Source organism: Topomyia yanbarensis, chromosome 2 (genome assembly GCF_030247195.1).
Source record: "Topomyia yanbarensis strain Yona2022 chromosome 2, ASM3024719v1, whole genome shotgun sequence".
Classification (NCBI taxonomy): domain Eukaryota; kingdom Metazoa; phylum Arthropoda; class Insecta; order Diptera; family Culicidae; genus Topomyia; species Topomyia yanbarensis.
In genome coordinates this window covers 459976690-460120868 of record NC_080671.1, presented here as the reverse complement: position 1 = coordinate 460120868, position 144179 = coordinate 459976690, and the positions used below count along the sequence as shown (strand labels likewise).

Genomic DNA, 144179 nt, shown 5'->3' with positions numbered 1-144179 from the left:
GGCTGAAAATTTTTACTTTTCCGAGTCGTTTTCGAAAGATTTTTCAAAACACAATTTTTTGTTATTAGTGCATGTTATAGATACTTCAAATTTTAATACTGCATAGAGGAACATATTTTCAACAAATTGGCCTACAAATCAAAACATTCTGTTAAGTATGACAAAAGTTATTAACGTTCAAAATCTGACGCGGCGCCGCTGCCGATATTTTGAAACGGGACCCCTATATTGAAAGCTTAAATGTATTCTACATTAAAAGAAGAAAATGAATTGATTAAAATGAAAAATAAAGCGATGTTAAAAAGTTATAAATTAATAGAAAAAAGTTAATTGTGTCAAATAAATAATTTGGATGAAATGAAAAAAAATAAAAAATTAGTCAGATTATTAAAATGAAGAAACTGAAAACATGTACAAACTGGAAAAAACGAATAGAATGCATAAATGGAAAACAACGAATAAAATAGGTTAAATGAATGATACGAATAAAATGTAAAAAATAAACTGATCAGAATGAATCCAAAGAATAAAACGAATAAAATAGATAAAATGAACTTAAATGAACAAAATGAATAAAAAGAATACTGAATGATATAAATAATAATTAAAATTCAAAGATCATATACTTAAGCGAATAAAATCCATGAAATGAACTGAACTGAAAAATTTGTTCTAGGAATAGTCACAGAACAATACTGTATACTTAGATTTTCGTCATTTCATGAAATTTTTTTCACGACCGTTGCAAACGCTGCGTTAGGGGACAACACCAAAATGAACACAAACGGTCGCATATGAAGTGTTGTCCCCTAACGCGACCGAAGTGTTTGTTGACGCTCAAACAAAGCGAAGTATATTACCTCTAGACATGTAAATAACTCAAAACAAAGATTTGAAATGCCAAACTAGATGTATTTCTAGTTGCACCTTCATGTGTATTTGACAAATGATATTTAGAATTCAAATTAATATGGATTGAGAACAGGCCACACCGCATACCACAGTGTGGCCCGGTATAGAAGAGATTGTAGACCACAATCGTCACTTTCTAATGGTTCGAAAAAGGTGGTTTCAAGTAGTTTTGGTAAGAGGAATACATTATTGACATCGGAAAATATATTAAATAAAATTAACTGTTTATTAGGGTGACTCAACACATTTTTATTTGTTGACCAAATAAGCTTTTTCAAGCAATTTTAATGCGCTGACTTTGTTTTTTGACATTATAAAATCTTGAAAATAAAATTGACTGTTGATTAGGGTAGATCAAAAAACGTCATTAGGGTGGTTCAATATTTATTTTCTTGTTGCGTTAAAAATAAACAAATGTGACACTGAAGCAACTCAGCAAAGATAAGACTGCCAAACGATTATACTCAGTCAAGCAATTATTTTATTTACATATTGTATATAATGTCGCGAAAAACCAGTAATAAGGTTGAAGTAAAGATTTCAAAATAGAATATCGCCCTTCCAGTTCAACCTCTGGCGTTTGTTCAACCGTTTCTACTCATAGATCTGCAAGAAGACACTTAATAGTTATGATTGCGGAAATTAACCAAAATGCAGCCGTTTTACGCGATTTTTGGAAAAGAAGGGAAAGACGCAGTTTTTGGAAAATTTACTGTCACTGAATTATCCAAATGATAGAAAACTGGAGAATTTCGTGAAATTGTATCTTTTATTTGCGAATTCTGAGAAATGCGTATCTTCGATAAAATTTTGACTTTAACGTGCCATAAAAACATTAAAAAGTTGTGTTAAACTGCGATGTTTGGTTCATGTAGACGAAAATCAATTTCGAAAAGACAAACCGGTTTGTTCCAAGTGGTCAATAATTATAAACTGTGAAGTCTCGTTCCAATTTTTTTTTCAAAAATTTCTCCTCGGTGATTTAGTAAATAACCGCCATCTTTTTATTTGTTCTGCTCCCAAGCCCAATACGTTGGAAAAATTCGATCAAAGATGTCTAGATGCAAATTTTCAAAAATTTCACAAAACTTTGGTTTTAAACTGTGAAGTCCGGTTCCATTTTTTTTTTCAAAAATTTCTTCCCCAGGGGTTTCTTGGAACCCAAAACTTTCGCCATTTTATTCGTTCTACTCCCCGATCGTGTGTTGAACAGTGCTATCCCGTCAATTTGAAAGAATATTTAAGGAGGACAAGTGAGTGTTATTCCCTATGACCAAATTCTTCCGTAACCTCTCATACTTTGCTATATTTCACCCTAAGGAGGAAAATTTGGTAAAAACCAAAATTTCTCACTAGGGTGAAAATTTGTTGGTAAAAACCAGTCTTTGTACAGGAGGGCACAAATCCTTATTTCATACTATGTTGCGTTTCGGCTTCGCCTCTTCAGAAACCGACACTAACGTATTGTCGGTTTCTGAAGAGGCGAAGCCGAAACGCAACATAGTATGAAATAAGGATTTGTGCCCTCCTGTACAAAGACTGGTTTTTACCAACAAATTTTCACCCTAGTGAGAAATTTTGGTTTTTACCAAATTTTCCTCCTTAGGGTGAAATATAGCATAGTGCTTTCGCATAGGCCTGCTAAGCCAAGACAAGTTTCGGCTTCACTTGTGTCTCATCGGCATAAACAGAACTTCTGCTCGAACGGGACATCACGTTTGATCAGTCGTTTGATTGAAACACATAGTGTGTTTTAGTTTTAAGGGATTTGCGTCAAGCCGGCGCTAATCTATTCCGACAATACGTTAGTGTCGGTTTCTGAAGAGGCGAAGCCGAAACGCAACATAGTATACTCTCATACTTGTTTGTCATCTTTGAACCCCGTTCTGAAATTGTTGATTTATCCTTAGATAGTTTATCCATTGATAGATGTAATAAAAACTAGATTATTTTGCGATATTATAAGGTAGGCCTTCCCCTTAATGGCATACCCCCCCCCCCCGCTCTCTCTCTCTTTCCACCCCTCAGGCCACTCATACCACTGCATGGCTGCGCTATTTCTGAAATAGGTTGCTTATATCTTTTATGTCTATATCCTGTTCTGTAGGCTCCTAAAGTATCTCTGCAGAAGGATTTACCGTACTGTAACGGAAAGCGTTAGGGGACAACACTTCAGTGCACCCCTGTGAAAGAACGATTTAAAAGTTTGTTATATACAAATAGCACATTTTTAGAAAGGTATTGATGAGTACTAATAGCTTCTGACAATATTTCATAGATATCGTGCATTGTTTTCGTGAAAATTGAAAAAACATGATTTTTGCGTTAGGGGACAACGCAAAAATGGTCAATTTTTGTCCCCCCCCCCAAAAAAAATCTGCATCCAAAGATGAAATCTTTAAACAATATGTATACAATAAAATGGAATTTAAGATTACTACAAATTAATTTTATTACGAACATACCGGTGTGGTACGGGAAAATCTATTCAATTAAAGGGCGAACACGAAATGATTGCGACACATTCAACAGGGCATAACTTTTTTACCGTTGGGTAAAAATCAACCAAATTTTGCACACTTTCTCATTGATGTGTATTGTTTACATGCTGTCAAACTTGAAGTCGTGTTTTTCGATTCAACGAAAATGGAAGTGAACCAACGTGAGTCGAGAGAACAAATTCTTTTCAAACATCTGGAATTTCCTGACCTGTCGCACCGGCAGTTGGGGAAAATGTTGAACATTCACCATTCAACCGTCTCCAGAGTGTTGAAGCGGTTCCAGGAGCGGTTGACATTGGACCACGGCAAAGGTGCTGGAAGAAAACCGGGACCGGAGAACAAAAAGACGGAGGGAAAGGTGAAGCGGATGATTAAAGCAAATCCCAACGTCTCAAGCCGTGATTTGCCTAAAAAGATCGGCATGTCGCAGAGCTACGTCCAGAATGCAAAGAAGAGAGCTAGACTACACACATACAAGGTACAGAACTTCCCAAACCGCGATGAGCGGCAACAATCGACGGGTAAAACACGGGCACGGAAGCTCTACGAGAAGATGCTGACAAAATATGGCTGCTGTGTGATCCCTGTCCAAAAAAATGCGGACGAACATGGTCAGGCGATTTAAAAAGTTTGACGTTTGACTCAACTCGCCTGTGCTAATTGCCCCTAGGAACAAATTCAATTTGCGAATGCGATTTAAAGGCAATTTCAATACTTAGACAAATTTTCTGGCGGCTGGTCTTCATGTTTGGCTTAAGTTTAAAATTGTTTTTTTCAAACAATTGGCGTGTTCCCTCTTGTATTTTGTTTGTTTAGTGCACTTAATTTCGCCAACGAATGTGGAAAATTGTGGAATCGTGTGTAAGTATAGTGGAACAAGATCGCTGAGTCTAAATGAAAGTCAGATTGTTATAAGTTTTGGTGTGCAATACGAATTTCTATTTTTACCATTTTTTTGTTAACCATTTTTGTTAACGACCTATTGAGTCAATTTGTCAACAGTTTTTTCGGCATTTAATTAGCAAAGGACAGGAAGGTGAAGTATATTTTTCAATCTTTAGAGCCATAGTACTCAAGGGAGAGCAAGGTGTTGAAAGGAGAAAGTTTAGAAAAGCGTGGAAGGATCATATATGCAAGCTTAGAGCTCACCGGCGACTTAACCTTTTGTCTGCTACCGTAGGGGTCAGGGTCTTTTGGCATTAGAAATGCGAATCACCTGAGTCTACGGCATGTCCGAACAAGCGTAAAGTAACTTGTTACTTCATGCTGTCGGAACCGACTCACGACACGAATTTCACCATCGATTCTTCCTATGGTCTGGTGGTGATTACCTAGTGTACCGATAAATTTATGTGAGTAGATAGTGAATCCGAAAATAATTATTATTTTTAATTTTCATATCAGGGCGATTAAATGGCGCGTTCCCTGGGCGATTTAAGAGCGGCAAAAAAATGACGGCGGCAAATCGCCCAAATGTTGCATATAAAATAGCCCCCTAATTGCCAGCAAATTGCTGGCAAATTGTAGGGCAATTAGCGCATCCGAGTTGGCAAATTGCCCCCCGCTAGCCAGCAACTTGCCCTTTTTGACTGGGATGGACGACGAAACGTATATAAAAGCCGAATCCGCCAAACTGTCCGGAGCTGCGCCCGGTGGAGCAGTTCCGGGCAATGATGAAGCGGGAACTTCGGAAGAGCAAGAAGACAATCAAAGAAAAGAAGGACATGTTAAGAAAATGGAAAAAAAACTGAGAAACTGGTACCGGATGACACTGTAAAGACTTTGATGGAGGGCATCAAGCGAAAATGCGTTCAATTTTACACTCAAGGCTCCATCGATTAACTTTTCTTTTGATTTTTGAAGTAAATATATGTATAAAACTACCCTAAAATTTTGGTTTGATTTTAAACATTCGCCCTTTATTAAAAACGGGTCTTAAATGTATTACTGGTTTTTATTGACGAGCGTCATAAAATTCTTTTATAAAATTTCTATATATCTATGATTTGGGAGCCTTAAACCTATACCAACATATTTCAGAACAACTTTTACTTATATTGGCAGATTTATTTTCATGAGGTAAACGATACAAATGCGTGGAATGTGTCTACTGCGTCTGGGAACCGTCAAAATACGCACATTCATCTTAGTCCAAGTAGTGCCATAGTGCGGTCTCCTAGAATCGCTCCTGGCTCAGACGATGGTACACCGCTCCATCGCGCAACCACCGTCCCACGAGATCATCCCCGTGGTTCACGGAAGCATCCAGTTACGGTAACACCCAGGACTGTTACCTACAAAGCCACGCGCATCTTGCCTACCATAGCTGGAAGCATCGTTGCTACGCTGGCATTGACGCTAAGCAGCATCGACCGTAACAAGGGCCCTCCAAAAGAGCTCAGGTATGTTCCATTCCTCCTCTCTCCCACCCACGTGTAGGATCAACGAAGGGCCCCAACGTTTAACATTAGGCGCCTAAACTATGTTCAATAATAAATTGTAAAATTGCATACCATTTCTTTTCGTTCCCATAAGAGTCTTTTCTTTATTGGATGGTTTTATATTGGTTCACTTTGATAGAAGATTGGTTAAAAGCGGTAAGTACAGTGAGTCCTCCCGAGAACGGTAGCCGACCCTGAGATCAAGAAAAAGGTGAGCTAGCCGTGTGGTGTTCTTCAATCTTACTTTCAATATTAGATGGTAAATAAGCAGTAAGTAACCCAAATAAATAAATAAAAAAATAGATAGTAAATAGCCATACATAGCAAGCATGTGAGCAGCGCTCACCTTCAGGAATGACTGTTTGGACCGAAACGTCAACGTACTACACAATTCAACCAAAAACAGTATTATATCGTTTTCACTGATATGTGAGTTAAAACATAAGATTTACCGATGGCGAATCGATAGATTACTTTTTCTTAAAACCTCTGAAAACGAACGAGAAAATTTCCATAAGACACAACCTGGGGTTAGCCCCTTTTGGACGCCAGCCATTCAAATAACAATCATGTTCTCGTAACTCTACAGTATGCAAGCGGCCGTGGTAATCGACATTGATGTATTCTTTGTACCAGGCTAATTTAATCCAAAGCCACAGATGAACAAACAATCACAATCTGTGCTATACTTACCGGTAGAATTCGCCTACTGTGACGATTTTTTATGGGACCATCCACAAGTTACGCAAAAGCTCGACTGGTGGAAAAGAAAATTGGCAGATTCATGGCAAATGAATGGAATGACGATTGTAGATTTCATATACTCTCAAATGTATAATACTATTATTTAACGATTGTTTGCGAAAATGTTGAAATGAACGAAATGTGCAGTAACAAAACCATAATTACCATGTAAAGCATAGGTACAATAATTTACTGTAAAGTCCAATATTATGATATAAACAAAAACAAGAAACTTTCTTCATCGAACTGCAATGTTAAGTTGAATTTTGCAGTATAAGATTTTTCTTAACATTATTCAAAAAATCAATTATTTCCATACATTTGAAGTTAATTTACTATATCCGTTTTTCTTTGGCAGAATTATTAATTGTAGCATGCTAATGGAAAATCTGTAAAAAAATGTAAAAACAACGATAATCATAAAACCTGTTCTATGCCTGTTTGTATAATGAATACTATTGCTTATTCCAGTTCGGGACAGATTTAAGGTACTTTTTTCAAAAATTCTGCCTAGCAAATCTCCAATCTAATTTAAAACTAAAACTTGCAAAATTCTTGTTAACAGTTCTTTTCTTGGGAAACTGGAACGCTGAAACTTAATCTTGTTTCATTTTAAAACACGCTTGAAAAGTGTCGCAATTTGCGAATGAAACCTTCAAATCGTTGTTGTTGTCGTCTCTGAACAAACAAAGCGGATTGGGATAAAAAAGACAAATATTGTTTTCAACCCACTCCGTGCGGTCACTGATTTCAACAGCGCGATAGCCAAAACAATCATGCAATCGGATATATGTATGTACACATATGTAGGTCAACTGTCAGATCGATAATATGTCCTTACAACAGCCTACTAGATAAAACCGAAGCAGGCGATTTGCATGAATTTCCCCTACCATCGTTGCGTCCAGCTGCTAGCTAGCTAGCTAGGTGCAATATCTGAGATCAGTGCCAAATCCGAAGGATTTGTTGGAAGCTGAAAAAAACGTGTTTGTCATCGTAAAGAAAACAGAAAAAAGTTAGCTCTATTCGGTTCGTGATTATTTTTATTATTGGTTGAGCTTACGTTGTGATTATCCTGTAAAAATAGATGCATCCAAAAACTTGTTTATATCGTTATCATTATTATTATTTGGCAAGATTGTTGTTAGTGTTTTAATAGTAGTTAGGTAGGTAGTGGAGCTGGGAATTCAAACAGATAGATTAGCTCTGCATTCGGTGCTCTAATAGGTAGTAATACTGGTCGCCCCCGTCATCGGATTAATGTGCTGTATCAAAAATATGACTTTTTCATTGTTGTTTGTTTTTTGCTTCTGCATATATGTTGAAAAATAGTCGGATGAACTTGAGCAATCTCTAGCACCGCTGCGCTACTGGTGCGAATGCAGATGCATTTTCCGTTCAAACTGTTTGCTTACTACTTGCAGCGGCTGATTTATAGATACATAAATTTAGTTACTGTCCTGTTGTTAGTACAAATGTGAGCATTTTGTTGTTTGTTTCAATTTGTTTTTCTTTGAAAATGATGAGCAAATGTATATAGTAGAAGGTTCGAAAAAGTTACAAACTAGTAGTGGAATATCTATTCAAAATGCACGCGTTACATAAGACAAAAGACACACCGTCTGAGAATCTTGTAGGTTATGTAGAGATAAATATGGGTTTTTTTGTTGGATAAAATGCATTAGAATCGATTACTAGATAAAATTAGAATTCGAAAGTTGCACACATATTTGTTCTGTTTGTGATTTTCACTTGCTATAACTTAAAACATGATAAAATGGGTTAACAAACGTTTCAACAAAGTTGATAAATATAAGAGCCAAAATAAAACGATCTCCTGACTAGGGTAGTAACTAAACAAGATGTTAAAAAAACAGTTTTATCTTGGGAAGAGGCAGGTCTGACTTGGTCCAGATGGATGATTTACGCATACACACATTAGTAACATAGTTGTGATCACAAAACATCGATACTGTTTCGATTTTATAGATTGTCTGGTGCACAGTTTCGCTTAGAAAGTAAATATATTATTGTAGCTTATTAGTAAGAAGTAGTGAATTGTTTTCTTTCGTTATTTTTTTTTTGCTTGATTTGTTTTTCGTTTTGGCAACATATTACACTAAAAGTTGTCATTTTATGACCAAGAAGAAATAGTTGAAATATGAAATAAGCAGAAAGCTACACCAAACATAAACGGTAAACACTTAATATTTAGAGCAAATGCCGTTTATGGCACCTGCAACGATACGAGAACTGTCAGTTTGCAAAGTTTCGGTTTCGATTGTGTGACGGCTTATCAGAAGATTACACGATTCTGCTTACGAAAGTATTTACATCGTTCCGCGTTTCTTCCGTTTTCGAGTATAAGTACTTTACGGTTGACAATATATGGGAAATGGTTAATATATTTTTGGAGGAAATTTAGTCACTTTTGCTTTAGTGTTCGGTTGGACAGTTTTGGATTTTGATAGTTCCGATTGTTTTAAACCAGGACTGGAAATATTAGCATTTTTTAAGTAGGGTTTTCAGGTTTTCTCTTGATGGTGATGATGGATTAACATAAAAACTTGGAAGAACTGGTATCATTTAAAATAAGGAAAATTCTCTGATAAAATGAGGGCAAAAGATCGTATCAATCAATCGCAGTAATCGTTTATATTTTAGCTGCGGCTCTGTGTTCGCCTGTAGAAGCAAGTACTCGGCCAATGCCACCCGGATCTTTTTCTCGCTCAGTTTCAGTCACCCGGATCTTTACAGCATCGATCGCCGCCGTAATTCGATTCCCCGACAATAGTATACGTGAGTGTCGTGTTCTGTAATCCTGTCAAAACCTTAAATTTCACACCCGCACAAATTCTAAGCCTACTACGACTTTCTCATAAAGATAGTGCAGTGTAAATTACAGAAAATACCTTAAGCGCAAACTTAATGGTAAGTAAACTACTCGCGCTTCCATAGATATCCGTATATCAAATCGGAGAAACGATCGCATCTCCGCCAGGAGGAAAATCTACCCCCCGGTGAACCAACATCCGTCTTCATCATAGTGCCGATCGCCTGCGATTTAGCGTTGTATGAAGTGAGCTGTACGGATGTGTAGCAAAGAACCTCAAACGAATAAAATTTTAAAAGAAGTAAGGAGACGAGATTTTTTTTACTGAATTAACGCCTCTCGTATCAAAAACCATACCGGTGATACATATATTTTATTGTGCTCATCACAGCATGCTGTGCGCTTGACAGTCATCTTTCGTTTGTTTACTTTTTTGTACGGTTTGAATTCTTCGTTTCCTAATTGTTGCGCATTGAAAATGAAGTGAAAATTGAGGTTTTTAACATGTGTTTCAGTGAAAAAGGGGCGAAAATTGTCGCGAAGCACTTTGGAATTGATCACGCGAATGGAAAATCCGCTATAAACGAGTTTGTAGAACACTATCCGCTGGATGAACTGTCTGGAAGGGCCGAAACTCCAGATATTCCAACCCGAAACTGAACCAGAAATTGACAGAAGTTATCAATATCGATGCGTGATTTCACCAATAAAGTGAGAACGAGCGACGCAATGATCCAACGTATCAAGAAACGAAACAATCGAAAAATCTATAAAAAGCTGAAAATCGTCAAACAAACTGCAGAAGTCTAGCCGTCCTTATTTTAAAGGACATGTCGTTAAGTTCAACGAAAGCGTCTTTCATTTTCTTAATTCATAATTCATCACATTAATACCTGTGCAGAAAAGCCTTCCGAATAAGGAAGTATTTCACTTATTTGTTTCAGGTAAAAAATGTGGGTTGAATCTTGCCAGGAGTATAAGTTGTCCGCGAAAGGCTGCTGCGCGAGATTGCGTTAATAAATCAGCCATTTTTATTTATTTTGACATTCAAAAAACTGTTTTTTGTTAAGTGGATATATGTTCAAAAATCTTGTTGTTTATCAAGTGCTTTAACCGAATTGGTCATTCGTCCGAAAAAATAGAAAATTGTGGTACAATTTAATGCAATTAACACGGTTTTTCGCAAAAATATTTAATTTAAAATAAGTCCTTTTAAAGGCAAAAGTCTTAAAAGTTTTCTCATCAAGTTTTTTTGCACGGATTTTGCAATTTACACGGTTTCCGCGTTTATTCCAAGACCTTTTGAATGCATAGAATTTAGAAGATTTTTGGAAAAGTGGAAAAGGCGAACTTTAAGATTCCTTCTGACCCACAACAATCTGGTTGCTTTTGGAACAGTATTAACGAGTAGCCACCACCTGTCCATGTTTGAGTCCATTTTGAAAACCAAGATGGCCACTTCAGTTTAGTAAAATTTTCAATTGCCAAAACAATGTGAGAATTTTTGGAATAGCGTTGATGAATAGATACCGGATGTCAATTCCGGAAGACATGTTTAAATCCAAGATGGTGACTTCCAGTTTAGTGGACATCTCATTTATCTTAATAGTACAGTGAAGACACGAGTAAATACATCCATGAGCACAATTTGTTTATCCTGTAAATACAGAATATCCAAAAATAAATGTATCTTTTTGTTTTACACTGGAAAGTTATACTGCATATTTATCAATTAAGTTCCAAAACAGTCCACGTTGTCTGAGTTATACAGAATAACGCTAAACCGATAGTCGCCATTTTGTATTTCAAAATGGCCTCTGGCATTGATCTCTGGCATAATGCACTCATTAGGCCCGCTCTAAAAATATGCATAAGGGATTGTATAGGTTGGGACAGCTCGATATTTTCGTTTCAATGCAGTGTTGCCATCTGTTATTTTTAACACATACTAGACTCGGTTGTAGCTCACTTTTTATGCCAAGTTGAAGTTATAGTTCATTCTTGTCACAACTGTACTGAGCAGTGTCAAAAAACGAGCAAAAAATATTTTGTTGTGCTGATTTTTGGGCCATCCTAAATTGAAACTTTTTCATCGAAATTTCAACGTAAATAATTTTAAAGTGTTAAGAAGTAACTGAAATGTTATTACCGATCAGGGTTTTGCGTATGCTTCATTGGATTTTTTTTTCTTCGCAAAATAGGTTGGGACAAGCGTATCGTACGGGTTAAGACACCATGCACTTACGCATGCGTACAAGATTGCGTTCAAGTTTTACATGTAAAAACTGTGAGTCAGATTAACTTTGTCAAATGGAAGTAAATAGGTCTTTCAGATACTTATTCTTATTCTAAAAAATAAATAAAAAATAAATATAATGCATTAAAGTTTAAATTGTCTTTAATTATTTAAATTGATTGAAGTATCCCAACCTATACGACACAATTTTTTTTTGGCATTTTGCCGTCATGCAGAAAATTGATCCTGAGTCAGTGGCGTAGTAGCGGGGGGGGTTTTGGGGACGAAACCCCCCCCGAAATATTTTGGAGAGATTTGAAAAAATTGAATATGTTAAACAAAAATATGCCTAATATTTTAAATGAAATTCTCAAAGTTTCATTTGCAAAAGTTATCTTGTAAAAAAATTCCCTTGTAGTGAAAATTAGCTGCAGACTCGACACCTACCTGTCGGCACGTTGTGGAGGCTAGCTCAACCGCCGAGGACTATAACGAGTAGATCGCGGCGAAGCGAGGAGCTAGGAGCTTAATGGTTCACGAAACGGATATCGGTACCGAAAGAAATTTCGCCACATTCTGTAGTCCTTGACTGACGGCGAACATGGACTGGAGAGTGTGAGAGAAGTATCCCCATAGAGGCCACCAGGCGATTCGCTACCGCATCGGCCAATGGAACTAGAGCTTCCATTTCCCGACGGTTTTCAGCTTCCCGGGATTCGGGAAATAAATAATAAATTTCCCGGGAAATCCCGGGATCCCGGGAATACAGAAGAAAAATAAAAAGGTGAATGATTTTCTTGAAAACAAAAGAACAAATCGAAAAGTTTTGAAACCCGTTTGATTTCAAGTATATTTGTCCTAAAGGCAGTTGTCAGAAAATGGCGATTTGGTGGCCTATACATCATTCAATCATTCGATAACTCGTCAATAAGTTTACGCAACATCAACTCCTTTGATGATTTTTCTTGGCTATATGTATAACCTAAATTTTGGTAAATACGATTACAATTGGGACTAAACACAGCTGCTGGAGTTACTCCAAAATTCGAATTCGATGTTCTGATACGATGGAATGTAATTAATTTAATGCAAAGCACCTTCTTTAGTAATCTTGAATGAAAAGATCGAGCTGCTTCAGGGTAGTGTGCAGTTATTTCCGATCAAATGAGAAAACGTGATATATGGAATCCATTTCCGTCACAGTAAGATCAGCATCATTTCGAATTAAGTGTGAATCAAAATCAAGCAGATAATGGACGAACTGTGCAGCGATGGATGGAGCCTATTATCGATTTCCTGTTACGAGCAAGTATATGGATTGCTTGATCGTATCCCTTTAAAAATCCTGCCTGCATCCTTGAAACCATTCAAAGAGTTTGGATGCGCATAATATTGGACAGATACAACGTTATGTATTTCTTTTCATACATCCAAAAATTTACAGATATTATAGTTACAGTATAACAAATAAGACGAAATATGCATTCGATGAACCGACCAAATATTTCTGCAGACGTTCTGGAAACATTCCTTGTTTAAATAGCGTTTGCGTTAAGAATGATATCACTAAAAACCATCCCAAGTTTTGTAACATACACTCACCGATTTTTTAAGAAAGTACCGCGCGTCACTAACGCTACAATCTGCATTCACTACTCACTCCAAATGCTTGCCGGTAAAAATATTTCCTACATAATTTCTTTCGCAGAACCTAAGCTTTTTGGAATAAATTAAAAATCTTTTTCCCGGGATTCCCGAATCTCGGGAATGGGAAAACACAATTTCCCGGGAATCGGGAATCCCGGGAAATCCAAAAATCCCGGGATTCCCGGGAAATAATTTCCCGGGATGGAAGCTCTAAATGGAACCCTGCTGCAGCACGAAGAAGGACGGGCGGCAAGCTAAAGTGGAAGACGAAAGCCTTTAACGAAAACCTCTTTGTTGAGTTACTTCGGCGAACAACGGAATCAAGTACATTGATACGGCTGACGGCTTACAAGAAGGATTGTGACGGCTTGTGACGTTACAATGTCACGAAAACTAGGGCCATGTAGTAGACGGCGTGCAGCTTACTGGTTAAATGAGTAACTCAGTATGCTATACGCTGCTTGTCTTAAATCCAGAAGGCGGGCTCAGAGCGCAAGATCGGAGAGTGAGAGAGGAGCGCAAGCGACGTATCTAGAAGGTAGGGACTCTTTAAAACAGGAGATCAAGCTTAGCAAGCCAATTGCCATAAGTAGCTGTGCTGAGAAATAAACGCCAGTCCCTGGGGGACGCGTACTGAGTCGTCATGACGAAGACGAGGGTCCGTCGACACCAGCTGAAATATGCCCGGGTAAGCTAAAGATAATCGTTGAGGGTCTCTTCCCGAATCACGATTCAACTACCTGGTCACTGACACCGTACGGCGAAGAAGAAGGAGGTAACACAGTCGAGTGGCAAGTGACCAACGACGAGCTCAAAGACGCGTCGATGTGACTAAAATCAAAGAAAACCCAAAGAAGGCAATGCGAGTCGCAGCGGGCGTTACTCAGAGCTCCATTCTCTGTCAAACACTTTGGAATGGGATGTAAGATGCACTGATAACATAAATTCGTGAATATAATAAATCATGCAATGCACGAATTCATTCGTCGTTTTCTGCAACTAAGTATTTTCGTGCATTGAAATTGTAAGTTTCGTTCATTTCATGAACAAGAATGGCCGTATGGTGAACGAAAGCTTTCGTAAATTTTACACATTTAATGTACACTTCACGAATGATATCGTTGATAACGACATTATTTTTCGTGAATGAAATGAAATGTTTTGTTTATTTTAATAAACGTTTGTGTATATTTCGAACGACTTCGTTGGTCGCACGAAATCTTTTCGTTTATCTTAGAAAAGTTTTCGTATTTATTGGCCTCTTATTGTTTTCAGTCGATCTTTTAAGATCGATGTTTTTTTTAATTTAAAAAAATCGATCTGGCCAAATCGATTTTATTGTGATTCGAAGAAATGGCCGCTTGATGAACGAAAGTTTCGTTTATTTTGATAAACGTTTATGTATATTACAAACGAATTCGTTGGTCGCATTCGATCTTTTAGGATCGATGTTTGACAACACCGATATCGCTCAGGCAGAGAAAAACTCAAAATTATTCATACAAAATCAACGAGCAGTTCGCGACGGCTCAACTGATTCTGTACTGCTCCAGATTCTGAATCATCTGGAAGCGAAAGAGGTCCAGGAAATCTTCCTGCAACCGGCGGACACGGATACGACTACTAAATAGTCAGACAACAACAATTATCTGACGAATAGCAACAATTGCTCCATATTGCTCCTTTGACGTGGACGGTTTGACGAATGGTGCTCGTAAATATTATAAAGATATTCGTATATAACAGCGAACGACTCGTTTGCTGAATGAAGCTGTTTCGTAATAAGCTAGCGAAAGTCATTTCGTGGTTTTCACGAAAAACTCGTAATAATAAACAAAAGTGTTTCGATAGAACTACGAACGATTCATCATATGTACGAAAAATTCGTAAATTTTATGAAAGTTGTTTGTACGAAATTAATTCCTAGAGATTTACGGATATATTCTATCAGTGTGGGGTCTTAACACTGCGGCTGCCCAGGAAAGTGAAAATCGTTGGTTTCGTGGACGATGTGTCAATAACGGTGAGACACTTGAAGAAATGGAGGTGTCGGTGACGGAGACAATAGATGCGATCGAGAGCTGGATAAACGGGTCAAGCTGCAAATAGCTCACCACAAGACGTTGCTGTTGGACAGCAACTGCAAAGGGGTTCAGCGGATACAGATCACCATCGAAGGGCATGTGATTGCATCGAAGCGTGCACTGAAGCAATTGGGAGTGATAATCGACGACTGATTGAGCTTAAACAACCACGTTGATTAAGCATTGCTCTATCCCGGGCAATGAAAAGGCCGACTCATTAGCAAAGGTGGGCGCATTAAATAGTGACATATACGAAAGACCAATCTGCTTCAACGAATTTTTTAGTATTTGTCGTCAGAGGACACTCAACAGTTGGCAAACCTCGTGGAGCAATGGTGAACTTGGACGATGGCTACATTCGATTTTCCCAAAGGTATCAACGAAGCCTTGGTTCAGGGGGATGGATGTGGGTCGGGATTTTATTCGTGTAATGTCCCGACTTATGTCCAACCACTACACCTTAGATGCACATTTGCGGCGTATTGGGCTTGCGGAGAGTAGTCTGTGCGCTTGTGACGAGGGCTATCACGACATCGAGCACGTTGTCTGGGTATGCGCCGGGTATTTGGACGCCAGGTCTCAGTTAAAGGATTTCCTTCGGGCCCGAGGTAGACCACCCAATGTCCCAGTCCGAGATATGCTGGCAAATCGTGATTTCCCCTATATGTCCTTTATTTATACTTTCATAAAACTCTCTTTTTATTTCTCGTTTTTAGAAGTTTCCTCTTGCCGTGTGGAACCGATAAGCTCCAGACTGCCACTATGTAACCGCCGTCGCCCTTATCACTACGGAATCTAAAGCGAGAGCGACTCGAGGTCCGAAGGATTCCCTTTGAAGGATTCCCCGCGGGTCCGAAGAATACCATCCGCCAATCCGACCTACTAGACCAGTGGCGTAGTAGCGGGGGGGGTTTTGGGGACGAAACCCCCCCCCGAAATATTTTGGAGAGATTTGAAAAAATTGAATATGTTAAACAAAAATATGCCTAATATTTTAAATGAAATTCTCAAAGTTTCATTTGCAAAAGTTATCTTGTAAAAAAATTCCCTTGTAGTGAAAATTAGCTGCAGACTCGACACCTACCTGTCGGCACGTTGTGGAGGCTAGCTCAACCGCCGAGGACTATAACGAGTAGATCGCGGCGAAGCGAGGAGCTAGGAGCTTAATGGTTCACGAAACGGATATCGGTACCGAAAGAAATTTCGCCACATTCTGTAGTCCTTGACTGACGGCGAACATGGACTGGAGAGTGTGAGAGAAGTATCCCCATAGAGGCCACCAGGCGATTCGCTACCGCATCGGCCAATGGAACTAGAGCTTCCATTTCCCGACGGTTTTCAGCTTCCCGGGATTCGGGAAATAAATAATAAATTTCCCGGGAAATCCCGGGATCCCGGGAATACAGAAGAAAAATAAAAAGGTGAATGATTTTCTTGAAAACAAAAGAACAAATCGAAAAGTTTTGAAACCCGTTTGATTTCAAGTATATTTGTCCTAAAGGCAGTTGTCAGAAAATGGCGATTTGGTGGCCTATACATCATTCAATCATTCGATAACTCGTCAATAAGTTTACGCAACATCAACTCCTTTGATGATTTTTCTTGGCTATATGTATAACCTAAATTTTGGTAAATACGATTACAATTGGGACTAAACACAGCTGCTGGAGTTACTCCAAAATTCGAATTCGATGTTCTGATACGATGGAATGTAATTAATTTAATGCAAAGCACCTTCTTTAGTAATCTTGAATGAAAAGATCGAGCTGCTTCAGGGTAGTGTGCAGTTATTTCCGATCAAATGAGAAAACGTGATATATGGAATCCATTTCCGTCACAGTAAGATCAGCATCATTTCGAATTAAGTGTGAATCAAAATCAAGCAGATAATGGACGAACTGTGCAGCGATGGATGGAGCCTATTATCGATTTCCTGTTACGAGCAAGTATATGGATTGCTTGATCGTATCCCTTTAAAAATCCTGCCTGCATCCTTGAAACCATTCAAAGAGTTTGGATGCGCATAATATTGGACAGATACAACGTTATGTATTTCTTTTCATACATCCAAAAATTTACAGATATTATAGTTACAGTATAACAAATAAGACGAAATATGCATTCGATGAACCGACCAAATATTTCTGCAGACGTTCTGGAAACATTCCTTGTTTAAATAGCGTTTGCGTTAAGAATGATATCACTAAAAACCATCCCAAGTTTTGTAACATACACTCACCGATTTTTTAAGAAAGTACCGCGCGTCACTAACGCTACAATCTGCATTCACTACTCACTCCAAATGCTTGCCGGTAAAAATATTTCCTACATAATTTCTTTCGCAGAACCTAAGCTTTTTGGAATAAATTAAAAATCTTTTTCCCGGGATTCCCGAATCTCGGGAATGGGAAAACACAATTTCCCGGGAATCGGGAATCCCGGGAAATCCAAAAATCCCGGGATTCCCGGGAAATAATTTCCCGGGATGGAAGCTCTAAATGGAACCCTGCTGCAGCACGAAGAAGGACGGGCGGCAAGCTAAAGTGGAAGACGAAAGCCTTTAACGAAAACCTCTTTGTTGAGTTACTTCGGCGAACAACGGAATCAAGTACATTGATACGGCTGACGGCTTACAAGAAGGATTGTGACGGCTTGTGACGTTACAATGTCACGAAAACTAGGGCCATGTAGTAGACGGCGTGCAGCTTACTGGTTAAATGAGTAACTCAGTATGCTATACGCTGCTTGTCTTAAATCCAGAAGGCGGGCTCAGAGCGCAAGATCGGAGAGTGAGAGAGGAGCGCAAGCGACGTATCTAGAAGGTAGGGACTCTTTAAAACAGGAGATCAAGCTTAGCAAGCCAATTGCCATAAGTAGCTGTGCTGAGAAATAAACGCCAGTCCCTGGGGGACGCGTACTGAGTCGTCATGACGAAGACGAGGGTCCGTCGACACCAGCTGAAATATGCCCGGGTAAGCTAAAGATAATCGTTGAGGGTCTCTTCCCGAATCACGATTCAACTACCTGGTCACTGACACCGTACGGCGAAGAAGAAGGAGGTAACACAGTCGAGTGGCAAGTGACCAACGACGAGCTCAAAGACGCGTCGATGTGACTAAAATCAAAGAAAACCCAAAGAAGGCAATGCGAGTCGCAGCGGGCGTTACTCAGAGCTCCATTCTCTGTCAAACACTTTGGAATGGGATGTAAGATGCACTGATAACATAAATTCGTGAATATAATAAATCATGCAATGCACGAATTCATTCGTCGTTTTCTGCAACTAAGTATTTTCGTGCATTGAAATTGTAAGTTTCGTTCATTTCATGAACAAGAATGGCCGTATGGTGAACGAAAGCTTTCGTAAATTTTACACATTTAATGTACACTTCACGAATGATATCGTTGATAACGACATTATTTTTCGTGAATGAAATGAAATGTTTTGTTTATTTTAATAAACGTTTGTGTATATTTCGAACGACTTCGTTGGTCGCACGAAATCTTTTCGTTTATCTTAGAAAAGTTTTCGTATTTATTGGCCTCTTATTGTTTTCAGTCGATCTTTTAAGATCGATGTTTTTTTTAATTTAAAAAAATCGATCTGGCCAAATCGATTTTATTGTGATTCGAAGAAATGGCCGCTTGATGAACGAAAGTTTCGTTTATTTTGATAAACGTTTATGTATATTACAAACGAATTCGTTGGTCGCATTCGATCTTTTAGGATCGATGTTTGACAACACCGATATCGCTCAGGCAGAGAAAAACTCAAAATTATTCATACAAAATCAACGAGCAGTTCGCGACGGCTCAACTGATTCTGTACTGCTCCAGATTCTGAATCATCTGGAAGCGAAAGAGGTCCAGGAAATCTTCCTGCAACCGGCGGACACGGATACGACTACTAAATAGTCAGACAACAACAATTATCTGACGAATAGCAACAATTGCTCCATATTGCTCCTTTGACGTGGACGGTTTGACGAATGGTGCTCGTAAATATTATAAAGATATTCGTATATAACAGCGAACGACTCGTTTGCTGAATGAAGCTGTTTCGTAATAAGCTAGCGAAAGTCATTTCGTGGTTTTCACGAAAAACTCGTAATAATAAACAAAAGTGTTTCGATAGAACTACGAACGATTCATCATATGTACGAAAAATTCGTAAATTTTATGAAAGTTGTTTGTACGAAATTAATTCCTAGAGATTTACGGATATATTCTATCAGTGTGGGGTCTTAACACTGCGGCTGCCCAGGAAAGTGAAAATCGTTGGTTTCGTGGACGATGTGTCAATAACGGTGAGACACTTGAAGAAATGGAGGTGTCGGTGACGGAGACAATAGATGCGATCGAGAGCTGGATAAACGGGTCAAGCTGCAAATAGCTCACCACAAGACGTTGCTGTTGGACAGCAACTGCAAAGGGGTTCAGCGGATACAGATCACCATCGAAGGGCATGTGATTGCATCGAAGCGTGCACTGAAGCAATTGGGAGTGATAATCGACGACTGATTGAGCTTAAACAACCACGTTGATTAAGCATTGCTCTATCCCGGGCAATGAAAAGGCCGACTCATTAGCAAAGGTGGGCGCATTAAATAGTGACATATACGAAAGACCAATCTGCTTCAACGAATTTTTTAGTATTTGTCGTCAGAGGACACTCAACAGTTGGCAAACCTCGTGGAGCAATGGTGAACTTGGACGATGGCTACATTCGATTTTCCCAAAGGTATCAACGAAGCCTTGGTTCAGGGGGATGGATGTGGGTCGGGATTTTATTCGTGTAATGTCCCGACTTATGTCCAACCACTACACCTTAGATGCACATTTGCGGCGTATTGGGCTTGCGGAGAGTAGTCTGTGCGCTTGTGACGAGTGCTATCACGACATCGAGCACGTTGTCTGGGTATGCGCCGGGTATTTGGACGCCAGGTCTCAGTTAAAGGATTTCCTTCGGGCCCGAGGTAGACCACCCAATGTCCCAGTCCGAGATATGCTGGCAAATCGTGATTTCCCCTATATGTCCTTTATTTATACTTTCATAAAACTCTCTTTTTATTTCTCGTTTTTAGAAGTTTCCTCTTGCCGTGTGGAACCGATAAGCTCCAGACTGCCACTATGTAACCGCCGTCGCCCTTATCACTACGGAATCTAAAGCGAGAGCGACTCGAGGTCCGAAGGATTCCCTTTGAAGGATTCCCCGCGGGTCCGAAGAATACCATCCGCCAATCCGACCTACTAGACTGAAGCGCAAATTTGTTTCGCTGATCTCCCGTTTGCCCGAAAGTTGCAAGTTTTGCTCTTCTCTACCGGTCACCATCTACGCCTTCTCTCCCCTGTCCCTGATACAACTACTTCTACACCGATTTTGGAAATGACCAAGCATAAGTATCCGATAAAAAATCAAATTTGTATTCCGTATTCCTAGTTTTAAGATAGTCGTAATTTCTACTCTTTGTTAAAACTATTGTCCCCCATCTTGTAAATAGAATTGTATCCCTAGTTTTAAAACATCTGTGAAATTTTTCATAAATATTTGTTCCCCCTTTTGTGTACCAAACTATATTGTTAGTTTTAGGATAACTGTAAATATTTCCTAAAAAACTATTACTATTGAATTCCTTGTTTTACAATTTTTCATAAAAAAGAAATCTTTTGCCCCCTCTCTTATATATAGAATTTTTTTCTAGTCTTAAGATAGCTATAAATTTTTTCTTTTTTATAAAAAAAATATTTCAACATTGTAACCTCCTAGTTTTAAGAGCAAAAGAATTCGGCACCGCCAAGCTAACGCATTTGTGCCTATCAAATAAACGAAATGAATAAAAAAAACCACGTTGATTACACATGCGAAATGTCGGGTCTTTATCTAGTGTTTAGTCATCGATTACCCTGACGGAGGATATCAAGTGCTACAATCAATGAAATGTTAGAAACGTGAGGAAGATGATGAGAATCGATTCGATGATGACGTAGCAGCAGGAATGGGATAATACGGAGAAAGGAAAGTGGACCTACTGGCTCATCCAAACCTGTCGACGTGGGTCAATAGAATGCACGGAGAGATGACCTTCAACCTGAAACAGCTTCTACCGAGCCACGGCTGCTTAAGGAGTATCTTCATCGGTGTGGGTACGCAACGTCAACACTGTGCCTGGAGCGTCTTTGAATGTCCGGGGTTTCAATTATTTGAATGTCCGAGGAGAGTCTTTGAATGTCCGAGGTTTGAAGTGACGTGCAGGGAGCTACTTAAAATGGGAGAACCGGACATCAACCCGGATAATGTATCCTACAGAATGACAAGCGACGTAGAGACGTGGAACACAGTAAACAGAGATATGATGTAGATCAGTGATTCTCAACCTGGGGTCCGCGGGCCCCAGGGGGCCGCGAAGTCATAGCTGAGAGTCCGCGAAGAAAAATATATTTTCCGAGTGCATATTGAAATTTCAAATCTTGTTTCCTAACAAATTGAAAATAACATATTGATAGCATACAAAATTGATGTTTATCTGTGGGGGTCCGCAGCAACCCAGTGTGATATCTAAGGGGTCCATGGTACGAAAAAGGTTGAGAACCGCTGATGGCATGACCGTCTTACAACGGAATAGACATCGAACAACGATTTCGGGAGAGCAATCACCGCCAGGGAACTCTCCGCAGGTATAAGCTAAATCCACCGCCGAGGACTAGTCGAGTAGACCGCAACAGAGCAGCGAGTATGAGTCGTCGAAACGCCAGCGAACCGGACGTCACGCTCCATGCGAATTCGCCGGACCGACCATGGCTCCCCAGAATCGATATTGGGAAAACTTTTTTCGCCAGGGAACTTTCCGTTAGTGTAAGCTAGATTCACCGCTGGGGACTAGACGGATTAGACATCAATGAGACACCACTAGTCACGGGTCATCGGCGCACCAGTGCACCGGATACCCAGCTTCACCAGAATCGCCGAACTGACCTCGGCACCTAGCTGATTGGCTCGATCTCGGGAGAACTTCTCTCGCCGGGGAATTCTCTGTCGGAGTAGGCCAGGTCCATCGTCGGGGACTAGACCGAGTTGTTCGCGAACAAGTTGAGGACTGAATGGACCATCGAGGAAGTAGTGCTAAATGGCCCAAGAAGAGAACTAAATGGCTTAAGGTGAAGATATGTGGAAGCCACGTTGCTAGGCACCGACTCGCTTGTTTACATTAGTAAAAACTGAAATCTGAAGTGAAAATTCAAACGCACAAATGAGAGTTTCCGAACATTTTCCTTTGGTCATCTGCACATTGGCAGAAAATTTGAAGTTTTGTTAGTAAACGATTAAAGTTTCGCGAGTGTTTTTGCAGTGATGTGTGAAAAAAGTGCATTTGAAAAAGTGCAATGAAAACGATAAGAAGAGTGTTTCGAAAAGAAACCCCAAGTGAAGAGGGGTGATATTTTCGCACAAAATAGGAGCTACAGATGGCATTCCGTCAAAAACTCGGATTGATTGTATAGGAAAATATTCTAGCTTCCTTAAGTAGCAGTTTCGTGGCACACCAGCAAGGTTAGTGTGTTGAAAAACGTATTTTTATATTTGCTCATGTCAGATACATGGTTAGGCAGGGGAGAGGGGTGTGGGTGGCGTAGGAGTTATGTTGTGGCTCGCATGTATAATGTCCTTAAAGGAGTTGCGGTGCTAAATAGCATCGGTTACGGAGCCAAAGGGCTCAAGAAGTTGTAGTATTGAAACCAAATAAGAATCGGTATCGGGAGAACTTCTTTCGTCTGGGACCTCTCCTTTAGCTTACAGTCAGATTCACCGCCGGGAACGAGACCGCGTAGACCGCAACGATACACCACCAGCAAACCGGATGCCCCACTCTACCGGAATCGCCGAACTGACCGTAGCACCTGGCTGGTTGGCTCTAACTTCTCTCGCCGGGGAACTTTTCGTCGGAGTAGGCTAGATCTATCGTCGGGGACTAGACCGAGTAGTTCGCGAACCAGTCGGAAGCTCAACGAGGAAGTGGTACTGAATGGCACAAGGGAACTGAAGGGGTCAGTAAATTAGACAGTCTGAAGTTTGCCGCCCAGATTGTCCTCATAGGGGAAGAGCATTTATTCTATACCAACAGCTAGCTTTCCTACCTTGACTACCCAAACCTGTTCCCTGAGTTGTTGGTTTTTGAAAATTTTTTCCTGCTCAGAATGTTTTTGAACATTTTTTCATATATACACAAAAAAAAATTTCATATCCCCCCCCGAAAAATTTTCTTACTACGCCACTGTCCTGAGTGTTATTTAAAATTGCAAGTAAACATCTTCCATTCACAGACCTTAAGCCACATAATATATCTACAAAATAGTGTACTGCAAGCTAAAAAATATTATCATGGAAACAAGACAATCAGCTTCTAAGCAAACTCGTCCCAACCTAGACTACATTCCCTTACTGATTGGGTTATAGAATATTCTGTTAGACCGGAAGTTGTCATTTTGGTTTTCAAAATGGCCTCAAGAATCGATATCTGGCATCGACTCGTCAAACCCGTTCCAAAAATACCCACATTGATGGGGTTTAAAAGAATTCCACTGAACCGAAAGTGACCATCTTGGTTTTCAAAATGGTTTCAGACATCAATATTTGGCGTTTACTCGTTAATATTGTTCCGAAAACAACCATATTGTTGAAGTGCGGGTCAAACGGAAACCTCAAGATCCGACGTTTCCACACTTCCAAAAAAAAATGCTAAGGAATTACAATAAAAGCAGAAACCGTGCTACTTGCATAATCAGTGCAAAAAAAACTTGTTCAAAAATCGTCTAAGTCTTTTGCCTTCAAAAGGACTTACCTTAAACTCCGAAATCACCCCTTATCCTAAAATCGTCTAAGTCTTTTACATTGATTGTAACGCGGTTTTTGCTCTGTTTTCGAAATTAATGCGGATTTTTTGACGGTTTGCAGAATTAAGCGCGCACGCACTTGTGACGGTTTGAATGTGCTCATCACAGCATGCTGTGCGTTTGACTTTCATCTCTCGTTTGTTTACTTTTTTATACGGTTCGAGTTCTCCGTTTCCACGCATTGAAAATGAAGTGAAAATTAATGTTTTGGACATTTGGCCTGTGTTAAGCCAAAGAGGACCAAGCGCCATTTTGAGACATATTCTCTAAAAACGCTATTGCATCTGATGTAGTTCTAGAAACACCCACATTTATTTATTTCTGGGAACTCAAATAGCAAATGAAAGGATATAAGTGTTCATAAAATTTCTATGTTAATGGTAAGTTATTCAAAAATGAATTTTGGCCTGAAAAACATCAGAAAAAAATGATGGCGCTCAGTTCGGTTTGGCTTAACGCAGGCCATTTCGTCTAAGTGCAAAAAGGTATAAGCATGTGAAAATTGGCAAAGCGCTTTGAAATTAATCACGCGAATGAAAAATCTAGCCTCAACAAGTTTGGAAAACACAATCTGTTTGATGAACTGCCACAATGAGGCAGAAACCTCGGATATTCCAATCCAAAACAGGTTCAGAAAGTGGGTGAAATAAAGCAGGAACGAGCGTCGAAATGATCCAACATATCAAGAAACGGAACAATCGAGACCTATGAAAAACAGAAAATTATCAAACAAAATGCAGAAACTGAGAATATTCTTGCAGTGTTTCAGCTGATTATCTCATTTTAGAATGTTATTAACGCAATTATTGCTAAAAAAATACCAAAAAATCGAGGGCTTTATCAAAAAATTAAAAAACTCAACAGATCGCAGATGTTCTTTATAGTCTGTATGTAAGGATGGCAGGTCGTTCCCGTTTCCAGGACTGATATTACAGACAGGATGACGATCGGTATTCCCTTCGGTCTCTATTCAACCGCCAGACGAATGGCAGCAACTTCTGCCGAGAAGACGGAGCAGTTTATGGGGAGACGGTAGGCCAGACCAGCTCCTATTCTGCAGACCCCTACTCCGACTCTTTCTTGCAGCTTGAAAGCATCAGTGTAGATGGTTCGAAAATCGTTGATTCATCAGCTCTAGGAATTTTGCCTGGAAGACGTCGGGGAAGGGCCAGCTCGTAGCGACCTGGATAGATTGGTGTTAATGGTTGGGCCTTTCGTGTACCAAGGTCGGTCCCGGGTCCTGTGAAGAGATCTGTGCCGGTGTATGCTACCAGAAGTGTTTTGGAGGAATCCCAGGGCTCGTCTGAGCATGATGTTAGCGGCCGCCCACCGGCCGGTTCGACACAGGCTGCTTTGGCAGGAGCACTCGGCAGTAGGTTAGAAGCTAACCGAGTCGTTCCATTGTACAGGGGAGCACGGATCCTCATAAGTCCGTCCAAGGTGTGGCTGGTTCAATACCGTACAAGATTTTGCTGTTGATAAGCGCACTACCGACGTTCAGGACAGTTCTCCTGTTCCAGGTCGGATGCCGGACACTGGTGGTTCGAATAAAGCGCTTCTGCTTTCAGAGTCTCGTTTGACTGTGCGGAAGAGCGATATGAATGTGATACGGCGGTCTAGCGTGATATTGAGGATTTTTGGTTCTCGGGCGAAAGGGACAGGTGCGTGACTCCCTAGCCTAGTTACCGGAGACCCCTTCGCGGTAGACTGTATCATAGGCCTTGGCGATGCCCAGTATAGCTATATCGGCAGATCATCCGCCAGGGCCTGCCTGACGTTTTCTCCAAAGGCTCCAAGATAGGCTCCGATCTCTCTCTCCTTGCGACAGGCGAACTGCCGCTGATCAAGATGGGAGTTTTCTTCGAGGTAGGTCATAAGCCGTTTATTAACCATCCGCTCCACAGTTTTCCCTACGCAGGCTAATCGGCCGAAAGTCTTTCACCTTACGGGGAGTGTCACACTTCTTTGGTATGAGGTTTACAAGGGCCGTCGTGTCCGGAGTCTGGTGGAAAGGATATCGGCGCTCTTTCAAGCTTTCTGAAGCGTGCTAAGAAGGTTGGAGAGAGAGCATCTTAGGATAGCGAGCTAATGTGTTTGCTGAGTTCTCCGTGAATTTCTCGGGGCTCGACTGTTGTAACTCCGCTGAGAGTTTTTACTATCCTCCAAAGCTCAACAGTGGAAATATCGGGAAATATCCCTTGGAGAAACCCGTTCCAGCTCTTTATTTTAGAAGCCTCAAGTTTCGTGACCTACTAAAGTCTGTAGTCCTTTGTTCTTTCATGGGGTGGTTAGCGGGCGTCTTTTTAAGTATCCGGAGTGCTTTGTCTTTTATGGCTTGACTGACCACCGGGAGTTTTGCCATTAGTTGGTCGGCACGAACTAAATTAGTTGTGGAATTTGCGTTTCGACTTTGGATCATCAGAATTCGACACTAACTTAGTGACGGGACTAAGTTAGCGCCGGATTGACGCTAACTCCAAAAAAACGGATTTAATTTTATGTTCCTGAGCAAACCCCTAGTCAAGCGTGATGTCCCGCATGAAAAGAAGCTCATTTTAAGCTGAGTAGAACTAATGAAATCCGGCGCTAGCTTAGTCCGTTAAGTTAGTGTCGGATTTTGATGAGACGAAGTCAAAACGCTAATTAAATAAGTAATTTAGAGAAAATAAAATTAATTATTCACTCTTTCGTTAAAAATGCGTCACTGGCTTGTAAACTTCAGCGGTATTTCGTTCCAATATCGAGCTATTTGTTTAGCATGTAGATGACTTAGGATCTTTTCAATTACATTCGCGAGTTTTACAGCAACAGTGAAAAATGCTTAAAACCCATGCGATACAGGCGCCTGTTCAAAATGGAGAAATGTGCTCGAAAAGTGCTAGTCGGCAAGCAATACGTTCCTGTGGTTACAAGTCTATCATTTTTTACACTATCGGAACTATAAACGCGGAAATGTTTCAATCTGAGTCTCAGCAGAAGAATCTATATGAGAAACATAGTACCCTCCAATGTTTTGGACGTACTTGGCATCAGCGCCAAAACAATTACCAAGTGACTCACGGAAAAGGATATGAATTTCATTGAGAAAGACTTGAATCTACTGAATTGCCCTTTGCTTCAGCCCCTACTTTAGGCTAAAGCTTCCAAAAAAGTAATGATACGCTATTCCAAAAATTGGTTTGGAATTAAAATATGTCGAGAACTAATTTTCGATACAGTCTTTAGAGAAAGAACATGTCGTAGTGAAAGTTGAACTAAACAACCACAGGAAAACTCCGGAAACCCAAAGAACTCCAAACATGAAGTCATCCGGAAATCATTTGAAAGATATCCAATACAGCGCAATCCAAATCAGAGTCGGAAATGACGGACAACCTTCACCCTTCCTTGGACAAAAAAATCGAGACGAGCAAAAGATACAACACTTATCTCTCGAAAGGATTGACAACAATAAACTGCCGGATACGTCAATTCAAGACAAAATAGGTAACTCGGGGGTCTCTGCTCAGACTATTAGCAAGTTTTTTCTAAGATTACTCAACTTATGAAACCAGCAACGCAGACATGCAACACGAAGACAATGCGGCACGTCTCTGTATATCTAACACTTGATAACTTCTCCTCAAGACCATCAAGCGCTACCAACGAGTCTGGCAATGATCCTGTTTTTCGACTGCATCCTCGAACGCGTCTAGAGTGCCTCAAGGCTGTAATCTAGTTCCCATGTTCTTTAGTTTGTTATTCAACAATGTACTAATGATTTCACATGCTTGTACATGCCGATAGCTTAAAACTATATGGTGTTGTACACTAGAGTGCCCAGAAAAATGATGAATTTTTGAAAACTCAATCGGCCCACCCCTGAGTCGATTCCTAGTCCCACCAGGAGTACTTGTTCCAAATTTGAAGCGAATCGGACAAGTCTAGCTACCGGACCAACGTGCCTGAAGTTTGTATGGGATTTTTCGACAATTTACATGGAGAAAACCCACTAATTCGCATTTTCGCCGCTTGGCGGCACTGTATGCATCGTATTATCACTGTAAGTGAAAACAAGAAAGACCATTTAATTGCCTACAACTTTGTCGAAGACTGCTAGTGAATCCGACTTTGTTAAAAGAAGTTATTAAACTTTTAGCGAAGTGATGTCTGAGTCAGTTTTGCATGGGGCCTAGCAATGCATGGTTGTGTATCGGTACTCGATTCCCACCAACTATACATTTTTGTGAGATAAAAATCTTTGATTATCGGTTATTCATTGAACGATACATATGTATTCGTTTAATGAATGATAATCAAAGATTTTTGATATTTGCATCATCGCGCTGTTACAGAAATATACTAACATTGCTAAGCTACAAAGAAATTCCTTAGATTCAATTCCTGGTAGGGCTTAGCAAAGCTACCCGCAACGCGTTTTGTAAATAAGAAAGGAGCGATAAAACACGTAGCATGTTTTATTAGTACATCCAGAAACCCTTGTAAGCTTCACGAAGCTATCTACTCGTCAGTCGGGATTTATCGCTAAAGTTGCGAAAGATTTTATCGATCCAAATTGTTTTTAAGCAATTCACTGCTCTTTAGTACGTCCCATCCAGGAAACTCCACAACAGGTTTCGTGATGTCTGACAGTTGAAGGCAAAAAGAGACCCTCAACGCCTACTCCCTGGCTACCCCAATGATGTTGTGCAAAATGCTCTTAAGCGATTTGGTATAAATTATACATTGAAAGATCTACTTTGTTTTATGAAGGAAAACATATCTTAAACAGAGGCGGCCTTGAAAAGGTTTTAGGTCTTTTAATATATAAAAGAAAGTTTTTTGAAAATTTGGGAATCTAGATACCGGAAATACTCTCTGGTCGAACAAAGTGCGCCGCGGCACGAAGCTAAACATGAACTGACAGAATGTAAGGTGCTGCAAATCCAATATGGTGGGTGCAGATAGAATATGGAACGTGTGGACATGAGATGAGATCCACGAACTCCAACAGCTGCTATTTATGGAACCATTAATTGAAATTTGAGCGGCTTCGGTGAACTACAAACGGTAGAACAAATCGTTATTCACAGATTATCAGCAAAGACGGCAGACCAAGCTAGTAATATACATCCCTAATACACCGATAACAAAGAACCAGTCACTCACATCCAGCGATACATTCCGTATGCTTGTACCCGAAAACGCAAAGCAGGTAATTGCAATTATGTGACGGCAAATGGCACACATAGCTATTACTCGACATGCTTTACCCCACGTGTGGTCCGTACCGAAACACACCCAGTCTCAAATATCAAAATCATCTAGATTTAATAGAATAACCAAATTAACTCTATCATACAACAGAGGCTAGATTACGCATGATTTGTAAACGATATATAAACCTTAAGATCGAAGAATAAACGACACAGATCTTCTAGGAACGATTTCGCCAAGTTACTGGCGGTCCATTTTGGTGACTACTGCTGTAGCCCACCATAGCCTGGATCAGAGTTAAAAATATTCAAATTCATTGAATGAAAATTGATCATATTCAGCCGCATTCATTTTCAATATTCAGTGACGCAGCTGAAAATGTCAAACGAACAAACCGCCCATTCATCCATGTAGATTTTCATTCGGCTCCGATTATTACACGAAGCGACCGTGCAGCAACGAATCAAACGCATCAAAGTAGGCCCTGGCACAATGTAAGCGATGATGATTGTTGTTTCATATGCTTTATCGGCATTTGAAAACATTTTCCTAGATAATTAGTGTAATGAATATATTGTACGATATTCAACTGAATGAATAAGATGGATAGTTGAATGAATATTTTTTCTATTCACCACGAGTCGCAACAGGTTCATTTTCAGCCGTCACCAAAGAGCTTCGATTATTTTTAACTCTGGCCTGGATACCGACTTCTAAAAGAAAACCTCCAAATAAGTGAACTTTCCACATGGCGACCGTGATAGCACTCGAACCTGCAATCTTCGGATAGGAACCTTCTCCAAACCAGTAAACTTTGCACAAGCTGACATACAACCTCGAGAGTTTCTGGAAATACATCAAGCAGACTTCCTAATACCATGGTCAATGGTGATGAAGCAGCAATTTTTTCCCATAATCACTTCAGCAGGCTATCCAACAATGATAACCTTGACTGCAATTTCATTTGACATGTGGAGAACAATGTGACTTCTTCAACAATAGCTTCATAATTTCGCTATTTCGGTGTCAACTAACCAAAGTGGGCTCTATAATCACCTTCACTAGTAAATGGAACTTTATCACATTCCACTAATCGCCGCAAAGAATCAACTTGAGATCAGAAACCTGTTTTTAATCATTTTGGTGTTATACATCATAGTAAACTGTCCTTCTGTGATCACATTTCATATATTGTTTCCACAGCATCCAAACTTCGAAATTATAAAACAAAACGCTCTGCTGGGGATGTGAATGTTTCAGTTCCAGTTCTACTTTGAAACTCCTATACAAAATAAAACGCTCCTGAACATGCCCTTAGAGTGCCCCGGTATTTATAAGAACCATGTTAGCATACCCCTACTTTTGTAGATAACGCTTACATAGCTGGCCATGACTGTGAAATAATATTTACATTTCGTGAGCTTTGTGTTGTGTTAGTGTCGAGTGTTTTCTTTCCCGTTAAAATGCGAAGCATTGCATCGGATAATCGAAAACAGATCGTGCACAAATGGTGCACTATTGCTAACATTTTTCTACATCGATTGAATATGGTTAGTATGAGCATCGCAATAGTTTGAAATGCAAATCGGAAGTATGTTGGAGCAAGCTACTTTCCAGGATAAGACACAAAAAACTGGAGGAGAGGCGGCTCCGGATAAACATAGCTTAGCAGTTGACCGCCCGTAAGTTTCCCGCGATTGATCAAGGCCTGTTAACTTGCATATTTAACCAATTATATGATACTTGGGAATAGTACATCATACTCAACGTGCAACCTAAAGAGACTATGATTATAGTATGATCAATAACATAGATGTGACTATTATGACCGAAGAATTCTCTGCATCATCCGAGAGTGTCGCCGGATAGGATTGGTGTTAGTTGATAGGAAGATGCATCAGGATATATCTTGGTAGATATTCATTTTAGATCAAAGTTTTCAAGAGTGCGACCTCCAGTAGAAAAATGAGATCTCAAGGAGGCATTTGTCGATGGACGGTTCCAGATTTAACAAAAAACTGGTTCATTTTGACACATCTATTGATCGCTTGCCACACAAAAAACGTTTTGTGTAATTCGACAGCTTCATCTCAATTCCTTCTTGAAAGTTTGCTTTCTTTAAATACGGTTTTTAAACCAAAGCTTTGAAAGTTATGCCATGGCATGGAAGCTATAAATATATGCTAATACTTAATTTAGAATTAGGCTTCATCGTTTACAGATACTGTAAAACCACCAGATGAAACCTAAAACGTTTGTACACAATCGGGAATAGCGAATCAGAAACGTTGACTATATGTCAGTGATTCACCCAAAGAATGGATAAAAGCTATGATGCAAAACCTTGAAGTCCGTCCAGGTTAAGTCTTCGGTACGGATCAATACCTTGACCTAGGAACTCCAAACATATTGTTAGTCGCCTCTTACGACATGGGAGCAGGTTCCCAGCAGGTTCTATTCTTGGCTGAAACAGCGCAAAAAAAAATTAGCCCACCGGACACCACACGGCTTTGAAAGCCGGCTCCGGATAAACTCTGGACAAACTTTCATCCGTGAAAAAGTTCTTCGGTTAGCGTGGGATCTCCAAAAAAGAATGTTCAGTGAGTCAAAACAAGCATGAGTCTAAGACATGTAAGAAGCAGACGAAGTTGAAGCGAAATAAAAAAGAAGCCCGATTTTTTAACGATCGATTGATGTTCGAAAAATCGATTTGTGTAATCATGACTGTGACAGGAAATAGGTCTATTTTCCAGCATGTTTGTCACGCAATGAACTATCTAATGATTTCAAAAGGGTTGTCTCATACTGTCGCCGAAATGGGTTTCCACTCAAAATTGGCAATGATGCAAATGACCATTACATCATTTGATGTAGCTCAGATATCAATTTGGGAGGTCCAAATTGAGGGAATACCTAAAAAGCACGAATCGTGAAAAATCACCCAACATTTCCAGGGCTGGCGTGCAAAGAGATGTTTGATGGAACTCTCTGCTCCGACAGAAATTCGCATGAGTTGAAGAGCTGGACAACTGTTTGCATCTTCTTTGACCGTTTAATCGTTTGAATGTTTCCTTAGATATCTCTATGTATCGCAATCCCAAATCGACGAACTGGAACCTGTACGATGGGGACTTAGCGATTAGATTTCCTGGGTATTTTGCAATTATTAAAAACGAACGAGATTTGATTTTCGTCGTGGATACCACAAAACTCAATCATAGCATCAAACTAAGAGGCTTGCCCACTTCGAGTTATGCGTGCTACTAGAGGAATTCGTTGACGGAATATCGAACTTTATACCCATAACACTATGCAGAGAGGTTTGGAATCGGTTCGGAGGCATTCAACCCCAGAAATCCAGAAACACTCTTATATCCAAAGAAGACAAATTTAGTTTCTAGTTTCTGGCAAAATTCTTCTGTTGCTCTCCTAAGGTTAGCGACGCTAACAAAATAAGAATACAAACCTTCAAATAGTTAAAAAAAAAACTCCATCGAATGACCCCCTCATGAGGGAGCTTCCACAACAGTTCCGTAATGCGTCGCGAGCCTGATCAATCTGCAAATATTCTCGGTGAATACATCGCAGAAGTATCGGCTACGAGAGCTTACCCTGAATACATTATGTGGATCGAAGCAATCGAAAAAACTCGTCCCAAACAATTCTATTTTCCGGCTGGAGAAGAACTAAAGAGATTTTCTTTTTTTTTTCAGAAGACTCGAATTGTACCATCAGAGATTACTCGAGACTACCTACTCACGAAAAAGCGCTCAAACCATATAGCTGTGTAGATCTGTGTAGATTTTTCGAAGTAGTAGAAAGAGTATAAATCTTGACGAACCAATCTAATGATCTGTATTTTTAATAGGTCCGCAAAATTGGTAGCAGTTGATTATTGATCGTTGCTAGGATTGCTAGGCAACGTCACCAAGAACGGAAGAAACTGATCAGAAAAATGTGTGACGTGGAGTTGACACAAACCCGTGATGCTATTCTCATTCGTTAGCGCGTAAAAAAGCCTTTCTCGTTCACGCGAAATTGCGAGACAACTCTCAGTAGCATTTACACTTGTCTGTGCTCTTCATTGCATTAAGGTGAAGTTATGTAGAAGCCAGGAACGCACACTTGTTGCCAGACATTGAAGCGCTTGTTTACATTGAGGAAAAATGGAATTCGAAGTGAAAATTCAAACGCACAGGTGGGAGTTTTCGGACATTTTCCTTTGGTCATCTGCACATTGGCAGAAAATTTGAAGTTTTGTTAGTAAACGATTAAACTTTCGCGGGTGTTTTTTCAGTGGTGTGTGATGAAAGTGCATTTGAAAAAGTGTTCTGAAAATGAGAAGAAGAAAAATAAGAGTCTTTCGAAAAGAAACCCCAAGTGAAGAGGGGTGATATTTTCGCACAAAATAAGAGCTACACATAGAATTCCGTCAAAAACTTGATTATATAGGAAAATGTTTTAGCTTCCTCAAGTAGCAGTTTCGTGGTACACCGGCAAGGTTAGTGTATTGTAAAACGTATTTTCACATTTTCTCACGTCGGATACATGGTTAGGCAGGGGAGAGGGATGTGTGCGGCGTAGGACCTATGTTGTGACTCGCTTGTATAATGTTCTTAAATGACAAATAAAATGCTTCTTTTAAAACATAACACAAACGGCTGTCAAAATGTACACACTAATCCAGTTTCGGGGTAGATATTGGTCAGGATTCTCACAATTACATTCTTATTTACTGAGTTATTTTAAGCGAGTCATCCGGCCTTACTTGACATTGGGTTCAGCAACATAACTAAGCATATTTGACTCTTAATTCAGCTAAAGCAGTGGTTAATGTGTTGGTATGAAAGGTTGGTCTTGGGGGTCGGATAATTTCAAGCGGAATCCGAACGAAACGGGACGAACGCCAGCAGTATATTACCAAAGCACGTGCCCGGAAACTGCAAGACACATCTTATCAAACACCAGTACTGCGTCATTGATGATGTAGTTGCCGGGATTGAAACATTTCACGGGTAAGAACGAGCTTGCTGTGGATGACCGTTTTAAACGTCGAACCTGTAGAAATTCGCTTTGAAGAACCTGATTTGGCAAGCCATATGTACTTGTGGTAAACGTATAGCTAAACGGTAAAGGATAAAGTGACCGTGTTATTAACAGATAAAACAGTTAACAGAGAGAGGAACCTTTCCCGAGATAAATAGCCTCCTTGTCATATGGAGAATTTTGGAGAAACATATATATTTACCGTATGCTTGATAGTATTTACACCATCATACAAAAGGTTCCCATAACACCTCTACATACAATACGTTGTTTCTCCTTGCAAGCATGTGTGCTATAACTCGTACCTTTGCAGGTTTTGAAAGGGTTTTGACTGTGAAAAGAAAGGATAAGTTTAAGAGGAAGTACCCATAGGTCATCCAAAGTAAACTCGGATTCCGAGAGATATCATCAAAAGGAAGACTCGGGTAAATTATGTGGGTTCCATGTGAAAAAAATGGCGAAGGGACATAACGGCACTGAAGATTGTTAAGGAATATTCCGGAACGAACACACATGATAGCTAATCGCATCGAAAGGCTACGAGTTTGAACTTCCTCAAGCGAAAAAATCCAGTGATCCTGTTCACAGAGGAGCGCATGGCTACCTTCGATCCCGTATCCAATAGCAGAACAGACCGTTACATAGGCTCTCTTCCTGTGACAGACGTGACCAATGGACCACAAAAATGTGTACTTGACCAGCCATGTTATGGTGTTTGGGATGGAGGTTTCGGATGATAAAAAATAGGTTGTCCATTCCAGGAGGCTACAAAGTAAATACGAAGGTTTACAACTTCCTTCTGAGCAGGTACGTCCTTCGGTGAATTTGACAGTAATACGGACAGAGGCCGACTATGGTATTTCAACAAGATTGGGGCTTACTTCCACACCTCAAACCGCACTCAAAAGTAATTGCAAGAACATCTGTCGTTCTGGGCGAAGTATTTGTGGCCAGCATGCAGCCCCAATCTAAATCTATTGGATTGTTCAGTGTGATACATTAGGATGGCCAAGACCTGTTCTAACTACCAGTCAAGTACATCAAGGTTTAGAAAAAAGGGATGTGAATCCGGATTACATCATTAGAACTTGTGTGGGTTCCAGAAGCGAATTGAGATCGTAATTAGCTCAGCTTTTGACTTTAAGCCCGATATCCTTTGGAAATAAATTTTAAAAATCAAAGGTAAACATTTTTAAGAATTCTTTTAATTGCGGCCTTACTCAAAGGTGCAACTATTAACGGTGCTTCATAAAAAAATAAGAGAGATATGAACCAGTTTGCCATTCTACAAATCTGTACAAATTGAATTTTGGTTTTCACTAGTGCTGTCTAAGGCAAATAAAACCTTTCATGTTGTTGCAATCATTTCTTTGAATTAAATCTGATCTCAAAGGGAAAGCTTTGCTCATTCTAGCGGGGCAAAAGATTTGAGAATATCACATAGTATATACCTTTAGTATCGTTGGCATCGACAAAACACTCTTTCGCTTAGACAAATCTTTCATATGGAAACATTGAAATTTGTACAAGACTAGAATAGGATTCAGTTGCCAGTTCATGCAATTCTAAGTGACCCGCACTGATTCGGATAAGCCACCTTACAAGTCCGCGTGGTTTGTATATCGTGGTTTGTATGTATATACACTGTCTACTCTTTTAACGATTTTTAAAATTTTCATATTCAAATAAGAATTAACATTTCCTTCTTCGTTCCAATCCGGCAAACCAGGTAGCACCGATTTCAGAATGAAGATATTCACTTTTAAGAATGTGTTTGTAATATCGTTGGAGCTACCGATGGGACCACCTACAGGTAGATTTTGAGGGGAAAAAACAGATAGCCTGCCTACTGAGATGCCAATATTTCCATTCATGACTACAATCGGAGACAAATTAAGTGACACTCGGGGTACATTACTGCCCGAGTATAATTGCGTTCGTCAATCACAGAACTTGCGGCATTATTTTTTTTATCTTCCGGGGAGGGTTTAGAGGTTTACAGATCAGTCACAATGTGATTGTAAAAATATTTTTCCGTTTCCTTTTATCGTTGAAAACTTGGACCACCGTTAAGATTGCTTAAAGTACTGATTGGAGAAGACGGCATACATCACCACATATTTATAGAATGTGGTGGATTGGAGCAAGTAATTAATTGCAGTTTCAATATGCGGGGTTAAATATCGTGTTAACGCGAATATATGCCGGTTTATACGTATGTACCGTTAATTGTCACAGTTTTCAGCTATTGTTTTCAGTGTTACGAAACCATGCTTCCTGGTAGAGTTGCAATAAATAAAATGTATATTTTGAAAAAACCTAGTTTCATAATGCTATTGATTACTATCAGTCAACGTCGTCGGCATTACCGTAGGCCAGGCGATTTTCGCGTCCACTCGCTTGTAAGCAATCATACAGTGCTTACCACAAGCCGCCATCCGCACATCCTGCGGACACTCGTTATCTTGCAGAAGAGTTTCTGAAAAAAAATAATAAAAGATTAACGTAATATTTAACCTTAGTACCCAAAACAGTACCTTCTCCATCAATCAACTTGAACAACCCATAATCTTGAGCGTTTGTGATCCGTGCCTTGTGAGCGATGATCCGGCACACCTCCCTCGTCGTTGTATGAGGTCGTATCGGAAGAGTACGAGTCTGAATGGAACCATTGTACTCGTCGGGAATGATGACCCGTAGCACCGAAGAGCACTCCGGAAAGGTAGGCGATGTCCACTATGGAAGAATGCGAGTGTCCCGTTAGGCTGTTACCCCAGTCCACGCAGAATAGCTACTCACCTCCACCGATCCCGAAAGCCCGTCGTGATCCTGTAGGGAAAAGTTTTTCAGCACGTGAACAGCACTGCAAAGTGCCGTCAAATAGTAACCGGCTTCCCCGCTGAGCAGTGAGGGCTGTATCAAGCCCCACATGTACTCCGCCTCGATCTCGGCCCCGATGAAGCCACAGTGGGCAACCACTAGCACTAATACTGGAAGGAAATCGTCGGCACTCAACTGCTGCCCGTTGGTGCAGCTGGTTGCCTCGAAAATGGTCGACACTGCCGTCAGAAGTAAGTCCAGCTTTTCCAACGGCAGTTCCGCTTCCTGCAGCCGCACAAACAGGGTGGAAATTTGACGCAAAGCACTCGCACTCGGTGGGGTGACCGTGTTCTGGAACGAGGGAAGAGAGCAATGAGGTATATATAGGTTTGGCACGGTTTGCTAGTATTGGCAACCAAAAATATGTGAACAATCCAGAAGCACAACGGATCGACGTCATAGCGTTCACACTATTCAAGGGGAGCGGAACGAACGGTATGGCGAAAGCAAGTCGATTTATTCTGTGATCACTTACACCACTCATGTAAGATTCATCTTACGAATACCAAAGTGCCCTCTTCGTCTTACTTGTATATACTACATTGGGAAGAGAGAGGATTGAGAATGTAGCTTGTGAGTGTATTTACGATTCGTATCGAAGATATCAAAGCAGGTTGAGATCTCGAATTTGATAGCTGATTTGAACCTGATTTTCTGTAACTCAACGTAAAAATTCTTGTGAAACTGTTCGAATTTTACTATTGTCACTGATGACGACATTGGTAAGTAAATTGTATTTGATTGTGTTGGCGAGAGCTGGTGAATTACTGCATAGGAATCGGAAATTGTTACTTTGCTTCTAATCATAAGTTAGAAAATACTCTCGTCATAATCACATCACTTCTATAAATAATACAAGTCGCACAAATCAGAATACCTATTGGGCATAGCGTAGTTGGTAAAACAATTGCCTTGCACGTTGCTCACCAGGGGTCGATTCCTAATCCAGCACCTAAGATTGAAAATCTTTCTAAAGAGATTTTTCTAACAAGAAAAAAAGATACAAAGACCCTAAAGTAAAAGCTCTACAATTGAAATTAGAAAAGGCAGAAACCGAGAAAACTCCAAAAACTCTTACCAATTTACTAAAATCAGAAATATCCATATATTTCTTACGCGCCGCCAATAGGTCTAAATTGTTAAGTTCGTAATACATTTAATGGCCCTTTTTTGACAATAATCGTTTACGTCAACCGCCCAGTAGGATTCAGTCATCCTGCGTTAGTCCAATGCGTTGGATATTTATTCAATGAACGCCCGTCATCTTCAACTGGGCGATGCTGTCAAGCTGGCGTAAACGATTATTGTCAAAAAAGGGCAATTAAACGTTTTACGAACTAAACAATTTAGACCGCCATTATGGCACGTAAAAAGCTGGATAGAGCGGTCAAGCTAAAAAAAAAATTCAAATATAATAAAGATTGGAAAATAAAAAAAAGAATAAAACGAATTAATTTCAAATAAATAAAAAACTCAATAAAATGTAAATACAAAAAAACTAGCTTTATAAGAAAATAGTGCAAAGTAAGAAAAAAATAAAGAAAACCAAGAAAATCCAAAACTTCTAAATTTTGTAAGTTTATTTCAAATTAATTCGCTTAAATTAGGTAGATTTTAAAAAATCGACAAAGGAAAACATAAATGTTAGTTTAGAAAATTTAGTAAACAAAAAATATTAAAAAAAAATTGAAAAATGCGAAAAAACAAATGAATTAAAAATGTGAAATAAGACAATTTGTGAAATAAAACAAAAAAAATAAAAAATGAGAAAAAATCAAAATATCAGAAAATTACGAAAAACAAGAAACGAATGAAACTAAATAACATTAAGAATTATTACGGAATTAAAGATAATGTTTAAAAATCAAAAACAAAAAATGAAGAACGAACTTTTTAAGAAAAAATCCAGGAATAAAAAATGGAAAATAAAAAGTATAAAAGCTTCAGACAACATAATAAAACTGAAACACAATGAAATAATGAAAATGATTAGATAACAAAGAAAACAACAGAAGAGTTAGAAGAATTAAAGATAAGGAAAACCAAAAACATAACAAGAAAAAATTAAAAAATGCAAAAAAAAATTATGATTGATAAAAAAAGAGTTCAGGAAAGTAACGAGATGAAAAAAATTAAGAAACACAAAAATAAAAAAATATTAAATAAAGGTTTGAAAAATTAAAAAAATAGAAAATTGAACAAATAAAGAAATATTTAAAAATAACAATTACGCATATAAGGAAATAGACAAACTTACAGCTGAGGACCAAGATTTTAAGAAATCGATATTTTGCGCTTTCTGAAAGTAAAACATTTCAAAAGTATTTTTAGAAAAATCCGAGCTAATCAGGGAGCCGTTTTTATCTGTATGCAAATGGTACTTAAAACTTTGAACCCCTTTTTCTCAAAACCTTATCTTCTAAATCGATACTATGAAAATCTCAAAAAACGTAAAAATAAAAGTTTTTAATATAACCTTGATACGGCAGTTCATCTCTTTCTTGCATTGGTATGAGAAGCAAGAGGGGAGTGGTTAGCTATTCTACCCGCTGAAAGCGTCGGCCCCTTGCAAGCAAACCTGTGAACCACTCATTTGCCCGGATTATTCAAACATAGGTGCTATGAATTAGTTTGACGAAGCGATGTCGGACAGCAGCCGAATTAAAGTGATATGTCGAGCCACCGATAAATTTTAAAACTAACTTTCATGCGGAATACGACCCAATCCGGGTGTTCCGAATCATGACTGAATGTATATCCGTCATGATTCCTTTTACGCTAGCCGCCTACGCACCTTACTCGATTACACACGGTCAGCTAATGCGCGGGCTGCCTCAAAGTCGATGAGCTCTTCCAGGTCTCTTCTGAACATAATTTTAGCCATTTTAATAACCCATTGGGCCTTATGACCCATTCAACCCAATGGCATTCGGCCGAACGACATTCGGCCTAATGACCCGGCACCTTATTTTCTGATTTCCTGTAATTTTCCAAATTTTCTCTTGATTATGCAATAAAAATTGGACTAAACCGTTTTGCGCGTTAAGGGCACAAGACCTAATTTTAATTAAGTTTTGTTTTTTTTTGTGTTTCGAATTCATCTCGTCAGTAACTAGCACCATCTGGGTGTCTAGTTAGACGATGTATCTGAACTAGTACCCAAATTAGCACTAGTTAGACACAAAAAATTCCAAACAGTTCACACGACATATGTGAACGCCTAAAGCCACATGTCCCAAGTGATGTCCCGGGAAACAAATATAGCTCTGGTTTGCTGACGAGAAAGCGAAGACGAACTCTTGTCTTTTGGTTCAAGAAACCAAACTCCTGATATTATGCAATAAAAACTGGACTAAACTGTTTTGCGCGTTAAGGGCACAAGACCTAATTTTAATTAAGTTTTGTTTTTTTTGTGTTTCGAATTCATCTCGTCAGTAACTAGCACCATCTGGCAAAACGGTTTAGTCCAATTTTTATTGCATAATACCAGGCGTTTGGTTTCTTGAACCAAAAGACAAGAGTTCGTCTTCGATGGTTCACATATGTCGTGTGAACTGTTTGGATTTTTTTGTGTGCTTAGTGCGGTTAGTGCTAATTTGGGTACTAGTTCAGATACATCGTCTAACTAGACACCCAGATGGTGCTAGTTACTGACGAGATGAATTGGAAACACAAAAAAAAACAAAACTTAATTTCTCTTGATTATTTTTATAAATTTGGCATTTTTTTGTTCTTTTCTTAATTATGCTAGTTTCCGATTTTCTGAATACCTCTGTCCCATCCCAAAAGACCAAAGGAGTGACATTTACCTTCTTAGCCTAGTCACTCCTAACCCCCTATAATCTGAAACGGTCGGTACGGTTGTCCTCGTTTCTTCCTCATTAAATTCTTTAAATTTTAATTTTCTTTTCTTTTTGATTATTGTTATATTTTTTTGGATGCTTATATTTTTTTAATACTAAATTTTAATGCTAATTTTTCATAAATCCCTCGACTATTTTTTTATTTTTCTATTTTTTTATTATTTAAAATTTTTCTGATGTCATTTTTAATTTTTTTCAATTTTCTTAGATTTTCTAATATTTTATTTATCCAAATTATCAATGTCCCTTTAACGCTTTTGGTTTAACATCTTAATTTCGTTTTAATACTTGAATCGTATCAATATTTTTAGTATTTTAGTATTTTTTATATTTCGATGAAAGATCCAATTTTTGGTAGTATTTGGCATTGCAAAACCGATCTAGAAATGAATCTTCCATCGAAATTGCGGTATGACCTAATTTGAGTGGCCTACTTCAGAAATTTTGACTCATTAACATTATTTATTTTCCATTTTATTTGCACATTCTTACCATTTTATTGAGCTGGATTTATTCTTGAAAAGGAATAAAGTAGGATTGAACCAATTTGTGCATCAAGGCCTAACTCCTAGTTGGAATCAGAAATCTGAACATATTGGCTCAAATGGCTCGTTCCCGGGCTCGCCGGGGATTTGTGACTTGCCGTGTCTTCTCATCATTTCACTGATCGGAAGAAAGGGAGGGGGAAGAAATAGGATAGAAAGGGTGGCATTCAGTACAGCATCTACTTATCGAGTGAGACAGTTCCAATCTCATTTCACGATCGTAGACACCAGCACCAGCAGATATCTCCAACTGAGAGCTCTAAGTGTAACACGCCACTTGCGCTTATTGTTGTCTCTTCATATAGTCAGGCAAATACAAGTATATTAACAATATATGAAAAATCACGCTTTATCTTGCATCGCTTCTTCTCCACTAAATCCGAACGCTTTTATCACTTGAGCACCAGTTAAGCACATCAAAATGAAGTTCGTTTGCATTCGATAAGTATCAGGTCGAGTTAACAACATTGGATTGTAGCGATGTGAACGTTGCTTAAAGCGCGTTCGCTGTCAGTTTTGGCAACTATCCGAGCCAGGAAGCCAGCTTATGTCGGTTTCACTCGATTTTCAAAGAAACGTCAAAACATTCACCCTCTCGATGGAAACCTATATGTGAATGTAATATCGCTGAGAGAAAGAATTTCCTGGCCCCATATAACCATTTGTGACTTAATATACTGCGCGACAGCGACAACCACGAGGATAGTACATCCCACCACCTGGCGATACTCTTGTAAAGAACAACAAATTTGAATTCTTGAGTTATCGCGAACGATGAACCAAAGCTCTGGTTATATCTTTCCGAAATTGACCCGCAGGTACAGGTGACGACACTGTACTGCACGCGAATTTGAAGATACAGGATGAGTCGGTTAGAATTTTTAGAGACCTCCTGGCACCTCATTTCCACCTTTCATCACTGTGGAGACGCTGCTAATACCCAAGAAAACTCCGATTCTCATCGATCAATGCATACTGCCAACTTGGCCTCTGAAGATTTTCTGTCCACCTATCAAGAGAACATTCGTGGAATGAACACAAAAACTCAGACCTGCTTGGTTGCCCTTACCTCCTGCGATTACGACAGAAACATGGCTACGCGATGATGTGTTAAACTCCGGGCTTGCGACGAGCTACGCAATTTATCGATCGTAATTCTTTTACCAGCCATCTACGTCGCGGAGGTGGTGGTGTTCTTATTGCGATAAAGAAAAATCTTACTGGGACGGAACTAAAAATGCCCTGATGTGAATGTTTGGAAAAGCTACACTACACTCAGGGTAGACCCTCACCATGAGTCCTTCGTTTTAAGATTTAACGTGTGGTAACCGTCACCGTCCAGAGACGGTTCTGATACAACTGATGACGACCTCAACTTTGATTACTCGATGCAACCTCGATGAAGTCTCAATGGCTATTAGTGCAATCAGTAGGCGTGATATGCTAAATGCAAACGATTTATATCTGACAGTTTCGGTGTTATATGATGCCGTAATGTTCCTTAAAAAAGTATCAGTAGAAGAGCAGATTGTAAGTATTCGTCGTGGAGCGCCGATCTTGCAACCGCTACGCAAAGTACTCCGGCAGTTACGTCACAGGACCGACCACAACAAAACTATTCTTCGACAAATTGAACTGCAATACGAAACAGTGGGATTCAGTGAGTATCTCAACCAATGCAACTTCCGAAATAATCCCTCGACATTAAATTTATAAATAGCAGAAGACATTCCGGGGGTATTCCAGAAAATGTCCATCTTCGAGACAAATGCTCACAGTCCGCAGCCGAGTCGGTGGATCTTTATGCAGATCACTTCCAGCCCTCCTGTCTGTCAATCGTAAGACTGCCTTGACACATTGCCAACCTATAATATCAGCCTCCTCCCGCTCTGACGTTAACGATGCCGATGTTTTGAGAGCTTTGTCCAGCGTTGACCTGTTGAAAGAACCAGGCTAAGATTGCTTGGCTCTTTTGTTCATAAAACATTATGCCCGTGCGCGCTCTGTACCTGTAAGCATTATTTTCGCGGAAAATGTTTTCCTAAGTGCATGGAAAAAAGCTGCTATATAGTACCTATTTATAAGACTGGAAAATCTCATAATGTTGAAAACTACAGAGGAACCTCGCTTCTAAATTGACTGGCCAAAGTTCTGGAAAATGTAAGATGTACACTGCATCTTCAAACATAATTCACGAACGTCAGCACAGATTTGTAGAAAAAATGTTCGACCACTTCGAACTTGATAACGTAGATAAGTTTTCTAGCTTCATTTGTCGAGAAGCGTCAGCAAGTTTATGCAATATAGGAAAGTCACCTAGGGCCACTTATCTTTATCTTCATCATCAATGATCTCTGCACCCGAATCAACTCTAGAAAACTACTCTACACTGATGATCTGAAAATCTTTCGTTCAATTGCTTCGAGACTTGACTTAACTGTGCCCCAAGCGGATATAGTAAATAGTGACCTTTCCCGGTCATGTAAAGCTAAGGAGAATATATGTCCTCCCGAAGCTACTCAAGATACTGCGCACCTTAAACTAGATCCACAATTGCAGCATGCCGACGGGTGCAATCAGCCAGATTCCATCAACGACGTTCTGCTCTCAACGGAACTTTTATGTTATGGTAGCAACCTTTCCCTGTCAGGTAAATGCAATGAATGTATATGTTCTTCCGAAGTAGGACATACAGATGCTGCCCCCACTGAAAACTCGCTGCCATTACAGGTGGACGCCACCGACGCTCATCTTTATACCGCTTAACCGTCAGGACATTACTTGCAGGAACATCTTAGTATCTACTATCAGAACATGAGAGGACTACGCACCAAAATTGACGAGTTGTTAATCGCTAGCTCAGACGCCGAATATGATGTTATTGTTCTAACCGAAACGTGGCTGAATGATCAAATCAATTCACTCCAGTTATTCGGCTCAAAGTACACGGCTTACCGTAACGATCGCGATCCAGACAGTATAGGGAAAAAACGCGGTGGCGGTGTGCTTATCGTAGTGTCCAACTGGCTCTCGTCTAAACATAAAACTGCTAGAACCGATCTCGAACAACTATGGGTAGATATTCGCGGTCGCGATACTAATTTTTGTGTTGGCGAAGTGTATATTCCCCCCGACTCCGCATGTGATATAGATATTATTCAGAAGCACATAGACTCAGCACTTGACATCGGAACTTCCATTCAACCCAACACGGCTCATCTACTGTTTGGTGATTATAATCAATCTGGACTTCTATGGAAAAGTACCTCCTCCGGCTATGCCTTCCCAGACCCTTCTGAATCAACCTTCTCTAGAGCGAGTATTGCCTTACTGGACGGAATGTCTGTATTGAACATGCTGCAAATGTGTACAGTAATTAACAGACGAAATCGAACCCTGGACCTCCTTTTCGTAAATGAAGAAGCTTCTATTAACTGCACCGTTTCAGAAGCCCTTGAGCCGTTAGTTGCTTGTGACGCACACCATCCTCCTCTTCTAGTAACGCAGACCTGTCCAGTTAGTTGTTTATGACGAAATGCTAGATGTCAGGGAGTTCAATTTTTCAAAAACTGATTTCAATAGGCTCCAGAACTCACTGCAGGCAATCGATTGGGAGACTTTGCTGAATTCCGCGATCGATGTTGCCGTAGAAAAACTTTCACTGGTCCTAAAACAACTTTTCAAACTACATGTTCCCGCACCACGTCCCCGACCAAAACCAGCATGGTCCAATCGTCAATTACGTAAACTGAAAAGACTGCGAGCAGCTGCACTTCGGCATTACACCAGCCGACGAAACCCCCTCACAAAACGAGAGTTTATTGAAACCAGCAACAATTACAAGGCATATAATCCCTTTCTCTATTCAAGACATATCGCACAAACCCAATCGAACCTGAAACAAAATCCAAAGCAGTTTTGGTCTTTCGTTAACGGGAAACGTAAAGAAAATGGGCTTCCTTCCAGTATGTTCCTTGCAAATGAAACATCAAGTACCCCAAGCGGCATCTGTGTGTTTTAAAAGGCTCGGCCAACTCTACTCAGGTGGAACAAAGTCTTCAGGATGTCCCTTATGATGTAATTAATTTAGGCATTATTCAATTTACTGACGAAGATATTCTAACTGCTATGAGAAAGCTAAAGTCTTCAACATCGGCAGGACCAGATGGTATTCCTTCCATTATACTGAAAAGATGCGCAAGCGCATTGTGTACGCCTTTAAGACTAATTTTTAACCAATCGCTGTCGTAATCAACGTTCCCCGTCTGTTGGAAAAAATCAGTTATGTTTCCCGTTTTTAAAAAAGGTGACAAGCAAAATGTTGCGAACTATCGTGGCATAACTTCACTTTGCGCTGGCTCAAGTTTATTTGAAATATTAGTAGGAAATGTGCTGTTTCGTGAGACCAGAGCATATATATCGAAGGACCAACATGGCTTTTTTCTAGGTAGATCGACAACTACTAATCTAGCCCAATTCATTTTGCTCTGTATTAAAAATATTGAAGTTGGATCTCAAGGCTGCATTCGATCGTGTAGATCACTCTCTTCTACTGGCAAAGATGAAGCGCCTGGGCGCTTCGGAAAATTTTATAGGGTGGCTTAAATCATATCTCGTAAATCGTTCTCTGTCTGTAAAATTAGGAAATAACGAGTCATACAGTTTCATTAACTTGTCGGGAGTGCCTCAAGGGAGCAATCTAGGACCAATGCTTTTCTCGTTGTTCTTCAATGACGTTTGTTTTGTTATACCTCCTGGGTGTAGACTTATATATGCACGATGATCTCAAACTATTTCTTATTGTGCGGTCAATAGAAGATTGCAAGGAACTACAGCAACACTTAGATGCATTCTGTAGTTGGTGTAATCGCAACTTGTTGGCTCTCAGCGTGTCCAAGTGCTCCATAATATCTTTTACACGCAGAAAAAATCCATTACTGTGGAACTACACCATCTCCGGGGAATCGCTAGAGAGAATGACAGTTGTCAGAGACCTCGGTGTACTTCTGGACTCACAACTGACATTCAGAAATCATTACTCTCATGTTACAGCACAGGCAAATAGAAATCTCGGTTTCATTATAAGAATCGCCAAATAGTTCACTGATCCATATTGTTTGCGGGCACTCTATTTTTCACTTGTGCGATCTGTCTTGGAAGCGTCAGCACCAATTTGGTGTCCTTACACAAGCATTTGGATCAACCGAATAGAAGCAGTGCAGGCAAGATTCCTCCGTTTTGCTCTTAGAACTCTGCCGTGACGTAACCCAACAGAGCTAGCACCGTACATCGATCGCTGTCGTCTGCTCGATATGAAAACCCTAGCCAAAAGGCGGAACACATTTAGAGCAGTATTTGTTGGGAAGATATTAACTGACCAAATAGATGCTCCAGATATTCTCTCACAAATAAATGTCAATGTGCCCCCGAGAAGTCTCAGATCGCATAACTTTTTAAGACTCGAGTTTCAACGCACCGAGTTTGGTCAAAACGAACCCATTAGGGCGATGTGTAATGTTTTTAATAGTGTTTATGACCATTTTGACTTTTCTGTATCTTGTGATGTTATCAAAAATAGACTAAGAAGGTTGACTTAGATTTTAAGATTCATTTTTTGTAATATTTGTATTTTTTATTTTTGTGATGCTGTGTACTATGTGATTATATTTTAGTGTAATGTGAATCCATTGTAATCAGGTGTGAATATATGAAAAGATAATGGGTTTTTACGCCCATTTGAGGATTGCTTCTGAAGTATATCCTGAAATGGGCTTTTCCCATTCATCTACATTTCATATAGACCAACATAGGTCAGATGAAAATAAGAAGAATAAATAAATAAATAAATATTGTGGAGTAGTGCTCGCTAAATGAAACGCAGATCAACGTCGATAAATGTAAGTTTTGGGCGCTCGTCAACTCTAAGGAGCTGCGAAGCTTGTGTCATCAAAAGGGTGGACTCTATCCGTGACCTGGGAGTGCCTTCACTGCGTCGATCACATCACTGCGACAATGGCTAAAGCTTTTGTAACATTGGCCTTTTTGAAACAGAACACTGCTGATTTCGAGGATTTTTACGCACTGAAATCTACATACTGCACACTTGTCCGGAGTACGCTGTACAAGTATGGGCGACATACAACGTCGTTCAAAATAATTGATTGCAGCGCGCTCAAAGAAGGTCTGTACGGTTTGCTTTAAGAAAACCGCCATGAGATGACCCTATCCGTCTGCTATCGTATAATAATAGATGAATGCTGATAAATTTACCAACACTTGAGTTTCGTCTTACCTTTTGGCAAAGAATGTTCAATTTCGATATGTTGTCGAGCAATATGGACTGTGCCAATTTTTTTGAAGGATTAATTTGTTTGTTTCTCCTCGTGTTTTAAGGAACCGACCGCTTCTATGAATTCCTAGGCACCGTATAGCATACGGCCAAAAAATCCGTTAGATAGATGTTGCAGCTAATTTAATGAAACTTTCGAACTCTTTGACTATCATACTACTAAATCTAGTTATAAGTCAGCGATAATCAACTTTTACCGCTATAACAATAAGTTATTTGCATTTAATCTGTACGGTATCTGCCGCAGATCAAACAAATGAATAAAGAAGAGCCTCAGTCGGAGTTGTCGTGAAAGCACCAATCAACGCCATGAGCGACATGGTTGCGACTGCCACCACACGAGGCATCCGTATGACAGTATTTAACGTACGATTGTCGTATGAATCGAATAGATGTATTTGGGTTTGGGTCTTGCTACGGAAAAAATTGAGTAAAAGCCAACGCCCATAAAAAGAAAATTGAGTAAAACCACTTGACATGAAGATGAGTTGTTCTATCAACGACCATACGATAGACAGGTGGAACGACCAACTCCTACCAACAGTAGGCAAAGGATTCTTCACATTTTCTTTCGAACATGTCCATATGATCCTGCCTAGTCCTAGTTTTTCGTTCTAAGTTTAAAAATGATTCGTTCTAGAATACCTATCCGTCTGTCAATTTCATTGCTTTCGTTTCTCTTAGTCTTAAGTTTGCCAAAAATAGCCAACAAAATTGATACAGTAAAACCATTTAGGCTCGAAAAGGGCACACCTAAAACTAATTTAGATATGGGTCATTCTGTGCGAAACGATCAATCAAAAACCAATTGCGTAGGAATTGTTCATATAGGACCAATATAAAAAAAATCCAAATGTTTGTATCCCTTGGTCCATTAGAGCACACCACCGGAAATTCGCCTTGATAAGCTACCGGTAGTGATACATACTTTGAAGCAGGCAAATGATATTCTTTGGTACGGGTCTTTAACGAAGGCCTACAGAGTATATGTACCAGCAAACCAGGTTGAAATAAGTGGGGTCGTCTGCTGTTTTAAAGACCGCATGCTTCAGCCAGTTATTCGGTGACCTCCGTCGGGTCTGCTCAACTTTACTATCCAAATTATGAAACGTAGTTAAATCAGTTCGATATGCTTGTCCTAATTTTTGACATATCATTTTTAAACCCCTAAAGCACATTTCACACACTCAATTCAGTTACCGAAACTTCCCAACTGCCCTGTAGTCTGCAAATTTATAAACTACTATCTCGACAAAATGTGATTTGTTTACTGATTTTCGGTGAAATATTTTCCGAGTCTAAGCTATGAAACGCCACTTTTCCTGAAATCTCAGCAAAAAACAATTGGTTGGAGCGTTCTCAGCTGTTGAAATTTCGGCAAAAGATGCAAAAAATCCAAGATTCGAATAAGTGTGTAGGCCAATTAAAATAATTTAGTGGTGTAAGTTTGTGGAAAATTAAAAAAAAAGATGGTATCATATTTGAGAAACTTTTGTATCAATAGCAAAGGAAACGAAAGAGACAAGTACATTAAACTCATTCACAAGTGTGTATAAATAGCATGCCTAGCGAAAATGCTCCCGAGAAGCTGATGCTTCCGTGTAGTATGCAGCGCATGTCAAGAAATGTGTTTCCTCCCAAGCGAGAAATACATTGAACCGCACAGGTTAGTCTTAATGCACAATGAGCATGGCCTGCTATGAGCGTTCTCACAATTTAGTGCGAACAAGAAAGGTTTTCTTACGCGCCAAATAACGAGAAAAGTGTTTTTTGAAATGGAAGCTGAAAATTCTAAAATGAAACTAGTAACAGGACCATATTTGAATATCACAATAACTGTTTGGTAAAAAAAACTTTGGTCCTGCATGCCGCAATATAGCTCAAGCCATGAACTACAAATGAAATGTTTCACTGACTCTATACTCGTTACTGATCTATAAATTATGCAATACGTGATTCAAGATATTCCAAGAGCTATTTAAATCACGCGCTCAACATATTCCACAACCTGCTACTGCCAGTACACCTACCTTGATTCCAAACACCATCGATCCCCGGCCGGATGCCTGCTTGACCTTCTCCACCAGCAGCTGAATGTCGCCGGACTGCGTGTAGTAATCCACAAACAGCCCGTACAGATGTTCCCTCAGTGGCAGGATCACCAGCCGATGCATCACCTCCTCCAGTATCGAGTCGAGATTCAGAAACTCGTCCGATTTCAGCTGAGATCGCGCCTTCTGCACCTCGGCCGCAAATTCACCCTCACCGTGCTTCACTAAGTAGTTCTTCATTCCGCTCATAAACTGGCGCATGTTGCGCATTATAACCTGCGGAGCCGCTTTCGACTCTTTGGTGCACGATATAAAGTTTAGAATATTCCGCGAGAAGGTAGACTCGGTATAATCCGCGAGGGATAACGCATACATGCCAATTGTTTCACCCGGTCCACTGAAGACAGTCTTGTTGCGGGGGTGGCCTGAAAGAGACAAGTTAATATGGGGCGATTAGTTAGGTTGAGTTTACTAGTCTGATCTGCTCAAACACAAGGAGCTCTAATTGGTTTAACTTTTTGCACTATCACTTAAAGCCGCAATGGCTTTCTACAAACAACATGTGCGTCTGGCTATATATCAACCGCACCTAAACGGTTCCGGGATACATCGTTCAAACACACGTACCTTCTGATACACATCGCAAGCAAATCAATATTTTTCTAATCAACTGTTTCCATGTCAACCGAAATTTTGTATTCTCGGAAACTTCCTCGGCACACTCAAACTTTCGAAAATACTTCTGATAGCGCTTCTTGTAATACATGCACTCGCCCCGTTCCTCCTCGATGTGACCGACATCGATGGTGATGTTGCCAGAACTATCCAACCCAAAAAGCTTCTGAACGTTTACGCTTTCGCTCTGCATCATCGAATTCGCTGCTTTGATCGAGTTCGAAGATTCGACTAGCGAAGAATTGGCCTCCTTTGGTTGCGATTGATACAGTGGTCCCATCAACGATCGATTCAGTGCATCCAATACATCCAACTCGATCTTTCTGGTATCTGCTGCGTTAGGTTTACCCTTCTTTTTAACTGATTTGGGTGATTTCTTGGGCGGTTCGACCTGATCCAACGTCAATCCATACTCTGCCCCACTCCCGAAATGGAAAAAATAATCCAACGCGGAATACGACGTATCGATGTAAAGAAAATCTTCTAGGTTTATAATCTCGTACTCGTCAAGATCCAACAGCTCGAAATCGTCGTTGACGCTAATCGATGATGTGCTGTTCTGCAGATTGTACTCTAGTTGAGATGCAACGTTGATCGATTTCAGCCCATATTCGAAATTTCGCGCCCGATCGCCGTCACTAATGCAACCACCGCAGCCGCATTTATCACCAAACTGACCGGTTGCTGCAATAGCACTGTTATCTACTCTCGACGACTGGCAGTCGCACACATCAGTGTCCAGCAGCCGCAGATGATGTGACGGTCGTAGTAAGCCGCTTTTATCAGCATGTGTGCAGTTTCGATTATCGCGAGTTGCAATAACAGCGCTAGACCGCAAATTGTTTGGCGGTGAGCTGTTTACTGGAGGATTTACTCGATCATATCCACTCGCACGATCCGTGCCAGCATCCGTCTCAACCGGATTCTTATTCTGGCTCGCGAACTTTTCGAGCAACCACTTTTTGAACGACTTCATGGCTTATGTAGAGGCGATTTTTTCCAGACTGTACGAATCGTCGGAATCTAAAGTTTCTCATCAGAACGGTGCTGAGATTTGAGGGGGCACTGTTAAATCGAAACACTCAGCGACTGGCGGCGATGCGTTTCCAGGCTGCTACTACAGCACTAGCATGCTAATGCACCAGGTTTGACGTGGGAGCTTTAACTGTGAACCTCCGTACCGATGAAAATCTGCCAACAAACTGACGACGGATTCGTGATGCACTTCGTACTGAGTTGCACTTTGCTGCGGTGAAGAAACGGACTAGCAAAACAAAAGAACAAACACAAATATACAGCATAAGCCGAGTTCCGCTTTTGCTTAGACCAATACAGCTACAAAATGCATCCCTGTCAAAACATTGACCACCCAGTAGGATTCGAGTAGTGTTGGTTGCATCTCATTTCCCGCCTACTACTGATCGTTTGGATTTGTTTTGTTGATGAGACGGGATGAAACAAACAGTCATTAATAATCAATGTTCAAATGCGACTAATCTGGTGTATTAACTGCTCGGCATCCAATGCTTAATGCGTTGTTCAGAATGCTTCAGACCGATCCGCCCGTGAAAGTAATTAATGGGTGGGGGTGGCCTTGCTCCCCAAAGCAAGAAACTAGGTTAGAGGATCATTGTTTCCTGTTGATTGGTGAATGTTTGCATGAGCATTGAAAGAAAACTGTTTACAATTTCAGCTTTCAATGTTTAATATGGCGGCTTGGAAGAAAACGCAATAAACTTACCCAACGTCCATTGATGTTAGAAAAACAGGTAGGCATGTGGTGTAGATAGCAAAATTTCGTATAAGAATTGTCACCGACACGGAAAAAAAATATCAATCCAATTTCCAACTAGAAAATTGATGAATTGGTTAATTTTGGATTCCACTCGTTCAGTTGCTATAGTGATGGTTTGGACTATGGATATTCAGAAGAAAACACTTAGCGACATGATTGCGGTTAATGAGAATTCAGCAGAATCCATGTAGGCCATGCCAAAAAATAAAACATTGCATCACGTCGTGCGTTGCACCTCGTTGGTTGTACTGAGCGGATTTTGGAACTTTGCTTGTCTTCCCACTGTGTCGCTGCATGCCAGATAAACAATATTAAATAAAAAAGTGTGCTCAGTATTCGTCAAAATTTAATATATATTAATGAACAAGAACCCTGCAAACATGCCGATGCCCTTCCATAATATTATCTTGCGAAAATCAAATTCTCAGTTCAAAAATAAGCTGCCGGATATTGATTGAAAAGTTGCTGGATTTTGAATCAGCTTTGAATGTTTATAGATTTAAATTATTATTTTTACGGAATTTGAATAATTTTTTTCGATGAATCACATGTTAAACTAAAAGAAAGGCGATATACCAATTATCACAGCAGAACGTAACTTTTTTTTACATACCATTGTTGCTAGGCATCACCTTGGGTAACCAGATTTCGTGGCATCACATAACGGTTGTCAATTTGATTATTTCACGATTTGAAAATGAAAAAAAAACACACCACATTGTAACTCAGCCTACTTTGATCACAGAATTTTTGTTTTTTTGATTACATATACGTTTCGGGACGCTTTGAAAAAGGCGAAAAAATATATTTTAGGACCCATAAGCCCAAGGATGCAAAATGGCTACCTTTTCTACGGTTGTAATTTTTCTGCCTACATTCTGCTTTCTCATACAACGCTGCTGTCGTTCGCTAGTGCAGGACGCCCAGCGCTGTACGCGCAGCCTGTAAGCCAAGCAATAACATGATAAAAAAATACTGCCCCCAGTACAGCCATCACACGCGAGGTACAACTTATCTTTCCTCATTTTACACTTTTTAATATTTTTAATCTATTCAATATGTTCAATCACAAACGACGACAATGAATGTGGTTCATTTACGCCACGACCGGCATCAGCGCTTTCGTATGCGGGCCTCTCCCTTTGACTATGGAGAGAAAAGTGTACAAAGCGAGAGAACAAACATTACTACGCCACACTCTCACCGAGCAGTCGGAGTACAGCAGCAAAACAAAAATGTATTTTACTGCTGTACGAAAAAAGTGTACTCGGTTTGGCTACCGTTCCGGCAAGAGCAGTACTGATGTGTCGCTGTAAATGTACCGGAAAAATGCAGTTTACCGGTACCGTTCCCATCCCTGCGTAAGCCATATCAATTTTAAAAATCCGACGGATTGTCTTAGCGTACCATTTGTTCATACAACTGACTGGTGATAGTCTGATTGCCATAGGAACATATCGTGGTCTGAGCGGAGGGAATATAATATTCTATCATCATAAAAGAAGGAATACATCTAAACAGAATTTTAACCTCTCACACACCGTAGCGAAAGCCAGGAAAAAAATCATCCTAGTATCATTATTAATATCGACCACTTCTACGAGTAGCGGTATTAATTTTCAGATTGCTTTATTGGGTGTATTCGGAGCAAGAGAGCTCAGATATACACGTCTTCCTTGTTGAAAATTAACAAATTTCTCACGGTTAAAAAGCAGTCAATAGACTGTTGCCAAGCAAAGCCCGCAAAAACGTACACCTAAGAAACTTACCTAGAGCAAACAAATTACATTACTGGGGGGGTGGGTGTGGCGTAGTTAGTAAATCGATTGCCTTGTGCGCAGCGCACCTGGGTTCGAGTCCCGACCCCGCACATAGGGTTAGAAATTTTTCATAAGAGATTTTTCTAACCCGAAGAGGCGAATGTGATCTTAAGGTTAAAGCCTCTATAATCGAAAAAAAATACATTACTGGCGACAAGTATTTTATGAAGGACTACCGCGTCTACATGCCCGCCCACATAGTTAATATCGACGGCGTGGTTACCGATTCGAGTTTTTTATGTGTGAATCTCAGGAATTAGAATATATTGGCTCAAATGGCACGTTCCCCGTACATAGTCGGGGATTTGTGCCTTGCCGTGTTTTCATCATTTCCTGAGCGGAAGGAATGGAGAAGGAGGTGTGGGGAAGTGGAATTGGAAGGGTGGGAAAAATAACAGCACAAAAACAAAAACAAACGGCAGGTCTGTTAATCTCACAAGTAGTTCAACTCGCCTGTGAGTAATCCTAAAGCTCTTTACCACAATGGATAAGAAACTTAGTGTGTCTCTGAGTTTCAGTCGTCCAAACATGGTGTGGTCGTAAACTCAAAATCGCAATTGCGCTACTGCTGGACAGTTGCATATCTGATGATATGAGGTTCCGTAGTCGGATTCACATAGATCACATGAGCCAGACTCATCGCGCTGAATAGTTGCCATGTGATAGTTTGCAGTGGCCGGTTAAAGCCCTGATCAGCATGCCGCAGTGAAGCTTCGAAAAATGTAGGAGATTTTTCGAAATCACTGGACACGGTTGTTCTAGAAATGCCTTTGTTTGGCGACACGCTTGTAGATTTCTCCAATAATTGCGGTGCTCGAACGAAGCCCAAGACCGTATTTTTTCCCTTATCCAACATGTCGAAATTGGCAGCGCGGGCTCAGGACCAACGAATTCGATCGCTGAACCTGCCGTGGCAATTCGTCAGCCCATTCATTTTCAGTAATACCGGAATGTCCGGGCATCCAGACAAGGTAGATAGCGTTGACAATGCTTAGTTCTTCGATTTGGGTTCGGCACGCGATCACTAGCTTGGACCGGGATTTTTCTGAGCTAAGGGCCTTGATTGCAGCCTGACTATCGGAACAGAAGTTTATAACTCTGCCGGACAGACTCAGTTGAATTGTGCCCCGCACATAATCGCAAAAATTCTGCATGGAATACAGTACAGTATCTACCTAGTGAGTGAGATTGTTCCAATTTCATTTCACGACAGTAGACACCAACACCAGCACGTCCCTCCATCAGAGAACCGTCAATGGAACAGTTTCGATTTTTTTCGAGAGCGTTGCGCTCGGCTCAAAGTATGTGCGACCAGCTCCATGTTCAAAAAGAATTATTTTGGGCATAAGATTTTGAGCACAAAAACAGAAAATGTCAAAGAAATCCTCCCCGCCCCTTAATGATCAAAATATTGCGATTTTGTAGGTTACAGCGCCCGAGAATGCAAGCTGTGGGTAAAAATTGCCATGAAGATAATATTTTCCAAAAACGCACTCTGTTCCAAAAAAGTATGAACGCAGTCAGAAACCGCTTACATTTCGTAATAATTGACAATTTCTTAACGGTGCTGAAATGCATTGCGAAAGCTATACGAAACGATGCTTGCTGAAGATTCGGTTTGTATAATCATGAAATTCGTGAAATTCGACTAGAAATCCTTGTTGGGGTCACAACATGAACGCAGCTCACTTTTGCTCGTATTTCGATGGTGCTCCTCATCAACTCGCTGTGGAAAAACTAAGGCGCAATAGATTTCCGGACTGGCTGACAAGTTGGATCTCATCGTACCTTGCAAATCGCAGTGCTTCTGTGCGTGTTGCCACTACACTGTCAGATTTATTCCATGATACATCGGGCGTCCCTCAAGGAAGTCTTCTTGGACCTCTTTTTTTGTACTCTTCGTGAACGACCTCTGCAGTGAATTGTCGTCGTCTAAAGTCATGTATGCAGATGATTTGAAAATGTATCCTGTTATAACAATTATGGTGGACCCTTGCGTATTGTTTTCGAATACCTGATGTGTTTTGCTTCTATACAACGAGTCGCATCAGTCAAGGATCTAGGTATCACTTTCGACTGTAAACTACGGTTCACCGCACTTGTTTCTTCTGTCATAGCTAAATCCTATGCTGTACTTGGACTCATCAAGTGAAACACTTGTGATTTCAATGATGTTTACTGTCTAAAATCTCTATACATCGCACTGGTACGCATTATTCTGGAATATGGAGTGACCGTTTGGGCTCCGTATCACATCGTACACATTAATCGTCTCGAACGGGTACAGGAGAATTTCATCAGGTTTACCCTTCGTCGACTGCCCTAGCAAAATCGATTACTGCTACCTCCGTACGAAGATCGCTGCGCTCTCATCACGCTGCAAAATAGGTGAATTTTTCTGCAACGACTCTACATCTTCGACTTGCTTACAGACAACATAGATTCCCGTGCGCTGCTGGCAAAGCTTGATTTCAACATTCCGGGAAGGTCTTTCCGGAGAAATGATTTTTTTCGGCGCTCAACACATCGCACGCTATTTGGCCAGAATAATCCACTGGATGTTCGCTGCCAGCTCTTCAACTAGGTTTATCATCTCTTTGATTTTAGTATAAGCAAAGAATCATTCAAATTAAAAATAGTGATTATAGTTATTTAGTATGTGCGATATAATTAGAGCTTCCATCCCGGGAATTTATTTCCCGGGAATCCCGGGATTTTTCGATTTCCCGGGATTCCCGATTCCCGGGAAATTATGTTTTCTCATTGCCGGGATTCGGGAATCCCGGAAAAAAGATTTTTAATTTATTCCAAAAGGCTTAGGTTCTGCCAATGAAATTCTGTAGGAAATATTTTGACCGGTAAACATTTGGGGTGCGTAGTGATTGTAAATTTTGCTTTTTCAACTGATTTGCAGATCAATGAAATATATAGTTTAAGCTCGCAGATATTTTTTTGTGATTTTTCAAGTATATAGTCCAAATCTTACTCAAGTCACTGCTAAAGAATGTGCGTATTTTCATGCAAAAATGGATGAACTTGCCGGCCGTTGTTCCGAAGCATTTCCTTACAGTAGCGTTAGCGGAGCGCAAGATATCTCTGCAACCGATGAGCCGATTGATCAGATTTTTTAACAGTTCTTTTAACAGTTCATTTTAATAGTTAGATCTTCAATGAAAGGGCCTGTAAACACAAATTAGTTACGGAAATAGTGTTTCTTTCTTAAAAAATCAAAACCTGTTTGTTTTAAAAATTGTTTGTAGAGGTATTGTGCTTAACTCAAACGCTATTTAAAATAAGAAATGTTTCTAGAACATCTGCAGAAATATTTGGTCGGTTCATCGAATGCATACTTCGTATAATTTGTTTTACCGGAACTGTAATATCTGCTTTATCGAGATTTTGCATACCCGGATATTTAAATTTTTGGATGCATAAAAAGTAATACAGAATGCTGTATCCGTCATGTCATGTCATATCATTCGCATTCAAACTCTTTGAAAGTCGCTTTCAAAGACGCTTGCTGAATTTTTTGAAGGACCTTAAGATCAAGAAATTCAGATTTTGACAGATACTCGCTCGTAACAGGAAATCGATGGTAGACTTCACCCATCGCTGCACATTTCGTCCATTATCTGCTGGATTTTGATTCATACTTAATTCTCAATGATGCTGATCCTAATGTGACAGAAATGGATTCCATATATTACACGCAGAAAAATGTATTGTAGATATAACAATATTCTGGTTCAAGCTCAATAATAATTATTATTGTCTCAGGGCTAATAATATTCAATAATTGCCTCAATCCACAATATTGTTATTTCTACAATAAATTATGGTTTTGACGTTTCTAGATTTAAATCACATAATCGGTTGAATCAACAATAAACTTGTTGAAACGATTGACACTGTGTTATTGATCGAATGATGAGAACATGATTAGTTCAACAATATTCTGTTGTTGAAGTAACAGATAATATAGTTAACAGTAACTATTGAAATGTTTTGTTTCTTTTAAATAAAAACATAAAAAAAATTTAATGGTTTAATTTTTATTTATAATAACAAGCTCCAAAATCTTGCTCTGGAAGTTAGAAAGATAATGTTACCACAGACTAACAGACATAACACTATGAGGGAATTCCCTCAAAAAACATCGATCCGACAATTTTCCCAGAACACTAGCTCCACCTTTTATTCACAGTCCCAATCACTCATTCACTGGTGGGTTACCCCTCAGGTTTGGGAACAATTTTTCACTAGTGGTCTATCCCCCATATGCTTGTTCATGTCAGTGGCGCCATAATTTCAAATGTGGCCACAGTCCCAACTACAAATATATTTAAAATGACCGTTAAAGCGGGCGAAGCTTTGTTTTTGAGTGTTATGTCTGTTAGTTCGTGATGTTACTTTCAATATATTTATTTTTTTAAATATTGGCACTTACTCAGAGTATAATTTGCGTCAGTACTTTACATATGGTAGGAATACACACAAAAAATACACAATACACGCTGATTTGCTACTATGCAAGACCAACATAAAATAATCTTGGGTTGAAGTAAAAATAATATTGTTAGTTTAACAATAAAGCAATGTATACTTAACAATTAATGAGTTCTGAATCAATAATAGAGTGACGGTTTAAATCAAAACTGTATTTTGTTAGTTTAAGCGCTTGAAATTTCGCTGCGTGTATGTTTTCTAACTTAATCGAAAATAATTACACACTACCCTGAAGCAGCTCAATCATTTCATTCAAGATTACCAAAGAAGGTGGTTTGCATTAAGTTGTTCTGAAGTTGAAATGTTCTGATACGCATTCCAATTTTGGACATTAACTTCAGCAGCTGCGTTTAGTATATCGTCCCAATTATAATTCTAATTACCAAATTTAAGTTGTACATATACCCAAGAAAAAACATCAACAGAAGCTGATGTTATGCAAACTAAGTGACGAGTTATCAAATGATTCAGTTATGTGTACTCCACCCAATCGGCATCTTCTGACAACTGCTTTTAAGACAGATTTACATGCAATCATACGAGTATGAAAACTTTTTAATTTTACCTTTCGTTTTCAAGAAAATGATCCACTTTTTAATTTTTTTCCATATTCCCGGGAAATTTCATATTTATTTCCCGAATTCCGGGAAGCTGAAAACCGTCGGGAAATGGAAGCTCTAGATATAATATATTCTTTGAAAACAATATACAATAATAATAACAAAAATATTATACGGCGCGAGAAGGAGATATATTTGAGTTGAAAAATTTGATAAAAAAAAACTATGGTCTAGCAAGGTATTTGATTCTGCGGTAATATTTCGCAAGCCTTCTATACGGATGATCTGATGAACAACGAAATGTATATTTAAAAAATGGCGGAATTCAAGAAAAAATTCGCCATTTTATGAGTAAAAAGCCCCTTTAATTGAAAAATTATCCCAAAAACTCTACGTAGGGGTTAGGTATTTTTACGTAAAATGTGTATGCCAAATTTGAAATAAATCGGTGAAGTAGTTTTTGAATGGCAGATAACACCGCAAATCGTATTTTCCCAAAGACATTCCACAAAAAGCTTCGTCACCGAGTCGCTAGTTAATATTTTTGCATGAAAAAATTACAGAATGTTATTGAAATGATCTACATCATTTCAATAACATTCTGTAATTTTTTCATGCAAAAATATTAACTGGCTTAACTAATGTACAAAAGTTTCGATCAATTCGCTTCATCCATCTTTCTAAAAAAAATTGACAAAAAAACTGATTTTTTTTCGCTGGAACCCTTAACCTCCCCCCCCCCCCCTTTAACGATTTGTTACAGCCGGCCAAAGTGAAAAAATCATGCAAAAAAATGATACTTTATTTTCAAGTGGCCGCCATTTCATTTCTATATCGAATTTTTTCATGTTTTGCCTTTCTCATATAAAGAAAGGCTATGCAATCACTGTAAAAATCGACTTTTTAACCGAGGCCCGGAGGGCCGAGTGTCATACACCATTCGATTCAGTTCGTCGAGATCGGCAAATGTCTGTGTGTGTGTATGTATGTGTGTGTGTATGTGTGTGTGTGTATGTGTGTGTGTGTCATTTAAACTCACACAATTTTCTCAGAGATGGCTGAACCGATTTTCGCAAACTTAGTCTCATCTGAAAGGTATAACGCTCCCATAAGCTGCTATTGAATTTTTAGTTGATCCGACTTCCGGTTCCGGAGTTACGGGTTGAAGAGTGCGGTCGCACAGCAAATTCCCATATAAACTGGTACCACCATGATGTTCAAATGATGTAAAGCATATTAAAATAGATGTAACATTACTCTAGTTTGCGGGTCTGGATCACTAATGATCAATCAAAGCAGCTTTGACCAAATTGGCCACCTATGACAGGTCATGACGCCCCCGGGGAACTCGCCAAGTTCCTAAGCTAATATCACACCCATTCCCCAACGAATTCTCTACTAATTTTTACAAACTTGATTTCAAATGAAAGATACAGTAATGCCATTGACTGCTGCTGAATTTCATTCGGTTCTGACTTTTGCTTCCGGAGTTACAGGGGTGTTAGTAAGGATACACTGGAATTTCCCATATAAATCGGTACAATCGTAATACCTCAGAGGCTAAAAACTATTGAAATGGTCACCAAATTACTTCTAATCGCAGATCTAGATCACCGATTGCCAATCAAACATTCTTTGAATATATTGTCCACTATCGACGATTCCGGAATTCCGGGCATATTCCACAATTAAAGTCACATCGGTTCTTCGGTGATGACTGAACCGATTTTCTCAAACCAAGTCTCAAATGGAAGGCAAAATATGCAGTTGAGTATTGCGTCGCCGCCCCCCCCCCCCCTCCCGTCTTACCCTTACACCTCCCTCCTTCATCACTCCCCTCCCCTTGGACCACCCTCACGCCCGCATTTCCTTCATCCATCCCGTATACCGAAATAAGATGAAGGATTTCTGACGCATCCTCCACTCCCACTCTACTAACCCCCCATTCCCTACACGTTCAAACCCATTCCACCAACCTTTCCAAATTATAATCACATGAAGATAACATTGAACTCATGCTTATTAAGGTAATTAAATACTATTCTTTTGCCTTTCTCATATAGAAAGTTTATGCAATTGCTCCAAAAACCGACTTTCTAACCGAGGCCCGGAGGGCCGAGTCTCATATAACATTCGACTCAGTTCGCCGAGATCGCAAAATATCTGTGTGTATGTATGTGTGTATGTATGCATGTATGTATGTGTGTGTATGTGCAGATTTGTTTACAAAATGTCCACATCGGTTTCTCGGAATTTTCTGAACCGATTTGGTAAACTTGATTTTAAATGAAAGGTCCATCAGCTGCATTTGAATTTTGTGTGGATCCGAGTTCTGGTTCCTGAATTACAGGGTGATACGTACGATCACGCAGCAAATCCCGATTCTAACGAATTCTGCGATGAATGTAAAAAGGTGAAATTTTTTCCAAAATGTAAACACAACTGTTGAATTTGTAGATCTAGGTCACCGACAGTCATTCAAAGTCTCTTTGGCCACACTGGCCACCATCGACGGATCCGGAAGCATCCAAATTCAGAATAACGGTTATATTGGTTTCTCGAAAATGGCTAGACCAATTTGGTCAACTTAGTCTCAAATAAAAGGTGTTGCGTCCCTGGAAACTGATATTAAATTCCATCTCCATCCGACTTCCGGCTCCGGAGTTACGGGTTGTGGAGTGCGATCACATAGAAAACTCCGATTCAAACCGATATCGCGATGAATGCAAAAAGGTGCTCTTATATATACTTACCAAGTGTAATAAGAATGAAAGACATTTCAATAATGTTATATTGTACGAACCAGCTATTAAATCATAGTTTGGAGAAATGAGAAAGGCACAATTGCACCTCTAGGTGGATTAAAACAGGTTTTTTTTAGGTTGGGGCGCCTCTACGGAATGTAATCTTCAAAATCGTTTTGGTTTGCTGCTTGTAGGTGACGAATTACGACCTGTATCGTGCCAGCAGATGAGGTAGGTTTTCAAAACGCCTTTTACTGGAGCCGCCATTTTGGACGCCATTTTTTACATCTTACACTCGAAAATTTTTATTTTTTAGGTGAAACCTTAATAAACATTTTGCAGAATAGGGCACATGTCTAAATAATTTTACTTCTTAAAAAAATTATCAAACATTAGATACTTTTTGCACAACTATATTGAGAGGCTGAGAGCAAGAGTGGGTTAAAATGTTGCTCAGAGCAAAAGTGCGTTAAAATATTCTGTTAGAAGAGAAATGGTATATTCATCACAGCCTCAGGCAAAAGTGGGTCAAATATTAATTCGCGCTAAACTGGTTCGACAAAATTTTCAGGGCAAGACTGGTATAGAAAATTAACCCATTTTTGCGCTAAGAAAAGAAACAGATATTTCTTATGAAATTTTAATAATTTTTTCAATGCCTTAGAAATCGTGTAATATAGGACCCGTATTGGTCAACAGGCATCGGAAATTGACGATTACCGCAATTTTGAAATCCAAGATGGCGACTTCCGGTTACCACAAAATAGTGAAAACAACCATCAATATGAGTGTCATTTGAAAATTGACCATTACTGCCATTTTGAAATCAAAGAAGGCCACTTCCAGTTCCTACAAAATAGTGAAAACCATCATTAATATGGGTGTCATTTGAAAGGGATGGTCAGCAGACACCGAAAAAATAGTGAGAACCACCATCAATCTGGGTGTCATCTGAAAGGGACAGTAGACATCGGAAATCAATAATCAATGGAGTGAAAAGCGTATGAACCTGCGTTATATGGTCTCGATTCTGTCAACGCCATTCTGGTAGTACGGATTCCAAACAGCAGAACATTACTCTAGTGCTGAGCGAACCAGCGTGCAATAGAGTGATTTTAAACAGTATACGTCCCTAAAGTTTTTCGATAATAAACCCAAGCTGTCTTAATGTCACGAAGTATGAAGTGAGTGGTGCTGAATCCATGATGACTCCACCACCCTTGACGCGAAAGTGTCTTGGAATGCGCAAGTCGAATAAATGGTAGTTAAACTGAATCGGATAGCGCTTCCGCGTAAACGTATCGATTGAGCATTTACTCGGTTGTAAAACCTTTCTAAACAGATCACAACCTTTCTGTTTAGATCACACCACGTGCTAAAGCTCTCCAATTCGCTCTGAATAAGCTCGGCCCCGGTTTAATCCAGTATTTGTCGAAAAATTTCCATGTCATTTTTGATATTGACGTCGTTAAAGAAGAGGAGGAATATTACTGGACCGATATGGCTTCCAATTGAGATGCCGGATGTAGTGAAAAATTGTGCAGATAGGCAGTCCTTAATGCTGATTTAAAATTGCCTTCCATCGAGGTAGGAACGAAACCAGCGGAGGAGTTGTCCATGAATACCGAGTTTGTCCAGCTTCGCTATTGCGACATCATGGTTGATTTTGTCGAAGGCCGCCGATATAGCTATGTAAATAGTATCGGTTTGCAATCCGTCAGCAGGTTGGTTGTCGATCATTTATGCATAAAACAGTGTTTCTTGCAATGTAGTGTTTGCAGTGAAAGAAAATCGGATCTAAAACGACTTCTTCAGACCACCCCCTTTCAAATGATACCCATGTTGATCAGGGTTCTCACTATTTTGTGGTAACCGGAAGTCGCCATCTTGGATTTAAAAATGGCGTAATTATCGATTTCAGATGTCTACCGACCACTCTTTTTCTAATGGCATTGATGATGGTCCTCCCTATTTTCTGGTAATCGGAAGTCACCATATTGGATTTCAAAATGGCGTAATTATCGATTTTCGATATCTACTGACCAGAGCCTAACATTCTCATACCTATTCAATGAATGACGAAATTCAGAGAATTCATCTTCGTCCTTTCCTTGCCTCTTTCGTCGCTAAATGCATGAAAAAATAAAACAATAAAGGCGATGTCCCCTCCTCTCTCGATTCTACGGAAACGAGTAGCAGCAGCAGCGACTTTCGTTTTCCTATGACAATCCGAATTTCAATTTCGTTTTGATGCATGATCAGTAATTTGCGATTATCATTCGTTAAATGAAATTAATGCAATGTGCATCTAATAATGCAACTAGAACATAGTTAAAATGAGAAATATGCACACCGATCAGGCTTCCGTCTTACAATACCATCATTAGCTCGCAAATCTACAGAATCGAGCATCGACAAATAAATATCATGGCTAGTGTATTTTCGTTTCCCCAGCAGTAAGGTCAATATCGAAGTTACCAATATCATTATGAATCTCAAAGCGAAAACGAGCATGCGGAGAGAATAATGAAAACGCTCTGCTACATGCTTGTTTTGTCCTAGCCCGTTGTCTCATTTTCGATTTCGCAAAGTGCTAGTTGTATGGAAAGAAGCTTCGTTCTTTCGGCAGTTTCGGCTGATTTCGGAAAATGAAAAAAAAAAAAACATTTTCCGACTCTGCTACTGACCACTCCCTTTCAAATGACACCCATATTAATGATGGATCTCACTCTTTTGTGGTAACCGGATGTCGCTATCTTGGATTTCAAATTGCGGTAATGGTCAATTTTCGGTATTTGCTGATCACCCCCTTTCAAATGACACCCATATTGATTATGGTTTTCCCTGATCGGTGATAAATCATTTTTGAAAGCATTCTTAGGATAAAAATGGAATATATATATATATATATATATATATATATATATATATATATATATATATATATATATATATATATATATATATATATATATATATATATATATATATATATATATATATATATATATATATATATATATATATATATATATATATATATATATATATATATATATATATATATATATATATATATATATATATATATATATATATATATATATATATATATACATATCCTCTCAGGGCAAAAGTGGAATATCTTTTTAACCCATTTTTGCGCTAAGGTTTTTTTATCCCATTTCTGCTCTGACTGGTACTTAAACCGGTTTTGCTATAAATAAAACATATACCACTTTTGCTCGCAGCGAATTTTTAACCCACTCTCGCTCTTAGCCTCTCATATAAGAGGACCCCCCTAAAGACTCATAAATATTCAGCAAATAACAAAGCAAACAATAAAGAAACCAATGCATATGTAGTTGCAGAAACTTGTCGCAACCCTTTTATGGCTCTCAAACGTGAAGCGTGTTTATACTGTCAATTAATTAGAAGCTAAACTGTATGTTCGACGATGACCGGGTACTTGTTTTGGTTTTCTCCTCATTGTAGATTTAAATTATATATCGAAGCAGCACGCTGAACAATTAAACACGGCTAGTATAAAAATAGGCATGTTTTGGGTAACAATTTGTCTTTTAGATTATGTTTTCAAAAGTGTGCCATATTTCAAAATTTGTAGGATCAACGAAGTTCGCATATTCAGAAGATATACCTAAAATTACCCGACCTACACTGCCGTTCTACGCCCAATTGTCCCATGTTACAAAACTAGCAACTGAGAAAAACGCGATTGAAGATGAAAATTGTATTAGCAATCTGGAGAGAAACGGTGCAACAAATAAAGCTTTATTGTCTAAAATTACGTTTATGGCAATCGTTTTCAATATAATCAGGCCAGTTTTTTATTGTAGAGATTCAATTAACTTTAGTTTTTAAGAAAAAATGTTAAGTGGGACTGTTATGCCGAGAAATCGAGCGGAAACCGGAAAGTTCTACGCATATCAGTCCCATAACGATCTATGTAAATGATGCTCATAACTCATTTTTTTACAAAAGTGTATGTCGTGAGTTTTTCTGTTACTCGGGAGATTTGTTGCTTCATCAAAATTGGAAATAGGGTAAAGTACCTATTTTTACTGTATTTAGAAGGGTACCTCACAAGATCATTAATTACTCTGCCTACACTCGATGGAGTGCATTAATTTGGCATTCACAACCTTGCTTCGTTCTTAAGAACCAATCTAATAACACAAATGGCCTGAAAACGATGAAATACTAGTGTTTGATAGCAACTAAAGTTCCAATCGAGTGCCCCAATTGTCGCCCTACCATTTGATCCAACTAACCAACGGCTTCAAATGGGTAGCGTGATAATAGAAACATTGCGAAAATAGGCTCATTATCCTAGATGCGTTCGCCATGTTATGCAAGCGACGATAGTAATGAAGAGCTTTACAGGATTGTTCTCACTGCTGTGATTAATATTGCCACTGCCATCTCTTTTTAATGGTCCTGTATTTTTCCATCAATTTTTTCAGTGCCCGACATCTAGCGTAATGTTCTTGTTAACTAAACGCTACGTAATTATTTCTTTAGCGCTCACTTTTTTGGGATTTTTGTTAGTGGGACAATTATGCGTAGAATATCAACAATGGGACAAACAGACTTGGTATTTTTTCACGAAGTCTTCGAACAAATTTTATGATTTGGATGTGGTTTCTGAAAATATACATCAAAAAGGACTGTTTGATTAAAAAAAGTGAAATGACCAAAAAGCAATATGGGACAATTATGCGTAGAACGGCAGTACAGCTTCGTCGTAAGCACTATCTTCCTATATAGTTCCATTAAAAAGTTGATTCCAGTTGAGATGACGTCCAAACACAAATTCCATAATTTAGAAGAAATAGTCTTTATCTAAACTTGGCTACCCGAGACATCACTCGGAACCAACCAGTTGTTTGGATGTCATGCAAGACGTATGACCTGTTTGGCTTAAGCGTAGAGCCAGCTTTGGTGCTAGTTTAGATTTGTTGTCTAACTAGCCCAAAGAATGATGAGGAGAATCCGAAACACAAAACATTCCAAACTAGAATTTTTACCTAAATTGTAATCCACTAAGGAGAAATTCAAAGAAATTTGCGGTGTACGTACACTCGTAGATGAATGGTTTTATTGTGCTCATCACAGCATGCTGTGCGTTTGACTGTCATCTTTCGTCTGTTTACTTTGTTGTACGGTTCAAAATGAAGTGAAAATTAAGGTTTTGAACACATGGCTAAGTGAAAAGTATGTATCCATGCGAAAATTGGCGAAACGCTTTGGAATGAATCACGCAAGTATAGAATCCTGTTCTTTGGATGGGCTGCCAGGAAGAGACAGAAGAAACATGATTTCCCAATCCGAAACTAGGCCAGAAAGTTGTATCTCTAACTAGAAAAAATAAATCAATGTCGATACAAGATTTAGCGAATAAAGCGGGAACGAGTGTCGGAATGATGAATGATGAAACGTACTACAAAATGGAACAATACGAAGCCCTAAAAGAGCAGACAATCGCAAAAGTACAAAACAAAAGCAACGTGCTGCAAAAAGAATCAAAAATAAGAATCATCAGCATGCGTTTGGATGGAAGACAACTCAGAAACCCTTCCAGGTTCACAATATTATACTGCCGTATAATAGGAATAGTAGGGGAGAATGTAAGTGATGCGTACAGGTTGTTTCAAGCGAAGAAATTTTGTCGAAAACATCTGGTATGACAAGCAATTTGAAGACTAGCAGTTTTTACACTACCGGAACTATAGATGCAAAAATTTATGGATCTGAGAGCCTACAGAAGAGGGTACCTCCTTCATATGAGAAGCATAGTATCCCTCCTTGAGTTGCTTGATTCAAACTACTTTAGGATTGTCCACTTTGCTAAACTAACCAAATCCTACCCGCAAGTCTGCTTTGACTTCAAATTTATATGCAATTAAAATAGTTTCGACGTACAATCGTAAAACTTCCGAACAAAAACACCTACGACGTTGGTGTAATTCTTGGGTGATCATTACTCATTCGTAATCAACAAATAACTAGCCGATCTTTAATTTATTAACTCTCTTCCTCGGCAGGATCAAAGATGAGTAGAATAACAGATTATTTCAAATACCCTTGAGTGCATTGAATGCAACGGTACAGTGGCTAAGCTAGGGGAGGCAGCGTTACTTTTCGATTCAATTAACTTAGTAGAAACAGTAGAAAGTCGCCTCCATCTAAAAAAAAAAATATTTCTCGAGCATAAGATATAATGTGTACTTTTATATGAACCAATCAACAATTTAGCCGGATAATAAATAGTTACTGTTCGACTTATTCTCTCGTAGCGTATAGTTGTTCAGCTTCCGTTGCTTTTAAGGTCTGCATGTCCAATTTTTCACAATCCTACTTCAATAAGCAGTTCTTTGCTAGAACCATATTTAAAACCTTCACCGATATTGAGACATCGATCTTCCGGCTTTGTTTTCGAGTCGTAAGTGCTCAGTGAATTTGTTTCAAATGACTCCTGACTTCGCCACTGCTTGGCAATAAATATTGATTATCAATACGAGGCACGCGCGAGAATATTTCAACCATGTTATGCACTTGCATGAATGGGTGGTTGAGTTCGTTATCAATTTTACGTCAACAGGTCGAAACTATTTTCAAACCGACTCATATATTTTAATAGAACCTAGTACAGGGTGAGGTATTTACAAAAGTTCAGTCACAATATTTGTTTCAGTATCAGCCGACTAAAATGGAATCTAATCTTTCGACGGCACATGTTTCGCATTTATGGTATTCAATCCCCAACATCTTTAAAGAAATATGTAAAAGTTTAAGGACCTGTGTGGCTTCCTGGTGCACTATTAATGAATAGAGTTCTGATGTTTGATAAACTACAATACCTTTCAACCAACACAAAAGTGTTTATGTTCACTCAAAACTGCATCTGATGGAACATGAAACCAAACAACTGGATATATCAAAACTATTACAGAGAACAGCTCTCTTCACAGATATCTTTTTACTATCATCCATAAAATTTCCATTACCTCCCAATTTAGGAAAATTCCATTCCTTTCGATTGATACCAGACCGTAAAGTTTCCATTCACCAAACATTTAGCATACTCACATAGAACTTCTCGATCCCGGCAGCTCCTCGAGCGCAGAATGGTGGCAATCTTTTGCGAGGAACCGTTCGTCTTCTTCACTCTTAAATCCCGACGCAGTGACAAGCTGTTGTAACCACCGGAGGCCAGATCATTTCGGGATCCGTATCGTTCGCTATTTCTACCTGAATGGTTGTTAGCTTCACCCATGGGCAAGGTGTCGGCATTATCTGTGGAACACATGGAATGAACTGAAACACACACTCTAGGAATATTCCAACTAGAACAACTAAGTGCACTTACTGTCTTGAGGTAGAAAGCTATCCCATTGGGAACTGTCCCACGGTTCGGAAAAAACTGTCCCATCATCGGACTGAGCGCTGTTAATGACGGACGAGGCATATGCTAGAATAACAGAAACATAAACATCAGTTTGACATTCTTTCTACGCAAACCAGCAAATTTTGCATACCGACGTTATGCTTTTCGACATTATCATAAGCGGATTTGCGTTGAGCCCTCGTCAGAGTACCTGCAGCGTATTCGGTCGTTTCTTTCAACTCTCTCGAGTTGGCGCTATTACCTGGAATCTCTGGCAAGTCAAGGTTTGGCAAACGATTGGCAATAATTTGATGCACCGTCACTACTCGATGGTGGTGATTGTGTTGGTTGTTGTTGTTATTGTTACTCTTGTTGTTGTTGATGCTTTCCGGACTCGAAGGCAATATTATCACATTCTTCTGAACCATCGCATCCGGTTTTGTTTGCTCTCTCAGCCAACGCAGGTCATTATCATAGTCGTTGTTTTCTGTTTGTTCGAGCGACAAACGCTCAAACTGCAACCGATCTCCGCCATACCTGTACTGGGGGTTTCGGGGATTCTTCAACTCATCGAGCGATGCGGCGAATGGGTTCTGTAAGTAGAGGAAAAGGATCATCTTAAGTGCACCAATGAAAGAAAAAACCATAAACTTCGAAACGATCTTCAAATATAAAGTTAATGATCCATCGAGATCCCAGGTAGATGGGACTAGTGCTTGTCTTGAAATGAAAAATGTGTATGGATAGAAAAAAGACAAACTGGCAACAACAACTATCGCCGCAAAAAACTAGTTTTTATTTCTTTGAATAACTATCTAATGGGAAAATTATTTAATTCGTTTCCTACTTCTCAATAACTGTCTTCAATGAAACATCCGAAAACTGCTTTCCGTGGATTTGACGATGCATTTAAACGTTACCATAGAGACATGCAACGTGCACTGCTGTTTATATTTTTATACACTTCCGCTTTCCTCCCAAGGCATGAAATTATTTGCCGAATAAGCATGGCCACCTAGACGTAAACGTATGAAATCCGAACAGAAAATATCGTCAGAAAAATCCCGCTCTAGCGGGCAATGACGCGCTGAATGGTAACGGGTCAAGTGCAGTCCTAATGTGTATAGGAAAACAAAACTAATCCCACTGTCAGCAGGCATCCACAACAAGGATGACGCGTTTATTTTCCAATTGAACTGCACTGGTGATGCAATGATTGATATTTGTTACGAATCTTTGCTGACATACTGCATTGATAAGCGCGCGTAGTACGATCGATCGGTGTTGTTTACTGTTTGTCTTAATAAATCCATTTGCTTTGAGCGTCGCGACGTCTGGTCGGTCAGATACAATCATAAATTGGTATTTAATTAGTTATTTGTTGTGGAAGTGCAGCGTCATGGTGGTAAAAAAATAACTTTTGTTTTGATGATTTATGTAGAACAGTTTGTGTTTCAAAACATCGAACCTCGTGGAAAAAATTAAAGGGCTGTATACAAGACACGACCAACGAACGTGATAGATCTTAGAAATAAAGTTCAACTTGCTATCAAATTAACCTAACAAATTTTTGAAACGACCGTCAATCCGGCGCCTATTTAGTCTGATGAGACGAAATCGAAACGCAAATTCCATAACTAATACTTTAATGTATTTTACGGGTTTTCGTACGTTATACACATATAAACGACTTTACTGTAATAAATATATTAGTTAGTGCAATGTGATAGACTTTAAGGACGCCTACAATAAACCGTATATTGGAAAGCTCTAACCCGATTGCTTCGCTATGTAAACACTCGACCCGAGTACCTCTTATAACTTGCACTTGCAAAGCGCAGTTGTCGTACTAGTCCTCGATGTTTTTTTTCCAGAAACTGTGTTCCATATGGAGATCCGGTGGCCTGATAAACATCCTAATACGTTAGTCGATTCGTTTGTGTCCCATTTCATTTACCACACACTAGCAACATTATACTACAAGGCTGGGAAACCGACCATCGTCCACAAGGCAATCATACACTCATCAGGACGCTTCTATTCTATTCTAACCCTTACACAGCCAGTATTGAAAAGCATCCTGGAAAACACTGCATTGATTCTGTAGTGTTTTTCTTGTCAATATTATTATTTGAAGCATATTTTGATATGCCGTAAATATTAAAATGACCAGGCCTACTGTGCAGAGTTGGGTTTGAAGATGTTTCTAAATTAGACGGCAATTAAATCATTCATGTAATGAACAATTTAATTAACGAGTTGTTTTGAAACTTAAATGAGGAAGAAACGAGGACAACCGTACCGACCGTTTCATTTTGAAGGGGATATAATAAATCGTTGGGAGTGACTTGGCTAAGAAGGTTAATGTCATTCCATTGGTCCTTTGGGATAGGACAGAGGTATTTACACCTTGTCCTGGCTAATAAGCCTAGGTTAAAGCGCCTTTACACGCTCTCATTATTTACCAGAACCAATTGAGATTGCAAAACGTTCATTGGAACAAAATGTTTGAAAATAAAATGATGTGCCACATTGAGCAATCTAAATTGATTCCCTCATGATGATCAATACTGACACCGGCCACGTCCGAATGCACATCTTCAGGGAAAAGATGAAATGTTAGTCCGATACTGACAGGTCTCGTACTCGATTGGAATGAAACGGATAGATAAATGGTAAACACACGATTTATATGACATGTTCATACACCAAAGATTCAGTGTCGGTATAATTCACAAGGTTTACTATTCCGCAAACATCGCTTTTCTGTGATATAGTTGAAATAAATAAACGGTTTTCCCGAAAGTTAGCAATTGGCAATATTTAAGCTCTTACGGCGGAAAGTAATAGTGTGCCACGATTTTTCACATATTTCATGTCATACTTACACCAGACACAGTGGATAATCAATGGATCAGGGCAATTATTGGTTAAAATTGGAAATTTTTTCTGCATGCCACAGAAAAAATATCGAACTCTAATTTCCTCTTCCTAGCAAATAAGTTACTAATGAGGAGAATTCGAGCATAAAGTGATAAGTTACTTTAAGCTTGTCCAGGCATGCCGCATACTCAGTTGATTCGCATTCGGTAAAAATGCCAAAAGATCTTGACTCATGCGGTTGAACACAAAGGGTAAAGTTGTTGGGAAACTCTTAGCTTGCTCATATGATCCAACTTCTCGCATCTTAAACTTTCTTCCCTCACATCCCTGCTTTTCCTTGAGTACTATCCCTAGTAACAATTGTGGTTTTAAGGTAGTTGAGTTGGACACCCTTGAAAGTAAAAGAATAACTACTTTTATAACCAAAATTACCAAATCCGTAACTCACACTTATTCACTGTAAAACTGTAAACTTTCACTGGTTATGCAGATACTATCTGGACGTCATTGTACATTCCCTTGGAACACTCGCGATTACTTTATAAACCACGATTGTTGACAAGAACAATTGATTAAGGTATGTCATAAGGCCTCATCACAAATACGAAATTCGTTCGAAAAATGCGGAGTCCTACTTGTAAGCAAAACCTTTATCCACAGATAGCTGCTTCAAAAAAAAAAACCTGTTCTAATCCACCTAACGGTGCATTTGTGCCTTTCTCATTTCTCTAAACTATGGCACGGAGGCTTTTTATGTTCAACATAATTGTGGAAATGTCCATTACATTCTTAGTACACTTTGCACTTATACACAAGATGATGGGGTTGATAGGGAGGGGTATGAGGGCTGGATGGGGTGGTGATCTAAGGGGTGATTTAAGGATATTTTTAAGGGAGGGGAGTGAACAGTAGAGGGGGGTGTAACCCCTCTCCTTAAACCATCAACTACGCTCCTATTAAAATCCAGAAACCTTATGCAAGTCAAAAAAAAATTAGGTTGACGTTTTTCAGAGTGATTGCATAACCTTTCTATATGAGAATTTTAATTTTTCCTATTGTTTATATGAGAAATTTCTGTGTGGCCGCACTCTGAAACCCGTAATTCCGGAACCAGAATTCCGACCGATCCAAAATTCAATAGCAGCCGATGGGAAGGTTGCACCTTTCATTTGAGACTAAGTTTGGGCAAATCGATCCAGCTATCTCTGAGAAAAATGAGTGACATTATTTGACACATACGCACATACATACACACATACATACATACACACATACACACACATACAGACTTTTTTCGATCTCGACGAACTGAGTCGAATGGGATATGACACTCGGCCCTCCGGGTCGGGATTAGGTTGACGTTTTTCAGAGTGATTGCATAACCTTTCTATATGAGAAAGGCAAAAAGAATACACGAAACAATCTCACCGGTATCCAGAACGCCAAACGTATACAACATCCCTTGCTCCAAAATCGATACCAGCGTCTGGGTGCAGATATCCATTGTAAACAGGACAGCTTCGTGATTTGAGTGTGTTCAGCGGATATAAACTCGTAGCCTTCCGTTCTCACAGAACACTACAACTTAGTAGCGCTCTTTCCGCTTGATTTTCCATTATGTGAGAATACAACAGCGATGAACCCGAATACGGAACTGAACTTCTTTCTATTATATCAGAAATAATCACACATATTATAGATTTTGAAAATCGATTAATGGAGACCAAAAAAATGAAAACTTTGACGGGAGTAAAAATTGTTTGCGTGCGCGTTCGTCTACGCTTGCTACGATCATACGCTTCTTCAAAAAGTAAATCATTCGCAACATTGCAGGTTAAGTGAACATGAAACGGAATAAAAGTCAAGGCCTACTTTGTCCAGCTCCAATTCTTTCATTGGTTACTTGATCCTAAAATAGCCTTATACTACGTTCACACTAGGAGTCAAAACGTGTTTTAACGCTATCTTGATGACATTTTTCTTGTTGCTAATTATTATAACATGTTTTAAGTCTGTAGTGTGAACATAGTATTATACCATGTTCACAATACAGAGTTAAAACACGTTAAAATTATTGGCAACAAGAAAAACGTCATCAAGACAGCGTTAAAACACGTTTTAACGGACCACTTCAACATGAACTGTGGTAATGCCGCACCTGTATTATTTGATTTTTTCCTCTGTTGTGGCTATCAGAATTGGGTCCAATTTACCTAAAACAAAGTGAAACAAACCTAAATACCTAAAACAAAGTGAAACAAACATTCAAAAATACTCGTCCAAACTAAATCTTGTGTGGTTGTGAAAATTTCCTGTCCGAAAAATTTGGAATGCGATGCAGATCGATCCATTACGGCGCTTTCTGACACTGCAGCTCTCTGGACAAGTTATCTTCGTAACTACATCATAGGAAACACTAAACATACCTTGATCCCTTCGTGATAAGTAGAGGAAACTTTTACAATTCACAGTTCCATGCATGTTTACATGCACTTCGGCAACACTATGGCATACGCAAAGATTTGTGTGCACTGTGTGAAATTGGTTGAAATGTGGTCAAAATTGAATAACCAACATTTCGAAGGCCTAATATTACAATATAGTCAAGCGTGCATGTGAAATAAATTATAGAGAGTAGGTTTTATTTCGGAAAAAAACAATGTAGGTAAGAATTTTCCTAATTTCCATGAAATAAAATAATGTACACATGCCAGTATAATTGACCATTTGTTTTCGTTCGTTTCTTACAGTGTGAATACATTTTGCACAAAATCAAATCCCATGGCCAACTAGCTATAGATTCGCTTGTTTGTTGATAGAAATGACATGACTTCCCTTGACGTCAAACTTGATGTCTAGGAGGCAAATTGAAAAGGGTACCAGACATACCAACTTTAGAGAATCGATGCGGTGGAAAATGATGAAATTTTGAAGTTGATTTTTCAAATTCAACTAAAGCCCAATGTTTAGTAGACTACATGAGCACTAACGGTAATATAGAACAGCAAGCATGAGCAATAGGCACCTTTTATATCTTTTCTGGAAAACTGCTCGTAACAAGCGATATGGACTACAGTGCTTCCTCGCAATGCAACTTCGACGATTTTGTCCGTCATAACTGGTCAGCTTAGGTATGATTAGGCTGACCAACTCTGACTAAAAACTCAATGCGAACTGTTTGTCTGAGCGAAGTGAACGATCACACTTCGTTGCGGTATAGTGTACGGTTTTTCCCGTCAGAGTTGATCAGCTTGACGTATGATGTTTCTACTGGGAAAATAATTGTTATTTGCAGATAACACTCCAGAAGTCGCGTAGTGCACTGAGTACATAGTGTTCTGAAATCCAGGTGAAATTGTCTTGGAGATTCATGTGGTTGCAAATATATACAATGACGCGTCAGCTGGAGGGATAAGGAAGAAAGCTTTTCTCTTGAATTCATAAGCCACTTAGCAAGCTTCGATAATAATGCATTATTGTTTCTAAAATTCAATGCGGTACGAGACCTTGTATTTTCACAGACTTCGATCCATACCAAGCGTAGAGCGATTTATACTTATTGAATGAAAGAGAATTGAATTGAACAGAGGACCTGGAATTGTCCAGATATCCTCGAATTCTCAAGAGATTAGCAAATCAAGTTCCAAATAAAATTTATGTTAGTTCCTTTATACGATTTTTGATGCAATTGGCCAATATTATTCCAGTTGAATCAGTAGGTGTCAGATATACGATATTTTCATACGACATGATGAAATATTCATGAGAACTAGATGGGATTCAACGCCTCTTGCTGGGCGAAATTACACACCTTGTTAAACAGATAGAGTTGCTTTGATGGAAACAGGAAGTTGTTGCAGTAGAGGATATCCCACATCCCACAGGTCCTGTTGATGCTCAACCACCCTTGAAGAAGGCCAACATAAGCTCGTCCATGGAAAAAAATCTGCATTTAAACGTTGGAAGAAATTTAGTTTTCGGTATTCCTCCACGAATGCATCAGTGACTTCTTGTGGATTATTAGTGGTGATGAAAAGCTTGGGGTTACCGTGTTACTGTGTTCTTTTCTCTGAAGCAGATTTATACGATTCCATATCTGTGCTTTCTATTTAGCTTCTGAAACAGGTAGATCGGGCTTCGTGGAACGACTAGAGGGCGGTTATTTTAGTGGAGTCGTCATGCACAATTTGTCATTTCTCTAGTCGAATTTTCACTTCTTCTGGGCTCTACCAAACAACTGCTTTGGGCCCTGGGTTCCCTCTGTCTCTAGAAATACTGGATTCGGCAGCATCTAACGCTCTTCCAATGAAATACTCAAATGCTTTAATTTGGCTGGGACGAATGGGACTGTTGGTTAGTTCTTCGTAGAGATTCAGACTCGCTGATGTTCCTGGTGTATCGATCCTAATCGTTGTCTGCTTAATCTGGAAGTGTTTTCCACATGAATTTAGCTGATATGCAGATTGATACGTCCAACGCTTGCGTGCATGCGGTGGAGAGAACAACTCGAGTATAGAAGCCATCGCTTAATATCACCCGTTCTCTGTTGACTAAAGCTTCCAGAATTGCGTTGACTCTTTTGAGAAGATGAGTGGTTTCGCGGGTTCTTCCAATAGGTATTTGAAATTATCAGCAACGTTTTCGTCTCTTGGTGGAAAGTATACTGAAACCACTATCAGTTTTGATCCTTCATCGCCAATTCCATCCCTTGTCTAGCATGGTTCTAGTAGGCGATGATACGCCTTACCCACCTAGTGGGTTAAGATATTGTAGTCTTTCGCATTAATTTCTTGTAGACAAATTTGCTGATACTTTTGAAGTAGGATGTGCAGCTCGTTTCGATGGCTTCTAATCCCGCTTAAGACGAATATGTTTGACGATGTTGACTTGTGAGATAGTTCACAAAACGATTACGTTGATCGATTCCACCATAATGGTCCAGTTCACGTATTATGCGTACGGCGCTATGTGGGGCTCACTTTCGTACCTAGCCACTAACGGAACTGTATCAAAGTATTTCTTCGTGGGGAACCTGATTGTACTTTGTCGCACCTCCTTTGTTTGCCCCCAAAATGTCCGTTATTACCGCGGCACCTCGCTAGATCCATTAAATTGCTCAAACTTTGAGCCATTTAGCTCCCGACCTTCCTCTTGAAAAGCACCATTATCTACATACTATGCGTAGTTTTGCTCCTCTGCGTACTTAAACCTGTTAGCTCCGAACGTCCACTCAGATAAACTCCGGAGATGAATTAACCCTGCTGCGACCAGAAGTATCCCGGGGAGGATTTTCTCACGATATCGTACTCTAGTTTATGCTACGGGGTGACCTGTAGGGTGCGCCTATCAGAACTATCAGCTCTGGTCACTGGTTCGTTGATGTCTTCTCCTTATCCTCTTCTGCTCCACTCCGTGCGACTAATCTTCTCCTTTAAACTTCTCTTATATGACATACTTTACGTTTAGAACCGAAACTCGCTTCAACCTTCCTCGAATCTGGGCAATCGCAAACCAGTGTAAGGTCAAGACGCGAGACCGAACTGATGTAGATACTTCCTAGAACAGCCGTGACCTGCTAGGAACTGCTTTAGATGAAAGTCTATCTCTCCGTGCCCACTATAACACATTCGTCTGCTCTCGTCCTTACCGTAATCCTTTTGCCACTTGACCATCGAGCCAGCTCTCGTCATCCTCTTCATACCCCTCGTTCTTTCTCGTTTATTACACTTGATAAGCTCAGCTAGGGTTATGCCGATAGGGATCATCCCGGACACATGCTGCCTCCCACAATATAGTTCTGTACGCACTCGCAGCTCGCACGGCCATGAGCCGGATCGCAATGTTCAGCTTATCTCGATTTCGCTTGGCCTTCAGCGCAGCGTCCCAGGCTTGAACAGCTTACCTCAGTATCAAAGCTCCTACATCAGCAAGAAAGCGCCTTATACTGCTTCTTTGACCACCAGCGTTCGGCACCATTCGAATCACCGAATTGGTTACCTTTTAATACACGTTTCGATGCTGTTGCTATGCCTGCGACAGGGATCTGAACCCACTGAAGCGCTTTGCAGTTGCTGACTGGCACCACTGCGGTTCAGAGGCGATCTAGCTGTAACTTGACTCGATTTATTCAGTTTTAGGATCTACTAGTGGTATCAATTAGCAGTATTTCCAAATCTTCCAGTGTTATAGTTAGAACGACGTCTTCAGCGAGCCCAACTGTCTCAACTCCTATAGGTAGCTTTAGTGCTAGAATGCCATTATGCTCCAAAGTATTGCGCCAACAGTGGACTTCTGCTTCTAATGTGAGTCGTAGACAAGCAATCGTTTTTTAAATAACTTTTCAGAATATTACGCAGATATTGAGGGACTCGCATGTTGTCCAAAATGCTGCTGTCGTTTCAACCGCGCAATACCGATTTTCCCTTCTTTTCTGCTCCCTCAACGATTATCCCGATTGCTTCTACCGTCGATGTTCTTTTCCGGGATACAAACTTGCTCCGTGGATATCGTCATCCCGTTAACTCCCGAGAGTATCCAGCAAATATGTGGGTATGCTTTGGACAGCACTTCCTGTTTTTGAACCTTCCAGGTATTTTTTCATCGCCGTCCTGAACATACCCGGGAATGCCAGGATTACATTTTTCAAATTTCATCTTCTTCTTCTTCTTCTTAGCTTCTGTTTGGCTTGTTTGTGAAACAAAGCCCAAAATAGCACAGCATATAAAGCTATATTGCCAGTTAATTTTCGTTTATAGTCCGATGGACTTTACTTTTTGTGACTAACCGACGATAAACTCGCAGCGCCACAAAATTGGTCCACCACAGAACGAGTAATTCGCCCAATCAAGGTAAAAAAGCGAATTATCTAGCACTCGGTGAGAACCAACATGTCGACACGTTGAAATTTTCACCGGAAGTGTCAAATTTCATCCGTGCCAGAAGATTTCTTCACTTAAAAACTCTTCGCCACCGTCAAAAGCTTGACGATGGGCACCTGCCTATCTCCGGCGTTTCTGCTCCTATTTCACCGTTCTCTCTCCGACAGAAGACCCTCCACTATTACATTCAACTTATCCGGACACATTTTGACCGACATCGATGGTCTTTTGATCTCTCGGCATATTTTTTCTCCAAACTCGTTCTCCGCTGCTTCTCACCAGATCTCATCCCCATTTATTTACTGGGTTGGTTAGTCTGCTCCGCTCTCCACCACCCAGACATTGAAATCTTCTCCGATGACAACCAACTTCGCCCAATCGTCTTGTCGGTTAGTCGTCCATCATCAGATTGTACTGTCCATCTTGACGGTGCGGAACAACTTTCAATGAAAACACTGTTGATTTGACACTCCATCTAAGGCGCTCGATTACTTCTTGGGCCCATACCATCCGCAACCCAGCGGACGCTTTCGGGAGGGACCCGATACGACTTTGCAATAATCGCAACGTCATACTTTTTATTGTCGTTTTTCACACCAGATACTGTGCGGCGTCACCGTGATTTAGATTCGCTTGGGTTATCTCCATTAGTGTTGATCTGCAATTGCCACAGACACTAACCACCAAAGATTTATTCGGCCTATTTCCAAACATCTACTAGCTACGACCATCGAAAGTCATACCGGCGCTTTCCTCATCCGTGTTACCAATAGTGCATCTCTTAAATCACATTGCAGCTTCAGAGTCCTTCTCCGCTCATCTTCTTTTGTAGAATTATCTTGGTTCCTGCACTATATTACTGTCTTGTGGGATAGATCCCTACGGTTGCTTTCTCGCTTAGCAACTTTCCGATTTTGAAGAATCTCTTGACCGCAGAATTCTCTGTCAGTTCGAATAGCATCTCGCCTTTCCGAGTGCGGTAGGTTTTCACCGCATTCTCCTTCCTATGCTACAACCCCCGATCAATTGTCTTTCCGAAGGGTGTCAGCCTATGTCATAAGAGTTGTTACCGTTTAACTTTAACTTTAACGAAAGTTGTAAGGAGTGTAAGCATTTGCATCGTAGACTGCGAACTATGCGATTTAATGGTAGATAATGATTTGATAATCGATTATAATGCTTTCGTACCGTCGATGTTCTTTTCCGCGCTTTCAAGCTCCCTTAGTTCCGCTGTTCAAAGCTTTCTCAACTATGTTTTAATTGTGGGTATCAGTGGTAGAATATGATGATGAGTTATGCTCCATCACCGACAATGCGGTAGACTTGGGTGGAACGCCCAACTCCTACCAGTAGAAGGCACAAGATTCTTCACATTTCCATTCAATCATGCTCATAGGAACTTCCAATTTCAATTTGCCGAAAAAAACCAACAAAATCGATACAGAACAAACAATTTAGCAAACAATACATACCCTCTGTTTAACATCCTGCTCGATCGAGGCCCACATCAGCGGAGACTGAGCATCAAAACCGGACAGCAGCTGCTTCGGAGGTTCCGAATGCCTCTGATTACTGGCAAGAGCAGTTGACCTGCGCAGAGGACTTCTCCGTACAATACTATTCAGAACATCAGCCGGATCGGCATAAAATGGACTGTCCTGTTTGGCTGAACCAGTGTTGCTGCTGCAATTGTTCAACGGTGGTGTTTCCGTTCTAATTTTTCCGTGGACATCACTGCCATTCACTTCACATCGATTGACAACATTCGGAAAACAAAGCCCCATTCGATAGCGCGGCTCCAGCATTGGATTATGTAGTGGCTTTTCCGTGGGTGTCGCAGCAGGCGTAAACGTTTTCAGCACGTTGCGATGGTGCAACTCAGTCGGGGTGCTGCGATCACTACTCGCATCTCTATGCTGTCGGAGCTGAATTACATTGTCGGTGCTGAACGAAGACATCAGGGACGTTTTCGACTGCTCGTGGAACGTTGGATTGTACGGTGTAGGTGGTTCAGTCAGTGAGTGGTTAAACTGTTCGTGGCTCACAATGCCTGGAAAGGATGGAAGCAGGTGTCAATGAGATTTACGTCAACAAGAACTCACTAGAGCAAACCTGGCGATAACAGTTCCACCGGCTTCTCCAGAATGGTGGGTTTGAAGGTTGATACTTTGTCCAGTTTAATCAGGGTTGTATTTCCATTGTTATCCTGTGTCCAGATATCCTCATAATCGCTAATTTTATCTCCTAAATTACTGCGGCAGTAGACGGATGGTGACTCCAGAATGTCAGACTCCTGCGAATAAATAGAAAATATAAATTAGTTTGTGTGGCTACTTGGTGTTTGTGGGAAACAGCAAATTTCTTTCAACTCGATCAAATGCTTGCTTGACCATTCGGTCGTTAATAAATAGAACAGCATCAAATATATTCCTACACCCATACTCATACTCTTGACAGTAAACGATTTATATTATTCACATAAAAGTTGTAAAGAAAGAGGCTTAGACAGGAGCCCTGGGGGAGGCCCCAGGTATGGCGCCAGGTGAAAAATATATTTGCTATTCAGAAAATAAATTAAGCAAAAATTGTAAGTAGTCTCCCCCTTGGTATACAAGAACACTGATCTCTTCTTTGTGAGCATAGAAAATTTGAATTTCGTTTATGAGTAACACATGGAAATCGTTCTTTTTTTGCCTTTGTGGAAACCAAACTTTGTATCTGACAGATAGCCATTCGCTTCGACCCAATTGTTTAGGCGGAACAGGATCATTTCCACGAACAATTCCTGTATACACTACTATATTCCAATTGGGCGATAAGAGTTGTGATCGGAGACTGATTGTCTTGGTTCGTACGCAGCATCGTAAAAAGACGCAACGCGCTAGGTCTTCTATTACTGAACAGAATCCGGGTGAACCTTCTTGGCGCAATCGAATATCCAACAATGTGTACTCAAATTAGCCCCTAAATTGAACTTGATAAGCAACAATTTCAATGCCTCTTGCTGAGACAAGGTTACCTCGATAAAAAGAATAGTATTTGATCCCAAGAGAGCATTGTTTCGCAGTAATCCTCTCGATTCAAGCAAATGGTATAAAATTCGACGAAAGTGAGATCTTTGTCTGGAGTTTCACCTATTGCAAATGCGTCACATTTCAAATTATTTATTAAAATGTCGAAAGAACCTGTTTTCGGGAGAATGCTTCTACAATCTCATTGTAGAACAGTAATCAAATTCGTAACTTCGTTAGATGACATAGCAGTTGAAGGGTACGAATAGCAGCCAACTGCTTCAAAAGTGTTCTCACTAGAGAAAGAAAAGTTATCAGAAGGCTTTTAGGAGAATCAGTAACACTGAAATCTGTGAAAATTTTACCCACGATGTCAGAAAATATCATTAGTCCAGTACTGTGCTGAGTACATGTTTGCAATAGGCGTACACTTGGAGTTTTTGATGTAACTGGGTACTCTTTCTTGGAATTCAAATTACCAAGTTCATGATCGACTTACGATGGCTTTAAGGCAGCATTTCCAATGTTGTTGTTCGGCACCTTGGGGCTCTTACTAGACAATCTAGAGGAGGAAATATTTTTTTCTCTTCCACGACGCGCTTCCAAAAACATCAAATGTTACCTCTTGTGCGTAAACAAAATCAGGCTCGTTGATTTGCATTTCTAAAGGAACAGGTGCCAAAGCATTCAACATTTCTGCGAAAGATCGCTTGGAGCATTACTCAAGGGATTGCTTAAGTTTCTTCCAGTGCAGGTTGTATGCAAGACACGATGTAAGTTCATGAGGACTGTCCCCATAGCAAATACACTTTTCGGTATCCTTATTGCAGCAATCATGCATCATGCTGCTTCCCACATTTACCGCAACGTGTTTCATTACTACAGTGCTCGGCCCAGTTCGTGACGAGTGGTACAAACAATTGGACAGGTCTTTCCAGGAAACCTTTTCAGCGTAACGCAGTTAACGCAGGTAACGAGTTCGATTTAACATATTCTCAGAATACAATTGCTTGCAATCTAGCACCTTCACGCCTGGAATTAAGAGATTTTTAATTCGACCTACCGCATCCCTCAGCAGGTACTCACAAGTGAGGCTCGTCTCGAATACTACGCCATTTACTTCCACGTTACGTGCTGGGACATATACTCTATAATCCGACGTAAAGCGACCATTGCCGTGTAGTGCACAGTCAAAAACAAAAATGCCAAAGTAGGGAGAGGGCGAGTACAAGAAAATCTTATACAATCTTACTGCTCTTTGCAAAATCTGCAAAAATGAACGAAGACATCAGCGACGGAAGCGGTTAAGATTTGAACGCATATAATTCAGTTTTTTCAAGGTAAATTTTTGTAAATGTTTACACGTATTACACACATACTACTACAAAAATGTAATAAAAAATACCTCCACTTTTCATACATAAGGTCATCCATATTTCTTGTTGGATAAAACACTTCTACGGATGAGATCATCCTCGGTTTATTTACAATACACCAATAAAATTGGTTTGAAAAATCTTAATAAAATACCGAAAAAAACAAAACCCACCTAAAAGGCTCAATGAAAATATAAACCTTAAACAGCTTTTTTTCGGCTTTCTGTTTTTCAAAATGCCGTGTGGTGTCGGGCTAATTTTTTTTTGCATCAATTCAGCCAAAAATAGATCCTCTAGGAACCTGCTCCCATGTCGTAAGAGGCGACTAACAACATGCTATGTCACGGTTTTGATTCGCGCCGAAGACTTAACCTGGACGGACCTTAAGTTATTGCATCATAGCCTTTATCCATTCTATATTGAGTAAATCACTGACATATAGTCACCTTTTCTACACTAAGTAACAACATGTATTAATATACCTACTCTTCCACGCCAAGGTATAACTTCGAAAGCTTTGGTTTAAAAGCCGTATTTAAAAAAAATGCAAGCTTTCAAGTAGGAAATCTTTTTGAATTGGCCTAAGATGAAACTGTCGAATTAAACAAAAAGTTTTTTGTGTGGCAAGCAATCTGTAGATATGTCAAAATAAGCCAAATCCGACAAATCTACATTGACGAATATCTCCAAAAGTAACTTCTTGAGGTCTCATGAAGGTCTGACACTAGCTTTGTACTGCTTTTAATTTAAAATGAAAAGACAAAGCGCGTGAGTACTTAGTAAAATCACAATATCTACCAAGATATATCCTGATTCATTTCTCTACCTACTAAGACCAATCCTATCCTGCGACACTTGTGGATGATGCAGAGAATTCCTCGGTCATAATAGTCACAAGTGTTGAACTAACATTCCTTCCCATCCAAAAATTGTATGGGCGTGGCCATCTACGTTATTGATCATACTATAGTATTAGTGTTTTTAGGTTGCACGTTGAGTATAATGTACTACTCCCACGTATCATACAATTGGTTCAATATGCAATTTCAACAGGCTTTGATCAATCACGGGAACCTCACGGGCGGTCAACTAAGCTAAGCTTCGGATTTTCAATATGGTACCCTTATCCTTTAATGGGCGGTGTTATATGCTTTTTCACAAAAGCAATCAAGTTTATGAGTTTTTCTCGATATTGAACCTGTTTTTGACAACGTGTCTTTCGAATCCATTTTGGAAGCAACAAGGGGTCATGGAGTATCTTCATATATCAAGAACTGGATACACGCAATGCTTAGCAACCGGCATCTGTGCACATCGTTAAGACAAGTAGTCAGGGTCGCCGAGAGGGGAGGGGGACGGGGTGTTTTCCCCCGGGCCCGAAGTTGTGGAGGGGGCCCGGAATTTTAACAGAAGGAACGATTCTGTTAAATATTAGTTCAATAACAATTTATTGGAAAATTCATTTTTTATTTAAATATGCCAACCCGAAAGTTTTTGTCATCTTTAACTGACTTTCTCAGTTTAAAGAAACTTTCCCATTTTTCTCTAGTTTCATATTAGCATTTTCTGTTTCTTTTTCCATTTCGTCTAGGTTTTGCATTCTTTCTATTTTCTGCATTCAATCTTATTTAACTTTTTTTGTATATTTTGCCCCATATTTTCGTTTTTCTATTTTTACCAATCCAATCCCTGTTAAAACCTGTCCCAGTTTTGCACTTGTATTTTGTATTTTATTTGCCCTTTTTTTTAATCTTTTCACGTTTTTTTTCCATTTTATCTATCGTTTTATTCGTTTCTTTTGTATTTGTTTGTTCAACTGATTTCATTATATTTATATAATTTATTTAACTAAACTTTTATTTTCTATTACTTCCTCGTAATTTTTCATATCTCCCAATTAACTTGTGTTATTATTTCTCTATCCGCCTTTTTTCTTTTTTAGGTTTCTCTCATAGCGCAATAATTTTTTTTCTATTTCTTTCATTTTAATTTTTTTGTGTTGTGAAATTTTCTGTTCTTCATTTATCAGATTTGAAATATCTGCTTTTCTTTGGTATGCAATTTTTTTCAATATTCTCCCATTTATGTTTATTCGTATGTTCAATTTTCTGTAGTATTTTCCTTTTTACTCATTTAAACAATTTTGAATTCCAGATTTTCTTTTCTTTTTACTTCTTTCATTTGAATATTTTTCTATTATTTTGTTATGCTATTTGTTTTTTTAATGTTTTAAATTTTACATTTCATAAATTTTCATTTTTTCCCACTTTCACTTTATATAGATTTATTTATATTTAACCCATTATTTTTTAAGTTTTTTCTTTCTTTTTTTTCTTTGTGGTAATACTCCTGTTTTTATTTCTTCTAGGATTTTCATTTTTACCCATTTAAACCATTTTGATTCTACATGTTTTCTATGATTTCACTTTTGTCTGTTTTTGGGCTATTTCACTTGTTCCTGTTTTCTATTTTTTCTTCAATCTATACCATCCAATTATTCCCATTTATTTTTCTTTCTTGAAAAAAATAACAGCCATTTTTAGATTTTTCGCAGTTATTTTATTTTTATATTTTTATTCCATTCTTGTACATTATTATTTCTTCTATTCTAAAACATTTTTAACATTTTCCCATTTTCTTGTTTTTATTCTTTTTATTTTTTTAAATTTGCTACTATTTTTTACAGTTCAAAAATTTTGTATAGTTTTTATTTTTACGTTTAACTCAGTGGATCCACTTTGTTAATTTCAATATTTGTTTATTGTTGTCTTGTTTTTATATTTTTTGTTGTATTCATTTTTTTTCTTTTGCCAATTATACTGCTCTCCATGTTCATGATGTTTTATTTTTCATTTTGTTACTTACTCGTTTTTCATTATTTTACCTATTTTGCAATATTTTTCTAATTTTCATAATTTCTTTCGTTTAGTTAAGTATTTTCATTTTTTTTAAATTTTCCATTGCCTTAATTTTTTCCATTTTCTGTTGTTTATCCGTTTTAGATTTTTTCTATTAGGTAGGTTTTTGACTATTTGCATTAATTTTTTCCGTTATTTTATGTTTCATTTTGTAGCTTTCTTGTTTTGTTCCATTTCATCTATTTATTAGTTTTTCCTCGTTTGTTACTTTTTTTGTATTCTCTCGCCATTTGTGACAAGTTTTAATTATGAGTTGTTCAATAATATTGCACCAAATATATAAATGAAAAAATCGCCTGAACCAGTTTCCCCTGAAACCAAAAAAAAAGTCAGTAACACTATCGAACAAATGAGAAGTTGTATTTTCAGAAACTGGCAATGTTATAGCGCACCGACTTGGCCGAATGTGGTGTTTCGTTTCTAGTTGCAACCAGACTGGAATAAAACCATACAATACCGACATCCTGATGAATATGCAAATATTGATAAATTGGCTTCTTTCAAAGCCACTAAAAATTTCGTAGACATTTAAAATTTGCGATCAAAATTTGGTCGACCTAAACTTGACGCATTTCTTTCCACAATGTTCTACAAATCCGCAAATCCCTCATTTGCCTGCGCACAGAAAGATGCTTTTTCTATTTGACATTTGCTCTTCAGTTATAAAAATGTCAACCAAACAAACGGAGCAACACAGAGAAATTTTGCTCGCGCATAGCCTGAATCCAAATTACTTGCACGCCAAGTTAGCGAAACCGTTAAAAGTGACCAAACCAACTGTCACCAATGTAATGGCAACCGGAAGGAACAGTGGTCGATATTTTCAAGCATATGAAGCTGTCGAAGTTCACACAGAAATATCTGGTTTGGCAGGCTTCCTGTACCTGTGGTTTGAAAGGCGACATTTTCATTGCGACTGAGCCCGTCAATAAGGAAATTTATGTGAAAGAGTGCATGAAAAACGTCTGCTACATTTCACGAAGCAATACGATTATTCAACGCTATTCTGATCGGATTTGAATAATGCCATTATGGAAAAGAGGACACGTAGTAGTATAACGCCTATAAGATTCTATGGGGGCCCAAGGACAAGAACTCTCCCAACACGCTTGCGCTCGGCCCAATTGAGGACTATTGATCCATCGTCAAGTGGAGCCTGAATAAGACCCCAGGAACTACAGAACTTTATGGCAGTAATTAAAAGACGCTCAACCGAAAGTTTAGCTTAGCACTTTCTGTGTTTTATGCTATATGAACTTATGATGGAGGGGGCCCTACAATGATACATTGATGAAGGGGGCCCTTATGCTGGACCCCCCGGGCCCGTAATTTCTCTCTACAGCCCTGCAAGTAGTGATAAAGAAACTGAGTGTCTGCCAATGTTCTCAAGGTGGTGTGCTGTCCCCACTTATACAGAACCTTGTCGCCGATGGTTTGTTGCGGAAACTAAACGAGCTTTGGTTCCCGGTATATAGTTCCGCCGATGATTATCATATAATGCTCACCGGTATTTGCATTAACACACTTTTTGATTTAATGCAACAAGCCTTATGTGTTGCTGAGTAATGGTGTCTTCATGTTGGACTATCAGTTAATTCAAATAAAGCATCAATTATTTTTGTGATCTTTGTGAATCTGATTACAAAACTTCAAATCATTTCATATGTAACTGCTCTGCAGTAATTCAATTTCGTATCCGGATTTTTGGATCTCCATAGATATATTTATATACCTTAGATACCATAGATAGTAACCATATACCATAGATATATACCATGTGAAGTAAATTTAAGTCCTATTAGTCGTTCGGTTTCTCATCTTGCATTCCTGCTACCTTGTGTGCAAAACGTGAACAAACAATAAGTGACAATGCCAAGCCGGTTTATTACCCGATTCGGTTGAACTGTGTTGCTGTTGACATTTCGAAATGTTCAGTAAAACCATTGATTCGTAAAGTGGAGCAATTGTTGAAGGTGAACATGAAGCTCAACATAACAGAAGTTAATACTGTGCAATTCTACCATCTACGTCATGAGGCACGTTCAACATGTTCATATTCAAAAACATTAACCAAGTAGAATCATTTGCTACGCAAAACAACTTGAAGAACGTCGAATGTAATGACATTTTATACAGCATCCCAACATACATAGACAATGACACTATTGAAGTTAAGCTACATGACCTGGCACCACCTACTAATCTCGCCACTATCAAACAACTCATGTCAAAATACGGTGACGTGCAAACCATTAAAGAAGATATTTGGAGAACCTTCTTCCCAGGTCTCCGCAACGAAGTTCGTGGGGTGAGAATGCGTCCGACAAAACCTATCCCCTCATATCTGACCATCAAATACAAGTCCCAAAGTGCTACAAATAATCAGCGAACATTGGTCACGCACCCAGGGCAGATTTCTACGTGCCACGGAAAACCTTGCTCGGAGGTTGCTGAATAAATTCCATCTGTAATGACCAAGACCGGTACACAGTCGTCGTATGCTAAACCACGACCGGTTGTTATACCAACGACTGCGAACCGTGCATTAATAGTTAATTAACTCAACAACGATCGAGCTCGGTACCACTGAATCAACTGCCTTTCTATGCTATATTTAATTGAAACACAAAGTGTGTTTTAGTTTTAGGGATTTAGCGTCAAGCCGGCGCTAATCTATTCCGACAAAAAGTTAAGGTCGGTTTCTGATGAGACGAAGTCGAAACGCACCCGTGACTAACAACTGCCGTTACTTATAGCGAAGTTAAAACGATTACAACAAATGCTTCCAAACCAAAAGCAACACCACCACAAAAGAATCGAGTCCGATAAAGACCGATCTATAACCGCGACCCGTAAAAATAAGAACAACCAGATCGTGAGCAACATGAATGCCGTACCGATGAAAAAAAGGACGTGAACGAAAACGCGAGAGAAAGCGGACTGAATGACCCTCAAGGGGTGGCAGACAGCGCAGCTAATATTTCGCTGCCAATGAAGATCTCAACAGGCAGCAGCAAGCTCCGACAACAAGATCCGATGGACAGGTATTTTTAAAACTAACTTTTATTTTTCACATTTTTTCTATTCGTCAAGCCAACGGAATTGCTTCCTGCGATTTTTTACGTGAGAATATCGTCTGTATATACCATCACGAGACGTCGAAATTGATGGTGTTATTACTAAATCGAGTTTCCTGATCAAGACTTAGTTAATTATGGGATGGTCGCTTTAAAGATACCATACTTAAAGATGCAAAGATACTTGACGTAAAGCTTTTAAAACTTTGCGAGTATTATTTGAATTGCCAGTGATATGACACTAATCAATATTCTTTATTACCTTAGAAAAAATATTGGTTAGAAAGGATACGGATACCCGATTTACAGCGTTCTTGTTGCGACGGAGGAGATGTCCCCTTTAGAAGAATATGACTTCACCTCTAGCTTGCTTCTGGAAGCAGCCGAGCGGATCGAATGGTTTGAAATGGAATGGAAGTAAATCGCTTCAAATAATTACTAAAACGTAGAAGGGGAAATCGCAATAAACTACAATTCTGCGAATTTATGTCGTGCCAAAAAATCTAGTTATTGGAGAAACTTCGTTGAAGGCTTGTCTAGAGCAACACCTATGAGTACTCTTTGGAACACGGCCAGCAGAATGAGGAATAGTAATGTCATTGAATTCTCGAAACGAGAATTTTTTATTTTGCCAGAAAAGTATGAATGCACAGGAAATAATTTGCAAGTAACAATTTTATAGATTCCCTTTATCCCTTGAGAATACTGTAAATTTCAATTGTACTCCTGTCATGCAATAACAATGTTCCTGACAGAAGTAAATTTAACTTGATGAAGAATCTACCTGGCCTGGCAAAAATACAAGTTAACAGTTTCCTTGAGCAGAATATGGAGTACCCCCGTGACTGGAGACCAGTAAAAGTTATCGCCATTTCTAAATCGAGAAAACCAGTCTCCGATCATAACTCATATCGTCCGATCGTAATGCCATCCGGCAACACGAAATTGTTAAAGAAAATTATCCTACAACGTCACTACAATTAAATAGTAGTTGATGACGTGGCTTCTGTTACAAGATCCAACTATACATTTACAAAGCCCATTACAAGATAGCTTGAATAATTTATCCATGTTGACTTTGAAGCTGGGTGTGTTCACTACGAAGAAAACAAAGTTGGTCGTTTTTTCAAGGAAGTGTGATCCAGTACAGCATCAGCTTCAGTTGGTTGGAAGAAGGATAGTCCAGGTCCTGACTTTCAAGTACGTCGGAGTTTGGAGACCACATTAGGTATCTAATACCGAAGTGCCAACAATATCATTAATAAATTATAACAAATACTCCATCGTTGTTTACGAATCAGGTTGCGCCTTGGGTGGATCACATATGCTCACTTCGTGTGATGTCTAGGCTCATGTCTAATCATTATACTTATACAATGTTATGCAATACTTTAAGAACCCTGTTTGGTTGAGCGAAACCGAGGCAAATTGTTTTGCAAAAAATTGTCGGTACACTCATGCACGCAGAAAAAAAATCAGTAAAAATAAACAAATTTTGGTTTTAATTAACAATTTTCCCGTTTGATATAGTGACAAATAAGATTCAGGTTTGATTTAATCAATAATGATGCTTGAAATTACCAACAAATTAATTTGTTGGCTTTTCAATAGTTTCAACAAATATTTCGTTTGAAACAACAAAATCGTGATAAGTTTAACAGAACAAACAGGTTCGAAGAAACAAAAAAAAATAGTATTAACCAAAGGAGAGAACAACTCAAATTTAGTTAAAATCAAACAAATTTGTTGGTTTTTAACAACGCGAACAATTAGATCTAACTAATTTTATATTGTTTCTGCAATGTTTATATTTAAAATGCAAGCAGAAGTATTTGTTGAACTAAACCAAATACGTGCTTTCGAGAAATGCCCATATCAGTTTGAAACAGTCATTCGTCAAATTTGAAATTCAACTAAACGTTTTATTGTTTCAAAAAGGCCCGATTCTTCTGAGTGTGATAAATGGTTGATTCATTTTTGTTTTTGCTATCAGCCGAGGCGGTTTTGTCTCCAGTAAAACAAAAAGCCTATAACAGCAGCTCATGATCACCAAGGTGTCAAAAGACGGTCAGACGCGATGTTGGATTCTGCGATTAACCGCTATTGCGATTCCTCCGCTGAATCCAACAATTCGATCAAATCGATCAGTAACAAAATTAGAGTTACTCTTCAATTTTATACTTGGTTTAAAAAAGTTGCGGTCACTACGGCAATATGCATATAATGTACTCTCAGGAAGTTGAAAAAATCGTCTTCGCACGTTATTAATGAACGGGCATTCCAATTTAATAAATTTAAATGATTATTTAAAATCATTATTAAACACGCAGTTTGAAAATTTTCAAATATGGAGGTAGAATTTAGCATTGCAGTCATCAATTGAAACATCGATTGTTGCAAAAAATCAAACCTAGATCGGTTGGAGCACAGGAAGCGTTGTGTGAAAATCAAATTGGAGGTGTGGTAGTCATCGTTCTTTTAGCCGTGGTTCGTTCTTAGCAGTGTTACCTGCCACTGAAGCATAAAATGACACACCATTGTAGGATGGTGAGATGGAGATAGAAGGTTCTTGTATAGGTTGAGAAGTTGTATTTCTATTTTGAAGCGAATTAATACGTTCAAACATGTTTTCTTGAAGTGTACCTGAAGAAATGGGTAACTTTTTTATTTGGTGCTTTGTACGAGAATTTATAATTTTTTATCGAATAAGACATGCCCAGTAATTCGATTTATGGTTTCCGCTACAATTGGCGCATTTGAAGCTTTCTGTAGTTTCTTTCACAGGACAAGAATCCTTTTTGTGCGAATTATCATACATTTGGAATTACACCAAAAACTAGGCCGTAATAAAAGAGACTAATCGAGACTACCAGCTCACGAAGAAATACTCTTAATTCTATGGTACATCGTGTACAAGATTTTTTGAAGTAATAGAGGAAGAAGGGTCTCTCAGTTTTGCCAACCTTGACAAACAAATCTGATGATCGGGCTTTCTATCAGGCTCATAAAATTACTAGTATTTCTCATTTCAAGGGTCGTTGCTAGCTAGATCGTAAAATTGCTAGCTCATTTCTAGAATCGTTGCTACATGCTTCTATTATTGTTTATTAGCAAAAATGTGTAAAGATTTTTAAATCATGTAACGCCACCGAAATTGGAAGAAACCAGCGCGTTGAACTTTCTCCACAGTCAAGGATCTGTTCGAGTTTGGTGAACCATCACACAAATTTGCACCAAAAGTCTCACGATCTACAATTTTATGACTTGACTCCTGTTGTTCATTAAGACTATTTTTCGTCAGATGAATTATTTTAATGCATCTATAAAAAAAAAATAAATAAATCACTGCCTTTAGAAAGATTAACTGATCATCCCCTAAGCATTCTGTTGTAGATTTAATTTCTATTAGAACTGATTCTGGACCATGGACCGTGTTTATAAAGCGTAAATTGAAAACGATAACGCGATTCTCATATTCAAATGAGATTATTAATGTTAATAATGATACAAAAATCGTCGTTGGTAGTATTCGATAAACCGACGGGATTGATTCTTGTGAGCTTTTTATGTGAGAATATGGAGTGTACATACCATCAAGGGACGTTGAAATTAACGGTGTTATAACCGAATCGAGTTTGGCTATTGATGACTTCTTGGTTGTCGCCTTAATAATACCATAATTAAAGAGGTAAAGATACTTGATTGCAAGCTTCCTAAAATTGTATTATTTCAAGTGTAAATGATATAGTACTAATCGTTATTCATCATTGTGTCCTAACAAAGAATATTGGTTAGAAAAATACGAGTGCCTAGTTTCCAGCCCCCTTGCTGCGACGAAGAAGCTGTCCCCTTTAGAATCATTATCGCCATTTCAAAACTGATAAAACCAGCCTCCGATCATAACTCGTATCGCCCGATTAGAATGCCATCCGACATCAGCAAATTGTTTGGAGAATTATCCTACGCCGTCTCGATAATTGACTTGCAGATGATGACGTGATTTCTGTTACAGGCTACCCAACTAAACACTTACAAAGACCATTACAATATAGCATGGATAGTTTATTAATTTGGACTTTGAACCTGAGCACCAATTTCACTACGAACAAATCAAAGTTTGTCGTTTTTTTTCAAGGAAGCGTGATCCAGTGCAGCATCAGCTTCAGTTGGTTGGTAGAAAGATAGCCCAGGTCTTGACTTTCAAATACCTCGGGGTTTGGAGACCACTTTATGTATCTCATATCGAAGTGCCAACAACAGAACTAATAAATTAGAACAAATATAATATCGCGGTATACGAATCGCCTCAGGTTGCGCCTTAGGTGGATCACATATGCTCACTGGAGATATCTAGCTGGCACATTTATAAACAAACGTTGTCTGCCATACAATGTTCTCCACTGACGAGTCTCCAATCGATGAGTCAACTTATTTCAACAATAATATTTCAATTTCAATCAATCTTGATAACCTGCCTAGGTCTACAAAGCCAAACTGGTTCAAAGAGTTTGATAGAAGTCGGGACTTCATTCGTATGATTTCTAGGCTCATGTCTAATCATTATATCTTAGATGCGCATCTCCCCGGTATTTGGCTCACAGAGGGTAATCATTGCGCTCACGGAGAGGGATACCACGACATTGAGCATGTTGCTTGGTAGTGGACTGAATATCGTAATAGTTACTATTTAAATCTAAATGAATGAAACTGCAATTCAAATAACATCCTCAATACCGCTCTCTTCCTTTGTCGATTTCCAGTTCGTAAATGTAGGTAAATTATTTATAGGCAGGTCTGCCAGATTGGCTAGTTTAAAATAATGTTAAACAACCCCACAAACCTGATAGTGTTTCGATTCCTTCCGCTTGCTTCTTCTACTGGTACGGCTGGTATGATGGATCACGGTGGAACTCGAATCCGTTTTGCTACTCTTCCGGAACGCCAACCCATTCCCGGGATGACTAAGAGGCGATTGAATTGCCATAAAATTATTATCGGAATCCGAAAACCGATCATCCAGTTCCTGGTTTTTCATTACCGCACCCGGCATATGACACTCTCCGTCCGGTGGTAGACGTTTCTGAAACTAAAACGTTGACGATTAGGAACAATATTCACTTTTGTGCCAAAACGCTATCGTGTTTAGTTACTGTTGCAAAATTTTTATTGCTTTCATTCGGAGAGACCAATTCGATGATTTGTGCATTGGTGTGATTGTCGACACAGAATGTCACCGTCGTGGTTACGGTGATATTGTTGGAGAATGACTGGTTGGGATCGTTTGGAGTACTTACAGCACTGGGAGGCTTGAGACGCCTTGCTGGCGGTGCCGGAGGACTTCTGTGAAAAAAAACAGAAAACTCGAATGGTTCAAAATTGATTCGGAACTTCAGCATGGTTCGTTCGGTATTGTTATTCACTTTGGACACCGACCAACATCATTAGAATCCGATCGCAACGCAAAATGAACCCTATACAAATCGCTGATACTCCCTGTTCCGCTGCACGGCCGTGAGATATGGTCGTTTAAAGAGACAAACTATCGAGTGCTCGGTGCGTGTGAGAGTAGAATTCTTGAATTTCCGACGGCACAATAAAGAATGGCGCAGACAACAAGTTGCGCAAAGTATACTAACATGCTGATACGATTTTTTCAGTCAGTTCCCTCTCGATGCTCGCATTGAAATCTTTCTTCTAAACTAGTTAGCGATGTGCAATTCGAAATGATTAAAATTTAAAATTTCGAAATTCCGATTCCTGGGCTTTGCAAATAGTAACTTTTAGCGAGCGACAAACCTGAATTCTCTACTGTGTTGGTCGTAACCTGAAGTGATCAACTTCAACCGACATCCAAACACCTACCGAATCGGTTTAATGTTCAGCGTATTCGGCGGCGTCGGTCGTGGTGTTTTCAACTGACGTTCCAACGTACTAGATCCGGTGGATTCATTCAACTTTGACTCATGACTGCTGCTGCTGTTGTTGTTGGCAAACAGATTGGCATTGAAAATTTCGATCTGTTTCTCGACATCATAGGAAGCCACCGTCGGTGAGGGCAATGACCGTTTCGACTTAAACGTGCTGGTTTTACCAATGATTCCCGTTTGGTTGGGATCGGTAGGCGAGCACACCACGGCACTGTCGATCGATTCCGGACTTAGAAGCTGCTGGCCATGACCGACAGTGAAACTGCTCAGCGTAGATATCGTATCGGTCGGTGTCTCTCCTGGACCCATATTGTTTGCGTTGTTGTCATGACCGAATGAGTTTAAACTGGGCACGTTCTTATTATTAAAGGTTAGACCAATGCCACTCGAGTGGGTTGCGTCCGAGGGCGTGTTTAAATGACTAGAGTTGGCCGATAGCAGAGTTCTAGGTTTTGGCGATGCCATCGGATAACGCCAAAACTCCTGTCCCAGGAGAGCCAGGGACGAAAGTTGTTGTCGATTTTTCGCTTCTCTTAGTGCTTTCGGTAGACACAGCTGAACCGGAAGCTCATCACAACACTGAGAATAGTGAGCTATGAGCGAAGGAATGGAATCGAATTTGAACCGAGAGCTTTCCAGGCTTAGCAATCCTTCGTTGGATTGGATAAGATAGTGTTCTATGTACGGACCACAATCCAGTGGAAGACGTACGGAGACTGCCATCGTTTTGGCCTGACTTGATCCTCGTACGATAAAGTTCTGGAATAAAAAACAGGGATTAGCATACAATTAGGATTGAGTAAGAAAAAGTAGTTACCCCTTCTTCTTTTCCTTGTAATAAATGCACAGCACCAGAACGTTGGATTCCTGGTAGGAACCATACTGGATGAGTTCTCAGTAAACGCTCGACCAATCCTAGAACACATGCTGGGCTGCGAGAGTTGTCCGACACTTGCGATTCACTCGAAGTTTCCTCGCCTTCCGCCAGTATGCCGCCTTCGGAGCTGGAAACTAGTGATGTTTGAGACTGGAAAGAAATACACACTCCATTAGATCGATATGGTAAAGACAAAGGGTCAAATAAATAGCGATGATAATGGATCTCAAAGGTAACCAGGTTGCAATTCTCAGGTTAGAAGGAACGTGCGTATAAAAGTAAAAATGACGGTTTGTGGGCTTTCAATCCTCGCAATGGTAAAAAAGTATTAAGAGTCCCCCGCCCTAAAAGGAGCTGGTTTTGAATGATAATCGAGCTAAATATGGTTCGAATAGCATTAGATTATTCTAATTCTAAGAGAGATGTAAATTGCCCTGTGGTTGAATAATCAATAATCAATAGACAATAATCAATAAATCAAAAGCTATAATCAATAATAAAAAAACATCCTGCAACTCCATCACGAGGCCGATAATGGAAGCGCACGGTCACTTGTCATATGTTTGCCAGGAAGGGATAAGTTTTTGCAGCATGAATAGGATCGCAGCAGGCAGTGTCTGTACCCGCAAAAATTTTTGCTTCGTCAATTTTTTCGTCAATCTTCTCACTTCAAACGAGCAAATACCTGCGATAAACTATAAAGTGAAGAGGGCGTTTATAAAAAGAGCAAGGCTGCTCGTAACGGAAACATGAAACGATCCTTAAAGAAATCTTGAAGTGAATTAAGAGGGTTCTTAATGTGTCAAGACTCCGTGAGCTGTACACCCAGGCACAACAGGCTTCCGGCATTGGCTCAGTCGCTCACAGGATGTTTCAGAAAAAATAATAATACCTTGAAGTTAAAACGTTAGTTCTTTGTAAAATATGTCTCAAAAGAATTTTCAGTTGGAGACAGACCTTTCAGAACCTATGGAAGATCGCTTAATTGTTTATAACAATAGGGAGAATGTCACGTAAGTATTATGACAGATCAATTAATTACTATTTCTTCTTGTTTACCTATTCCTTTCTCGTCGTTTTCAATCTAATTCATGTATAGAAAATTTGTTATTCTGAGATTTAATTTGTCCAAAAGTCAATGGAAGTGTATAAGTTTTGTCCAATTGACATATAATAACGTAATATACATGTGCCCAGAGGAAACAAATGATTCTGTATGGTACTTCCTTTGTGCTTCGTGCAACCAAATTGGTTCGCTGGATGAATTGGTACAGTGGATGTTTTTGGTTACGGATTTCTCGTTCGAGAGATTGAAAAATCCAATTAATTGTACAGTCGAGAGCACATATCCAACCCATCTACCGACACGTACTCCAATCGAAAACCACAGCATGGAACACATTTTCGCTGCTGTCTTTTGTAGGTGGCTTATTTTTTCGAGATACATGTAGAATTTTAAGGGAGGATAGAACAGTGAGAATCGTAATCAACCGTGCCACCGAATGGGCATTAGCGCGATCATTTACCGAAACCACTAGAAGCGTGCCGAATCGGCAAAGGACGAAAAAGGAGAATAATTGTTTTTCCACCTACAATTTACATTGCTCGTTGCTAAGCCACCTCCGTGATGATTACATGCGTATCCTGCAATGAGTTCAACTGAATGTTGGATCTACAATCTTAGTTTGATAGTTGTAGGTTGAAGACGATGAGTCCTCTGTATGTACAGTAGCATTTCGGTCGAATACGAAAAATATCACTGCTCTAATTCGAAAAGGATTTGAAAAGATTTTCATTTATTTCAATGCTGTGAACAAACCTCATGCTCGATTGGGGTGACATGGACGGATGGATGGAGGATTGAGGTGTCGAGTTTTCATGCCGAGGATAAATACACCATTCGAGGTGTCTTTTTATCATGTCGGCAGTTTTAATTCAGTGTAAAACAGCATTTACAGATGTGGACATCTAAATTTTTCTGTTCACGATCCTGTATCGCTTGTAAACATCAATTGTATCCCTAATTGCGTTGGACATTTTATGTTTTATGTTTTGTTATCTATTATGTTTCATTTCAGAGAGCGAGTAAAAGCGCTAAAACCATAGCTAATTAGCCAGGACAAGATGTTAATATCTCTGTCCCATTCCAAGAAGTTAGGGCCAAAGGAGTGACATTAACCTCCTCATCCACGTTACTCCCAACAATTTACCTAACCCCCAAACTGAAACGGTTGGTACGATTGTCATCATTTATTCCTTCAAAACTTATAATGATTCTGTTGTTACATTATTCATTAAATGAATAATTTGATGGTCGTATAAATGTGAATCATTTTAAAACTCAACTCGGCACAGTGGGTCGTTTTATTAAAATCTGCGTTTTATTAAATTATGCTGCAAATATGAATGATGACAATGATTTTCTTTAATACTGGCTACAATGCTTTTTGCGGGTTAGAATTCGTACAAATCCCCGGATCTAAGCTATTCCTTTTACCAAGATCCGTTACGAGCCTGAACCTGGTCCAGACTTGGGATTAAATCCAGGCAAATGTGTTACAACGTTGTCAGATTTTCGTGACAATAATTCGGTAAATTTGTCCTGCACGAGCAAAAACGAAAGAGCCCAAAGTAAAGTTTTTCAACTCATTTAGGGAGTGTGAAGTTGAATTCATGAACGGATATTTAGTTAAACTTATTGGGAATTGAATAACTGATGTCCAAAAGGGGCTAACCCACAATTTTTCCGAAAGTGAATTTTTTGCATTTTTACATTTTTTACAAAAGAAATGTATAGGATTCGCTCAAACTTTGAAAACTTTTTCTGAGGCCCGGAGGGCCGAGTCTCATATACCAATCGACTCAGCTCGACAAATTGAGACAATGTCTGTATGTGTGTGTATGTGTGTATGTATGTATGTACAAAATGTCATGTAATTATCTCAGCAATGGCTGAACCGATCTTAATGAAATTAGTTTCAAATGAAAGGCCTAACGTTGCCATTTGACACTATTATTTTTGATTTTCGATATGTTGTTTACTTTCTGAGATATGGGCAATTTTGTCAAAACACAGCAGGTTTTGACATTAAAAATGTCTTACTCCACTATCTGGGGCTAGGTGTCATTCTAAAATCTAAACTATCTCCCATGTAACGAAACTATGTAAGGTTTGCACGCTTATAACTTCGATATTACTAGATGGATTTTAATCATTCATACACCAACCGATTCAGAAACACCTAACTTAAATATTGGTAATAATTTAATATCTCCCCAATAAAAGTAGACTTTTGGAAATTGGTAAAATTAAAAAGTTCACAAAAAACGGGAAAAATACCATTCGTGAGGCAGATTTCTCAGACACAGCCGTCAAAAGAGGGCAGCTTAGTTGCTCAATGAAACACGAAAAGTCATAAATAGAAGCAACGCATGTCCGTTTAAATCAGTTGTTGCTCTTATCCCACACGAGCAACGTCGTCTCCGGGCGATGCAATAAGCGCTATCGATTTTCGGTAACGTTGGCATTTGCACACACTCGCACCTATGTGACTAAACCATATACGGTTAGTTTATAAATAGAGGTGACGCGTACCCGTTTGAATCAGTTTTTGTTCTTATGTCGAACGGGTAAGATCATGGCTGCAGCGTCTGGGCACTATAATAAGCGGTAGACGCTATGCATTTTCGGCAGCGGTGGCCGTGTGCGGATTTGTCGGGTACCAGCATGGTGTCACAGAATGATTTGTAAAGTGGGTGGGCGGGGTGGTTTGGATTTAATTCAATATGGCAGGATGCGACTTATGTGTGCTGCTTAAGAGTGTTGCGTTTGAAAAAAATATATTTATTTTTATGCATGCGTGTGCGTTGTAACTTGTTAATCCATGTTTACGGCGCTTTGTAGCTGCGTAGGGTAAAGAGCCAATTGGTTTTCATGTTTCATATTTCGGTTATGTTTTTTACTGGGACGGGACGTGCAAAGTGAAATAATGTAACTGTCACCGCGAACCGGCAATGGCCTGTCATTGCGAACCGGACCTGTCTTGACGATTTTCATTTTCTTTCTGATTTCATTCTTGTCTGGGTATTATCGTAATATCCTGGCTATAAAAACAACGTGTTTTTAGAAAATAAATTTTATGTTGCTAAGATGCATGTACATGAACCGAAACAAATATGCACAGTGCAATGACGATACGTGCAAATTTATTGTTCTGCTCAACAGTTATGGTTAACGTTGTCCTACACAGTTCAGACGAACGATAACGTAATTCATGTCATGTTTGAGCTCTATTATTTTCGACGTTAATCTCTACCTCATCGGCAGAAATCTATGCCGCATCAGCACAGCATCATCATCGACATTTGCTTGAAATTATTTTGCAAGTGGATTTTCCCTGCAAAATAACATCGATATCGGGAGGGAAAAAGAAGACCGTCTTCGCATGTCCCGTCCCAGGTTTTTTATCAGTAAGGCATCTGACAACGTGCTTCTGTAGTTATTGCACTGTTCAGCAGCGTAGTATTTTATATAGGAGAGTACACTCAGGTTTTTTACGCGGATTTTGAAATTTACGCGGTTTTCATTAACGCGTTTTTTTTTTTAAAATTTACGCGGTTTTCATTTACACGGCCTGTATCCCCTGCGTGAAAAATCTGAGTGTAATTGCATCGGAAACAATCACATTCCCAGCAGAACTTTTTGTTTTCTAATTTCAAACACTTTTGTTTCGTACTGCACACAACGGAAAATTTTAAAACAGAACTTACCGTCCCAGCAGCAGTTGAAGCGGGTGTTCTTTTTCGATTCAAATTCAAGCCATGTCTTAAGCGTTACTGGACTTAAAATTGTTTTCCCAGTTTAACCAATCAGAATATCTGTCCTACCCTATGTATTTAAAACACAGTTCTAATTGCGTTTTAAGGTATACAACAAATACGGTTGGGTATACTAATTTAAATTTTAAAATAAATCTGTTTTAAATTATGAAACAAACCGCTGTACTGAAGATATAATTATGTCAGTCCTATTACCACATAAAACACCTATATAACATAAAACGCTGCAGAATTGGTTTAATAATACAATGTTTACACTACAGAGTTATAACACGTTTTAATAATTAGCAACAAGAAAAATGTCACCAAGATAGCATAAAAACCCGTTTTAACTGGTAGTGCGAACGTTGCATAACAATGTAATTCATCAAATAATTTCATTTTTCCACCACTAATCGATCAAGAAATACTTACACTTAAGATTGTTTACTTAAGTTCATTAGTACATTGTTGAAAATTTAAATGGAAAATGAAATTTCATATTTTATGGAGAATCTGTATATTTCCGTTGGCGGGCGTGGGTTTCCTCATCACAGCTCTCAATATGGAACTTTTCTTTTGAATATATTTTCTGGACAGACCAGCCTATTTTTACTAGATGGATCAGCCAAATAATGCCAATCACCTAGTGAGATACTTGATTAATTAATAGATTACCGTTAAAAGACCTTCAATAAATTATGTTTTAATGGGGAGGGTATATAGCAAATTGTAACATATGAAAACAGGCGAGTGAACAAGAACGTGTGTCGATATGTGTGATAGATAAAAAAGCTATATTTTTAATGTCACCGTGGTCGTGTCCTGTACACAACCCTTTAATTTTTTTGCAGATAACTTTTGAATTGTATATTGTCCAACTGCACATTAGGAGAAAGCTTGTTAAAATACCTTTCTAACAAGCTATAGATTGTTTAAATCCGTGCACGAGCGACGGAGATATTAAACATTTTGTATTTTTAGTCCTCGCTTACCAATTTCCACTAACTAAAAATGAGATTGTTTCATACAGAGTATTGCTTTACTGGTGTTTTAGGGGCAAAACTAAACCGATTTTGAATATCGGGGAATGAAAACACATCTACGTGATTCAAGGAATTCGATGTTGAGAACATTTTGTGAATTACCTTTATAATAAATGAGCTATTTCTCAAAAATCAATATATAAGTTCACTTCAAAGACAAAATAATGTGTTGATAAAGAAACAGTGAGTTCTAGTATTTATCCCTTGGATTAGGCATTGCGTTCAATTATGAGGTAAATGTTGAATTGTATATCAATACACAGATCAACAAGTAATTCACCTAGTAGTGAGATAAAAGATTTCTCATATAATTATACTCGTGGCGTCACCGAAAGCAGCTGTATGTTTGAAGCCCAAAAATCTAGCGAAAATTTAGCTCTTTTGCAAGATTTAGGTTATACTGGTTATGGCGCAAAAATCACTACTTACATTATTTATGATAAGAATGTAAGAAATCAATATATCATAATAATATACCTATAAAAATAATGTCACTGCATTAACCATCATTTGCCATTCCTCACGCCCCCCCCCCCATCTCTCTCTCTCTCTCTTTCTCTCTTTCTCTCTCCGTCTCTCTTCTGTCGCATCTATCTAGCTTTTTCTGAATCCATTTCTAAGTTGTGTGATAAGATCTTCTGCCAATCTGAAATATTTATTAATTGTAATTGCGAATGTTTGAGAAAACTAAACCATTTTTTGTCTGCTGCTACATCAACTCAACTTTAATTCAATTGTATTCAAAGCCTGTATCTACACTATAATTAAGGAAATTCATGGCTATATCAGAAAAATATTTGGCTTAACTGGGTAATATGAAAGTTTGACGATGAAAATTTCCAAAAGAGACATTCCACGTGTGATATTTAAACTATTCGTATCTCTATTGAATTTTGAATGAAACATATGCTCAAAGACTGAAAGCTGAAGCCAGCAGGATTGGACTTGCCATCAACGTTTCGAAGACAAAATACATGAGAGGAAGAGGTTCTAGAGACGACAATGTGAACCTCCCATCCCGAGTTCGGATTGACGGTGACGAAATCGAGATGGTCGACGAATTCATGTATTTGGGCTCACTGGTAACCGACGACAATGATAACAGCAGAGAAATTCAGAGACGGATCTTGGCGGGAAATCGTGCCTACCTTGGACTCCGGAGGACGCTCCGGTCGAACAAAATTCGCCGCCGCACGAAGTTGATTATCTACAAGACGCTGATTAGATCGGTGGTCCTCTACGGCCACCGGACCTAGACTATGCTCGTGGAGGACCAACGCGCCCTTGGAGTTTTCGAACGAAAGGTGTTGTGTACCATCTATGGTGGCGTGCAGATGGAAGACGGAACGTTGCGCAGGCGAATGAACCATGAGTTGTATCAATAACGAATCAAAGACCAAAAATATCCACAAATTAGATCCAGGAAAAGAAGTCTCCCAAAGTACCCACTCGTCGTCCATATCTGGATATACTGAGTAGTTTGAACCATTTCTTTTTCACAGTATTGGTCTGTATAGGACTTAATTATCCATATTTCCTGCACGAGAATTCCGAACGAAACAATATGAATATGGATGAAGAATGAATGGAAATAGACTGCATTGCAATCAACTGAATGCACGGCTTTTATGCTATTGACATAGCCTAGACATTTCACACTATTTACTTCAATGCAAATAAAAACTTTGAAATATCTACGTATCTCATTCACAAATCGCATTCTCCCTGACGTTCTCTGTTCAAGGGACTTGAAAGCACATGTGACCTTGTCTCACTTTACTATATTCAATTGCGCGTTAAAATACTGGACCAGTAAATTCTATTCTGTACATAAATCATTTTTTCGGGAATATGTGACCAAAAAGTAAACTTCGAATTCCAAAGCAAATTGAACGTCCCAGGTTCCTGATAACTAATTAGGGTCCAACAATAAAGTAGAAACACCAGATAATCTTAAAACGACGCCGTCAAGTAAAGAAGCATGAAAACAAAAAGAATAAAACCAAAAAAAGATGGAAGCCCTAGAAAGTCCATCGCATATTTATTAGCCTTTTCTCAAAAGATGGGATTTTCAAAAACATTTCAAAACTTTTTGATGCAATGGTTCTCAAATTCGTACAATCCGGTTTATTCATTTTCTTTATTCAAAAATGTTTTTAGCTTCAAATATATGACCATTTCATTTTAATTAATTATTTCATTCCGCAACTTTTTATTCGTTTTGTTCATCTGCGTTCATTTTACTTATTTTATTCGTTTCATTATTTGGATTCACTCTGATCAATTAATTTTTTTTGTGCATTTTACTCATATCATTCATTGTTTTCATTGTATGCATTTTATGCATTTTTTCCAGTTTATTCGTTTTGTTCAGTTTCTTCATTTTAATAATCTGACTACTTTTTCAGTTTTAATCATTTAATCCAAATAATTTATTTGATTCAATTTATTTCTTTATATAAATTTATAACATTTTACCATTGTTCAATTTTTCAATTTAATCAATGCATTTATTTCTGCTCATTTTCTTCTTTTTATTCATTTTATCACTTCAGCTCATTTTGTTTATTTGATTCGTTTGTTTTATTTATGCATTTCATTTATTTTTTACTTTATTCATTTTGTTCATCCATTCTTTTTATTCATTTGATCCATTTCATTAATTTGATTCATTGTATTCACTGGATGAATTAAATCAATTTGATTCATTTGATTCATTCGATTCATTTGATTCATTTGATTCATTTGATTCATTTGATTCATTTGATTCATTTGATTAATTTGATTAATTTGATTAATTTGATTTATTTGATTCATTTGATTCATTTGATTCATTTGATTCATTTGATTCATTTGATTCATTTGATTCATTTGATTCATTTGATTCATTTGATTCATTTGATTCATTTGATTCATTTGATTCATTTGATTCATTTGATTCATTTGATTCATTTGATTCATTTGATTCATTTGATTCATTTGATTCATTTGATTCATTTGATTTATTTGATTCATTTGATTCATTTGATTCATTTGATTCATTTGATTCATTTGATTCATTTGATTCATTTGATTCATTTGATTCATTTGATTCATTTGATTCATTTGATTCATTTGATTCATTTGATTCATTTGATTCATTTGATTCATTTGATTCATTTGATTCATTTGATTCATTTGATTCATTTGATTCATTTGATTCATTTGATTCATTTGATTCATTTGATTCATTTGATTCATTTGATTCATTTGATTCATTTGATTCATTTGATTCATTTGATTCATTTGATTCATTTGATTCATTTGATTCATTTGATTCATTTGATTCATTTGATTCATTTGATTCATTTGATTTATTTGATTCATTTGATTCATTTGATTCATTTGATTCATTTGATTCATTTGATTCATTTGATTCATTTGAATCATTTGATTCGTTTGATTCGTTTGATTCATTTGATTCATTTGATTCATTTGATTCATTTGATTCATTTGATTCATTTGATTCATTTGATTCATTTGATTCATTTGATTCATTTGATTCATTTGATTCATTTGATTCATTTGATTCATTTGATTCATTTGATTCATTTGATTCATTTGATTCATTTGATTCATTTGATTCATTTGATTCATTTGATTCATTTGATTCATTTGATTCATTTGATTCATTTGATTCATTTGATTCATTTGATTCATTTGATTCATTTGATTCATTTGATTCATTTGATTCATTTGATTCATTTGATTCATTTGATTCATTTGATTCATTTGATTCATTTGATTCATTTGATTCATTTGATTCATTTGATTCATTTGATTCATTTGATTCATTTGATTCATTTGATTCATTTGATTCATTTGATTCATTTGATTCATTTGATTCATTTGATTCATTTGATTCATTTGATTCATTTGATTCATTTGATTCATTTGATTCATTTGATTCATTTGATTCATTTGATTCATTTGATTCATTTGATTCATTTGATTCATTTGATTCATTTGATTCATTTGATTCATTTGATTCATTTGATTCATTTGATTCATTTGATTCATTTGATTCATTTGATTCATTTGATTCATTTGATTCATTTGAATCATTTGATTCGTTTGATTCATTTGATTCATTTGATTCATTTGATTCATTTGATTCATTTGATTCATTTGATTCATTTGATTCATTTGATTCATTTGATTCATTTGATTCATTTGATTCATTTGATTCATTTGATTCATTTGATTCATTTGATTCATTTGATTCATTTGATTCATTTGATTCATTTGATTCATTTGATTCATTTGATTCATTTGATTCATTTGATTCATTTGATTCATTTGATTCATTTGATTCATTTGATTCATTTGATTCATTTGATTCATTTGATTCATTTGATTCATTTGATTCATTTGATTCATTTGATTCATTTGATTCATTTGTTTCATTTGATTCATTTGATTCACATCTTTAATTTTATGCATTTCATGTTCAGTCATTCGTTTTATTTCATTCAATTTGTTAGTATGAGTCAATTTATTCTATTAATCTTATAACTATTTCTAAATATAATCTTAAATTTTATTTAATATCCTAATCTAATTTGATTCGTGTATATTATAATTTTGATTTACATTAATTTTTCTACTTATTTTATGAATTTAAAAACCTATTATTTCATTTTCTACTTTACTTTTACCCACCTCTAGTTGGGTGCCTACTTCTCATGAGTTCTGCAAACTAATCCAATAGTGAAATGTGTAAGAAATGTCTCATCTCACTGCTAGGTGGATTAAATCGGTTTTTAATAATTTTTTTAGGTGAAAATGGTGATTTTTTTAGAAAAATAGTATTACAAATGTTTCATAAAAATATGGCTACATACCTTTATAAAAATTCAAACTGTTCCCTTGTTTCCCGCGTCTCAACATATATAACCCTTTAAGAGAAAAACGGTACATTGTGGCCGGAAAGTTAAAAAACATGGAATCAATTATTATTTTTCGTTATAGAGTTATGGTTTCTTCGGAAGAGTTTCTGTATGGCACTTAGCGCTTTCTTTGGTTGAATCAGACTAGTTCGAAATTCAGTCGCTAGGGCAGCGCTTATCAACTTTTTGATGAAACTAGATAGAAATGTGGTGTCTTCGAGAAAGTTGCAGGTGCTATCATTTTGAACATATTTTCTGAAGATGCAGCCTTTGCGTCCTGCACGTTTCGAGATAGAGAAGGTTTTAGTTAAAACCTTTACTTACAGATTATGTTTCAAAAATGCACGATATTTTATAACCTGTAGAACCTACAAAGCTGGTGTCTTCAGAAGATATACTTATGGGTCCGCGAAGTGATCAAGGAATTGTTCATCTAGGGCCAATATATAAAAACCCAAATTTTTGTGTCAATTGAACCACCCCTCGGATCATGGGAGCACCCCTCGTTTTGACAATTTGCCAAAACCCTTGATTTTGTTTTGATCATATCTCTGGTTCTATTTACTCTAGAATCAAACCGCAAGATGACTTTTAAAGAAAATTATTCAAGGAGTCTTGAAAAAATATTAATTTTTGGTGGCAGTGCTGCCAACTATTTTTCAGTTCAATATTAAAAATTATTTTTTCTCTCAATACATAATTTTGAAAATTCTACAGCCATCGTGTTCCTCAGACACTTTTTTACATAAGAAACACTTATAATCTCAATATAATTTGAGCGGATCCTAAGATACACCGTTTTGAATGGAAAAAATCGCAATTTCCCATATAAAATCGCAAGCGCACAGCACTAAAAAACCAACTTAAGTATTCTTAGTTCAAACATAATTTTTCGTGAAGTAGACGAGAAATGATGAAAAACTATGTTTTTGTTCGATTTTTATGATCGTTTGAAGATTTTCTCAATTTCGGCCAATAAAAATGGATTTCCTTCAAAACGATGTATCTCAGGATTATATTGAGATTATAAGTGTTTCTTATGTAAAAATGTCTGAGGAATACGATGGCATTAGAATTTTCAAAATTAAAGTATATGTATTGAGAGAAAAAATAATTTTTAATATTTAAATGAAAAAATCGCATAGTTGGCAGCTCTACCGCCAAAAATTAATATTTTTTCTGGACTGTTTCAATAATTTTCTTCAAAAGCCATCTAGCGGTTTGATTCTAGAGTCAATAGAACCGGAAATATCATCAAAAGAAAATCAAGGGTTTTGGCAATTTGTCAAAACGGGGGGTGCTTCCATGATCCGAGGGGTGACACAAAAAATTGGGTTTTATATATTGGCCCTAGATGAACAATTCCACCAAATTTGGTTCAAATCCGTGAAGGTCGATTTCAAGTTTGCATCTTTTTTTGATCACTTCGCGTGGAATGACCCTTATAATTACCTGATACATAACCTTGCTGTAGACACCATCTTTCTATATCATTCCATTAAAAAGTTGATAACAACGCCGCCCTAGCGACTGAATCCCGAACTAATATGAAATAATCAAATGAAGCGCTAGATGTCACACAACAACTTTGCCAAAGACATCATAACTCTTAAACGAAAGATAAGGAAAGGATGTGTGAATTGTGGGTTAGCCCCTTTTGGACTCTAGGTACCCCCAGGGTCAATGAACTACTAATAAAATAATGTATTTTTACAATAAAAACAATGTTATGTTAATTTGGAAATGGGGAAGTTTTTTTCCATTTCCTGTAAAAATGCAAAATGGGAGTTAGCCCATATTGAACGCCAGCCATTCAGATGTTCTTCCTTGTTTCTTTAATGTAATGGTCACACGAGTTTTAGTTTCCTCGCTACTGGTGCTGGTTGTTGATTTGGAGGCATTGGGTGCAGAATTTGCTGTTGTCATTATTGCCCGAACGGCAGATAAAAAGTGGTTTTTTGTTCCGATGATGATATTACTGACTAGTACTACTACTTACTACTAGATATCCAAAGTAGTTATTGACTCTTTCTGTGCATAGTTTATCGTACTGTGCAATCTGCTCACAGGTCAGGAACATATAAATGTGTCAGAGATATATGCTTTGGTTTTTGAGAACAATTTGATCACCTTTTGATTTCTTTTTGCTGCGTCATCGCACACTACGTCTGCATACACGTAACCAATCATGTAAAGCGACTAGAATGTTGCTACTGGTTGACATTAGATTCCTCGCGACATTATTGCAAAAAATGAAACCAAATATTGATCCATACTTTTGATATATAAACTCGTCAACAACCTACCCCATCGATTTCCACCTCGGAAATTGTGCTAGGTCATTAGTCCGAAAGCCGTTAGGCCGAATGATGTTTGGCCGAATGCCGTTAGTTCGGATGCCATTTGACCGAATGTGTCATTAGACCGGATGAGTCATTAGGCCGAATGGGTCATTAAATCGAATTGCTCATTATACAAAATGCGTTATTAAACCGAATATCTCATTAGAATAGGTAAAGTTATATTCAGCAGAGTCTGGAAGAGGCTGACTGTGCGCAACCGAACAAGATGCGCAGGCATCTAGCGGTAAAAGCTGTTTGCGACTGGCGACCCAAGATCAAGCATGCTAAAATACATTCGGTCAAAATTCGACACACGCGGATTGGGCCACATTCTGTATAAATATTTGTTTGGAAATCATAATCGGTGGCTGGAATATTCGAAGCTATTCATTTAACAGTCCTTGCTATACAAGATCTGCTCGACTCGACTGTATTGTCGACAAAACAGCTAATGCGCAATAGCTAAAAAATACTTAAGCATATGTGATGCCTTCAGTTATAAATCTTGCACCAAAAATATAAAATGTACAATATACAGAACAACTCACTAATCGAAGGTGACAGTAAAGATTAAATCGCTAAAGCCTAATAATTTTTAGGCTGTAATGTAATATTTTTTTTTTTAATTACTCGGGCAGACGAATTTTTCTCTGGCGATGCTGGGTCGTAAGGCGGAAGGTCATTCAGTCGAATTTACATCAGGCCAAATGTTCACTAGCCTGAATGGCCACTAGGCCGAAGGACACAAGACCGAATGAACCAAAGAGAATGATAGAGTGATTAGAACGAAACACAAGATTAAAGAATGATCAGTTTTCAATGAGGTATGAATTTTCGGGATTTTTTCAATGCTCAAAAGAATAATAATGTTTAGCATATTTACATCATCTTTCTCGGAACTTAGGAACCATACCAATCCAACCATTATTCAAACCTCAACAACGCCAATGGCATCGATGTCGTACGAGAAGCAAAGAAGCATATGTGATATAGTGATGATGGATTCCTTCATTTGCATATCAGATCCTCGAATCGCACCATAGAGTGCAATGTTGAAAAATAGATTAGAGAGGGCATTGGTCTGCTTCAATCCATTTAACGTCACAAACATGCTTTTGTATTCACTGTCAAAGAATTCAGCCCACGGAAGAAATCTGCTAAACAGAACATGGGAGAGCATTTTATAGGTAGCATTGATTATTGTTATGCTTTGATAGCTATTACACTCATCCCGATCACACCATCGATTGCTTCCTACAGCCGGCCACTCCCGATAGAACGTCGATTGGGATTCCATCCTTCCTAAGTCCTAACGCCCGTACCGTTTTCCATCTCTCGAATTGCCTTTCGCTCTTCGTTTCAGTGTGGACAGATCCAAAACTTGTACATCATCCTCATTCTGTTTGTGCCTTTCCTACTCGTTTTTTCGTACAATAACAACTCAAAGTACTTCTTCCACCTAGCAGTCACTCATGTACGATCTGTCAGCAGATTCCCGTTCTAGTCGTTTATGATGACCGGCACCGGTCTGCTTTTCCTCATTCATGTTGTTGATCAGCTTTCGCGTGTCGTTCCTAACAAAGCTTCGGTCTACCTCAGCGAGTACATTTTCGTTGTCCACGTTTCTTATGTTGATGAGGTTTATTTCTCGCAGACGCTCGGCTCACCATATCGCCAACCCTGTAGCCGCTGTAAGCATTCGGCTTCTAGCCTGGTGTCGCTCTTTAGCTACCCGGTTCATGGACCGACTGCCATGCTGCGTTCAGGTTATCTCTTGCAAGCTGATCTTTGATCCATTCGTTGAACTTTCACGCATAGTCCTCAACAATGTTCAGTCGCTCGGATTTTCCACGCCTCGAAACAGTTATATTGAACAATCTTGCACAAATCTCACACAACCCCAGATAATGGATAGAGTCGGCGTTCGGTTCTCGAAACATCCTGACACCAATGCCATGTATATGGCTGCGTCGAGAGTTATTATACTTAGGTCGCTGTTTTTGGTGGTTGAGTGGAAGCGCTCCATGTCAATATCCGGTCGAAAGTTGCCTGTGCATTTCTGTCCCGATAATGAACTTCACGTCATATTTTGAGCACTCTCTGTAGGCCGTTCATAGAACTCATCTCTCACATCATCAGGTTTGCCGTTTTGTAGGCAAGTAGGCTCTGACCAAGCTATTGTTTAAGGTCCTGCTCCTTATCATCAACACGCAGATACGGTCACTCACCGGTCTCCATCTAGTGATCCACTCCATTTTCTGCCTTCTCGCAATCACTAAAGCATTACATCTATACTTGAACGAATTCCGCGCCATCAAGCTTCCTGGAAGGTAGCAATTTCAACGGCCTCCGCTGGTGACAATAAGTCCCGATGGCGACCTAGCGTGGATGTCCATGTGTACTTCAGAGAGGATTGATTCACCCAGGCATGTTAAAGCTGGCTTGGCCGAAGGTTATGGCTTATAACATACGGTTTACTAGCTAGTGAAGCACACTGCTATATGTTCTAAACCGTTTGAAGAACAATTGTAAATTGGATTAGGATTAACTTGTTTACGTCGACCTTATGAACAGCTTTTAAAAAATACTCTACTCCCTGCGTGAAGCACGGGTAAAATTTTAAACTGAATTTGTCTTGCACACTTCCTTCCATGTCATTAATACGTTTTAAACTTATTTTAAAATTACTTTAGCTACAGCCGATGCAATTTGCAATAAAAAGTTAATTCAATGAACTACACAAATTTGCAGCACAATAATGCCTGATACAAAGACCGCACCAACACTATTGCATTAATCAGATATTGCTGAAAGTTTGTGGACATGCAATTTACTAATTAAGCAATTAAATATTCATTATCGCAAAAACAGGAAATCACACATTTAAAAAGTGCGTTTTTTGTAGCATACTACTGCATCATTCAGTATTACTTTGGGCACATAATGTATTCACCGCATTTTGCATAATCCGAACATTGAACAAAGAGCACACATGACGTCAAAAGGTCCGCACACGTTCCAACTAAATTATTCATCCCAACCCCGATCGAATCGGTTTCTACCGAAATACTTGATACATACTTGATAGAGGTCCTCCTGTGACAATTCTCTTTTGCTGGGTAAAAGCGGTGCTAAATCGTCGTCCATTGTCTCCGCATTCATTCCCTGCCCTCCAAGACTGAATGAAGATAGTCTTTGCTTCGCTAACATGAACGATGTGTCTGACCTGCAATAAAAAAAAAAGTTATACATTATTATTGCCGTCCCATAATGTCCAGTGAAAGACAATGTGCGGTGATTTACCTTCGACGATTCTTTGCGGAACATTCTCCACTGTTATTGTCTTTTCTGAACTTGGAAACCTCAGCATAACGTTTCCAAAAATGCCCCTCCGTAGGACTAAGGAATGTTGCCTCCTCGTTTTGCGACTGATTCAGCTCTCGCAAGTTTAAATCACGCTCAGTATCCACTTTACCACTACCATCACCACCATCTTCCGTATAATTGAAGCATTTTCTAATTGGCAAGGAAGCGGGCCGAATATTTCTGTCGCAGCCGAGTTTACCGACCAGCGCACTGTTTGGCTTATTTCTGATGCTTTCACCGATGTCCTCCCGGTACGAGTCCTCACTTCGATCGATATCGTTGCTATTATATCTTACTTCCGTGGGATTAGAACCATCATCATCATCATCATCAACGCCGTGCAACACGTTAGCATTTTCCTGCATTTCTAAGCTGTAGTGGTAGTTGTTGTTAATCTTTTACCAACCAACTAATACGGCCGCCTAATTCCACCTCAGCGAACCACTTTTACCGCACAGTAGCACATTCTTTTTCACGCACATGTCACCATAGGCGGCCTTGCCTTGCTGCACTTCTCTAATGTGATCAATGACTGTTTGTAAGCCGATGCACCGACCCGATGATGACTCGACTCGCTCTATTTCCTCACTAAATCATCCATCGGCAGTCTTGCGTTGCTGCTTACTAAAACCTGCATAAGTGAGAGTTCTGATAGTAAATAATACAACTTCGATTTGCTTTCTTCTCGGATCTCGTTTTGTCTGCGGCAGAATGACAAAAAAAAACCTTTTTCAATCAACTTAACTTCCCAATGCGAAGAAACGGACAGAATTTTAATTCACATTCCACTGTCGCCAGTCTTTAGAAAAAAGACCGAAAGCTAGATCGATATAAACCAAAATAAAAAGCAGACATCACATTAAATATTAAAGTATGCATTAGACGAATGAGGGTTCATCCCAGTGAGTGGGCTGAAATCACCAAGGAAACAATTGCAACATTTTATGCTCACTGCGATCCGACGTATGTGTGTGCAGGGCGGCTTGTAGCAGCCCAAAATGCCACACCGTGCATTGCCTTCATTCATCCATCGCTGTGTGGGTGGCTACGCAACATAACATATTTTTTTGTTTGTTGATTCAGGAGTACGCATACTGGTAGCTGATAGATGCGTTTATAACCCGACTCGACACTTTGTGCTGGCTTTATCTTTTATTTGCCATCTTCCCCGATTCAACGCACTGGTGCACTAAACTCGCAACGAGAGATAAAGTGAATCAAACCGCAATCAAAGAAACACTTGGACCGTCCCCATGGGCACTATACAACACAACCGTTCCACTCGATGGTAGACCTAAGTGGCGATGAATAAAAGATACACACAAACATTCAGTTTCAAGATTCATTAGGCAGGGATTTCCGACACCAACACACAAATTCCTCTTTCAACTTCTCTGATTCACACAAAAACTCTCTTTGATGTTAGCCCATCGCTAATTGTCACTAGACAATTTCACTGTGGTGGCACCATTTCTTCCCAATTTTCCCATTCACTAAAAATAGAACACGTCGCCGTCACAAAGCTACCGACCGCGCAACCATGAACAACCAACTTGCGCGGGGCCTACTAGATTGTGCACCGAAATATTTAGGCTCTCACATATTAGTGAAAGTTCTGCAGCTACACTTGATTGAAGGCTACCAAACCAAAGCGCCCACTCGCTATAGTGGCAAATCCCTTGCTGCCTACTCGCGTCGAAATCCAATTGCAACTAAATCTCGCATGGGATGGAGCATACACACAACCGTCCGCTGCTGGTTTGATCTACGCTACCCCTGCGTTTACCCATCCTATGCTCTGCTAGCTATATAGCTCTATAGACATCAGTTTCAGTGAGCGTCCGTTCCGTTCGTCCAATTCAAGTTGTACTTTCCGTACCGCGCACGTTCCAATCGGAATGTATACCTAATAGCTACCATCACGGACTACTGGGGTAACACACCAACACTGACTGACTGACTGACTGACATCAGGCATGTTGTAGCACAGTGGGAATGAACTTAATGGTAGAATGGTCACTAGCTCATTGCGATATTATGTATGTGTAGGTTGAATTTCTAGGGATGAACAATTTATTTGATATTTTATTACATTGGACGAATTTTTATAAGTATATGGCTTCCTAAATTGTTGTTATCTAAATACTGATTATTTCTTGTAATAATTCAGTAGAACGTTGTGGAATTTGCGTTTTGACTTCGTCTCATCAGAATTCGACACTAACTTAAAGCCGGACCATTTGACGCTAGCTACACAAACAGAGACACGATTTGTGTTCCGTAGCTAACACGTACTCAAGTCTGATGTTCCGCAAGAAAAGGTATTCTGTTAAGCTGATGAGAACCATTGAAACCGAAACTTAGTTCGGCTTGGCAAGCCAATGCATTATTCACTATGCCATAATTCTCTCTAAAGAGAAAAATGGGGGTAATTATGGAATAAAATAAATAGCGCTCTAAGATACATAGTAAGGAGGTTTAACGACATTTGCAAAGTGTCTTGGGTAAAATTGATTATTATGAAAACAACTTTAGTTTTAATCTGATTAGTTCTATCTTTTGACAGAGGCGCCCTAGTGATCACATTATAAAAATTGATAACTAAAATAAGTTTTTAAACTAATTTTGTGTTACTTAATCCATTTTAGGCACCATTTTGATCGATATAGGGTTGACAGAAGAAAATTCTTGCCTCAGAATGCGCGTGGTCATTCAATAATTAATAAATAATAAGATGATAAAGCAAGACAGACTACCGAGGGCTGGTCATTTCACGCGAATGCTGAAATAAAGAACAAAAGGGATTCCATGAGAAACCGGCCGACCACAAAATAAAACCATCGTCGATTCGAACGAAACTTTGAAGTTGCGTTCGGTTTATGAATCTCCATGATTTTCTCTGACAATTGCAATATTTTGATACAAGAACAATTTTTCAAAAGGGCGTAAAACATTTTACGGTTACTCTATTTTATGCAGCATAACTTTCTGAGAACAAGTTTCAGGGAATAAATATTTATGTACGAAAAAAATATACTCTGGAAAAAATCTTGTGCCATTTTTTACAAAAACAAAAATTTATGTTAAAAATTTAAATTGCAAAAAAATCATTTTTTTCTATTTTTTTATATTTTGTCAACCAAAGCCTAAATAGAAAAGAAACATTTTGAATCGAACTTATCGGTAAAAAAGTTTTTCTAACAATAACTTTATACATATTTTTAATTTTCATACTAATTGACATACAAAACTGTAATTTTATTACAGAATATAATTATATGTATCATTTCAAATCGAAATGCATTTAACAAAAATTTTCCAAAATGCGATAGTTTGTGAGATATTAGGAATTTTGTTCCAACATCCAAAATATGATCGAACTAATTAGTTTAATCATAAGACCCTATGGTTGAATAGTATTTTGATTGTTTTCGTATAGCTTTTAAATGGTTTACTATATCAACTTGATGTCAAAGAGAGAGTTACAGGAAATGTTATGGGCCTTCTGAAAAACTTATTGTTGTTGATGGAAAAACGCGAATAACTTCTGAAAAGGTCGTAATAAAACAAAAGAATTGTGTTGTTAAAACAAAATTTAAAATATCTCGAGAACTACTACATTTCAGAAAATTTGAGAAAAATGATCATTTTGATATAGGGTTACTGCTCCTCTATTCATCTCACCCATTTGAACACATCAGTTAGAGCAGTACTTGCTATCGCTATTCAACGCATTAGCTCAAATGGTAGGATGAATAAGGATACATTGTACTCGACTTTTCGCTTCGCTCAAACGCGAGCATTTTACGTTTCCCAAGCAAAAATTTTAACTGTACTGCTTCTTCGGAACGAAGCAAAGGTGATGATACCTATTTAAGCGTAATCCAGTCACTCTAAGTCGAGTTATCAACGAAACAGTATGACATCCTGACTAATGAGATAAATAAGGGATCGTTTACCCTTAAATAGCGTTTAGAATTATATTCAAAAAGAAAATTATATTTTTGACTGCAAATAGTATGAATTATAAAAATATGTCAAAAGTTGTTGTTAGGAAAACTTTTTTATTGAAAACTTCTCCATTATCCAAATATACTGAAAAAGTTTCTTTTACGTCTTTAAAACAATAAACATTTGATTTTTGACATTTTATGATGGGATAACGCGAATAACTTTTAAAAAGGGCATAATCAGACGAATTAACTGCTTTTGCTAGAACAAAATTCCAAATATCTCGGAAACTATCGCATTTTGGAAGATTTTTGTTAAATGCTTTTCGATTTAAAATGATACTTAGAATTAAATTCTGTAATAAAATTACAGTTTTGTATGTCAATTAGTATGAAATTTAAGAACATGTATAAAGTTACTGTTAGAAAAACTTTTTTACCGATAAGTTCTCCATCATACAATCACATTCAAAATGTTTTTCTTTTTAGGTTTTTGTTGAGAAAATATAATTTTTTTCCCAATTTTGGGTTTTTTTCGCAATTTAAGTTTTTAACACATATTTTTGTTTTTGTGAAAAACGATACTACATTTTGTTCAGTGTATATTTTTCGTACATAAATATTTCTTCCCTGTAACTCGTTCTCAGAAAGTTTTGCTGTATAAAATACAATAATCGAACAAAAAAATTGTGAAATAATGCACGTAGAAATGTTTACGCCCTTTTAAAAAATTACTCCTTAATCAAAATAATCTTACTGATTGTAGAAAATTTTAGTCTTCCATGCCGGTGAAACGTGTAAAGTTTCATAGGAATCTTAGATGGTCGGTCACGATTTTAAATATTTTTGGACGGATTTTCGTGGAATTCCTCACAAGTAAAGTTACTTTCAACATATAACCTGGATGAGGTCGGCAACTTCGGGGCAGACCCCGCACCACACTCGCAGGCTGTGTGTAATAATCTCTGTTATAATCCTTGCATAGAGTTGTGATTCTAGTAGTATGCAAACAGAACCTTTTTTCTGCGGGGTTTATCTAAATTTAGGTAAACTTAGATAAACCCCGCTGAAAGTAGCTTTTAAAACAATCTTTCAGAAGATAGAAGAAAGATCACAATACAAAACAAAAATGTCAGCTATGACTCTAACTGGAACGCTTGGATGGTCCTGGAAGGAACCGTTTTCTTGTGGAACAAGATTTTAGAGATTGGTGTCATGGAACAAATTTTTTTAGCAATAGGAAACCAGTAAACAAGAGTGATTAAAATCGATTTTTGTAAATTTTCTTATGACCTTTGGTACTAGGTAAACTTTAACATTGTTTTACATTTCTTATAAAAGAAATGTATAGAATTCGTTCAAACTTTCAAAAAAATTTCCGAGGGCCGAGTCTTTTATACCAATCGACTCAGCTCGACGGTTTGGGACAATGTCTGTGTGTGTGTATGTAACGGACAAACTCTCATTCGTGTTTGTCAGCAATGGCTAAACCGATCTTATCCAAACCAATTGCAAATGAAAGGCCTCACAGCCAGACAGAAGGTTATTAATTTGTTTTTGATTCTGATGCTTGGTTTCTAAGATATGGATGTTTGAATGTCTAAAAATGGCACTTTTTGCAGTTTTCTTGAAATTACTGCCGAAATTGACAACATAGATACACATTTTTAATATCGGACTATTATCAAAAGAGATATTTATCATTAAATATGTATGACGGATTATTACCGTTCCCCAGTATCCAGTTTTTGTCAATACCACCTTCGGAGAAATTATTTGATATAATATGCTCTTTCTTTTGATTTTGTGTTTTCACAAATTAATCCCTCTTTAAAAGTTATATTATTTATTGTTTAATATGGTAATGATCCGTTTTAATATACCAGCCAAATTTTATTTCAACAAAACGGAAAAGAATGATATCAGGACATATTTTGTATTTCATTTTTCTACCTACCACCGCTAGAAATAAGCACCAAACAGTTTCAAGTAGTCTGTATGCACGTTGATCGCTTATCAGTGTGCAAACTTTCATTGGCCAGAACCTTCCGACAGCTAATTTTGTAACTTCTAACTTCAGATCGATCTGGATCATATCTCGGAAAACGAGAAGCTAAATAAATTACTCCAAGTAACTGGAAACAGTCATTATAAACTCGTCCACAAGAAACTTCTTCAAACATGCTCCACTTGAGGATTATTTTTGAGGATATATTTTTTCTATTGCATCGAACTACACTAAATTTTTGGTAGTTTGCTGAAAGAATAATTGAACGATTTCTTCGAAAATATGGAGAACCTTCTCTCATTCGTTCACTTGTTTGGGTAGTTTACGTTAAAAAAGTGTCCTAAATTAATAGGTATAATTAAGGGGGTGCTTTAGGTGAAAAAAAAACTTTCTTTCGTGATTTTTGGAATGGGAAGAAAGTTTTAGCTATTTGAAAATGTATGCATATTTGTTAACACATTTGAAAAGCTAAAGGAAAAAATGCTTAAAAACTTCATAAAATGGCGGAGTTAAGGACTATTTCGTTACTGTATACCGAATTGGTGGAAAGAATGCAGTTTGTAATTCTGCTTGAAATGATTGAAACAACAAAAATTTGATTTTCCGTTACTTTTTTCCGCAGTTTTCTAAAAAAATATAAGGACAGTATGTTCCCGAAGGCGAGTTCCAGGGGCGTATCCAGAAAAAAATTCGGGAGGGGTCTGAAATTTCGATTTTAAAATGAACAATACGAATACGTAATAACCTAATTTAATGGATATCAGTTATTTTGGGCAAATTTGGTTCGGAATGATTTTGAAATAGAAACTTATCTAAAATTGAAACTAATTTTAAATTTCTCAACAAGTAAAAACATTTCGGAGGGGGTCCGGACCCCCAAGACCCTCCCCCTGGATCCGCCACTGGCGAGTTCTTTTGGAAAGGGTCCATGGCCGGAAATTTATCTCCCGTAATATTTCGCCTAGAGCCAAAAACAAAAGTTTTTTCGATTAGAACGATAAAAAGCGACGTACGTAGGATTTTTAAGGATTTTTAAGGATTTTTAAGACATTTTAATAGAAAAACGCTGAAAATGGCATATAAATCGACATCAAAAATCCTGCGCACGTCACTGTACAGTGGAGCAGGAACGAAAATTAGCAAAACAAAACCTCTAGCGATGTAGTAGTGGATTTTTTTAGTAGCTAAGCAAAGAATCTTGGTTTTATCTGCGCTTTATTATGATAATGTAAATTAGTTTGGATTTTCACCGCTTAGGTGGTGCTGCAATGTTAAGTTTTTATTTCGAATCCTAAAAATTTTGTGATTTTATGATTTTCGCCATAACTTTGTTATTTGAAGACATAGAGCTTAACTTTCTTCGACAATTTGTCGTAGTTTTGAACTTTTTCAAACTTTGCCGAAGACGCCAAACCTTTAGGATGCGAAATCAAAAAGTTAACATTGCAGTGCCACCTATGCGGTGAAAATCCAAACGAATTTAGGTTGGCTTTAGGTTGGTTTTTTTGGCATTGGGATTAGCAGTAATGATGCAAATCAAAATCCTTTGTTCAATCACTAGCTATTGTGAGTCCAACGGTATCCGAAATATGTTGGTCACTGCGAGGTCACTTTTGGAAAAAGTCGGAATCGAAATAATCGCATTGAGGTAGCGTGTTATCAAGGGTTGCAATTTCAATTCTAGTTCTCAGATCGCCACGAAAATTTAAATAAGCGCTATTAGGGATATATACTTCAAATATACACAATATTTTTATTTTTTTTGGGCTATTGGACATTGAATGAAGAAATTGAATATTTTACTCACAAAGCATTAGTAATAAGTCGATTATCCGCCTATGTTAATTTTGGGGCTTTACTTTTGATTTGTCCCACGCTAATTTGATCGATATACTGCCCGAAGTGAGTGGAAAGAGTTATAAGAAATGTCTCATCACACTGTTAGGTGGATTAAACGCGTGTTTTCTAATTTAATTGAAAAAATTGAACTGTTATGTGTCTCGCTACCCGAGCAACGTTAAACATCAAAATTAATCAATATTTAAACTTTTTCAGAGATGACATCATATTTCGATATCATTTTGATGTGCTTACATGCTTAGCAGTTTTTTAAAAAAAAGATTGTTTCTATTTCTTTGGCAAACATCAAATTGATTCCTTATTTTGTTGTTATTGAAATATTGCAACATCTCAATGAGTTTTCAATTTGCTTGCAATAATAGTATTAATAGTTTTCTATTTGATATCATAGGACAATTTTTCTGCTTTCGATTTTGATCTTTTAACCGTTAAAACGACCAAAACGATAATAACATTGAGCAATCATTACCTACTACAACACAACATCAAGTTTAGGTCTCAATCTGATATCATCCTCTGCTCGGGTACCCGTCTCGACTAGTCGTTTAAACTGTGCTCCCAAGTCGGATGGCATTTTTAAATTCAGTGTCTAGCGCAACCAAACCGATCTATATAATCAGTGGCGAAGCCAGGGAGGGTTAGGGGTTACCCCCCCCCCCCCAAACCAAAATTAATCGAATTGAAAAAAATGTATTGGTTGTTACCAGTTTAATTTAAAAAAAAACTTAATATTCACTATTATTATAACAATTTTGGAAGTTTGTTATCTGATCATTACATTGAGAACTTAACTTGTAATTGATCTTTTACTGAAAATCTTATAGTTGACAATTCAGGATATCGAGATATATTAGGCTACTTGCGAAAGTATCCTTCAAAACAAGTTATTCTGATATTACTGTATATGATCAATCTCTTCTACTGTTAATAAACAATAAAATAAACATTTTATCCAAGCCATGCGTCTCTGAAGCTTACAGTAATATTGAAGAAAAGTTGATTTAAGAATAATTTCGTAAATATCGTTTTATATCTTGATATGCTACCTACATAGAGCTTTCATATCTCCAATATAGATGTTTTAAATTAAATTCCCAACAACTTTGCTGAAGACACTAAGTCTCTTACTACTTTTTAAAGAGTTGATTTTCCATGATTATTTCTGAGAGGACTTATCATTAAAATGATTATATCAGAAGATGATTTTTTATGTTTGGCAACTTGTTCCTAAACTTTCACTTTACTTACCAATCAGTTTAAGGCCATGTTGTCCTTTGCTGTAACAAGAAGTCATCTCCAATTCAGAGCTCCTCAGGTCTCTTTCATCTTAGCCGATCTCTCCTTCTTGTAGCTGTCGGATTAGTTTCTAGCACCATTTTTACCGTGTTAGCCACCCAAATTTCGCTGAACGAACAACGGGTGGCTTTCCAAGCTACTGTTACAATTCGTTGTTTATACGCCGTCTCCACATTCCGTCTTTCATATGCATCCCATCGTAGATCGTTCTCAACACGTTGCATTCGAAAACACTAAGAGCGCGTTGGTCTCCTGCCAGCATACTCCAGGTTTCTTGACCGTAGAGGACAACCGGTCTAATGAGCGATTTGTAGCAGGTTAACTTCATGCGGTGTCGTACATTCTTCGATCGAAGGGTTTTTCGAAGCCCAAAGTAATAAACGTTCACCTCCGTTTCCAATTTTCTCTGTTGGTGTCATTATTGGCGGTCATTAGTAAGCCAAAGTACACGAACTCATCAACCGTACCCGCTTACTCTCATGTACTATGTCTGACGCATTTGTGACCAGTTCAATTCGCTTTGCTTCAACCGTCAGTCGGATGTACGTCCCAACCATTGTCTCAAAATTGTGAGCCGCAATATTGACGTTAGACAAAGCTAGAAAGCTGAACAAACTTCCGGAAAACCATACCACTCGTGTCAAACCTCGCTCTCGTTATCACATCTTGCCGTAGCTCTTCCGAGTTTCAAAAAGACTCGAAAGTATTCATCACAAATCACTCGATCTATTGTCGTTTGTCCGGAAATCCGTATTTAGGCTTATATGCCAATTTTCTCAACAAACTCGCTTGCTAACGGTGATTGGCGGCGACAAAGAATTTGGAAGAACACTTTCAGCAATGTAATTGCTCGGTAACCAGTTGCAGCAATCCCGCTTAGCACCCTTTTTATAAATGGGACATACTACTTCATCCATCCAATCCTCCGGTAAAATCTGTCTGTCTCGCCCAGATCTTCAAAACCATCCAGTGGAGTGCTCTAACCAAATGCCTCTCTTCCGTGTTCAGTAGCTCACATGGCAGTTGATCATTGCCAGCGGCTTTATCAGTCCTCAGCCGTCCGATCTTCTCATGAAGCTTAGGTAAATCCGGTACTGGAAGTCTGTCATCGGTTGCACGATTCTCCATGCTGATTGTTGTGATACTCTCGTCGTCTACTGCTATTCAGATGTTTGTCATAATACACTTATAGATCAGCTCACACTCGGTCGTGAGAAAGTCTCCATAAGTATCTCTTCATTTGTCGGCCTGTGGCACATAGCCTTTGCTCGGGAGATTTGCCTTTTCGTAGAGTTTTCATAACTCTGTACAGATGCTCCATCGCCTCGGTATCCCGATCTTCCTGTAGACGTTTCCGAATCAATATTTGTACTGTGGAAGGTGCGATCTTTTGTGATGACGGAGAAGAAAGTTCCGTTCATTAGAACGTGGTTTAGTTAGTTCTCAGTTTGTTAATGAGATGATTTCAAGGGTGGCGTGCATGTAGCTGATGAGGAGCTTCGCATTCTGCCACGGGCTCCAAATGCGCGTAAAATACAGCTTTTCCATTGTCGGGTCTCGCTTCGTGTGGGCAGTGCACGTTGACGATGCTGTAGTTGTAGAAATGGCCTTCGATCCACACACATCCTTTCGCTGATCGTATGCTTCTTGATTACGCGTTGGCGTATCTTGCCCAGCACTACAAATCTGATTCCCAACTCGTTTGTTGTGCCGTCGCTCTAGTAGAATATAATCGCTCGATGCCCACTTCTCCACACAGTCTATCCTGCCAAACAAAGCTCCTACAATGCTACGGCTTTGAATCTGCGAGTTTTCAGCTCATCGTGTAGGATTCGTTCGAACCCAAGGAAGCAAAGTGACTTGCAGTTCAATGTTTCCTGATTCTCCGTAACGTGGTGTTTTCTGGGCGGCTTTTTGGGTTTGGATCCTGTCTCGTCGAAAGACATCCGTGCGAGGTTTCTTTGCCACCTCACCTTCTCATTTCTCTTCGGCTACAGAAGACGCACAGGGAAGCATGAGATAGGAGCTTGTGAACACTCAGAAGTATTCACCAACCTTCGAATTATGTGATGTTGACCGTAAGAAAAAATGTCGAACATATATTCAACTTTAAAACTGTATATTCTTTGATTTAAAAAAAAAGTTTTCTATGAAGATATGAAAGGTATTCCATATCATTTTGTCTCATTTGTAGAATGGAGTAGTAACTGGTGAACTGTTTTTGTTTCTGAACTTTCAATATTTTAACAAATTTACATTATATTGAAGCATTTTCGAAAAATCAAAGATTCCTGCCCCCCACGAAACCAAATTTCTAAGTCAAAACAAAATTTACCCAATAATTTCCGTTATGAAAAATATTGCTCGATGTACACGTTTGGTTCAACTCAATTTGCCTCCTGAAGCTATCTCAAAATGATCCGGATTAAACATTTCCTATTTTTAAACTTTTCAGTACCCATTTATTACCACTGCAGTTCGAATGTATTCTGTAGTTCCGAGACATAATACAATTAAAATCTGCAGTGGATTTTGGAACTCCTTTAAGTTTTCCATTTACATAACTTAATAGGTTTTTCCTTTAATTTTATTTGAAAAGTTGACCCGAAAATTTTAACGTACTCGAAGAACATTATATACATAAAAGAGGATGTTAAGCATACTTAACATCCTCTTTTATGCGTTGGATTTTCAGCCAGATCGGGGCGCTTGGGATACCCAAACATGATAAGCATAAGTAGATAATGCGTGGAAACGAAAGTTGTTGCGATGAGATTTTGCCATGGCTTCTATAAAATCTTTTGTCATGTCTTCTGAAAAATTACTAGACAACGCGTTCCATAACCGGGAACTCTAGTATTATGGGAGAACTCACTCTCTGCTAGCATCTGAACTATACACTGCAAAGGAAGTATCAGATTCAGGGTCCGTGCTCGATCATTGAAGAATACACGTAAATATGCGAATAGCCACAGGATTATAAAATCGAATTTATACACGCGAAGTTACATACACGTTAGCACACGCGACTACCACGTTAACATACAAACGTTCGAGCCGTTCGCGGTCATCCACGCACACCTACGTCTGTGATCTTGCAAACAAGATAATATCCCGGTGACCAAGTGAACGTTTTAGCACTTATAAATTTATAAATGCGGTCTCAAGAATGAACCTACAAACGCCCGTGCGATCATGAATTGGTTACGTCCGGAAGTTCCTCCTAGGCTAAACTCGTTGGACCAATCAGAAAAAAATGACGCTCATATCTACTAGACAACACGTTCCCTAACGACATGGCTTGGAACTCACTCTCTTCTAGCATCTGAACTATACACTGAAAATAAAGGTCCGCGCGATCATCCAAGAACATACGCGAATATGCGAATGAAGACACGGTTATATAATCGAATTTCTACACGCGAAGTTACACACGCGATATACAAACGTCCACGCGACAAACTAACGCCCACGCGACCGAACACATTAACATACAAACGCCCGACACCTTCACGATGATACACAAAGACATACATATAATCGCAATCATCCAAGCACAACTACGCCCAAGATTTTGCAAACCCAAAAACGCCCCAATAATTTAGTAAACCCTATAGCACTTCTAACCCGATTAATGCGGTCTCAAGCGGACACAAATAAACGCTCATTTAAATTTAAAATATCTTGAAAACTTACAGATTTTGAATTTTGCGGTATTTTGATTGAAAATGAGAATCGTATTCTGTAATAAAATTATGTTTTTGTCTGCCAGTTAGTTTGAAATTTAGGAACATGTTTAAAGCTGTTGCAAGAAAAACATTTTTTCCAATTACTTCTCCGTTATGCAACCACATTAATTATGTTCCCATTCTCTTGTGACTTTCTGTGAATCTATCGGGAAGCCCAAGCAAACGAAAAGCCCATGGTATTGTGTTTAAACCAGTGACAATTTGCTCGGGAGTGCCGATTTGAGCAACAGTCGATGTATCCAGTATATTGTCTACTTCAGTTCGAATCAACGAAACGAACGAAAAAGTTATCTTATATCCGACTTTGCTTTGTCTGAAGAACAAAGGAAACTGTTACTTCAGTTCTTGCCGAAGTTATCGTTTAGTGTCGAGATGTGTGAATATGCAAAACAAAAGTGGAACTCTGGTCAAATAACGTGACTTCGAGTCTTTTCGTATTAGCCCGAGGTTTTGGAATATTTACTTACAGGTTTCAGAGCTTAGGCTTGCGAAAGTCACCTCTATCCAATGTCATCACATCAGGTATCTGATAATGATAATTTTCGATGTAGTGTCAGAGTGTCGTGGGGTCACCCTTGCTGTGTTAAGCGAATCGCTGACACAGTGGACGTTTGTTTCTTCGCAAATCGTGGGATGCAAATGATGGTCATGTCCCTAATAGCAATTTCGAAGTTTGCTACAGGCGATTATAAGTCAACGTGTTTGGTATCTTCTGGTTGCTGTATAACAAATGCTGATGATGAAATGTGTAGTGCTGTGACAGAGTATGGTTATAGTAGCACAAATTAATCTTCAGCATAAACGTACAGCAACTATGAATCTACCCCGCCTCATGCATGAAGGAAAAGCTTCTGTAGCTTTGGTTCAAGAAACGTATTTCCGTAAAGGAAACTTCTATGCTGGAAAGATACTTAACCCCGTCTTTGGAGCTTTCAACAAAAATGTGCATGTATTCTTGCGAATAGTGCCATTGACGCATGTCTTATATCTGATCTCACAACTCGTGATATTTGTCACAGTCAATATGATAACATAAACAAAAAATACGTCTCTTGTCCGGCATATTTGTCGCATAACGAACCATCACCTTCTGATGATTTCAAAAGGGTTGCATCATACTGTGGCAGAAATAGGCAAATGCCCACCACATAATTTGGAGCAGCTCAGATATCAATTTTAGAGGCACCGAATTGATGGAATACTATACAAATCTGCACCTACTTAATATAGGAAATCACCCAACATTTGCACGAGCTGGCAGAGAAAAGGTGTTAGACGTAACTCTCTGCTCTGAAAGTATGACGCGTGATTTATCAAACTGGTTCGTACCGAACGAGCTCGAACCGTCGTTAATAGATATCGTCACATAATCCCAAATCTACGAACTGGGACCTGTACGATGAGGGTTTGGCGACTAAGTTTCAAGGTTATCTTCCAACTATTGAATCTCCTCGTGACTTGGATGAGGTCGTGGATAAAACAAACTCACTCATAGTAGGCTTGCCCGCTTCGAGTTATGCTTCTACAGGAACACCTTGGTGGAATACCGAACTTATTCGACTTAAATTAGTAATCGCATGTCGAACTCAAGTCGAAGAACTTAGCATTTCAAATGCTATCTACCTTCTATAGGTATTACTGGAAATGACTGGACGGACGCCGGGCGCTGTAACTGACTTCGTTGGTCCAGAACCAGTTTTACCACTTTCTGGCGCATCCTCCATTCCTACTCTACTAACCCCAACCCCTCAAATTCTAAACCCATTCCACCAGCATTTCAAAATATAATCACATGAAGATAAGATTGAACTCATGCTGATTAAGCTAATACAATATTATACTTTTTTGTTTAAAGTAAGACGACGACTACTTTCGTGGTGGCCGTGGGATACGTGCTAAGTATAGTAAGAATTTAATAGACATTTCCATAATTTTATTGAACAAAACCAGCTAATGAATCATAGTTTGGATGAATGAGAAAGGTGCCACTAGGTGGATTAAAACATTTTTTCTTTGGATCCTTTATTGGTCGCTCAACTTTCAATGTAAAGACATGACACTTTCAATGAAATTTTCAAAAAATTGTGCTCAACAGTATACATTTGTGCAAGAAAAGGAAATGATAGAAAAGAGCCATACATAGCAAGTATTTGAGCAGCACTCACCTTCAGGAACAACTGTTTGAGCCGAAACGTCAACGTAAAACGCAATCCAACTAAAACAGTATTATATCGAGTTCACCGATATGCGGGCTACAACATAACATTTACTGATGGCGAATCGATAGACTACTTTTTCTTACAACTTTGGAAGACGAAAGAGAAAACTCAAATTTCCATAAGACACAATGTGAGGTTAGCCCCCTTTGGACGCCAGCTAGTATTGGGGTTACCTCCATGGTTAACTTTGACTGCTAATAGCAAAAAATTTAAAAATTATTTACAAATTTCTCAAATGACAGTCCCCGTGGATTATTCAGAACTATTGAATAAATGTAACGAGTTAACGAGTGGGAAACACTTTCCGCTACTCGCCTGCACATCGAGATCAAAACAAAACTACGCAAAAGACTAGTACGGTGAAAAAATAATTATCTTCGACTTCAAACCAAGTGCAGTACGTCTGTTTACTCGGAAAAATATTCAATGCACCTACACGATTCTCAACGGAATGACATAAATCGGACTTCGTTTGCCGCAACTGCTGATTGCTTGCCAGACCAAATATTTCCCTTTTCCCACTTAGTCGGGATAGTATCGGATTATTGTTATGTGCGAACTGAATTTCATTACGTTTGCTTGGCTGATCTTTTGATTAATTTTTAGTTTCCATACTATCCCAGGAATTTTAAACAAATTTACAGAACATTAACATTGGACCGCATTTCCACGAAATTAGATGAGACGTAGTCGAAACGCAAATTCCATAGCTAATTTAGTTATAGGTTTTGTGCCCTTCACACGACAATGTGATTTTTCAAACAATATACTCCTTAGTGGAGAAAACAAGTGTCACTGTGTGCCTAAAACCTGCATCTATCAACACGAATTACCCTCGCATAATACCGCTAGCGCTATAAGAAAATTCATGTCACAATATGAAGAAGTGAAGATTTCGATTCTTCCTGTGTGGTGGTATTCCGGATAACCCGCGTCATTCCTTCGTTCGTATCCATTACAACATGCACATTCAATGCTCAGACAACATTATCTGCGTACGAATTTAAAACGGCCATCTGCAGAACTTTACAAACTACACTCTATAGAAAGCCTTGTGCAAGACTAACTAAAAAGTATCAGATGTAGTTTGGGCTATTAAACATTTATTTATTTTTCTCACAAAACATTATTAGTATTAGAGTGATGTTTATTAGTATGATAAATTAGTCCCAAAAAGTTTTTGTATCTTGGCGTCCAAAGCTTCATAGACGCTGTTCCAAATAAACGTGTCGAATAACAAGGAAGAATTCTTACTCTGCCTTGCTATTAACATATGAAAGAAATTCTCACGAGATCGATATCAAAACCAAGCTAAGCCCCAAACGCTAATAATAATGCGATTGCTTCGAATCGGTATTCCCATTAGAGTGATGCCGGACAAGGATTACGCACAGAATCCCCGGTCATAATGTCGAGATAACATTTCCTTTTACACCGAACCAGTCTGCCGGCCATTCCGATACCATCGTTCATATCAACGCACACGTTTTCCTCGAATAAACGCTTTCCGGAATACATGGAGCCCCACATCATTCTCCTGCTGGGTGGGTTTGGGGTTGTCGAACAACATGGATACGGGAACAAAACAAAAAAGAAAACCGCTACCGCAATCATGCGGCAATACACTCCGTGCCATGTATATCGTACCAACATCTATTTATGTATCGACCACTCTCGAAGGTAGCAAAGATCGGAATAATAAAAGACATCAGGAATAAATAAGAAATATGCAATCCTCTTCCGCAAAGGACACCCACCGCGTAGCACCGAAAGTTGATTCCTGGCTCCCGCTGGTCTAGAATGTGAGTGGAAACGACACCATCAGCACACACACGGTGAGACCGGTCCAAGAAAATCCATCGATACGGTCATCCCATTTACTAGAAGACCGCCCGGCGAGGCCCCAAAGTTTTGCGAAGGATATCGTAAAGTATTAATATTTCACATATCAAAGTAGATTGCTCCATCGACACGTAGCTACATGGACATGGAGTGTAATGTGCAGGAATGGAATGTATCTGGGTCACACAGTTGGGGTGGCGGTGGAAGTTACGTCGATTTTCCGCAAACCACCAACAAGGTGACAAGCGAGTGAACAAAGTGAATCATTGTCCATTTTAACGAAACAAATAGTTGCGAAAAATCAATTCAACTTCAGCCATTTCTTCTGTGCGGACATGTGATGGAGCATAGGAGGCATTTTTTTTGTTGCTTGTTCACTAATAACTGCGATAGGTTCTCTATGTAGAACAGCTGCGCAATAGGCCGGTCTCCTTCAAAACTCACAAAGAGTACACGTTCTTGCACAATCAGGAGGCAGGAGCTTTCCGCGAGTGCTGTGTGAAAATATTACAGAAATTAGTTAATGGTGGCAGGAATTTTGTCAGGTTACTGCGATTTCGCAAATAATAGAGATACGGTTTGCAGCGGGATGGAGCCGAAGCCGAGAATAGCAAATGGCACAGTCGTATGCTGCATTGTGATTGTGATCAAAAGGGGTGGGGTATGAAAATATTATTTTCTATGTTTTTGTTTATGGTGTTTCTATGTACGTTACTGGGGGAAAAATAAAGTGCAGGTGAGTTATTTTTATAACAACAATTAGACAAAGCAGTTATATATGCAAACAAAATTAACAAGATGTCATGTTTTATAATAAATTTTCTTAACAAAATCGAATAAAATAAGTGAGTTTCTATGATCAAAGTTGCGCTAATCAACAAATCGTGCAAGGAAATATTATTAAAAAGCCTCATGATAATTTGAGAGCAGTAAAAAAAATCGATCGTTATGTTATGTGACAGCATATATAACATAATCGTAATTCTTCTGTACATAAGCGTATACGCTGGGTGTACTATACCCATCATCGTAAATGGCGCTCAAAGTTCTTGTGTGTTCTCCGAACAAGTTTTGGCAAAATAATGGCAGCAACGATCAATACTAATTTGTGGAAATCGATGAAATTATCAACGTTCGTACCTTTTCAAATGATATCTGTCATAAATCATATGTTTATCCATGCCAAACGTAGGAACCTGAGAAAAACGAGTCAATAATTGCTAGGGGCATAGCCCGCATAATTGGATTTGACTGTTTAACGTATTAAGTATAGCCTTTGACAAGGTGAATTATGCAAAAACGAAACCGACTCAGATCCTTTGTGTGTATCTATAGTTTAGTATAACCTGAACAGCATCCTATTTTTACGGCCAACTGATAAACCCAGCAGTGTTGTGCACCATGTTGTTAATAGAAACCATGCGATTTCATAAAACTGGCTGTGCCAAATAAAACCATTGAGCAATTATCATTGGGGCAATTAAAATTAGTGCCTTTTTTGTATAAAATAGTCATCAATAAGCAAAACAGAGAAAATCTCACATTACAATAGTCGAACTGTAAACAATTATTCATAATATACACTGATACAAATATTGGATCATGATTCATGTTCGTATGGTTGTGAACAACTTCACCTCTATGATCAATTTATGATTTAAACAAAGGGATGCCAAAACTGAGTTTGGTATCCGGACTGATGTCGTATTGGGTCCGGTTCAGCTTGAAACGGAGTTGATAGCCATTGTGCGAATTATCTCCTACCGGTCAGGAGCACGGTCATCTTGATGTATCCTCTAACCAGCGATGCCAGATTTGAAGGCATGTCTTCGTTTTGAAGACATTTGGAAGGGTTTTTTGTTTTCATGACGATTTTTTTTCGGATGCCTGACTGATTTCTCGCAGAATTCTGTCCCAAAATCAAAAACCGAGTAGGACAGTACGAAAAAAAACTATTACGTTACAAACTACAACTTTATACCCGTAAAGCGTTATGCGAATCATGGAAGTACATTTACCGTTATATAAATTATGCAAAGGGCACTTGTAACAATTGAGGTTTTATGGTACTTGTTAAGCACTTCTTAAAACTTCGAATGCACTTGTAGTGTGCGATAGAACTAGAGATGCTACCCTCAAGGCTGTGCTGGTAACAACATACGATTATTAACACTTTCACAGGGTAATGACAAAGTCAAGATTTGCAAGTAGAAGATGTTCGATTTCGAACCAAGCGTGGAGAAACCAGGTCGCTGAAAGGCTGCCATCTTTCCAACCAAATGTATAATCATGGGCTAGGCCCACCATATGTTTACTACTGTGGAAGCCTGTATATTAGACTGCCCAGAAAAATAATGAATTTTTGAAAACTCAATCGGCCCACCCCTGATTCAATTGCTATTCCCACCAGGAGCTCTTGCACCAAATTTGAGGCAAATCGAAGAAGTCTAGCTACCGGACCAACGTGCCTGAAATTTGTATGAGAATTTTCGACAATTTACATGGAGAAAACCCACTAACTCGCATTTTTGCCACTAGGTGACACTGTATGCATCATATTATCACTGTAAGTGAAAATAAGAAAGATAATTTAATTGTCTACAACTTTGTCGAAGACTGCTAGTCAATCCGGCTTTGTCAAAAGAAGTTATTAAAATTTTAACGAAGTGATGTCTGAGTCAGTTTTCCATGGGGCCTAGCAGTGCATGGTTGTGTATCAGTACTCGATTCCCACGAACTATACCTTTTTGTGAAATAATCGTTAGGTTTAGCTCAATAGTACGTTCAGAAGAATTATACCACATAATACGAGTTATGTTTTGGTTGGAAAATTTTGGTTCCAACTGTGACCGCATAGAGTGCGCCAACACTAACTTTTCGTAGAAGAGAGATAGAATATCAAGATGTTCGGGAGAATTATTGCAAAATGTCTGTTCTACAACTTTGTGGAAGACACCTAATTTCTATCTCTCTCCGTTGAAAAGTTAGTGTTGGCGCTCTCTATACGGAACAATGTGGAACTAAAATTTTCTAATCAAAATATGACTCCTATTATTTACTACAATTCTTCTGAACATACTACTGAGCTAAACCTAACGGTTATTTCACAAAAATGTTTAGTTAGTGCGAATCGAAGACTGATACTCAACCATGCACTGCTAGGCCCCATGGAAAACTGACTCAGACATCACTTCGTTAAAAGTTTAATAACTTCTTTTAACAAAGCCGGATTCACTAGCAGTCTTCGACAAAGTTATAGACAATTAAATTATCTTTCTTATTTTCACTTACAGTGATAATACGATGCATACAGTGCCACCTATCGGCGATAGTGTGAGCTAGTAGCTTTTCTTCATGTAAATTGTCGAAAAATCTCATACAAACTTCAGGCACGTTGGTCCGGTAGCTAGACTTGTCCGATTTGCTTCAAATTTGGAACAAGTACTCCTGGTGGGACTAGAAATCGACTCAGGGGTGGGCCGATAGGGATCATTTTTTTCCTGTCACTCTACTGTATATCGCCATATTCTTGCTAGCCCCCTGGAAGAAACGGCTATAGAAGAAACTCAAACTAGCAAAAAGCAAACAGAAGACAGCAGATTGGCTAAAAATAAGGAGCGTTGAAAGTTACACTTGAATTATAATTTTAAAAAATTACACAATTACACTTAGTCACGTATATTGATCATTGTAAATGTTCGAAATGTCCCATTATGGTATGATTATAAATGGCCCGTTTTACAACAAGCAATAAAAAAATCGGAGGGAAACTATTAAAATAGTTTAAGCTTGAAAAAAGCTGTTTCCACCTACCTTACTAACAGTAGAGGCAAGCGCCGCGCCGCCGATTTTAGGCGTGCTTAATATTTTTACCTGCAAAAATACGATTCAATTGCCCGGCGCACACCTCTAACTAACAGTGGCATTGCGCATGAGAAAGTGACGTTAAGGGAATGGAAGAGTCTGATGAATCGTCGTCCTTCGGTTAAGTAGGTGGAGCCCCGATCAGAACATCATAACAGAAAGCTATCAAATTTATATCGCATGTTGATATTTATTACTATCTTTGTTATCTTTATGATATACCGATCAGGAATGAAAGCAAACTTACATCAAGGTCATATCTTCTGGTGCTATCATTGGATTAATAATATGATATTAATGTACGCATACAACGATGATATTACAGTAAGTTATATATTCTTTCACAATTATCTTTGAACGCTAACGGTTACACAAATAACAGTCTATTTGCTTATACACTGAAATCTTTTTATGCGTCGTAATTCAACTTTTTAAAGTGAATTTTCGAAGTTTTTGATTTTGATTTGCGTTTACCACATGTATTTTCAAAATTCCGCGTTTTGAGTATAGACAAGTTTTAGATGCAAGTGGTCGGAGAACTTGTCAGTGAGGTGTTTGATTGACTGAACACTCCAAACTTATCTAGTTTGTAGGTTTCTAGTTTGTGCGTTTTTTGAATTTCTAAACCATCGCGACTTTTTTATTCTATCCTCCGCATAAAAGTATTTGAGTTTACTTAAGTATTGTATCTTTTCTTTCCCCGTAAGATAAGTTTGAAATTTAATGGTTGAGCTGAAAAGTGATTTGAATGCGTTTTAGATATGCCTTGAAATATCTAAAAACCTTAATGCAAAAATATTGTTAATTTCCTCCTTAAAATTAAATCCTTAAATAAATTAAAATAATTGAATTATCAAATTTGGAAAAGATGTGTAACAGAAAAAAACATGAAATATTCAACAATTCGTCCCATCGCAGAAACATCAACAATTTTTCGAATTTTCTCATATAACTGTTATATTCGCAGTTGATAGATAAAACTTCTGTGAAAGATTTGCATTTCTAGCAATTTATTAGGTGTGAGATAATTGTACTGGTTTGTTTAGTCTTCCCCATATAAAAAATGCCAATAGCAAATCCCCAAAAGAGACTTATTTTGAAATCTCAAAACCTCAATCCTAAATAAGATTTATCGTATTCTCCTTAAAATAATGTACGTAAAATATCCGCTCAATGTTACCATGTCGCATCGACATTATTTCTAAAAACGCTTTTAATCCACCTAACAGTGTGATGATACATTTCTTATAACTCTTATCGCTTTCTTCGGGTATTATATCGATTGAGAAAATTTAGAACTTGATGCTTCGCGATGTTAAGATAAGGGAAACATGGTCAAGAAAGGATTACTTAAATTTAGCCTTGTTTGTCTGCTAGAGCCCATCAAACATATTTTCATATGAGGCTGATAAAATTGGGGGCTGATCAAATCGGGTCTTTAATGTATTATAATAAATAGGCAGTATTCGAAGAAGTTTCTTGTGGACGAGTGTAGAACGACTTTTTTCTACTTACTTGGAGTCAGCAGCGTAGTCAGAAATTCGGTTTGGTGGGGATTTGATGAAAATCTAACTTTCTGTCCAAATGGCATAATTACAAAACTTTGAAGTTTTAAAATTATGGAGAATCAATTTTTCAAAAAAATGTAACTGAATTCCAATTTTTAGCAAATTTGTTGAGACTTTCATTTAATATATCTTTATTGTAGGCATGAATATACGTATATGGAGTATATCGAGTCATAAAATGATATTTACGAAGTGTTCCTTAATCCAGTTTTTTTCTAAAATAACTTTCTATTGTAAGCTTCACAAACTCAAGCTTTGGATAAAATGTAAATTTTATCGGTTATAAACAATAGAAAAAATTTATCATAAACAATAAAATCATAATAATTCAATTTAAAATTAAATAGAAATAGCCTAAAATATGTTAATACCTTGAACTCATGGAGCCTTCATGTCTTCAACCCAGTGGTTTGTAATGGCACTCCCTAAAATTTTGTTGCAGACATTAAGTCTGGAACTAAATTTGTTTGAAGAGTAAATTCGCCATAAATACTGCTTCGAGGATATAACGCCAAAATTGTTTTATCAAATAATGTGCTGTTTAACGTTTGTAAAATTCATCGATGATACTAAACCTGCGAAATTGGCGGAACGGAAAACGCCATTTTTTATTAATTCCCCTACATTTGGAAGGTGGTTTTCCATAACGTTTTCGTCTCAACTCGACGCATTCCCAAAATAAAACATTTGCAGCAAATGTTGAAAGTCATGTAATTTTTCGGTGAGCAGCTCTAAGTTTCATAGACAATTCCAGTTTCGCTTCCTACCCTAATCCATATTACAGTACACCCCTTCAAAACTGAACTCAACATGATAGGAACTTTTGATTGTGATTATGATTGATTTCAGAACTCTGGAAGGTGTTTCTATTGGAATGTGATCAGGATCGCATTCAAACAATTTTTCAAAGGTCGTCATGATGTTTCAAATAATAGGTTATCAATGTACTGATCAGATAATTATCATTGTAATATTGAATTAAATCAGTCAGCATCAATAAATTTTTAACTTCAATCCATTTTTTTGGGTGTGGGGGGGTGGTTAAACCCCAAGGCATCCTCTTGGCTACACCACTGCTTGGAGTTATTCATTTCGTTTTTAATTTTCCGAGATATGTTTCAGATCGATCCGATGGTTATAAATCAGAAGGTTCGCACTAATGAATTTTTTTCCACCGATAAGTGATCAAGTTCCATCTAGACAACCTGGAATTGTTCGGTGGTTATTCTAGCGGTTGTAGATAGAAAAATGAAATACGAAATTCGTTTTATCGAAATAATGTTTGGCTCATTTAAATGGATTTTTACTATATTAAACAATAAATAGGCGACAAAGGGTAATCCACAAACAACAAGCCACAACTTTTAAAGTATTCGAAATATGTATTTGATGTCTTCAGTAAAGTTATTCGCAAAAGTAAGAGCTACAAATTTGCTGACGACATTATTTCAATACAATCACTTCCAAGAACATTTATGAAAATATCTCACTCTTAGGGGGATTAATCAGTAAAATCACAACACCAGAGGCATATTGTATGCTTTAAATTCTCCGAAGATACTATTGACCCAAAATTATCCGTTTTGGCGCTAATAATACATTGAATGTTTTTTTTTTTTTGGTCTTATTTCTGGCTATGGGAAATGATAAAAATCCTTCGTCCGCATTTAATGTTAAATATCTCTTTTGATAATAGTCCGATTTCAACATAGTTCAACTATAGTTCGTTCGAAAGGTATTCGTATAAGCTTTCTAAAAATATATAAAGTGTTTAGTTACGTCGTCAATTACGGCAGCAAATTTAAAAAAACTGCAAAAAACGCGATTTTGGCGCCTTTAAATATGCATATCTTGGAAACTAAACATTAGAATCAAAAACCATTCAATAGCGTTCTGTCTGGGTGATAGGCCATTTCATTTTCATTCATGGATAAAATCGGTTCAGCCATTGCTGAGAAACACGAATGAGAGTTTGTCCGTTACATACACACAGACACACTCGCACACAGATATTGTCACAAATCGTCGAGCTGAGTCGATTAGTATATAAGACTCGGCCCTACGGGCCTCGGAAAAAATCTTGAAAGTTTGAGCGAATTCTATACATTTCTTTTCTAAGAAATGTAAAACTATGTACAACACGTTAACGTACAAGCGAAGCGTCAAAGCGCACTATTTAGAATCTAAAAATAGCCCCTCTTTCCTAATCTGATATTATAAATAAGATTTTCGATTGATTGACACCGGTGTAGTGGATTGCACTGGTTTTGCACTTTCTAGCAGAAGTGTCAATGGAACATGCCCAGTTTTCTGCACTTCTGCTAGAAAGCGCAAAACGGTGCAGTTTCAGTGCACTCCACTACACCGGTGTCAATCAATCGAAAACCCCAAAAGTATTCAGTCTACCGTCATACAGGTAGCTGTATTAGTGAGTAAAACTGAATAAAAACAAAGCGGGTGACACCAGGAAAACAAACAGCACTTAGATTTAGGCAAAGTTCAATGTGTGCGTTCTGGAAACGTCTTCTGCATCTATAATCGTTTTGCCCTTGAAGGATGCGTGGAATATTAAGCTAACATTAAACATCAGTCGAAAACAAAGTCGTTGGTTCATGCAGGAAACTAGCCCATCAAACTCAGAATACTCAGGTTCAATGCGGCAATATCGACAAATAAAATAATCTGCGTGTCACACAATAATAATTAGCCAGCATGTATGCAATCATTTGGTAATGGTATAAAAGCTTTTGCTGCATGAAGCTTTTTGCTCCCAAGCAAAAAGCGCCCTAATGTATGCTTTATTGTTCGCGTATTCTATTTTTAGACGTGCACGCTAAAATCATTGATATTATACAATAAGTAATACAAGCTATGTTGGGGTCAATTATGCTATCTCAAGTTGTTATGATCGTGTTATATTGCTATCAACGTTTGTTATAAATGTGATATTCGTAGAGGATTTTTTATTAGAATTTTTTGTTAGTTTAACACCTAATGGTTTCTACTTTGTAATAAAATTTGATAGGAAATTTTTCGTATCAAAATATCAGTATGAGTTATAATTGTGTTATTTCCTTCTGCTCGGGGCATCAACACTTCCCGTCTACCTTATCCTTTATCCTTCCCCGTGAACGATGGAGATAGGGGCGGCCGGCAATGATGGCTGTCATGTTTTTGAGGTTTTAATATGGGTCGGATTGGTATGAATTCCTAGTTACCACTTCCTAAGCAACTCTTATTAGATAATCATCAGTCAAACATGATGAAGTCAGTGCGCAATCCGCCAAAATCATCGTCACACCGCAACGCACAGTGGCTGGAGGCTGGCCAAAACCTCGAAAATTTATATTTGAAATATTGATATTTTATATTTTTCCTTAATTTCTCATGTATTGAATGACGTATATTCAAAATTTTATGATCATTGGATAAGAACAAGATTTTTAACATGAGTTTAAAGGTAGCAAAGTCCGGACTTTTTAATGATTTTCATTTCCGAAACCACCATTGATCTGTTCACTTCAAATGCATGTTGCTCTTTTGATTTTGGTCCGATTTTAGCAAAACTTGTTTCATTGTGTAGAGGAACGAAAGAACTTGGATAGTGAATAAAATACATTTGGTAAATTTGCTTGGAACTATGACTTTTTCGTTTAAATATTTTTGAGGCGGCCAGATCAAAAATACTTTCTTCACTAATGTATTCTGTACAAATTTCGGAATCATTTCGGAACGGTCACATAGTATACATTCTATGTGAAATTACCTCTACTTTTCGAATATCATGGTCTCGTTCTGCGCCTAGGTGCGCAAAAAGGTTTAGGGAGATTTTGAAGCTTTGTTGCTGATATGGAGGCGCATGGTGTTTTGTCTAAAATATTTAGACAATCTACAGTAAACCAACGCGTTATACAATGGATTTAAAGTAATGATCTTCATTTTTTATGGTATTGCTGACATTGGTGAACAGTAACGGAAAATCTATCATGAAAACGGGATCATAGTTATAAGAAAGGTTCAATGACACTGTATGGAAAAATGCATTTAATATTTTACGACTTTTGACATAAAAAATGAGCTCAGCACCTCAAAATTAGCTTAAATTGAGACTTTCAGCCAAATTAGGTAACATTCGAGGTTTTGTCCGACTTTTGTTTGAAGACCCGCCACTGTGCAACGCAACGCAACGTATTCTTTTTCCTGCAACAGCAGCATTCAAACTTCGGCCAAAATAACATGGAAAAATGCCTGCTTCATGAAAGTTTTTTCATGCACTCTTTCGCGTAAATTTCCTGGTTGACGGTCTCGGTTGTAATAAAAATGTCGCTTTTAAAACCACAGGTACAGAAAGTCTGCCGAATCAGATAATTCTGTGTGGTCCTCGACAGATTCATATGCTTGAACATATCGGCCACTTTTCTCTTACGTTTGTCCCTACGATGGTGCAAGTAGTTCGGATTCAGGCGATACGCGAGCAAAATTCGCTTCTTGCTTGGACGACACTTTTATAACTGAAGAGCAAATGTCAAAATCAAAAAAAAGGTATCTTTCTGCACGCAGACACGTAGTGTGATGCGGCTTGGCCGCATATTCGAGTTCAAGGAATCGAAGCGGCAGCGAAGTTGGACAGCACGGAAAAAGTGATGTGGCGTAGCCACATTAGGCATTAGCAATATTTCATTGAGCAACAATAGGATACACGCAGAAAAACGGATTGTAGAAACAACAATATTCTGGTTAGAACTCAACAATAAATATTATTATCTCAAGGCTAATCAAGTTAATTAGTTGTTTTGATCGATATTATTGTTATTTCTACAATATGTGTTGGTTTTGGCATTTCTTGATTTCAATATCATTATTGGTTAAATTAACAATATTATTGTTGAATTAATTGCACACGGTATTATTGATTCTGTGACGAAACACAATAAATTCAATATTGCAATCTTGTTGAAACAACAATAATTTTATAGAATTGATTATATTTGGTTACTGATTGTTATTTTTCTTTTGTTAACAAAAGTAAAACAATCATAACAGTTTTTGCAACCGACCGAGACGGTTGTGCCTCCAGGTGGAAGGTTTTGTTCTCGAGAGAGTGACGGAGTGCGAGACGCTGTATGCGTTATTGTGGGAGAGAGAGAGACCAGTTTGTTAAGTGTGAGTCGACAGTTGATACGTCGGAGGCGTGGTCAACGGCATCCTCGACAAGTGGTGTTTGACAGCAAACCGCGGGTAGACGAATTTGCCTACCGCGGTGGCAGAAATCGACAGTGATCGTGCCTGTACACACAGAAAAAAATATAGTGTATTGGTGTCGTCGGGCAATTCTAATCGACGAGAGGGAAGCGTCACAGGTAGACCCATTTGCTCTATTTGTCTACCGCAGAAGTGGTACGACGAATAAGGAAAACAAGTGGCACCGAAAAGTGCCGCATCGACAGTGGGATTTTCGCAGCAAGCCACAGGTAGCCACATTTGTCTACCGAGGTGGTGGAAACGGAGAGAGCGCGCTTGTGGTGGTGATACCGACGAGCAGCTTAATCGGAGAGAGTTTTGAAGTGTTGCAGGTAGGACTATTTCTCTACTGAAGAAGCAACGCGACAAAGAAGGACAGCAAGTGTCACATTGTCAAACAACGGGCACCGAGTTTACAACGTAACACATGAGGTGTGTTCTACAGGTATAACAGGTATATTTTTCATTCCTTTTTGTGATAGTTTTTCTTGCTAGGTAAAATGGATGAAGAGATGGGAGAACGAGTACCAGACCCTCCCCCTAAGCCTTATGCTGAAAATGTAAATCCGACTAGAATTAAAATTTACCCAGAGTCGTCAACGGGACCATGGATTGTATTTATTAGGCGTAAAGTAAAGGCGCTAAATATTATTCAAATTTCTAAAGATTTGACTTCGCGATTCTCGGATGTAAAAGAGATCGTCAAAGTCAATAAAGATAAAATACGCATTGTCGTTGGTAGTCTCAAACAAGCCAATGCAATTGCTTCTTGCGAGCTTTTTACGCGTGAGTATAGAGCGTATATTCCTTCAAAGGAAATTGAAATTGATGGGGTCATCACAGAATCGAGTTTGACTGTTGATGACTTAGTTAAGCATGGGGTTGGTCGTTTCAAAGACACCATACTTAAAGACGTAAAAATACTTGAATGCAAGCAATTGCATTCAGTATCACACGAAGGAGATAAAAAAGTTTATCGACTGTCTGACTCATTTCGAGTGACTTTCGCTGGGTCTGCGCTGCCCAACTATGTCATTATCGATAAGATTCGTCTCCCTGTTCGCCTTTTTATCCCTCGTGTAATGAATTGCCTTAATTGCAAACAGCTTGGCCTCACAGCCACTTACTGTTCCAATAAGGCACGGTGTGGCAAATGTGGGGGTTCTCATCAAGAGGATACATGCAATGAAAATTCAGAAAAATGTTTAATGTGCGGAGAAAACTCACATGAGCTCTCTGAATGCCCCATTTATAAATTGCGTGAGGATAAAATTAAACGATCCTTGAAGGAGAGGTCTAAGCGCTCCTATGCAGAAATGTTGAAAAATGCTACCCCTAAACCCATCTTCTTAGAAAACACTTACGCATCTCTATTTTCGGAACAGTCTGACTCTGACGGAGCGTGCGAAGGTACATCATTTGTTTTACCCGGAAATTCCAGAAAAAGAAAACAGTCTTCTTTTCCCAAGCTGCCAAGAAAGGGCCTTAAAATTTCTCCACCAATAGATAAACTGCGCCCAAAACCGAAAAATTCCGATTCAAAACCGAAATCAATTCCGCCCGGTTTTGGGAACGTACAATCCAAACAGAACACCATTACTGGTAATAATAAAATTTCGACTTCCTCTGAGCCTCAGCCGGGGCTAGGATTATTAAAATTTTCTGAAATTGTTGATTGGATTTTTAAAGCATTCAATATTTCTGAACCACTAAAGAGTATACTTTCAGCTTTCCTCCCAACAATTAGAACATTTTTAGAGCAGCTGATTGCTCAATGGCCCATCCTTGCAGCGATTGTATCTTTCAATGGGTAATTCACCTCCTCCAATGAAAGATTCCATCACTGTTTTACAGTGGAATTGCAGAAGTATCATACCTAAAATTGATTCCTTAAAAATTTTACTGCATAATTTAAAATGCGATGCTTTTGCTCTATGTGAAACATGGCTTACCTCAAACATTAATTTCAACTTAAATGATTTCAACATTATTCGCCTAGACCGAGACACCCCGTATGGAGGAGTGCTTCTAGGAATTAAAAAGTGCTATTCTTTCTATAGAATTAACATCCCCTTGTTTGCGGGCATTGAGGCTGTTGCTGTCCAAACGAACATTAAAGGCAAAGACATGTCTATCGCTTCTATATATATACCTCCCAAAGTTCAAATTGGACAACGTCAAATTTTTGAGGTAGTGGAATCCATGGCTGCTCCGCGTCTGATACTGGGAGACTTCAACTCGCACGGAGTATTGTGGGGTTCCCTCTACAATGATAATCGATCCTCTTTGATTTACAATGTTTGTGACGAATTTAATATGACAGTTTTAAATACTGGCGAAACAACACGCATCCCCAGACCTCCTGCACGTCCAAGTGCATTAGATCTATCTCTGTGCTCGACATCACTTCGGTTAGATTGCACGTGGAAGGTTGTACCTGATCCTCACGGTAGCGATCATTTGCCAATCGTTGTTTCAATTAACAGTGAATTAGGCCTTACGAATTCAATCAATGTTCCTTATGACTTAACACGAAATATTGATTGGAAAACATACGAAACATTAATTTCCACTTCTCTTGCTTCGACAGAAGAGCTACCCCCTACCGAAGAATATGAATTCCTGGCGGGTTTAATTATTGAAGCAGCAGAACAAGCCCAAACGAAATGCAATCCTGGAATGACAATAAATAGACGGCCCCCTAATCCTTGGTGGGACAAAGAGTGCTCTGATGCATATGAAGCTAAACAAGTTGCCTACAAAGAAATTATGAAACAGAAAGGGGGTATACGTGAGAACTTTGAAAATTATTTCATTTTGCAAAACAAATTTGACAGTATACGTCGTGCCAAAAAATCTAGTTATTGGAGACACTTCGTTAATGGCTTGTCAAGAGAAACATCAATGAGTACTCTTTGGAACACAGCCAGAAGAATGAGGAATCGAAACGTAACTAATGAAAGCGAAGATTTTTCGAATCGTTGGATATTTAATTTTGCCAAGAAAATTTGTCCCGATTCTGCTCCTGCGCAGAAAATCACTCGCGATGCTCCCACAAGTAACGATTTCATAGATTCGCCTTTGACAATGATGGAATTCTCAATTGCACTCCTCTCATGCAACAATAATGCTCCGGGACTAGACAGAATTAAATTCAACTTGGTGAAGAATCTGCCTGACCTAGCAAAAAGACGCTTGTTGAATTTATTCAATAAGCTTCTTGAGCAGAACATTGTCCCGCACGACTGAAGACAAGTGAGAGTTATCGCTATTCCAAAACCGGGAAAACCAGCCTCCGATCATAACTCGTATCGACCGATTGCAATGTTATCCTGCATCAGGAAATTGTTGGAAAAAATTATCCTACGACGTCTCGACAATTGGGTTGAGGCGAACGGCTTGCTATCAGATAC

General features: G+C 38.5%; 1 protein-coding gene and 1 long non-coding RNA gene across 15 annotated transcripts; one reads left to right on the top strand and one right to left on the bottom strand.

Annotated features, from left to right (window-relative positions):
* The first annotated feature begins 7548 nt into the window (after positions 1 to 7548).
* On the top strand, positions 7549 to 34102 carry LOC131685974 (uncharacterized). The gene is made up of 3 exons (XR_009304900.1): positions 7549 to 7627; positions 33194 to 33291; positions 33349 to 34102. It is a non-coding gene; the product is annotated as an uncharacterized LOC131685974 (long non-coding RNA).
* A 2705-nt stretch (positions 34103 to 36807) lies between these two features.
* Positions 36808 to 114918, bottom strand: LOC131685972 (protein sprint). 14 transcript variants are annotated; one of them, XM_058970030.1, is made up of 16 exons: positions 114829 to 114918; positions 113107 to 113800; positions 112885 to 113029; positions 96610 to 96819; positions 95728 to 96551; positions 95016 to 95205; positions 94706 to 94951; positions 81596 to 81776; positions 80956 to 81533; positions 69874 to 70315; positions 69705 to 69806; positions 69425 to 69652; positions 50194 to 50639; positions 37326 to 37697; positions 37064 to 37262; positions 36808 to 37005 (listed from the first exon to the last, which is right to left on the bottom strand). In XM_058970030.1, exons 2-16 carry the CDS (start codon positions 113532 to 113534, stop codon positions 36860 to 36862), a joined length of 4737 nt encoding a protein of 1578 aa, XP_058826013.1. In that variant the 5' UTR covers positions 113535 to 113800; positions 114829 to 114918; the 3' UTR covers positions 36808 to 36859. The 14 variants fall into 14 exon arrangements, with proteins under 14 accessions (XP_058826013.1, XP_058826003.1, XP_058826004.1 ...); XM_058970020.1 differs by having other exon boundaries at positions 113107 to 113989; positions 114122 to 114893; XM_058970021.1 differs by having other exon boundaries at positions 113107 to 113870; positions 114122 to 114893.
* Between the last annotated feature and the right edge of the window lie 29261 nt (positions 114919 to 144179).

Excerpts from the sequence above, each read along its gene's own strand:
- LOC131685972 (XM_058970030.1), bottom strand. The coding sequence starts at position 113,534 with ATGCAGGAAAATGCTAACGTGTTGCACGGCGTTGATGATGATGATGAT. Across the intron at positions 96,552-96,609 it reads TACAAGGAAAAGAAGAAGGG|AACTTTATCGTACGAGGATC; the intron begins GTAACTACTTTT and ends TTTTTATTCCAG. Across the intron at positions 37,006-37,063 it reads CAAGTTGATTGATGGAGAAG|AAACTCTTCTGCAAGATAAC; the intron begins GTACTGTTTTGG and ends ATTTTTTTTCAG.